This window comes from Pseudopodoces humilis, chromosome 1 (assembly GCF_049639895.1).
Source record: "Pseudopodoces humilis isolate 2021_Gansu_Grassland_sample_001 chromosome 1, ASM4963989v1, whole genome shotgun sequence".
NCBI lineage: Eukaryota > Metazoa > Chordata > Aves > Passeriformes > Paridae > Pseudopodoces > Pseudopodoces humilis.
Genome location: NC_142200.1, coordinates 65,012,586 through 65,156,764, shown reverse-complemented (window position 1 = coordinate 65,156,764; position 144,179 = coordinate 65,012,586). Strand labels below are relative to the sequence as shown.

Here is a 144,179-nt window from a genome sequence, read left to right as displayed (position 1 = left end):
GGTAACAGTAGTCTTAGGTGTTTTAGCAGTAGAGGACCTATGGTAACTCCAAGCTCTTTCCTTCAGGAAATACTTCTCAGCTGGCCTACAGTCACACTGTGATGCTCTCACTGATCCTGCTCTGAACTCACTACACATGTTCAAACAATGGCAACACTGTTGGAAAACAATTCACAGACCCAACAGCAGAGCTCAAATATCCTGCAAACATCTTGACTGAAGTTAGCTTCAGCTTCAGCTGTATGCCTGTTTGGGTAGAAACATGTGGGAGTGCCTTTCATGTAGGAAAGCCTCTGGTCCTTTCCTGTGTATGAAATGCCAAGGAAGAATAAGGAAGTTGACAGGGAGGTTGCAAGGTTAGTAGCCTCTGCAGTCAAAGAAGAGAGACAGTTAGAGGATCATTTGGAGGTGAGGGCAGACACCAATGAAATGGAAAACTTTTAAAAAAAGTGGCAGCACCAAGATATCAAGAGAAGCCATCTCTCAGAGTAACAACATAGATCTAGTACTGTTACCAAATCTCTCAGTTCTTTGGATCAAAAAACTACAGCCTTGTCGTCTTTCCAAGCTTTATTCACTAAAAAGACATGGGACAATTTGGTAGGAAAACAGACCCTCGGGTAAATGTGAGGACACGAGTAGGGACACCTTACTAAGCGGTGATTAAAGGATACACTGTTTCCTCAAAGGATCTCCTTGAGCCTGGATCTTGGAGTGCAGATACCTAGTCCAGGATCTTCCCTGTGGTCCATTTCTCATCCCATGACCAGGCCCAGCTGCTCAGCAGAACACAGTTCTAAGAGCAACTAGCACTGAGCTGATCTACAGCACTGCTGTTGACCTTGCATCAAGGATAGAACAAGACCAGGGCTGATTGTGGGATGTTCATGCTTGTGCATAGCACCTGGCTTATCCAAACCACAGAGTGTGGGAGAGGCCTACACCACGGATAGGACAGTCCAGGAAACAGATTTTCATTAATAAACTGTTGTATCTGACTTTCTCTGACACCAACACAGAAAGGCAGGACTGTGAAACTACTGCAGAGTAACAGCGATGTTCATGGCCTGTAATTCACCAAAAGGAAGTTTTCTCTTTTTTTCAGCACAGACATAAAATTTATTTCACTTCTGTTTGACACTTACTGTCAACATAGGGTCATTCCTTTGTGCGTTGGGTTTTCACACAGTTCAGGGAAATGCCTGCATTTGTTTATTTTAAACAGAGAAGATTTTTCTCCCCTATCAGGCACAGTAATTTTTGCAGCTTATTTATACAAGATGTTAACAACGGGTGAGATTTAAGCTGACAATGTCTCCTTAAGTTAAGGCTAGTTAATTCTACAGTCTAATAAATTTCAACGTTCCTATAAATATATGAACTTCTCCTTCACGCCAGGCCTAGCTTGACTTTGACAATCTTTGAGAGAAGGTTATCAGGTCCCTTTATAAAGCTGGTACAAAAATGGAGAGTGATCCAAAAGCTGGACCACACTTTGCAGGGCATCTCACTAGTATGATGAAAAGGAGCTGATTTCCACCTAGCATCGGCATGACTGTCTCCTTCTCTTTTGCCACTTCAACTCTGAGACATTCTTCTTCTGCTGAGACATTGGTAGTAACACTAGTAAAATATAATTCTTTAAATGGAGATAGTTCAGCTGGTATACAGGAAAACAGTGCTAAAAGGGTAAATTAAAAATTGGCTTAAGAGCAAGTGAAAATATGACTGATTAGTCACACCAAATTACTAAGATCATTACTGTTTAAATGTGCCTGAAGAAGAGGGAATACTTTTTTGTCACCTTAGTGTTAACAGATCCTGTTAGTTTTTTGCCATGATCACTAGGAATTACTGCATTCATCCTTCATCCATGGATCCTTCACAGGGGGACAGACTTGGACAGATAGGTCATGCAAGGCCAGCATCAGTAACGTAAACAGCCCAAGTACTCTGTTCTCCATCTCCCTGGTGCACTTCATGCTTCAGGTAAGAGCAAAGAGGGGCCTGAATTGGTTACAGAGCAGTTTGCCTTTCTTTGCATCCAAAAACTACTACTGCCTGTTACTTCTTGACAGGTAGATATTGAGATATTATCATTGGTTATTTGGGCATAAACTGCTCAGGTGAAAGTGCCCTTTGGCTGAGTCCTAATGTTTTTGCACTCAAACCTGTCATTTTAGTCTAATTTTTATGTGCAGCTGCCTACATCATAATGAATGATTTTAACTTTCCAAAAATATTTATTCACAACCTTTAAAAACACCTTGGCTATTTGCACTGCCAAGGTCTTTCTTAATGTCAAGTTGTCTCCTTGACATCTCTTCCTGCACTGAGATGTAAAATTAAATTCTCTGCTCCTTAGAAAAAACTGGAAAGAGCTAAAATGCAAGGAGAGGAAGGAGTTGCTTCTTGCTGCTTTAAAGGAGTGTCCCCAAGTGTCTGTAATTTGTCCTTATGTCTGTCCTTGCCCTTTGCTTCCAGTCCCCTCTGGCTGTAGCCAAGCTCAGCTGGAGAGCTTCCAGTCATTTACAGGAATGAAAAGTTTAAAAATAAAATAGGAGCTTTGATCAAGAAAGAAGTTCAGCTAGGAAGGAAAAGGGAAAACACAAGCATTGACAACTCAGGCGAAAACCAAGGCGAAAGCAGGTTCATTATGAGCTGACAGAGGTTTCTATGTCTGCTTGCAAAGCCAAAACCTTTCCTGCTGCTCTTTCTTCTTCAAAAAGGTCTGCATTAACAATGAAAATAATTTTCTGTTTTCGCCTTTGACTTTCCCCCATTTGCGAGGATTCTTTGCTTTTCCATTTGCAAAAAGTTATTTTGCAGAAGACATCCACTGTACTGACCTCTGTGCTTGTGCACGCACACGTACGTGTATCCACACATGCACCCACAATCATCTGTTCTTGGATTCCTATTTATTCATAGCCATTTCTCCCTTCCCCTCCCTTATTTATTTATGCCTTAACTTGAAATGTCCATGTCAGCTGCTGTTAATGGAGAGATCTCTTCACTATTTTTCTATTATAAAGGAGGCAATAAAGCTGACATGGAAAGTACCAAGCTCTGCTCAGATTTTTAATTGTAGATACAACCTAGCACATTTTTTATTATATTGCAAAGTTCTTCCCCCAAATTCTAAATATCCCAGGCAGCCTCCATACAAACACCTTACTTGCTATAGTGAAAAAGATTGAAAAAACCTGCTCCATGCATGCAGTCTAGATTGTTCAGGACCTCCAAAAACACCATTGCTCAGGGTGTGACCTAAAATGCAGACATTCACAAATCACAGGATGAAGAACAGGCCAGCTCTGGAGAGTAAATTTCCAGTAGCTGGGGTAGTTATACCACATTCCTGACACTGGGGAGCCAACTGGCTGCTGCTAGAAAAGTGGTAAATGTCTGCAGAACAGGCCTGATGGAGAAACCTTTGGGCAACAGGTAACAGCACTCTGGTCAGTAAATATTGTTAACAACAAAAGTAGAACCAGGTTATTGCAATCCTAATATTCCTAGTTTCTTATCTTAAACCAAAAATCTGCAGATGAACTCTGCGTGCTCCATCTTGAGCCCTTACTTTTGGGCTTTTTTAAGACAAAAAAAATAAAGTAACTGTCACACTAATTAAAAGCACAAGTGAACCAGAGGAAGATTATCCTCAAAGTCATAAAACTACAGGGCTTATTTGACTAATTCTTTTGTTTATTACACTTTCAGATTTTGTTTTGATATTGGAAGAAAAAAAGCACACATAATCCAAAATGAATACACTCTCTGCCCTTCAGAGTTCCAGTGCTGAGACACAGGAAAAATGTCCTTTCTTCAAAATCAAATACATGTTTTGACTTGTGATTAATTTTTTTGCTTGGCTTTGTTTTTTACTTTATCATGAGAAGCCTAATTTATGATAAAGAAAAATTACAGAAAAAATCATAAATTAAAAGTAACTTCAGGTGCTGGAAACTCAGGTATTTTTGAGCAATATCACATTTCCATTTTGACAATCACTTTTATACCCAAAAGTGATTTTGTTTTATTGTATGTGTAAATTAAATCAATAAAAATTGCATGTGTCTGCTTTGTACTATGTATTTTGGAAAAGATGTTAAATATTGTAAAGGTATAATCTAGGCATACAGTTCAATATTTATTATTTTAAAATTATTGCATGCATACATATGGATGAAGAGACGAGTTATGTGCACAGAATTCTGTGTTTTAAAATTAGAAATGACTACTAGATAATTTACTTCAATCTGCCATACAATAAAAGCCATTGGAGCCTGCTTTAACCCAGACATTTTTATTTTGCTACAGTATATCTTGCAACAAGGCATCATTTTGCAGAAAACTTCAAGGGCTTGTTGGTTTATCCCAACAGTTAACCGCTCTCCCTGTTAAAATCATACCCATTGTCCCCCAAACTCAGCTGATCCTCTTTCAAATAGATTTTGTCTGGCTTTAACTCCCAGTCATTGCTTCTTGTTATGCTTCTTTCTGCAAGATAAAAGGGCTTTTTAAGAACCCAGCATTTTCCTCTCATAAAAGTACTTGCGAAATTCACTCATCTAGTCACCCTTCTGTGCAATGAAGCTAAACAAATGGAGTTCTGTAAGTCCTTCACTGGAAGATGTATCTTACAGTTTCCCAGTCATGCTTTGCAGCCCTATCTCCACTTTTTCAATGTCATTTTCAAAGTGTATGCAGGAGATCCAAGCATGCCATAACAATCTTCCGAGTATGAAGCCATTACAATCCTCCACAAGTCAATAAACTCCCACCTATTTTAAAATTAACAAAACCAAGGTAGTGAAAAGGACTGGCTCAGCTCTTTGAAGAGCAAGTATTAGAATCAGGATAAAAATACAAGAATAATTTGGTCACAGACCTGATTCTCATGCTTTATATATGATTAAGTCTCTTGCCTCTACTACATCAGCTCCTAGGTAATGTGCTACTGTTCCTCTTTCCGGTATGTTTAAAAAGGGCTAGTGCCAGATTCTGAGGAGCAACATGCTGGAGAGAAGCACCATGGAAAGGGACCTGGGGGTCCTGGTCAATGGCAAGCTGGCCATGAGTCAGCAGTGCCCTGGCAGCCAGGAGGGCCAACCCTGTCCTGGAGGGCATCAGGTACAGCATGGCCAGCTGGGCAAGGGAGGGGATTGTCCTGCTCTGCTCTGACCTGGGCAGCCTCACCTCCAGTACTGGGGGCAGTTTTGGGTACCACAATATAAAAAAGACATTAAATCATTAGAGAGCATACAAAGGAGGGCCACAAGCATGATGAAGGGTCTGGATGGGAAGCCTTATGAGGAGTGACTGAGGTAATTTGGTCTGTTTAGCTTGGAGAAGAGGAGATTGAGGGGAGACGTCATTGTTTTCAACATCATCATGAGGGGGATTGGAGATGCAGGAACCAATCTCTTCACTCTTGTGACCAGGGACAGGACTCCAGGAAATGGCATGAGGCTGAGTCAAAGGAGGTTTGGGTTGGACATCAGGAAAAGGTTTTTCACCCAGAGGGTGACTCCTGGGGGATGGCCCTGTGCAGGTCTAAGAGTTGCACTTAATCTTTGTGGGTCCCTTACAGCTCAGGATATTCTATGATTTCCTGGACTGCATTATGGACAGTAGTAGAGAAATCACAAAACTCAAAAGTGAATTACTTTCTCCCCTCCTTGCTAAGTTCTCCAACAGAAAATGAGAGACTAGGTACAATGGGCTGGAGTTCAGGAGCAGATAAGATGGGTGGTTAATAACAGGAGCTCATTCCAGCCTCCAGCTGCTGCCAACCTCCAGCCTTCTGCTTTGTGTGTGCTGCTGAGATCCTCAGCACCTCCACCTTCATGCTTCCCAAAACAGCACAGGACACACCAACCTGTCTCATTCATCTTCATGCTTCGACCCCACCAGTTTCAATTATCTCATCAAGATACAACCTCAAAATACAGTAAGAACTTTCAAGGAGATTTAAATGCCAGTTATTCTAATTTCACCCTTGTCTAAATTTACACAGGGTACAGAGGAAGTTTTCTTAATAAAAAAAAAATATGAACTTCTTAAAATTCAAATATCAGAAAAATACCAATTGGAAGGATGAAACTGTGAATGGGAAAACTCCAGCCTAATTATCCATTGTAGATAAAAGTGAAGTAGTCATAAAATGCCTCACAGACTGTAATTAGACTCAACTTGGTTGTGTCTAATTAAGGCTAAGGTTTCAAGGAAACTGCACACATATAGAGAGTTGCTTGTAACCCTGTTTACTGCCTGCATGTGACCATCCAAGGCCTGGTGACATGCACATTCTTTTTTCTATTCAGATTGGATGATTTCCACAGGAGACTGGAGAGCTGCCAGAGGAAGCTCTCTCACAGCTGAGGGATGGTGTCCAGCACCTGCAGAGTTATGGAGAATGGCAGGAGTGCCCTGGTGCAGGAATAGTCAGTATCTAGTCACACTGTTGCTCTCCAGTTACCAAAGAGAAATGCTCACACTGAACAGAAATTAGTTGGCAGTTGTGTACATATGTGTCTGTTATAAAGTATTAATTCCTCAAGATGAACAGTCCTAATACTGGGGTTTGGTTAATTTTTAAAAGAAAACCAACACTTGGCCAAGTTTCCATTCCATAACCAACAAAACAAGAACTTACAAAATATTCTCACTACCTTTCTGCTACAGGCACTCACAGCTTGCATTGGGTAGTTGTGGCTGTAGTAAAGAAATTGCTCCTACAGTTTAACAACCATCCAGCTCCATGGAGAACTGATATTCAATTTTGTTTTAGCCCACCCTGTCCGATTCTTTACTCATGGCTAGAGTAATTACTGTTCCAAATTGAGAATGAATCTTCCCTAGATATCTGCTCTACCCTTTTCTCCCCAGACCCCACATTCCTCTGGCACACAGATAACATGCTTGAACTCTGCAATTGAGAAAAGGTTATGAAATGGGCTCTAGGGTTTGTTTTGTGGAAGTCGATCTAAAGGGTGGAGAAAAAGACATTTAGAAAATCATTAGCTTCCTCTTCTTTTTAGAAGTCATAGGGCAATAAAAAGATTCTTGAGACCTCACAACTTACAACCCAGTAATAGGACCAGTGTTCTGGGACAATGATACATACACATCTTTGTATGGCAGGAGAAGTCACAGGAAATCAATCTTCTGCCAAAGGATATGTAATAAATATATTTTGACAGTGTTTCATGGAAGGAAGTAAAGCAAAAAGAAAGTGTCAATGCAACATGCTGTTCAACTCTGGGAAGTAAAAGGCAAGCAGTTAAAAAATATGTAAATTGTAAATGTCTTTACAATTAATACGTGCTGGAGTGCCCCACTTTCAGGAAGAATATCTATGTAAGAGCTTACCCTGGGTGTTCTGCCCTCATCAGTACTTGTTTACAAGGTTCAGTAGTCATAATACTTAATGGAAGAAAACAACATTTTTCAGAAATCTTTGAAAATTTTTCCCCAAATAACTGCCTCCAGTCTGGAAGGATACCATGTATTGCTGCCCAGTGTCCACTACAGACCTGTATAAAGGCCTCTGGCACCTCTGCCCATGGCACCTACACAAATGGGGTAGTGGAGCTTGTATCTCCCTCTGAAATGGTGTCTCACACATTTTTCCACCCAGAAAAATGGCATGTTGCCCAAAGGCACTTCAGGCATACTGGAGACTGTATGGAGAAATGAGACAACAATCTAATGCCTTTGCCCTGTTACTTTCAGAACAAACAGGCCACACCTACAGACCTGTATATGCTGCAAGTCTGCGTGTAAGCACTGCTCCAGCCACCACTCTACACCTTGCCAGAAAGTGAAGCTACTGCTGAAGGCACAGTGTTGGAAAAAGTGCTGGCTACCAGAGTCCCTAACTTCAGAACCAAAACTGAGTGATTCATTCTGTACAGGAACCTCAGGCATGGAGAGAAACCCTGACCTGTTACCATAGTTATGTTAGCTTGAGTGATAGAAGCCTGGGACAGCCAGACATGGAACACACGTTGTGTTCTACAAAAACTGAGGCCTGCGACAATGAAAGCTGATCCATGTTTGAGTAAAGATTACAGAATTAACCTTTCCTCTTGCATTCCATGTTCAACTATACAACTTCAACATTCTTTGAAAAGTTACTGGCATTGTCCCAAGAGCACAGCTAATCATCTCAGATCCAATGGTGTGTGTTTTACCTGCCAGTGAGGATTAAATTCTATTTCCATTTAGGCCAAGTGGTGGCATGTGGATGCAATTTGTTCCTCTGACTCAAATTAGTTCATCATTGCACTTTGCAGTAGTTAGAACATTGGGTAAAGAGACCAGACCTACATGGACCATGGAGATTCAACTAATTTCTGTTTCTAAGAAAATTCCTTAAACTTCCATGTCTCACATGCTTAGGCATGCTTGCACATTCATGTATGACAGTCAGTTTTTCTAGTTAATCTTCTTCCCTAGCACTATCAAAAGCACATCTCTTACCAGCACTACATCCACACTCTTAAATAAAAAGGGATAAGTGGTGTGCAAGAGAATTATCATTCATGCATCTTCTGATTTTTAGACTAACCAAATCAATCCAGGAGTGCTACTTGAGGGCTTTCAGTTAAATAAAGAGGTCCTCAAGAGTTTTGAAGGTCTCCCCCAGCAGCATCAGAGAAATACTAATGACATCTGAGCCACCAGAACCAAAAAAGAAAGGCCATCAGAGGATACAACAGTCAGAAGATACATCACCTAGTAAAGAATTTCACTGGTGTTACAGGTTTTCCTTACCTGCAAAATCACTGCAGTTTTTTAAAACATCACAAAGCCACCCGACCTATGTCAAGTTCAGTTTCTTCCATAAGATCAACAAAAGACAGGTCACAGCACTGCACATATATTCATCTCTCTTTCCAGAAAGTTAGATCTAATAGAGAAAAAATAAAATAAAAATAATAAAAATAATAATAATAAAAAAAAAATCCCAAACTGTAGATTGTAGACTGCCACGTTTTAACTAAATTTATTTCTATGGTCCTTAACCATAAGTGAGACTATCAGCCATCCCAGCAATGATCTTTATTTCTTTATTTAGCCTGAAATACTGAAATATTCCTGGGAGACAGGAATATATAGTGGTGGCTTTGCATTTAGTTTTAAATTTATCAATTAAGCTGCAAGGTGGCTGTGAAAACTGAGAAGTTACATTTTGATGTACAAATTGCTTAAACATGTCATAACACTTCCAGTGCATTCATAAATGCGCTCAGGTAGATATCTTTTAGAGATGAGGCTCATTCTCTAGTTTCCCTTCAACCAAAAGCAAGAAAGTGGGAAAAGTAGTGTGTCTTCATGGATGATTGGTGAATGCTTATCTAAGGGTTGTTGTAGTTGAATTGCAGAAGCTTAGACTTGAATTTACACATGATAATTGAGAAAGTAAACAATATTGATTGTAGCTTCTTTCCATCAAAGGCCAGAGAGAAGCAAGGCTTGAAGTGTCCTAACCAAATCAATTTCATGCAATTACCCTTGAAACATGACTTCACCATCATGATTCTGTCATGATAGTGGGAAAATAAGACTGTCAACATGGCATATTACAGAGAAAAAGATAGTCATGCAGTACAGATATTTCCATCACCTCAAGTTACAGCACTCATGCATGCAATTTTTAACTGCCACATTATCTCATCAACTCCCCAATCCTCCCCAGAAGTGCCACAAATAATTTTAGAAACAGTTCAAAAATATCTACTGAGAGCATTTCCAAAAATTGATGCCTCACCTGTCAAATTTGCCAAGCCTCAGAAATATATACTTTTTCACATGCATTAAAATATGTATAATAAATCAGTAATCTGTGTCCCTCATTCTGACCTTCGGGGGAAGCCAGTAGTGTCACAGAGCATTATTTTTAGTGCAATTAAGATTTACATAGATGTGTGTAAGCAACTTTCTTGTGGAGCAAGTATTTTGTCTTTTTCTTCTGGCTAAGGAAAAAACTCAGAAAATTCAAGCCAAACTTCTCAGAGAAAGTTGAAACAAAGTCTTCCCTGATCATGCCAAAGTTTTTGTCTAAATAAAGTAGTACCCTAATCTAAATCAAGTGTGAAGAAATAAATAAACAGCTTTTGAGTTATCCATCACGTAAGAAGATATACAAGAGTAATGTTTGTGAAGGTGCAATTGAGAAGAATGTATTTATTGTTCCTGAAACCTTTTGATAATGATCACCACAGAAGCTTTATTTGAAAAACTCAGCCAGTCAAACCTTCTCTCATTAGCTCACAGTATGGCAAAAAAAATCAGGAGACTCACAGAAACCAAACAAGTAAAACTGAACTTGAGCCAAGTCATAGCAAGGCACAACAGGGTGGTTGCAGGCACAAGTAGTTCATATAATATAATAGTGGCTCACAAAGAACACCAAAATACATTTTTTGGTGACATAAATGTTTTCTAGTTGTTAAACACTGTAAGAAGCTTTGGGAAAAAAAATCCCCCATGTCAGATTAAAGAACTGAGCCCCAAAATGGCAGAAAAACTTGATTTTTTATATGTTCATAGTAAATACAGCATTAACAAAGAATATGCATTCTTCTCACACGTGTTAGTGCACCTGGAATCATATGGCAATATTCAAGAGTCAACTGAGATAGCAGTGGTATGTCAAGAAGAACATTTCAGTTAGAACCATGGAAAAATTTGCAGCAGCTGAGCACATGCTCAGCCTGAAAGCCACAGGGGTGCTTGAGTTGGATAAATGCAGTATCAGAAACAGCAGTGTGAGCAAGGAAAGGGTTGTCACAAAACATGTTTGGAGGGTTTGTCATAGTGAGCTAATCCTCACTAGGAGAATGAGGTAAAGCATGGGGGTAAATGGCAAAGGTGAACAAGTGCTGCTTTTAACATTTACGGGCTTACTGAACTAGAACGGGTCCATCTCTACATGGTACACACAGGGCAGGGGCAATGAAGAGTCTGAGGAAGTATGTCAGGAGAAAATAAAGCCTCTGACTGAGCACTGTAAGGTCTGAACATCAGGAATGATGCTTTCACTGGGAGCTGCTAGTGTTGTGTTCAACGGGAAATAAGAATGTGTTGTGAGAAACACATTAGGGCTCTACAAACCTTCAAGACAAAACAAACAAGCAAGAGAAAGGCAAGTCACTATAAGAGAGCTGTGACTAAGCCAGGTAAATTATAAATTGTACTGTGTACAACATGCAGAGGCAACAGAAGTTATTAAAAACAAATAAATTAAACAAACCCAAACCAAACCAAAAATCACCCAACTAGAGTACTGGAGTGCCCTGTAAAGTTGCCATCAAAAGGGCATTCTGAATGAGAATCAGGTGACAACCCAAGAAAGAAAATAGAGCACCCTAAGTCTCTGAAAGGTCTCAAAAAAAAAAGCAGCAGCCTGATCTTTTGACTTTGTAATTGAAGAGAAGAAAGGAAAGCCTAAATGTTTCATGAAAAAGTATACAAGCCATGTAGAGACTGGCTGTAATATGATGGTTAATTTAAGAACTGCTCCCTATAGTACCCACTTTTATTAATTTCAATGTTGTTCGCAAATTCTCATTATTACCACTTCTAAGCATACTTCCAAAACTTTCTTTTCTTTTGTTTTCAGTTGATGTTAAAAAAAACCTCAAAAACACTGTGACATAATAATCACAAGAATGGGTAACAATGCCTGCCATAGGAACAGAAGAAGGGTAATTGCTTGAGCTGTATCTTCTTTTATTAACTTTTTACTTTTACCTTCTATCTGTTACATTTTACTTCCATGACTATCTCTATTTCTGTCAACTCTATTACAAGGCTTTTGTACATACCAGATATTTTTTTACTATAAGGTCACAAAATCAATCTGCTTGTGTGACCTCAAAGAACAGATTCACAAACCCTCAAAAGGTTTCACTCATCTCAAGCTACTGCTGCCTTTGAAAAGGTGTATAAAATGTCATCTCAAAGCATTCCTCAAGGCATCCAAGTCCTGTGTAAAAATGAAAAATTGAGGCACTGACCACTTGCAATTGTGGATACAATCCTGCAGGCAAGGTCTAACCCAAACTCACATGACCTTTTCTTCTCCCTCTCTCATCAGCATCTTTTGTATATTCCAAGTTGGATTGAGTGCTTGTTAATGAATCCACAATACCTTCTCTCCCCTCTTTTTCCCACTATCGACATAGCTGCATCCAGTTCTTTGTGCTTACCAAAATGCACTTAAATAGAAGAATTGCAGAATGCAAGTTCTTTTTATCAAGATACTTTCTAGTAATGGTCAGTTATGTTGTTGACAAAGATATGAGACAGCTGCCCCCCTAATAAGATTGGCATATACCTATACCCAGACTATTCATGCTTAACTCCTATTTGAAGGTTGACATTTATTATTTCCTTCCCTCTTCAAAACATATCGAAGGTAACTGATTTGAAACACATTATCATTCTCCATCTTTTCTCTACCATCCTCCTGAAATATTCAGGAACCTGAAAGTTGAGAGATTCACTGTACTGAAACTTGCTGTATATAAAATCCAGTTTTCTCTTTACTCAAAAAACCTCTGCATGTCACATATATATCTTTAAAAAAAGAAACATTCTATTCTGAAGGATATAAACTATCCCACAAACTTTGCATCTGTTCTTCAATTCTACAGGTAATTCAAAAATTGTCTGGAATTACAAAATCCACATCCTTTCCATTTTTCTGCCTCTAAATTCTTTATTTGTGTCTTCTCCTGTATCTGTTTCCTTCTTTCCAGTCTCCACACCTGTTCCATTTCTCGCTGATCTGGCTGACATGCTGAAAATAATCACAAATTGCTCCTTGTCACTGCTGCCACATCACTTAATCCCTTAACTCCATTGTCAGAGTGCCTCTCCAATATGCCGGGCCTTAACTACTCATTCAAAGCTCTCCAGTTACACCAGCAGTGTACCAAAACCCATCTTTCAGTAATCTTCTTTCACTCCACTGCATTCACATTTTATTTACCCCTTTCAGTCACAATTCCCTCGGGTCTTTCCAGCTGCTCTGTTGGGCATTGCTCCCACCAAGCTCCAGTTTCCTCAGATCCTCCACACTCAGACTCTTTCAAGTCACCTTGATCTGAACAGAGGTCCTCACAGTGTGTCAGTAAGTTTGGAACGCAAAGCAAAGGGGAGGGGTGTGCAGTTAAACAAAAAGAGCCCATGTTCAGGGAACTGAGTATCAGCAAATGAGTACTGAAAGGGGGTGAACTAAAGGAATGCTTCCAGTGTAGCTCCATCGCTGCTTTCAGTGACACCGTCCTCACCCTCCCCAAATAGATCAACACCTTGTTCCAGCAGCACAGGGAAGACTGCACAGGCCTCAGGGGCAGCGTTTAGCTTGCATCTGGAAAATGTCAAGCAGGTCTGGACTGCAGTAGAAGGTGAGAAGGCACAGAAAAAAAGATATATTTTTATTTAGCTTTAATTTAAGTATCTTTAGATTAAACTAAAACACAGATCCAAATAAACATTCATGATAACTTGAGAAGTCACTCTTTTTCGTAAGAAAGTCTGTCACTGATCACTTGTCTTCCCTTCTTTGCTAATACCTCTCTCCTGAGCACACATTTCAAACACGTTTGCTATCCCAGGATCCCGGCATAAATGCAGCATGCAATGAACCTGCCTCTGATGGCTGATGTGGCAGAATCTGGGCTGCTGAACAAGTCTAAATTTAAGGTAAGGTCTGTCCATAATGATTCCTAATTTTTGCCACACGTCATCAGATCAGTGGCAGACTGGACCTTCAGACTTGAAGGTCTGGGGGTGCTGGAGGAACCTGGCACAGGGCTCCTGCCTCTGGGCACATTACCCTCCTACACAGCTGACAGCCTCCACTCACAGAGGCAGAGCCCTTCTGGAAATCAGCCCTTGCAGCCCTGAGTTTATCACGGGCTAACATGCCCTGCCTGCTCTCCCAGATGAGCTCAGGAAGCACACACACGAACACCAGCAGCTTTCCTCCTGTCAAGGGTAGAATCACCCTGAGAGCAGCAGTGTTTCCAGGCTCCAGGGGAGGTTTCCAAACACTTAAGATGCACAAAAAGTCAGAAACACAGCTGATCACAGAGATTGCGGTTTGGCTAAATATTCTCTTTCTTCACATTCACTGCTGTGCAAAATCACTTCCCCTTGCCTTAAGCTCTTTTATTGAGTGTTTCCCTAAGGAAATATTTCTTATTATCCAAATCAATACCCACTGAAGTGGATTTAAGAACCTTAAAGGCTGGATGCCTGCTATTAACATCAACTTAGATAGCTACTCTGTTAAACACAGGCTTTCAGTGGTGGTTCATTTCCTAGAGTCTATGTGCCATGGGCAGTGAATTGTTTTTTCACCACAATATTCTGTAACAGCTTCTAGAAGGCATCACTGAATTGTCACTGCTTGTGGCAGTGATTGTTTTATTAGAATATCTTCCTGAAAACACTAGGAGGTTTCTTTCTCCTATCTTATATTGCCACCCTGAGACTCCTGTCTACTTGTGTGATGTTGCCATGAGCAAATCATGCCCACTACGTATTGGATGATCATGGAGCATTCAGAATAGAAAAGAAAGTCACAAATGCTTTACACAAGGTAAATATCATATTTCTTCACATTTCAAATGAAGAAATGCCACATAGTTTTATGAAAATGTGCAGTTATTTTCTTGGAAACCTGTTCACCTAAAAAACTGTATTTGTGTTGCATTTTCTCAAAAAGTAAACAACTATGCATACATATGTAATAATATCCAACATGATTCATACCTACCTCTTAAATGGTTTTATATCATGTGCATACTCTTTCAACCCATTCATGCATCTTTCCTCACCACTGAGAAGAAGGCCTAGTCACAGAGGGCTTGACCTCCTGGAAGGATAACACTTCTGGCTGCTGCTGACTGCTCACAGTTGCAGGTGCTCAGCATTTCCCAGAACTGAGATCTTAAAGCTGACAGCTTGAATTGATTCCAAGGAAAATATTATTAAAATCAAATCTTATTTCCACCTTCATATATACCTCCTCCTTCATAACGTGTAGGAAATCAAGGCTGCAAGACAGTAATTAACCTCACTTCACCTATTTATTCTGAGAATCTCAGTGGTCTGCCAAACTGAACATTTAAACTGATGGACTCCCTGTCTGGTTTTAATCTGTTAAAACTTGCTAAGTTTTTCTTAAATGGTAGATGAATTATTTACTTCAATTTTTATACAAATTCCTGTCTGACAAGCACGTGTAGAGAAGAAACTGAAGTTTCAAAATTAAGGAATCTGATAATCCATCCTACATAAAACATTCCAGATGTGGAATGTATTCCCTGTATGTCACAGGTGCTGGTGCAACAGAGTCTCTAAATTGGGTAAAAGTTGCAGAATTTCACATCCTTATATTTTGTAGTAGGGTGGTTGCTGTTGGGTTTTTTTTGGGGGGGGAAGAGGTTTAAGTGTTTTTTACATTATTACTTACATTACCTAAATCTCTCAAACTTGTATTTAATGTTTCCTTATTTAAATTTCATTGAACATCTTAAAATCAAATATGAAATAGTAATTGCACTGTATCTAATTAAAGAAAATGCACCGACTTCTTTTACACTAAGAGAAAAATGTCTTTAAAAAAGAAAATCTAGTGCATTTACATAGCCATGAAAAGGCTATGAAAGTCTTTTTCATGAAAGTCACATTTAACAGTAATTTTTCTTCCACACCAACTTGTGAAAAATACATTCAAACTATTCACAAAAGTGTGACATGGAATGTTTTCAGATACTTTTTTTGGTTTTTTTGCTTGGTTTGGTTTGGGGTTTGGTTTCTCTTACTACAGTACTGCTTTTGCACAATTTTTCAGACTTAAGAACTTTATGGTTGACATTTCATCAGGCAGCATGTGACTCTGTTATTTCCACAATAGCAAACTGCATTGTTATGCTCTAAAAATCCCAGCCCTTCATGACACTGATTCAGAGGGATGGTTACAAATAACCAGTGGGAGGCACTAGCTGTGCTCACTGAAATGGAAAAATTTGCAGATGTTTGATAAACACACAGATGTAATTATCACTTCAGGTTTTTCAGCTAAAGCTAAATAAATTCTTTAGTGTCTCTGCAATGCAGGCACAAATATACAACTATGGTATTTTTTGCACACAGCCCTTCAGCTGCTTGCTCATCTAATACAAAAAATTACTTTTGTTGCTGCTGAAGATGAATAGATCACATGGACACAGGTCGAGGTGTGGTGAAAAGAAGAGCAGAGTTTATTTTCCTTCCCAGGATTTATGGGCTTCTGACCATGGCCAGGGATTGGATGGTCAGGATAACACTTTCTCACTGCACTGGCCATGAGAGATGCCCATCACAAGATGTGTAACAGAAAGAATGTACACATATCTATGTTTACAGTTACTGTCCTGGGAAAGTCCTTAGAAAACCATGTCAGCAAGCTCAGAAGCTGAGTTTTCAGGGTGACAACCTTCATCATTATTTTGGATAAACATAATTCATATTTATAAAATGTTTTTGTATTTATTTCACTGCAAAGAATGCAAAAAAATGCTCTGATAACTGTTGTACTTAGACCTCTTGCAGTAGGAAAGGCGAGAGGAAACCAAGACAAATTAACATGTATTTCATGGGCTCCCCTTTCTCCTGCACTTCAGAACACCCCCTTACAGAAGGGCAGGCTGAATTCATCTTTTCTGAAGCACTGCTGAGGCCTCAAGATTATCATACACAAAGGATATATGTTATCAGCTTCAGGGCAGATCTCACAGAATGTACCACAGAGTTTCTAGATAACAGCATCTAGCCTTCATGGGCTACACTGAAAACCGTATTTAAAGAAGTCAGACTTTTGAAACTTTTACACTTTCAAAATATGACTATTACAAAGTAAATCCAGTGGTTTCTTAACTTTTCCTGTTTAAACAGAAATTAAAATGTCAGGTTTTTAACATAAAACATTTCTATTTCCATGCTCTAATACTAATGAAAAAATTATTTTTCCCCATATCTTTTTCAGAGGTGACACCTTATGGCTTGAACATACACCTAAGTTACCTGGGTCCTATGAGCTATTTAGCATCAGTTAAAAATAGCTGATGAACATGTTCTAATGCTAGGAGACAGACAAAGGTAAGGCAACACTGCTGAAACACACTTTATTAAATCAACTTGCATTTTCCCTGGACTAAGAGGACAAACAGAAACTCGATGTTAACTGGAGTGAGAGACTAAGGAGAATGGCAAATATCTCTGTCCCTGCACCCTCCACCTAAAACCCCATCATCTACTGCAGATAGAGCATTTCTCTGCAGCTCAAAGTAATTGCTAGGGACAAAAGCAGAAATCTGTAGCCTGTGTCTACAGCAAAGGGTCTCACTACCCACCTGCAGAGCTTCCCCCCTACTTCAAAGCTCAAGCCCAGGCCAGGGCTGTGCTCAGGGCTGGGAAAAGCTCAAGAGCACTCTTGTCTTGAGGGGATCTTTCTTTGAGGATACATATAAACACACAGTCAGTATTGTCTTTTATATTTCCATTTCATAAATCCAACTGAATCACATTTAGACGTGTACCAGCATGCTCTGACTTATTTGTAGTCTCTGGATTCCTCACTTGTCTTCCTCAGGATGCAGCTGAATTCTCCAAAGGTAACCAGGTACTCAAAATGAGACTTTCCTGTACCATTTCAAAAATATCTGGAAGCAGTGTGTGACTGCTCTCCTCTCTTTTGGCCAAAGACAAGACAGATGGTATAAAACAAAGGAGTAAAAAGTTACAGCAACACCTGAAAATCCAGTGAAAATGTTAACAGCAGAGTACCCTTTCCTTCACAGACCTCAGAATGAAACTGGCAGCAGTGTAGTTTTCTATGAAAAATATATACTTGAGGTGGAAATGTTCAGCTGCCAAGGAAACATTTATGAAAAGTTTTGTAAGTGCTGCCTAAATAGCTGCCAGCTCTATTATGTACGTAAAAGCCACAGTTGAGATTTTAAAAATATTTCAAGACACGAAATAAAAACGTATTCAAATGCATGCCAGCACTATCTGTTAAATAAAGCTAAAGCTTTTCAGTGACCTTTGCTTTCAGATTAATTATGCATCAGACAACACAGCCTTAGTTCCTGCTAAGACAAAGCCAATCAACAGATACTTTCCCCAAAAAATAACAGCCTTACTGTACAGCAGTGTAAGTCTCTTGACAACACTGCACACAAAATTGTGAAATAATCCACTGGAAGTGGCAGTTTCTCCAGAACTGTTGGCTTAAGAGTTAGCCAGTAATTGCACCTGATATTAAGCTCTTCCCAGGATGAAACTATTTGCTGACTTTGATGATCATGGGATTATTATTATTTATCAAGTGTCAATGAGATAAAACTGTAATATATGCAAATACCGCACATCTCTCCCAAGGTATTTACAGTTCATATTAGAAAGATAATACAATTTATCACACCACAGTGAGTAATTAGATAAATTCCCCGCAAATCAGGATCTCTTCCCTGGGAGTCAGTGTTTTAACAATGCAATTAGATCAGGTTTGCAAACCACACTTTTCCTGAACCAAAGGAACTCCCTTTATTTTCTAAGGTCACTGCTGAGTACCTGTCTTAGAAAAGCATTTGGATTATAGAAGTGTATTGAGATTATAGTTGACATGGAAATTTTTAGCTTGGTAAACTACCACTGCAACAAAGACTATATTCTCATCAATTTTCTTTTCCAAATAATCTGTTTCTAAGCTAAGGATGGGATCAGTAGCAATGTCTTTACACAAAAACACTCCTATTTACAAAGTTTAAAGCCTATTTGTTGCTTTGCTGAACAAGTATCTTTTCCCTTCCAAGGGTGCTGGTCTCCCCAGAGGCATTGTTCTTTAAAGAAAAATATACCACAGCTGTAAACTTAGGAATGATTTGCCAAGAAAGTGATAATATTGACAGGCAATAATGACTGTGCATATTAAACACAAGCCTTAAGAGAATTCTTATGACATCACTTGTATCTGTTTTTATTTACTGAAGTCTGTGGCTATTTCTCAAAAACACATTTCTATAACCAAACTTATTACACTCTTTCCTATCAACCACTGCGCTCATCACTGGCTGTGCCTAAAAATTTACTTAAATGTAACACGTAACTCTTCATATCTAACTTCTAATTATTGTTTTCAACTCTTTGCCTAAATGTCTATTTAAGCTACTGTTCCAGGCTGGTCTGAAAAGGAAGGTAGTCTTGAATTAATTTGTGGGTTTACAATAAATAGGTGTTATTTCCTACTGCTCATCACATTCCAAACCAGCATATTTTAACTCTTTCTTAACTTGACCACAATCAAATCAAATCAAATCAAATCAAATTTGTCAAGGTGTAATAAGGGAAGCATAGAGACTTGAAACTTCCTTCTTTTCCAGAGTCTGCTTTAGACTGTTATGAAGTATGAAGCTGCCTGCAGAACATCTGTCTCTCCCATGGTCACCAGCCACTGCAGCAAGGTGCAGTAAAGCCCTGGGCTGGCATTAGGTTTTCAGGAGCATTACACTCACAAGAGTCATTGTCAGAACACAATGACAGTACCTGAAGGTCAACAGACCCAGTGTAATCCCTGGAGTGTTCCTTACCAGAAAGGACTTTTCAGAGCAGAATCAATGAGAGTTTTGAATTGCTGCTTCATGAAATGTGAAACAGGAAGCATACTGACAAACATTCTTCCACATCTTTTGGCTGTTGTTGAAGATAAAATGAAATTTATATTTTAATCTGGTGTGCCCCACAACATGCCAGCAGTAAATTTTTCCTGGCTGGACTTATTTGGCTATTCTCCCATATCCTCTGAAAATGGGACAACCAAAAATCTTCCCTAAGTAACTCACCTCTTAGAGGTTTGTTAGTGGATTTTTTTTTTCCCTTACAGGGACATGACAATTCCCAGCAAATATTTCAGGTAATTGGTGAGGAATATTTCAGTGAAATTTATGGATTCAATGCAAATTTTGCCCAGCATTCACCTTGGGAAAATTTGAAATTTGGTCAATTTGACATCAATGACAGAGGAAAGAAACTAGAAATTCAGTTTTCAGGAAAACCACACTTAAAATTAAATTCAGGTGGGGAATGCTTGCATTTTCATTTTGTGCTATTTTCCTTTGTTTTCACTTCCTGTTTTAATTACAACTTCATTCTGAAACATCAAAATTCTTTGCAAGATAATTTTTCCAAAGAACTGCAGTTCCTAGAAAGAACATGGTCATCAGCACAGCTGTGAATAACAGTATCAAAACCTCCTAACCATAAAGATGTTGAGAAGTTTCTATAAGGTAAGCTGCCAAGTAGTTCTTTATTTTTAACTGTGCAGTCTCATTCCAATCTAGGATGGCTTACTCCTCCATGAAAATGGGGATAGTACACAGCCAATGCTATGATGCCTTCATCTTTTGGCTAAATGCTCTTCCTTTGAAGAAGGAGGCCAGTCAAGAACCTACAGATGTTCCAGAAAAGGCAAGTTAAATGGACAAGTCTGACAGAATTCAGAATCATACCCTTGGGGTTTTTTCCTTCCATTCTTCTCCAACACAGACAGCCATTGTCTGAGTGCTGCTTATTGGACATTTATGGCAAAGATGTTTTACATTCATCTTCACTGGTGCCCCTCCTGGCACTATTTGGGCAACATTTTCTGGCTTAGGACTAAAATCTTGGAACCTCCTCCTAAAAGCATGTTTCTGATGGACAAGAGGAAGGTATAATTCTTTTCCTAACAAGCAGCAAAACCAAAGAGGGTTGCATTCAGCCTGTTTTTTACCCAAATATTGTGTGTTTGAAAACCTGCCTGAGAGGGTTCAGTACTCTTTTCTGCCTAAGACATTAAAATATTACTCTTCCTTCCTAACTGCTTTCCACATCTAGAGCTGGGAAGGTGGTTTCTTTGCTCAATTAAAGCTGTTATGTTGCACACTGAATATTTAAAAACCTATTAAAACAGAGCGAGCAGCAGCCTCTAGACTACATATAAAAATAAATTCACCTCCTTCACATGAAGTTGTTATTGCAGCAGCAGCAAGGAATTAGCATCCCATTCTACACAGGCTACTTTCATGAAGAAATGTAAGCTGATCTTGCAGCCCCAATTAGTGTTTAAACCACCAAGCTAACTTAAAAAATCCCGCATACAATGCTTATGTTGGCCCTGCTTCACAATACAGCATCAGTCACTTCTCTGTTGTGCCAAGATCCAAAATTCAAACATGCAAAATATAGGTCAGCTGAGAGTATGTGCAGCTACTAGAAGCAGAAGAACCACACCTAGTTAGGGTTTGGGAGAGCTCAGGTGTCTCTCTGTTTCTGAACTGCTCAGCTCTGCCAAACTCTGCCAAGATTCATCTAAAAACAGCTTTTGTGGAACACAATAATAAAAACAGTAATCCTGCAAACTTTTGTTTCCTTGAAGATTAAAATGAACTCAATCACATAGCAATTGTGATACTGGGCATAGAAATTGCAATTCCCTTTTCACCGCTTTGTGTCTTTGAGTAGATGTAGAGCAACACTCAAATAACAGCTTCCCTTGCTTGCCTATATTTTATACTAGTTGGCACAGAGAAGAAATGAGTTGCCTGGAAAGAAAAAGAGGAATGAAACCCAAAAGATAATTAACACTCTTAGCAGTCAGAAAGAGAGTCCAAGACTTCAGCTGTGACAGAGCCTGAGGAAACCCTGACACAGCAACACTGCCAGAACCATCAGCAAAGCCATGATTGCTTTTTGGCCTTTCAGCAGGGAAAAGGCAGCTGTAAATCCTCAGCAGGGAAAAGGCAGCTGTAAATCCAATCTGCGGTGGGCAACAAGAAGATTCAATAGTTTACAACTGGTTTGAACTTTAAACAAGCCCACAGAAGTCATAAGGGCGCCCACTGAGTCAAAAGACAGTTTCAGACCAGGTCCAGGAGAGGGGTGCACACTTCCCACAGTTTCCTCCTGCCTCAAAGGGCAGAATGCCACCAGGAAACAGGCAGCCAGGAGGCAGCCTCACCCCTCCAGGATTTCCCTTCCTTGAGACCCCTCCTGAGGCACTGGCTCTTCTAGTTACACTTAAAGGGCTCTTTTCCCCTTGCAACCCATTTACCCACATCACCTTAACCTTTACAAAACCCGTGTTGGCTCCTGGTGATGTAACAAGCCAAAGTCTGTTTCAGATAAAGCAACTTTGGTGGCAGCAGACACGTGATGTAGTCTGTATACAGATAGGACATATAGGAAAACGAAATCCTGATCTCTTCTACTGCTGTGCCCCTGGCTTTCTTCATCTTCAAAGTGAACTCTGCAGAGTGGGATTTTTCACTATCGCTTAATACGTGGGTTTAACTCTGGTGCCTCTGAAGCATCTGATTTAACTCCTGCTGTTTGTAATGAAAGCAGTGACTTCTATGTTGTTTATCCCACCAAGAATTTCCCACTACCTCATTTTATCTGTGAATAATAAACACTTAACAGCAGAGTCCTGCTTCTCAGTAGGCTGAGATCTGCTGTTAACAAGTTACCCAAATACCCTAATCTGGAAAGAGCTAAGGAAAAAAGAACTGTCTGGCAGTAAGAATATCCATTCTTTTTCCACAAAGGACTCCATGTATCAGCAAAAATGTTCCAATAGTTTTTTGCTTTGGGGCTTTTTTTTTTTTTATTATGAGGGGGAAAATGGTTTTAAAGATAAAACTTAGTCATGAGCAAACAGTACATGAAAAGGGTCTGTCTCTTTACTAAAATTGCACCACTGCCTCGGTATCACTTAACTGTGATAAAGAGGCTGCTGCCAGCAACAGTTTACCCAGTTCATCTTCTGAACTGGGTTTCACGAGGATTAAAAAACAAAGCCAATGGAAAAAACAGTCACTGCAGTGGGACTTTTCTATGCTTTTACCAACTCAGCAAACCTACAAGGTCATTCCTGTGTACCCTGGAGCACTATGGATTAGATTGCTCCTTCACTAAGGAGCAATTAATGCTTGGAGGATAAGTAGTAACTACAGGCCATTCCAGAAAACATACTGACTGAGGAAAATGAAGCAGCACCTAAGCAAACCAGAAAACTTGACAGCATTTTCCAGCACCTCAAGCAGCAAATGTTGCTGTTAAGAGAGATCAAGGCAAGGCATCATTTTTTGAAAACGACAGAAAATACAGAATGTTTTTTCATTCGACATCACAGGTATTTATTTAGAAAACATGAAAGTCAACAAGCTAAGATCAAAGTAAAACCATACAGAGCTGAAAAATTTATCTGGCTTCAGCATGATTCATGAAACCATTTCCATTCCTAAATCCCCAGCAAAAATGCCCTTGTGCAGCCACCATTTTTGTGTTATAATAAAAGGATACATTAAAGGACAGAGTTCCGTAGCATGCAAGAAACTATCTTGAAATTTAATATGCTGATCTCGCAGCTGCCAAGAGAGCAGGCCTTGCTTATCTCTTCAGACAACTATGGATGCTTCAAATACAAGAGGGAATTTAACTGAATGAAACATTCCCTATTCTAAGTATTCACAGGAGTTTTCTGATAAAGCAATTCTTCTAGGCCTTATTTTCCAGCCTACAAAACAGAGGCCATAGAATTTTGTTTCAGAAACTCAGATGTCCTAGACAGTGCAATGAATGATTTTAAATCCTCAAGGATGATTAATACCTTCATCAATGAGATTTTTCCATTGTTTAATTAGTGTTAAAACATGTGCCTGAACATGAGTCCAAATTTGTTTGGAATCAACTTCCAGCTACATGATATTGACATTATTGACTTGAAATGAGGCCTCTTTGATTTTTCAATTTGCTTTTCCCTAGAGTTTGATCAATCCTATGTCAATGACCTCTTTCTTGGCCAAACACCAAAATGAAGGTTTTTTAATCTCACATTTGAAGAAAAAATTGTCAGGACTGAATTGCTTTTTTCTGATTTCAGAACTTTTTTATACAGTCCAATACCCTTTCCAGTGTGTGAGCCTCAGAACTAGCCTGACTATTTTCTCAGTTCCATTATTGCCATAGACATACATGGTGCTATCGTTTTTTTGGACATCCAAGGATGATATTTCACAGAATCACAGAATCAATTAGGTTGGACAAGATGTTTGTTATCCTTCAGTTCAATCTATGATCCAACTCCATATCCATTGGACCACGGCACTGAGTGTCATGTCCAGTCTTTCCTGTAACATCTGCAGGGATGGTGACTCCACCACCTCCCTGGGCAGTCCATTCCAATATCTAATCAACTCTTCTGTGAAGCAATTCTTCCTAATACTCAGCTTAAATCTCCCTTGGTGCAGCTTAACACTGTGTCCTCTTGTCCTGTTCTTTCTTACTGGGAGAAGAGACTGATGCCCAACTGGCTACAACTTCCTTTCGGGTGGTTGTAGAGAGCGATAAATTCTCCTCTTGTCCAGGTTAAACAACCCCAGTTCCCTCAGCTGCTCTGGGCCTGGCCATCTAGCCAGTTCCTAGCCATGCAAGGGTCCCACATGTCCCACATGGCCGTGGGCTGCCAGCTTTTCCAGGAGTGCTGTGGGAGATGGTGTCAAATGCTCTGCTGAAGTCCAGGTAGACACATGCCCAGCCTGTCCCTCACCCACCAGGGGTTCACCTGGTCATAGAGGGAGATCAGGTTGGTCAGGCAGGACCTTTTCTGAACCTGGGCTGCCTGGATCTCATTCCTTGGTTGCCCTGTAGGTGCTGTGTGATCCCACCCAAGGTGATCTGTTCATAACTCCTCTGGGCACCAAGGTCAGGCTGACAGGCCTGCAGCTCCTTGGATCCCTCCTTCTGGCCCTTCTTCTGGATGGGTGTCACACTGGCCAGCCTCCAGTCACCTGAGATGTCTTCAGTGAGCCAGGACTGATGGCAAATGATGGAGAGCAGCTTGGAGAGCCCTTCCAGCAACTCCCTCATCACCTGGGATGGATCCCATCTGGTCCCACGGACTTGTGAGCATCTAAGTGGCTCAGCAGGTCACTGACTGCTCCCTCCTGGATTACAGGAGGTCCTTTTGTCTTCCTGCCCTGTCCACCAGCTCAGGAGGCCAGTGGTCCTGAGGATAGCAGGTCCTACTGCTGAGGACTGAGGCAAAGAAAGTGTTAAGTACCTCAGCCTTCTTCTCATCTTTGGTGACTATATTCCCCCTGACACCCAATAAAGAATGGAGTTTTCCTTTGGCTCTCCTTTGGTTGTTGTTTAATGTATTCTTTTGTTATTAATGTTTAGTAATGTACTTATAAAAACACTTTTTATTATCCTTTACAGAAGTGGTCAGGTTAAGTTCTAAATGACCTTTCACCTCCCTAATTTTCTTTCTGCATGACATCCTTAAAAATTTCCTGAGTTGCCTTCCCCTTTTCCTAAGGTGAATAGATAAACCCTATTTCCCTGAGTTCCTGTAAAAGGTCCCTGTTCAGCAAGGCTAGTCTTCTTCCCTGCCAGCTCATCTTCCAGCACACAGGCACAGCCTGCTCCTGCACCTTCAAGATTTCTTTCTTGAAGTACATCCAGCCTTCCTGAGCCCCCCTTTTTTTAAGGGCTACTTCCCAAGGGACTTTCCAAATCTGTGTCCTCTGGAAGTCCAGAGGGTTTTGTTTGTTTAGCCCGACCCCCCCAGCCCTTACTTCTCCATGTATTGAAAATTCCATAATTTCATGGTCATTGTGCCCAAGAGAGCCTCTGACCATCACATTTCCCACCAACACTTCTCTGTGTGTAAACCACAGTCTAGTGGGCATCACCCCTGTAGGATCATTTTTTACCAGCTGTGTGAGAAAGTTCTCTTCCCTCCAGAAGCCTCCTTGTAGTGGCTTAGGTTTGCTAATTTGAGTTTCCTACCCCTCCTAGATTGCCTCCTTGCTGCTGTGTTGAGGAGCAAGACAGCAAGAGACATCCAGCAGGTTAAAGTCTCTCATAAGAAAAAAGGCTGTAGATGGTGAAACATCTGCCAGCCACCTATAGAATGATTTGTTTTAATATAGGATGATTTGTTTTAATCATCATCTAACACCACTAATCTTCACCGTTAGCTATCTAAACTGAACCCTGCATGATTTAAGGGGTATTAGCTTCCAAAATATAATCCTCATAAAAGATGTGTAATTCTGAATGCATAACCTTGCATCTGGTTCTATTAATGAGATCAATTTGACAAGTAATCAAGATTTTTCAGAAAGAATTCTTACCTGTCATTGCAAATCCTGAGAGCTACCACATTTAAACCTTCAAGTAGTTACAAAGTTTTCTCTTACATCACAGTGTTTTCTGGAAGAAGTATTCTTACTATTTCTACAGTCACTTACTATTTTATAATTGTTTTCACATGCATTACCAATTTTTTAATCTTGATCTTATTCTGACATGGTGTTTGTCAGGTCTCACAGGAGTCCATGAAGTCAGCAAAAATCCTCACAGTCAATCCAAATGGAAGCATTCCCTTGGCAAGACCTGACATGTGAATTACTGTCCAGAAGACAGGAAACCCCTTTATTCCCCTTTATTATATATATATATATATATATAAAACCCCTGAAATTAAGTCAAATAATTGTTTTTCAAATTTTATTTAACTCATATGAACATTCAGAATACTTATACTCTGAAATATAGGACTTAGGTGTAGAAATCCAGCTGCTGTTATCTAGGAAGAGGCTGGTGTATTTGCTCTGTGCCCATGGTGAATTTCTTACAGCTGGGAGAACTAAAAACTCAGAATCATTTTCTTCAAATATTTATTCCTGAGAGATAAAGAGAACAGCAACATTTGAAAAAACACAGGCAAATCAGATTTTCTTGTACAGATACTGAGAAAATTCTTTTTAGTTACTTAGTAGCTACGACTGCAAGGTAGTTCATTCTGGCTAGAAAATTAAATGTATTGGATGCTTTTGCCATCCCAGGACTTTCATTTGCTCTCATAAAAGAGCAGAAGTGTTTTGAAGGCAAGCTTTTAAATGCTTGTAAACCAGTGGTGATGGTAAGCAGAGAGTTCAAATTATCTTTCCCAGATAAATATGGCTAGGAAAACATATTGGACTCTATCAATTCGCAGTAATTGGCAACACTTCAAAGAGGAAATCAAATTTATTTCCTCTTTAAGGCAAAAAAAAAAAAATCAGTTTAAATCTTCTCAAAGAAATTGGTTCTACAGTGTACAGGCAGCTTATATTTGTCGGGATGTATCAAAAAATGTGAGCAGAAAAAGCACCACTGCAATAGTGCAGCAATGACAGTCTGGCTACACCTACCTACTAACTGTGTTTCATAAAGCAAAGAAATAACTTATTACATGTCAGTTACAGACCACCAAAAAGCACAAGAAAAGGTTTGGCATTCTCAGTGTGTAAGTTTCGGAATTGCCCTGTCACTGACTCACTTCTTGAAAGTCTCCAGCAAAACCAGCATTTGACAAAAGCCAGCAGCCTTTGCTCTACACAGAATAGAATTTGTTTGAAAAACTCAGTAGAAGATTAAAAAAAAACCAAACAAAACTAAAGAAAACCTGACATTGCTGCCTCCTGAAGGGGATATAATCTGGTTTTAGGCTTTCCATCAGACATCTGAACAGGATGCTGTGACTTTTACCAGGTTGAATTGAAATGAGTAGAATTGAACTGTCTTGACCAAGAAAAAGTTCTGGCACGTATCAGGGAAAGATGACCTTTTTAGGACCTTTCTTTGACATGCATGTAAGCAACCATTTTCTTTGATAAAAATCAGATCTAGATTCCCTTTCTGAAATGCACAGACTGGTTGGTTGGGGTCTTTTTTGGAAATGCATCACATTTAGGCAAAATATTACAACAAAAGTCCACACCACAAAGTCCTCTTGAAGCCTCACATTGTTCTCACTCCAAGACTGATATCCCCATTGTCACAAAAAATCCTGCTTCCACCTTTCAACCAACAAACATAAAATAATGAAGTTATCCTGTAACTGGCAATCAATCGTTTAGTTCTATTTTTTGGGCTTGTAACCTGTATGTGGACAGTTACTGAACATGTGTCATCTTGACATTTACCTTGTAAAGCTTCCAAATCACCAGTCCAGTGCCAAAATCCCTGGAATGATTCTGGCTGGCAAACTAGCCATTTCCCAAATTTGCCATCATTAATTTGAGGTCTAAAGCTAATGACACTAGGTCTTGAAAGTACCTCTAGGTTGATAAACCTACCTGGATATACTTCCTTGAATAGTAATTATAAACATATTCATCATTACAAGTCATTGACTGCACTGTCTTGGAAAGATTAATTATTTAAACTGTGAAAAGGCTGTTACTTCTTTTGGTAAAATTGAGGTAGAAGAGAATTATATGGAAATGCTTCTTTGTCATAGTGCTTATTGTTAGTCTGGAGATCATGAACCTGTTCGTACCACTGGTCATTGATTAATTTCTAACTCTCCATCAAATGCTCCCAGCCATTCAATCCATAACCCGAGATGGGCAGCAAATTTGGCTCACCAGGGAAAGGGTGAATGTCCCAAGAAACTGAGGAACTGGTGAAGGGCCTTGAGGGGAAGCTGTGTGAGGAGCAGCTGAGGTCACTTGGTCTGTTCAGCCTGGAGGAGATTGAGGGGAGACCTCACTGCAGTTACAGCTCATGAGGGGAACAGGAGGGGCAGACACTGATCTTTTCTCTGTGGTGATCAGTGACAAGACCAAGGGAATGGCCTGAAGCTGTGTCAGGGGAGGTTTAGGTTGGATATTAGTAAAAAGTTATTCACCCAGAGGGTGGCTGGGCACTGGAACAGGCTCCCCAGGGGAGTGGTTACAGCACCAAGGTTCAAGTGTTTGGACAACACTCTCAGGCACATGGTGTGACTCTTGGGGACGTCCTGCACAGGGGAAGGAGTTGGACGCAGTGATCCTGATGGGCCCCTTCTGATGCAGCATATTCTATAATTCTATGGTAAGTTCAAACAAGCCAAAATTTACCAAAGTATACATTTTCTAAACAAGCCATTACATTCTCGACCCTCAGAATGAAATTTTTCTTTAGAAAACTCAGAAACACGAGGTGTAAAGCTTTTAACCTGACTTCTCTCTAGTTCTCTGAGCAATCCAAGCGTGCAGTCAGCAGTGTTTTAAAAAGGATGTGCTAAGAAATACAAGCTTCTAAATTAAACATTTTTCTCTCCCATAAAACAAAAGGAGGGCTTAAGTCAGGCCAGCCGAGATTATGTGTGATTTTCCCTAAAACTTGTCAGACAATTTCAGCTGAAAGATACTTATCAGCAAATTATGAATGCACCAAAAGTTCTCAGTTTTATCACAATGGTCTCCTCTCTACTGTTTGTCTTTTAAAGCAAAGCAAAACAGGTGTTTGCCCAAGATAATCTTGGTTTTATTTTTTATTAATAAAAAAGATCAGATTCTAGTAAGAAAGGAAAAATCAAAGCAAAGAGCCTAGTTATCTAGGGCATAAGGATTTGATTCCATCTGTGAATCAAGAATGCAAGTGTGTGGACAGCTGTAAGTCTACAAAGGAAAAAAGGAAAGAAAACCCAAGAAAACCACTCCACAAAGCTGTTGGTGCATACTTTGAGCCCTGCTTTCACCTGCATATGTTGCAAGCACCCTCAGTGTTTAAAACCAAGTTATGCTTAAGTAACAGGTGGAGATTTTTATGGTTATTATTGCAACACCAAGGATGGTATAGAAACAGTGGAGGAGTCTAGCATGCCTAACCTGCCTCTTCCTTAAACTACCCTGCATCTGCCAGCTTTACCAAAACACTTGCAAGGGTGAATGCTCAGGACTTCAAGGATCATCAGATCCTCAAAGAAGTTGTCAGGGCCCATCACAGCACAGGCAATGGCAGCATTAATACTCTAATTTCAAAGATTAGCTCATATAAAACAGCCAAAAAAAGGAACTACTTGCAGTGATGTGAAACACGAACTTCCTTGTGAAAAACAGTTTGCACAGAGTAATTTCTGGTTTGGGAAAGTAGAAGAAAGCTATTAATTGTTTGATGTAAAGCTATGCCAACTGATACAAACATCCTTCAGTCAAAAATATGGAAGCTGAATTCTTGCATTTGATATGATTACACACTATAATTCAGTGGCAGCACAAAATTTTATACACAGCATGAGATACCATCTCAGTGCCTTTTTGAACAGCTTTCAGTCTTCCTTGTTATCATTCTCTGTGTGTTTGGATGTCAACTAGATGTATTTGAATGTCTAGGGTATATTTTTTCTCAAAATGCCAATTGCTATTTTCTAAGTGTCAAAGCTAAAAGATGGCAATCTTTTAAATTGTATCTCTGGTCAAACTCAAAAGCACATTTTTTGCTTGTTATCTGCCTGATAACTCCTTCATATTCTTTACCCTCCCATTCCCAGAATGTTAATGAACATGAATATTGGACATGTAACTCCTGAGCTATTTTGAAGAAACAGTTGAGACTGAGCGAATAGGTTGATACTACATCATTATAAAGCCTTATCTGAGATGGGTGTTGAACAGAACTCCTTATTTTCTTTAATAAAAACACTATTATGTGCACAATGAAAGGACTAAAAAACCCATACAAGAGCTAAGGACTTCTCACAGAAGTAGATGTGCTTTGGCTTGGCTTGCCTGATTACAGAGGAATTCTGAGCATTTTGGAGAACTTGTCTCAATTAAAAAAAAACCCTAAATCATATTTATGTTACCAGCATCAACTGTTAACGCCCCCCCAGCTGTATATGCACTAAACAGGTTTGACCCCTTCAGAGAGCTAAGGAGGTACCAGCTAAAACGGACTCTCCTGTAGGAAATCCTTCAAGGCAACTGCTCCCAGAACAGTGAGAGGGATGGAAACTGGAACATCAGCCATATCTCATTTCAAAAGGTGAGCAGTCATGCAGGGAGGATTTGATCACTTTTGCTTTATAGTCAATAGAATGATCTAAAACTGTGCTTAGGCACTAAACAACCATTTCCAGTTCAGAGAGCAGGCCATAATGGAAGTAATTTGAATTACCTACAGGTGCCGAATGGGAGCTTTTGTAGGGTCTGGATGTGTGGTTGTGGTATTGCAGGCAGTGCAGCAAATTGCCAGGTGCCAGCTGAGCCACAGTTACCCTGGAGGTTGTGTCCTTCCTTTTCCCATAGAAAATGTAAGGAAAAAGTGAAGTATGGCTTCTTTCAGTGACGTCAGTTACACACAGGGGCTGCAGATCCTGCTTTGCCTCCAGCACACCTGTTATTTCACCAGATTAACTGCTGCCTTTGTGGCTGATTCCAAAGAGCCCATCATTCAAATCAAACTCAGTTCTCTTTATGTTAATGGTGTTTTATTTCAAAATATATTAACCATTCTGTGCTTACAAAGGACTGCAATGTGAATACAATATCAAGTTAAAAGCCTCTTAAACCTGCTACAAAACTGATTTTTATGAGGATGAGGACTGGTGCATACAATCAAAATTATTTACTTTAAATACCTCTGCAGTCTACACAAGTAGTTCTCAACCTTAACTTACACATTTTATTGGGCCACAGATGGACAGAGGAGTTATATTGTATTATACATGCAAAACCAGGTACTGTACCAAACCCAATTATGATAACATCAGTTTTGAACATAGTTCCATTCTGAAGATGCATCACATGTACAGACAAAATTTGTGTCAACAGACAATAGAAGTTATTGCTCCAAATCCCCCAGGGGGACTGGTAGGAACACGCACTTTAGAACAACCCATGCTCTGTAATGCAAAGCACCTGCTGTTAGGTTTGAGTACGGTGTAGCCAGACTTAAGATAGGATGTCAAAAGTTTCTTTGGATTTGGTTTGGTGAAATTTCCCAAGGGAAAAAAACCCCTCCTCCTCTTTTGACCAAAACATCAAATGCTAGCTAGCATATATATATAAAACAGCACCTAACTACTGATATAAAAACCATCCAACCATCCAGCCATCACTGAAGCACAGAAAATCTGTTTTTAAGGGCAACAATGTGAACAAACTGAATGCTTGACAAATATACTCATGATGACAGATGACAAGCTGAAAACATTGATCTACACAGACAGTAGGTTATTAACACAGAAGTAGTTTTTATTGATACTTCAGAAAGATTCAGGTTTAGGCTGAGACTGGAAGGAAGATTAGCAAATACTGGGATTTTGTTTTTTCAACCTTATGGTCTAGATGCCAGTTCTTAAGCCTAATGAACTTTTGTAGCATGGCTACTTTTAGGCTCTGTGATGTTTCTTACATCTAATCTACATGAATACCATGAAACATTTCTTTAAGTTTATGGCTCATTGGATCACTGTACACAACACTGTAGTGGGTAAAATGTGAGGCTATGAGAAGAAATCAACTTTTTACTTTTAAAACATAGCTCTAAAAATTCTTCATATATATATATATATATATAGAGCACTCACTCTTGCTTTATTAGCTTGCAGATTGACCCTACTGCAAGCAAATCTGCCCTGCTTCTCACTCAAACCTGGCTTTGGTGCCACCAAATAGTATTTATATTAAAAAATTAATCTTCAATTCAATGCAACATGAATTATATTTGTCAAAGTCCATCCATATGCACAGCAGATCAAGGATGCATTTACTTTCAATTAGCACTTCCTTCCTGAATTGGTCATACTATTTCAGTATGGACATTCAAAGCACACCTTCAGGTCCTGGAATCAATTCCCAAAAGGGGATGGAAGCAATACTCTCATGTACTAGACCATATTCCAGACAAGATACTAGAGGAGGTGTGGATGAGTTTAGGAGTCCGGGGAACTGAAGATGTCTTTCATGACCTATTAATTTTGGCAGCTTTTCAGAGGATGTGTGCAAATACTTCCAGGAACAGCAATCTCTCAGCAATGCATTACTAGCAGCTTTCCCCTACTTTACATGAACTACAATGAAAGAGTGGTAGTCACACTACCAGGATTTGCCTGTCTCTTCCTCAATCTGTATCAAGTAAACAGGAATTGTAGAAAATGTTGCTTGTTTTCATTATATACAGGCACTGTTTTGTTCTCAGGTATCTCAACAAAAAAAAAAAAAAGAAGACAAAATTTCAGTGAAAATCTGAATAGAACAGAGACTCCCAATATTTATGTGACACAGCATATGAATATATATACTTTACAAACCCAATGTAGAATCCCTGAATATGTTTATGACTTCTGGCATTGTTTCTTGTTTAAAAACATCAAATTAATTTTCCACATTGTTTTTTTTTTCTTATTTCCAATTTTATCACTTAAAAGCAATATTGGAAAATTTTACCATAAAGCATTAAGATACCTTAGTAAAACTGACAGACAGACAGTACCAGGTGAAAGATCAAATCTCCCTAATGTTTGTTAAGAGTTTTAAGTGATTCTAGTTTTGTAAAAATAGGAATAATAAGGAAATTGTCAAAGTTGGCTTCAGCAAAAAGTATAGGAAATAGTACTAAGAAGAAACTCTGTGAAATACAAGTCAACAGAGAGTTTCTAAAGATGATGCATCCATGGATTTAAGAGATGTCAGCTGGCACTCAATAAAGATTATCTGGCAAATCAATTTTCTGTTGTAAAATTGCAAACTTCAAGGTAAGTAACTGCATCTCTAGAGGAATGATGCTACCTCTGCTATTAAACATAATGAATGCTACCTCCAATCCCAACCCCCTTCAGCACCTTCAAAGGAAATCATAGCTGTTTCCAGAGGTAGCATCCATTAAGGTGGCACTATCTACAGTGACAAATTTAAGTCAACATAATAGAAACACGATGTCTGAATAAGGGCAGTTGTGGAAACACCCACTAGCAATGATGCAAAGCTATGGAATCTCAGTGGAATAATGGTATTTTTCCATTCTCAGTGTATCAGGTCCATAGGAAAAGTAACACTCTGTAGTATTCTTAGTACTAGGGATCAGCAGCATGGTAATTCAGCTGGTGCTTTTACTGGAGAACAATTTAATCCAGTTTTGGTTTTTCAGGCTTTCTGAAAAACAATGTTTAACATTGCAGCCATACACCTATTTCAAAAGTTATTCTTATACCCACAATGGATAACACTGGAGACAGAATCCAATTTTCCCTGAACAATGCTTTTTTCTTATTTTAATTAAACAGATTATGGATTTCCTATTCCAATAATCACTGAAAAAATACACATCCAGTGTATCATCCTCTCCTGTGTCTTTAAGAAAAGCCACACAGACCTTGAAATCAGACAAGCCTAAGTGCACCATAGATAACCTGCACACATACACAGCACTGTGCACAGAAAGATCATGTGGGTACAAACTCCTGAAAAATGTGCATCATATGTATTAATATAATGCTAAACTGGGTTTTTTTAAGCAGCCTTTCAAAATAAGTAATTTCTGCTCCCAACTGGCCACAGTGCACCTGTGCTGAAAGCTACCACATAGTAGTAAGGCTGGCAGAATGAATGTGTGACAGATTCTTGCCCACTACAGCTTGTTCCTTCATGGATCCAATCAAGCCAGTATTTACAGTGACCTGAAGCTAACATGTTGGGCTGTGGACTGGCACACAGTCTGCGCTGCTACAGCAGTGTTCAGCCAAGGTACAGGAAGGAAAGGCTAACTCAGACTCGAGTGCCAGAAACAGCACCAGCCCTTTGGCACTACACTAAATTGCAACAAGTCAATTGCCCAAGGAGAATGACAAAAACCAGCACAGCTGAATTTCACAATACCGTAAGACCACTGTCCTGCACTACCACAAGCATTCCCTTCTGAACTCTAAATTATTGAACACTAAATGCACTAAATACACTTAGTAAGTACCTGCTCCTGGAATGACTGTTTACAGTAAAGCTAAAGGCAATCAACTTCTTGCCTACAAGCATTACAGAAAAGACAGTCTCTCCTAAGAAAACCGCACTGCAGAGAGTGGTGGGGCCTTTTGGTTGGTTGGTTGGTGGTGTTGTGGGATCTTGGAGGGGGGGAGTGAGTTGAGTTGGTTTTTTTGAAAGCTACAATCAATGTACTAAAAACTTATCCCACTGAACTGCTGGTTGTTTTTGCAGGTGAGGCAATATAACCATGAACTGGCACTTTTCAAAGACCAGAAGTCAAAATGACTGTTTGATTATGTTCACATTAATGTGAGACTGATCTAAACTAAACTGTTCTTACAGCTGAGTCTGCTTAGAAAATAGTATGGATTGTTAAATACCCAACGACAAGGTCTTCCATTTCTGCTGGTAATTAGACACTTGCCAAACACAAAACCCAAAAAATGGAAGTATGCCCTTTCATAAGGTGGTATTTTGTGGCTTTGGGTTTTTTGGGGGGGGTTTTTTGTGGTTTTTTTTCTAAACATGGTGAAAATCAGTGACTATTTCCTATTCCAAGGTGTTGGAAGTTTTGTTCCATATTTTTCTTTGCTTTTTGGATGTATATGTTACTGCACCATTACTGAACCATACAGTTGGTTCCTCAATCAGATACAGCACACAGCATGAGTTCCTGAAGCTACATTTACTGTGTAAGGATGTACTATGGATGGTTCTTCATGGCAAGTCTGAGCTCAATTTGGAACAGAAAGCATCAAAATGAAGCCTCATTTCAAAGGAGGACAAACTAAACAACACTCCATCAGATGTGAATTCTCTATATAAAATGATTTCATGTTGGAAAAGGAACATTTCAAAACAGCAGAGTATCTTCTCAGGTGATTTTACTCATTTGCATTACTGAAGTTAACGGTGTCACAATCATGGTTTTAATCTTCATAGCAGAGACCCTTCTTTGACTTAAGGCAATCCGTTGAAGGGGAAGAAGACAACTTAAAACCAAACAGAATAATGCTTTTTAATGACTCTTCAAAATTACTAGGTAGAGTACCACAGGAGTATGAAAGATTGTCTCAGAAAATGGGATAGGATATGTGGAAAATAAACATGTCTTGACCAGTGAGAAAAGAGGTGTTTTAAATGTTGTCTACAAGCTACAACAAGAACACAACAATTCAGTGCAAAAGTGTGAATTAAAAAAAACAGTAATACAATAAAGAAGTTGCCTAAATATCATGGTGGTCTCATTCCAGCTGGTTAGAAAGCTGCAGGAGTATTTTAGGACAGCCTCAGGTTTTCCCACATCCTCCACCCTCGCCAGCAACAATTATAAAAATGTGTTTCATTTAAGCATTTTTGTAAGCCAAAAACCCAAGAAGATAAAACAGATAAGTGATTCAAGCAACACATTCTTCTTATTCAGTTAGTTGAAAGCGATGTGCAGATATCTCAGAATTTAAAATATTAAATGGGATGTTTCCTTATTTTGATAAACCTGAGTCAACCTAGTAAATTAAGCCCAAGTTTGTCCCTCAAGCACATACATGCAAGCGTGCACAAACAGCATACTCAAGCCCTCTCACTTAAAACATACAATTTCATCAGTAAAATTGCAGCAGCTTATTTTGAGAATCTGAGGAACAGACTATTTGTGTCTTGTTAGGCAGCCTGTTTATTGCGAACCTATAGCCGGACTTTATTCAGTATCAGGGTACTTTCCAATCACTTTGCAATGGCAATGTGCTTTTCAAAACAATGTAAAAATACATGCAATATCATAGAAAGAACCTTCTAATCTGTCAGCACTCCTAGAAGTCAAGTAAAACACCTCTGTTACTGCAAGCTGTTTGTGCACACATCTTAGATATCTTCATCCCTGGATAAGATCCCTTTGTTTCAAGCATTGAATTACTGTCGACAGCAAATACAAGGCATGCCTGTATTTTGTACAACTCATTATAAATCAACCTCTGAAATCAATTCAAGTTACCAGAAACTGAATGGCGGTTCTTTGGTTAAGCAAGTGCATCTGCTACTTTGTACCTAGGGCCTCACTGGATTTGTGGAAAAGCTGTGCAAGTATGAAATATTTACCAAAAAACCCCACTTCCCATTTACAAAAAGGATCTGTTTATAAAGATCCATTGTGTCAAAATGTTTTGACAATCAATACAAAAGGCCTTAAATGTCACCAAAGCTGCATTTTAAGCAAAATTATGTATAGAAGAAAAATACTAGAGGATTTGACACTGTGACCTAGGCAATACATAATTTCAGAAATTCAGGATCTTTGTTTATTAATAAGATAAACCTTAATATACTAGCATATATCCTATATCTCAGTAAAATTATTTGGCCAGACACTTACAGGATTAAAAAGCCCCAACTAAACTAAACCAAAATCCATGCTCTCTCCCCTTTCTTTCTGGTAGTAAAATTGTTTAAAAAGTGAATTGAACTCAGCCACAGCATTTGAAAACCAGCATTAAACAATCCCCATTAAACTTCTTCCAGTTACTGGAAGGAGATGCAACTATCCTACACTACTACTTTCTGAAAACACTTAAGGCCTTTGATTAAATTTAGTTGACAAGATGACTCCACTGGGAGGGACAAACAGCAAAATATTATCAGATTTCGCTGCACATGGGGGCAAGATTTAAACTATTTAAACAAGTCCTCATATGTCAGTAAGAGGAAAACCCACATTTAACATTTTCCATTTCTATTAATATCAGGAAGGTATTAAAAATACCAGTCTCCAACAACATTAAATTTCAGTGCGTGTAAAAGAATAATATTTAAGTGTTATTATGAGTTACAGATGATGGTTGAAGCTTATAAAGAAACACGTTGAGGGGGAGCAAACTATTATATTATACTTTCATTTCACAATGAGTGGTTTGCCCTTCTTTGCCACCAGATTGCCTAATAATAAATATTTTGGAAGTACAGCTTTCTTTAAAGCTACTACAGTTTAATAAGACAAATAACCCAATAAATAAAAGCCAAGTTAGTAATTTCAGCAGATAATAACTCCAGTGGATGTACCTGTCCTCTTAACTATTCTTTTGATAAGACAGGAGGTCTTCAAAGTCTTCAACAAGGCAGCTGACTGTGTGTTGGTATGCAAAGCCATGGGAAGTAGACATTCTCTCTCAACGAAGCAAAGTGCACAATAATGCAACACCAGCAGATGTTCTAGTGCTTTCTCCTAAAACCCAGTCTATGCTTCCCTGTGAGCTGCCCCCAGGCACAGCTGGGAAGGGACAGAAGGCCATGGTTGTTGTGAACCCAAGACAGAAGACAGATTCCCTCATGTTGTAGAGGTGCATCCCAGCACCTCCATCACTCTGCAGACATTTTCATCTCCTCGGGACTCTCTCTAGGTGACCTGGGAGGTGCAGGGACGAAAAGAAAAGTGAAAAGTAAGACACGAATCTGCACAGTGATTCCAAACAATTGTTTCCTATAATAATGGAGAACCAAACACACATGAAGATTTTTCTATGTTCTTGGAAGCTCTATCTGTGTCATACAGGGCAACTGGAATGTAACTTTTAAAAGCCAGAGACTACAGACAGGTCCAATTAGCATTTTTTCTCCTAAATTACCCAGATGAAAGAAGACAGCACTATTCATGTGAATAAGACAAAGAACTATTTCTGACAAGCAGAGAATCATCTTCAAGATATATGTATAATGAGCTAATCTATATAGTTTAACAAGACAGTAGAAACATTAAAATAGCTACTGTTGTTAATATTGTCATAATGTGATTTACAATTCTAAGTCTTTATTCAATTACGAGTTTATTCCTAACTATATTATTATCCCATTTCTAACTGTACAGTTTAAAGATACATTTCTGTTTTCCATAATTTCATAACTTCAATAATGACATTACAAAGGACCATACTTTTAAAGGAAAAATGGCATAAATGATACCACATTTTTTAAAATCTAGGTATTTTTATATTTTGCAGTATTGTACATTAAGACATAAAAATTAAGTATTTTGGGCCAGGCCCCTTTTTAAGGGCAATGAACCCACGATACCCAGATACCCACGAATAAGAGTTCAAAAATTATGTTAAATCATCTCCTAGCACAACAGCAACATGTAAGTTATAGGACAGAAGGGAATTAGCAGTAAATTTTCTAAAGGAGCCTTCTGTAAGAGGCTGAGACATTAAGTAAATTCCAGGGGTTTTTTTGTTCCACTGGAACAAAAATGTTCCAGTGAGTCTTTATTCAGCCATACTTTTTCTTTCTATAATATGGAACAGCTGAATCCTCTTCCAATATTACAACAGTCATGCAGATGTGAGTGCACACTCACATAAAACCCAGGCACACATTCCCTACACCTGTGCATGTGTACACTGATGTGTGTGAAAATATAATTCATACAAGTAAGACATTTAGAGCTTACCGGTAAATCTGCAAAGGCCACGTTGCTTGTGATGGAGTGGGCACAGAATTTGTTGGACTCACCAACATGGCACTATATATATTGGAAGCAACCACAAGTATACAAAGTAGAATTGGTCCTATGATGGCCCCTTCCAGTCCCAAGTAATATGCTCCACCAGCGACTGCAAGGCCTGTTAGGTAAGGGTGACCACCTCTGCCACAAGAACAATAAAATTAAATTAAGAACAACAAAAACACAGCATTATCGATTACGAAGTGTGAATTAATACTGAAGTTTTATTAAGCTTAGGAAATGACACAGCTAGCTATAGCTACTCATATTTACACTATAAACTGTTGTCTGAATGGCACAAAGGTTCCAAGCTGTGTTCTGCTGTGTTCGCGCAACAGATCAAACACTGTTGTAGCATGGAATGCTGGTAAGATCCACAGTAGAGTAGTTACTTTACAGACATCTGCTGAAGAATGTCTGAAGGACTTAGTGGCAAACACACTTCCATTTTGAGAATGGAAAGATGGTTGGTTAAACAGACTGTTCACGCTTTATTGTCAAGAACTGTTGAAATTTAACACAATTAGCAACATGCACTATGAGGACCCCTGAGCAAAGCCATTCAGTTACATGATGATAGCAATTTGCAGAGCATCTTTCAAATAACAGTTAGCATGCAGTCTTTAAAGAACATAGGCTTAAAGACGTGGATATCCATGTCTTCTCATTTTGTTATAAAAAAGCCTCTCAGATTGAGTGTTATCATTAGCTTTTAACCTTCTCAGATGAAAAACAAAACTGGATTTTAATGAACGTATTAATATTTACTGTAAAGTTTGAGCCAGAAGAGCTTATTGATAAAAGCTCTTATGGCAGCAAGTAAAAAATGCCATTTTTATTTTCTGTGTCTCAGATGCACATTTTGCACCTGTGCTCAGCCGCAAAATGTGAATCCTACCAACAGCATTTACACAAAACTTGCTCATCATTCTTCATCCTTTATACCTAAAATAATGACGGCAATATGGAATTGCAGAAGAAAAACTATAGTTGAAACTTGGCATGCAATTCTCAGGAAGCTCCTCTAAATTCTGAGTATAATACATAGAAAATACCAGCTAGTCAGTTCGGAGCTCCAGCAGTTCCTGAGTTTTCTACCATGGTCCTAATTTCCACTCAACCTCCCAAATTGTAAATCTTTGCCTTCAACACAACTGTATGCAAAATGAGGCCATGAAACATGACCTGTTAAATCATACACACCTCAGTCATGTCCCACCCAGATCAAACTTAACCTACTGGCAGGACCAGATTGCTCTCCCAAGGGGACAAGCGTGGCCTAAAGTTTTATGTTTCTCTAACAATAGAAATTATTAATCTCTAAACCTTTAAAAACTTTAATTTTTTCAAAACTTTCATTTCTTTCATTTAAGCATTTGCATCCGCTTAAACATTCTTTTGCCTAGTTTTCTAAATTAAACAACAGATCACCTGACGAAATAGGACTACAGTACAAAGGTAATCCTTTTAGAAAACCCTGCATAACCTAATTATAGCTATTTCAAATAGGTTTAATCTGATCTGCAAGACATCATGATGCTTACTGTTCAATTTATTGGGAAGAATACAATTTTCCTCCACTGTCAGAAAATCAATTCCTCTCCCATGTATTTTCTGGACAGTAAACAGAATTTGCATCCTCTACAGTTCAAAAAACTGTATTCTAGGAAGCAGAAGAATTATTAGCTATTTAAATAGCTCCTAGTCTTAAATTTATCTGCAATTTATTGTTGGAAAAAAAAGGTAATTTGATTGTACTTCACCTGTTAGCTTTAATTAATGCAAAATAACTAAAGCCAGTCTATGAAAACTAGTATTAATTGGGTATATTATCATATCATACTCTCTGTTCAGTGTAATTATATTTAGTAAACAAAAATACTAATTTCTAACAACACAGAACTGAACCACTTTATGTCCTTATTCTACATTAACTCTATTTTTTTTGGTCTCTAAATAGCTGATGGTTTTATTTGCTTTGCAGCATCATCTGGCATTAGGAGATAAAAAGGAAATGCGACACACCTTTACTCAATAATTAGATAAACAGAAAATATAAACTAATTCTAACAATCCCAATAAAGAGTTCATTTTGCTGATGTTGAGCTCAAGACCTCTGAAGTGTCAAAGTTCACAGAAAAGAGGCCTGAGAAAAAGAAGGCACTTAGGCCAGAAAAACTGCTTACTATGAGGTTATTCCTGTGATTGAAGATACTGTTTTGCATGCTTCAGAAAAATGAGTTTAATTAAAGGCATCAGTGATTGTCAATCATTTTTACAATGCTTATTTTAAGAAGCGTTCAATGTACTTACCCTGATATATCTGAATAAATTGCTGTATCTACAAAATAGGTTGGCAAGAGGTGAAAAACCAAGAGCAAAAGGGCTTTGCATCCCTGTCCTTGCACAAGCCACAAATCTAGGACTGCAGGGATTGCTGCCCAGTATGTCCCCAGAAACGGCACTGCTCCAAGGATTGCTGCTAATGCTAGAGCACACAGAAGCAGGAGTGAAAAAAAGATCACAGCAACATATTTCACAAATATATTTACAGTTACATTCTGACACTTTTGCCACACCAGTAAGTCCCACTTCCATCAACTGTTATAAATAAAGCATTGAAGAAGTGCCACATGAGGCTCCTGGTGTTTTATAGCTGTGATTTAGGAAAAAAGAAAATTCCACCATTCCCCTGTACAAAAGAGCTTCAGCAACTGACAGTCATAAGGAGTTAAGAGGCATCAGTTTAAGGAAACTTGAAGTTATACCAATCACGTACATTTCTTACTGTGTAAGAAAGCAAACAAACCCAAGTGTCACTCTAACTTACTGCATCTCCTGCAGTCATCCATAATAGTGAGAAAGCGGGCAAATATGAGATTTATGACTTACATATTTCTGTATGCAAACGTGTGTACACGTTTGCATACCCCTCTGCTTATAAGACCTGTTGTAATCTAAAGCAGTACAGATCTGCTGCCACTATAATTTAATGCACCAGGAATAAAAATAATACGAAGCATAATTAAGTGGGTTATTTTCTTTTTTTTTTTTATTTTTCCTGTGGTCTCATTAACCAGAAAGCAAAAACTTTTAAGATTTTGCATGTTGTGGAAAAAAATAAGACTGACTATAGAGGTATAGTGACAATCAATGCCTTTAATGTAGTTGCACTTTACAATACAGCCATTTCCCATTATACTGGGGTTTGTTGCTTCATAGCTTCCCCTTATGCTTTCTTGTACACAAACATTTTGCATTTACTATTATTATCGTTCTTTTTAGAGAAGGAAAGGCTAAGAGGAACAGGGGAGAAGGTTTTTCTCTGAGAAACTGTCCAGCTATTTCCAAAACTAAGACTAAATAATAAAAGAAAACCAGAGGCTGGTAATACAGTCACACAATGATACTGAGAATAAGAACCGTTCCTCTATCATGCATTTCCATCATACCACATCTCACTGCATTTAGGACAAAAAATCAGTATGTGTCAACTGTGAAAGAAACAGAAGCCAAGACAGGTAGAATAAAGTTAAAAACTGAAAACACTTGGACTGAATACAAGGGAGAAAGAATTGGATCCAGCAAACAAAACAGAAAGAAGAGGTAAAATTGTTGGCAGAGAATGTGTTGTGAAAACAGAAAAAGGCAAGGCTTGGAAGTAAGACAGCAATCAGGGCCTTCTCTCCGCCCTTCCCACAGCCATACTCTGCATGACCAGATCTAAGCTTGTCAGCAACACTTAATATTTCTCATTTTGTACAATAAATAATTAGATAGTATTATTTATAAGTATAATTGCTCAAATTCTTACCAGATGGTATGAAGACTATGTTAATCCCAAATATAGTGTGAGTCAGCCAAGTGTAGAGTCCATAGAACCCAGCCATTTTGAGGGAAGCATCAAACACACCTCTAAAATGATCAAAGAAACTCTGTTAATTTTTATTAGCAAGAGGATTTAAGAATATAAAAATACACAGAGGTTGCTTTGAATAACAAATAACACATCTCAAAATGTAACACTGAACCCTTTATACATCTGTTCCCTCTGAGAAGAATAAATATTCACCACATGTGTAATTAAGAGCATTTAGACACAGAAAACACTGGGTTCCAGGGATAAATTCCTTTAAAGAGACTGCTCAATATCAGACTAATTCTCTATCAAAAATAACCTTTCTTTTCTATGAGAAATAGTACCATTCTACATATTAACTACTTTATCTTTCCTCTTTTCCACTTCTAGGTGTTCATTCATTTTCTTTATCTGCTTACATTTCTCTACCTGCTCTTTTTCACTGGAACCCCCCAGCTTTTAGGTTGCTTACTAGGCTACATTACTACAAACTAAATAGTAAAACTGGTAACCCAATTCAATCCTGGTGGATCTATATCCAGAGTTCTCCTCTCTTAAGTGTGACCGCAGCTTCATGAGACAGCAAGCAGGCAGCTAAGTTCTGTGATATTTTTACAGCACTAGGGCAGGTACACATGTGGAATATCCTGTAACTGAACTGGAAACCCATGCCTTAGGTCTACAGTCAGAAAAACCATAATCTCAAACTGCTAAATCTCATTAATGTATTATGTCAGTTTTTCACCCATATTCAATAAGTGCAGTTTCCTAAAATCACTATTTCAGCTTGAATCCAAGTAACCAAGTCCCACAACTCAGTTCTAACAGCTACATCATTGCAGAACTGGTGGCACATACACCCTCTCAGCAGAGACAAACATGAAGTTTCCTGATGTTAGGTTATAACTCTTGGTGTTTGTGTCTTTGCAGTTTTGGGAACTCCGGCAGCAGGGCAAAGAGGACAGGAAAACATACAACAGGAATCTTTGAAGGGCATAGAAAACCAGCCCTTTCTGGTCTAAGGTCTTTAACAGCACAGTTTCCTTCCTCCATTGAGTCCATAAAGCCTTGTAGCAAAGAAACCTCCTGTGATATTAAACTACTAGGTAGAATCTCTTCTCAGCTACCAAAAAGAATGCCAAGATTTCCAGTTTTTGCTTCTTTAGCCACTATCTTCATTATTACTTCTGCAGGCAGTCTCAATATTTTTGCCCTTGTTTCCTACCTAAGGCCTCACTTTTAGATTTCTACATGACCTCAGAATCAAAATTATCTTATTTGAAATTCATTCACTGGAAGCTATGAGTGCATAATAAACCCTACAAATCAACCCTACTGTTCAAAATGCAAGATTCCCTGAAGAGACTAACCAGAAACAACTGTTAGCCATTTTCCCCTCCAAAAGAGGGAATGAGAAAATAAAGAAAAAAAGCAAGCTTTAAAGAATGACCTGAAGTAACAAGTCTAATCTTTGAAAGGAAAGAATTACATGGTACAAAAAGAAAGGCAGGGAACATTTACAAATATGTGGTGGCCTCAGTAAAAGAAGGCCTCAATCCTTCTCAGTTCTGATGAACTTTTATTATATTAAAATGGAAAGTCAGGTCAAAAATTCTAAAATCTATGAATTTTGAAAATACTTTTTAATTTTGACATACTCACTTCTACTTGAGCTATAAGAAAAGATGTTTCAGACATAAAAAACAATTTGGCAAGGAGGCAAGAAAATCCCAAAACCCAAGATCACAGTAACAATGCTAAAGGTGAGTTTGCCTTAAAAATTCAAATACTCTCATTTTTTAGCTGCTCAGTCTTAATTTTCTGCATTTTTGTGATGTTTAATTCATATCTACTATTTCTGAGGATATCATAGGAGCATAACATCCTTCTAAGAAGAATGTGTGCAGTAATCTTCCAGCAAATATTTTTCTCATCTAAGGACCTGTGACACAAATACATCACAGCTGTCAAAAATATTTTATAACAATCCTTGAGTATCTCCTTATTTTTCCCAAAAAGATGTTTTCTGTACTGTAGTAAAATTAACACGGTCTTAACAATTTCTATATGCATGTTCCAAAACTACATTTCAGTGTACAAGAGGAGAGACAGGCCTCCAGCTTGTGAAAAGTACCTGAAGTATCAATTTCACTTGAAATTCAAATATCCATTTACAAGCAATCATTTTAGATTTTCCCAGAGAGACTACAAAAGAAAGGAAGACAGTGCTATTATGGTAACCAAAAGAGAGACAGCAACCCAGGGGAAAAAAACATTGAAGGTGTCTATAAAACAAGTTGCTTTCTTAGTCTCAGTTCAAGGACTTGGCAGTCAGATGCACTGGTAGAACAGAAAAATAGTCCAGGACTAAGAGGTAGTCCTGGCTTGATGTAATTCTGCAAGCTGACATAATATATTTCAATGGCCAAACATACCTCTGACAGACTGTAGAACAGTACAGCATCTCTCTGGCTTTATGCTTCTAATACTCACAACTAATACAATTTAGAGGAGAAATCATCACACAGTGCTGGGATGTTGGGAAGCACCAGTAGTCAAGCAGGAAAGCAAGAGAGGCTGCAGCTAGCCTCATTCTTCTCCTCTCCTTCCCCTTTGTTTGTGTCTGCCTCAACTGAAGTCATAAAACGTCATAATAAAGGCACAGGGGATACTACTTTGTGGCAAGTATGAACCTTAATCTCTCTGAAAAGTCATATTTGTTACTTTCTGGTAACTGTCACAAAAACTAAAAATTGTATCTTGAAGTCTGGAAATTCATATCTATTTTGCTTCATGGTTAAGGCAGCAAAAAAAATAATTCTAACCAGAATCTTATCAGCAATTTGCTTCAGCTACTCTGCACCTGAGATACCAGAGCTTAAAGATGATGTGGGTGTGCTAATGCCAGTGCTGCATGAATTTATTACCATCTGTAAAATGCAGACCTTCCTGGGGTAATTATGACAGTAAGTAAGTTTCATCTCTTAATACATTATTGGCACACATACAGCTTCCTTTAATATACAAGAGTAATTGTATGATTCAGAAATCAGAAAATCCAATTGCTGCTCACGTCTCACTTTGGCACTGTATCTGGATGAACCACTTTACCTGCAAGAGCTGTCATCTGCAAATGTGTAATTTATGAGCACTTCATGCCAATTTGGCATAAAGCATACTCAGACATACATATTCTATTTTACTGAGCTTTGAAAAGCATGTAAAATTACAAAAAAAATAATCAGAGGACAAGGGTCATGCTTCACATTATTCAGATTAAAAATGAAGAAACTTCTGTGAAATGCTTCTGCACAGCTGGCCTACTTTGTTTTTCCTTTGGGTAAAAGTTCCTTTGACTAATTTCTGTCCCTAAGCTAGGGAATTTGCTTGTAGACTCCACAAGGGAAAGGGCCACCTTTTCAATTTACAGGTTTTGTGGATTTTTTTATCTTTTACCAATTGGCCACAAAAAGTCTAGAGCTTTCCTTTTATTACAACTGCAGTTTATATCAAATGTATGTGCACCTGAATTCAGGTTCTCTTCACAAAGCCTGCAGGTAAAGTCTGTTCACTGTTATTGACACAATGAGATTTCAAAAATTTCAGCCTAATGCTGCCACAACCCCAGCTGAAAAGAGCCCTTCAGCTCAGATCATGGATTTTTTGACCTTGGAGTTAATTTGATTTTCTAGATCTCTCTGTTCCCAGAACACTGGAGGAAAGGAGAGCATATGGGCTGAAATAATGAGAATTCGAGTTACCAGAAAGATTAGAGTAAGCATATCGTAAGTTCAGAAGAGGGATTTTCTGATTATTATACTAAATTTATGTTAACAGGCATATGAACCCTGGCTCGTGAATGGGCGTAAGAGTATAAGCTAGACAGAAGTGGTATTCATGTTTGAAAAAGTTTGCAAGAAATAGTGTTTCTCTAAATTCCTTACAAAACACTTTATAATCCATACAACAGTTTACAATCCAATTAAAATGCAAGCTTGGTAACAGAAACACCCTCAGTCAAAAATACTGTTAGAATAAGATCTCACATCTTCCTCATACCACTGATTGGTATTTTCCCAAATTCTCCAAGTAGACACTAGAAGGATTGTACTACATCTTTGTTGTAAACCTTTCTGTATAGAGAAGTAATTCAAAACTATGCCTTAAGAGACCTCAGCTATTCAGTTTCTTTTGAGAATATAACCATTATATTTTAAAAGGGAGTTCAAAGTGTAAGTGAAATGCATTCAAAACTTCACAGCACGGTTTCACAATTTATCTTCAGATCAGGTTATCTCAGAAGTGTCCCAGGAAAGGAGCCTTCCCATTCCCCTGTTCCAAATATTCACTTCTGTCCCAGATGACTCTTCCTCTATCTACTTGCCAGCACAGTCTTCATTATGTGCCACGACACTTTCTACAATGAATTCAGCTTTTTCATTTTTACAATGAATTAATGACAATGGTTACATGATCGGTTAGTTTTAACAAAACAGCTCAGGTCTCCACTCAGACAACTCATAAGCGGTGGCTTAAATGGTTGCATTCCCACCAGGAAAGAAACCAGTACATTCATGGCTGGAGAGCAAGAACACAGTGCTGTCTTACTCCAGCTGAAATTAACACTCACTGTCACCATAACTTCAAAGAACTCTTGGTAGTGTGTGAAGGACTTTCTCTCTTCACACACCACCAAGATCTGTTGCAAAAGAAGTTACCAATGACAGCCATTATCTTTAGAAAGACCAACCTATTCTTCTACAATGATCCCCAAATTTCAACTGATCACCAGGTGAACACTGGAGAATGGAATTACTCAAAGAAGTCCTTTTGAAAAAAACCTCTTAAGCAGTTCTTTGACTCTCTTTAAGGGCTCTGTTCTTTTAGGGATAAAAAATGACCCCCTTTATATTTCAGTTTCAAATTTAACATGAAAGCAAGCTAAGTGCACTAAGACAGATTCCAGCTATGAATAAAGCAGAAGTGGCAGGAAGTGTTTCTTGACAGAGTAAGATCATCTCAGAAGCAATATAAATATGCAAATTACTTTCAGGGATGACTCCATGACAAGATTTCAACAGTTTTGCTGCTGAAATTAATTTCTCCTCATGAATGATACACCTGAACATAAACAGCTCCAGCATATGCAGGCTAGTAATGGCACTAATCAGATAAAGTGAGTCTTCTATCAAAGAACTGTTCCTCCAGATGGCATAACTGATGCAAATACTGCATACACCTCCCAAGGCAGGACAAGGCTCCAATGACTTTATCAGAACACCATTAGAGACTGTCTGAAGGACACCGTGGCACACAGACTTTCTTCCCTAACAGAGAAATGTCTACATTCTGTGAAAAATAACAATTAAGAAATTAGAAATGTAAGAAATTCTACATCTGATTATTTTAAATGCCATTGCATTTGTATTAATTTTTTAATTACTACTTTGACCTGTAATTGTAAACTTACAATTATTCTCCTGAGAAGCACATTTGAAAGGACCAGTTATTTCTGAATAACCTATTTCCAACATTTCCAGATTTTTTTCATGAGTAGATGATGCTTACTAGGTGCAATACCGCACTCATCTTAAAATTGACCTTGGAACATAACATGTAAAAAGGCAAACTTATTCAGACCAAAGATCTGTCTAGCCAGCATCCTATCTCCAGCAGAGTCCAGAAGGAGATGCTAAGGGAACAAAAGAAACAGATAAACCTCTTCAACAATCCCCCCTGAGCATTCTTCCAACCTGTACTTCCACCTCAGGGAATGCTAAGAACCTCATGCAGGCTTTCTATTAATTCATCTCCAGTTAATATATCTTCTTAGTCCTGTTCAATCCTGCAAGTTGCTGCAACTCCAGAATTCTTTTGCAATATCTTACCCATGCCCTACTGCCTGCTCCATGAACCAACATATTTTTTGGAAGTGCCTGGTTGCTTTTTGGTGATGCTAAGATTTTATCCTAGAAGAGATCAGTCATAGGCAATCCAGCTCAGTCATCATTTTTACACTGGTTCTGATTTTACAAACTTCAATTGTGCAATATCCTTTTTTCTAGGCTGAAGAGTCCTAGCCAGCTCAGTCATTCCTCACAGAGAAACTGATGCATGCCCTTCATTTCTCTAAGCAGTCTTGTTGCATTCCTAGCTTTCTGAGATGCAGGAAACAAAATGGCACACAGTAACTCAGGGTATAGGAAAATCATAGCTTCATACAATGGGAGTACTATTCTGTGTTTCTGTTGCCTAGGCCTATGGTAACAAATCTTAATGTTTGATATGCCTGGCAGTTGTTTTTTAAGTATTACCAAGCACTGAGCTAGCCTGTGTACCAGAAAATATAGCTCCCAAGTGATAAGAGTCAGCACAGCAGTAATCAGTTTATGTGTGAATTTAGGACTGGTTCTCCCACACATGCATCACTTTCATCTACACTACATTTCATCAGATATTTTATTTCCCAGACCCTGCTTTCTTCTAACTGAGTTTGTCTACAATCCTGCTGCATCCACAGCTTCTCTGGGAAACCTGTACCAGTGTCTCACCACTCTCACAGTAAAGAATTTCTTCCTTATATCTAATTTAAACCTACCATCTTCCTTTATAAAGGTAATACCCCTTATCCTTAAAAGTCTCAGGAAAGCGATACTGTAAAAAGCCTTTATTAAGTTTTGGTAGAACATAGCAGACAGATGAACTTATTAAGGGTCTTGCTTGCCCACACTTCAAAGAACATGAGGAATGACGCAGAACTTCCTTCTGTGAAAACTCCACTGATTCTTTGCAACTAAATTATATTCACCAGGTGCTGGTATGTCCTTAAGTTTCTACTAAGCTGTACAGTACCAATATCTACCCAGCTTACAAGTTTGTACTTCCTGGGTTTCCTGGAACATGTTTTTTTTTTTTTTTAAATTTTGTCCTTGATATTTCTATAGTGAGTTATCATCAGTCACTCCCAACAACTTGCTATTGCTCATTTACTCTGTTTTTTTCTAGAAGCTCTTCTACAGTCACTGTAATTTCTGAGAGATTCTGCTTCAGCTCATCCATAAAAAGGGTTTTACAATATGACTCCTTTCACTTACCTTCACAGCAACAAGCAAAACAGCATCAATTTACCTCCCCCTTGCAACAACCTGCAGCAGCCTTGTGGCCTTGTGGTTGCTGAGTGCCCCCTGTCATCCCCCAGCCCTCTGACTCCTTGTTGCTCCTGCCGCATTTGAAAAATTATACTTTGGTTTAATAGCATTTCGTGGAGCTTTGAAGTAAATGAATCCAACTCAGCACCGCCCTCACGCTTTAGGGCAATTTCCATCTGCTGAAGTTTATGATCCTTTCATTTATTTAGTGAAAACTTCAGCTTTTAAGACGATAGTTTCTCATTTCCACGGCCTTTAATATTTTGCTGTTCAGGAACACACTCTCTTCCCTTCAGCCTTACTCAGTTGTTAGCATGCACTGGCATTAACACTTATTGTTCTCCACACCACTTGTAAGGATGTCAATTCTTTAAGATTCCCATTTTAGCATAAAGTTCATGAAGGAGAGCAACAGCTAGCTTGAGTCAATACTGCTTGAGATCCACTGCGGTCTTCTATTAAGAAACTCCTAGGTTGTTGAGATTATTCCTATTACAAAGTTAGGAAACACAAGCATAAAGAAAGGAGTATTTTCATTGCTTATGTTGATGAAGACAATAAACAATGGACTGACTTTATAACTTGGACGAGTGAAAAGCTAAAGCTGTGATGTTAAATCTTTGAAATATCAGGAAATACTGAAGTTTTATGTAAGACTTCCTGCTATCGTCTTATCCTGCAACAGATCTGTATTTTAGATAGCAGAAATCTAACCAAGGTTATAATAACATATACTGCAACATTAAATCTCACATATAGAATTATCAGATATGCAAACATAGAACCCTGCATCACTGTACTAAAAATAATTCTAATATTATACTTTTATTCTTAGAAATACCTGACGGAATATCTTTCCCCTATATATTTGATTAAGTCTTTCAGCAACCTTTTTCTTTCCATCCCTTCCAGTTAGCCTGTCGTAGAAGCAAAGAGAAAAGCTAACTGGCTGATCTAAATTCCAGATGTAACTTAAGCATCACACTCTTTACTGGTACAGTTTGTCATTACCAATTAACCTTTCATTCAAATAGGTTTTGACATATAAATAACTTTTGAAAAGTTGGTGCAGTAATAAACAAAAGTAGTGTGTATATATATAAAAGCCTACGTGTAACACATAATTAAGGGACTAGTACCTAAAATACAGTGTAGATTGCAAGGAAATCTGCTTATGTGTTTAAGTGTGCTCCTGCTCGTACATGCACTAACCCACATCCTCCGCACGTCTACAGATATTTTCAGTCTTAAAAAACACTGGACAGCCGCAGAATTACACACCAGAAATAGGCACTAAGATGACCTGCTGTTAGAACATACAGAACACACCATCTGGAATATGAAAGAAGCCAATGGCAAAATATCGGCACTGTCCCTCATAAAGCCAGGAGTTCTCAGCAGCCTCTCAATGTGTTTGGTAACAGCCTGCAGGGCAGAGAGACCAGAACTGTCTGTTTCGGCATCAGGTTATGCACTTAGATAATCTTGTGAACTAGAGGTAGTAAAATGTAAAATTCAGATTACATTTACAGACTGTGACACGCTTCACCAAAATTACATATGTATAATAATGAACATTTTTTCATAGTTTTAGGTAAATTTTGGAGTAAAGATTAAGTATGAGCAAATAAATTATTTTCTGAAATTTTATTCAAAGATCTAATTTTCTTTGAAATATTCTTTAAATTACTGAAATCACGTATACATACAGCAATGCACAGACAGCTTTGGTGTTTAAGGACAAGTATTTTCTATATAAAAGGAAGTACATGTAAAGATGAATCCTACAGTGGTTCTTTTTGCAAATATGAGAATACTTAAGACTAAAAAAGTGGTGTGAGCAAGTCATGTGTTTATTGCTACTAAAATAGGAAGCTTAAAAATACTACTACCTACCCCACTAAGATAATCAGGTTATGGTTACTGCCAGTTTGGTTCAGCGTATGAATGTGGCATCTCTCATAGATTTACAGACCACATTCTACTCTTTTTCCAATAACTCAACTGAAGCTTTCCTTTCTTCAATGTAATTAAAATACGTTTTGTCTGTTATTCACAGCTTAAACTAGGCAATTAGTTCATTAGAGAATCATACAATCATTTAGGTTGGAAAAGACCTTCAAGATCATCGAGTCCAACCTTTGATCCATCACCACCCTGTAAACTAAACCGTAACACTAAATGGCACATCTAGTAGTTTCTTAGATACCTCTAGGAATGGTGATTACACCACCTCCCTGGACAGTCCACTCCAATGCTTGACAACCCTTTTTGTGCAGAACTTCTTCCTAATGTGCAACTTGAATTTTCCCTGGTGCTGCTTGAGGCCATTTCCTCTCATGCCTTGGAGAAGAGGCTGACCCCCACCTGGCTGCAGCCTCCTTTCAGGCAGTTGTAGAGAGTGATAAGGTCCCCCCAAGTCCCCTTTTCTCCAGGCTAAACACCCCCAGCTCCCTCAGCTGCTCCTCACTGGACTTGTGCTCCAGACTTTCCATCAGCTTTGTTACCCTTCTCTGTACATGCTCCAGGCACCTCAATGTCCTTCTTACATTGAGGGGCCCAGAACTGGACACAGGACTTGAGGTGTGGCCTCAGCAGTGCCAAGTACAGGGGGACAATCATTGCCTTGGTCCTGCTGGCCACAATGTTGCTGATACAAGCCAGGATGCCATTGGCTTCACGATTAAGACAGAATCATTAAGACAACTGCTCAATTCTATTTCCATCTCATAACATACACCATAAGTAAAGCTTGAAAAAATTCACTAATGTCCTACTAAATGCATTCCTGTTACAAAAGATTTCAGCAGGAAGTAACTCCTGCTACTAAAGAACATTCACTGCATGCAAAAATTGTGTCAAAACATAATCAGTTAACTGTTATATTTGAAAAATTAGTCTGAAAGAAATTATTAATGTTGCAGTAAAATAAACAAGATCACACATTTTGCTTTTTCTAAGCATTAGCTTAACATGCTGGAAGATTATTGTTTTCTGTGGGAATTGTATCATTGTCTCATTTTCTCCATAATCATTGCCAGGATGCCACAGCAAACCAATTAGATGTTTAAACAGCTGAGAATTTTTGTTTGTTTGTTTGCATGCTAGCTCTTTACAGATCTCTTTAGATGTTAATAAATAAAAGTTGAAATTTCATTAAGAACCTATTTTATCCATCAAGGCACTCTAGGGTTTTTTCACATCAAATTTTTCTTTTGACTTTCTAACCAATTTCAGCCAAGGATAACAATTTCCTTTTTAGAAATATTTAGTATTTTAAGTAACTTTTCTATAACCAGTGAAACATCTGATCAAATTTGAAGTGTGCATGGCAAATGAAGAAAATGAAGCAAATAATGATAACCCTTCTCAAATTGAAAACAAACAGTACTCATCTTCCTGGCATTACAGAACAAACTTCCACTAACACGTTTCAAGGCATCACTCAAACACTGATCTGGGTTTAAGACCATTTCACAATGTAATTAGGCCCCACCAAAACTGCAAGCTGCAGTAACTTTAAGCCACAGCCATACCCGTGTGCATGCACTCATGTGAAAGTATCGCACACACTAAATTGCACTGAGGCCGTGAGAACATGCAACTTAGTAATGTGCAATATCTCCACCAGAGCAAGCAGAATGGGAGCTTCAGGGAAGAAGGGTATGGTGCATTCAGGAAGAGAACGACATGCTGCTCAGGGAAAGGAAAATGGTTCAGGCAAAGGTGTGCATGCTACTACTTGGAAACCTGTGATTTGGAGACTTACTGCTTCATCCATTCAGGACAAAAATGAAACAAAAATAAAAATCCAGACAAGAGCACCCCCTCCCTATTTCAAGGGTAAAGAATAAAATATTCCTACTTAAGCAATAAAGTAGATGACTCATGAACCTACTTTATTTTACAGAACCCATGTGAACAAAGGAATTCTCACACTGTTATGGGCAGATAACGATTCCCCTCAACCTTCAAAATACTACATAATTAATTATAGCTACAATAAAGAAAATCACTAACTACAACTGAGAATTAAAATTATCGAAATACAGTAAACTGGTCCAAGTGGTCCTCATGTTTCTAAAGCAAATCATCTTCCTAAACCTGACACAGTGGTGCCAAAAGAATTCCTGCAGCTCAACCTAGTCTGGAATAATCCTTCTGCCACAGTCCTCAGGCCTCTCCCTTTTCCCTTTCTTCGTTCCTATGGCTGACTTTAAGTGGTTTCAGTCAAAGTAAATCATGTTTTTACTATATTTACAGGCAACTGACCACCACTGTCAGTCAAGGGAGACTCTCGCACATGATAAAATATTACCTTTGTGATCCATCACATTTTTATCCTGATACCCACTTATGCAATATGGAAAACAGAAAAAAAAAAACAAACCCCAAAAAAACTTGTGGAGAGATGAAATGCAAAGGACAAATGAAGAGAATCGCAAGAAGAAAAAAAGAGTAATGAAATGTGGCCACACCAAGAAAATTAGACTGAGAAAGACCTGAGATTGCAAACCAAAGAAAAAGGAAAACAGATACACCAACTGGGTTTGAAGGACCAAAACTGCTAGAGAACAGAAGCTCTTTTACGGCTGATGCACTAGCAGTACTTGGGATTATTATAACTTTCCTAAATTTTTATTTCCCACCTCATTTACAGGCAATGGCTCATGAAATTCCAGCATGGAATTCTGAATTCATTGGTTGATTTGAAAGTCAGAAATCCCTGCGGTCACATATGCCATTGGTAGTAATCTTCCTCCAAAGTTGTGTGCTGTGTTTTAGGGAAACATCATATAACTACTGACCTCTCCCCTTCCCTGTACATTAAATTCTGCCTTCCACAAGATGCAACAATGAAGAGAAGCAAGTGCAATATATGACAACAAAGCACACACAAGTGTTTAGTCTAAAATCATAGGAGCATTTTCATTATGAAAGTAACGCAAAATCGGGAAAACTGGTTTATGACCAATTGGCAAATCTCTGCTTGTTCTATAGTTCAAACACTGCCAGTTCCCACGTGGAGGGCTGCTTGGAGGCAGGTGGCACTGCCTGTGAGAATTGGGAAAGCTCAGTCAAAGGCACATATCTGGGGTAAATGCAAATTCCCAGCTTTCAGTCACATTCACAACATGGGAAAAGACCAAACTAGCAGCAAATAGCCCCTTAGATTGCCATTTGCCTTCCAGTCCCCAGAGAGACCTAGAAAAGTACTCTTGTTGACTGTCAAGGGTTGCATGGCCCCTTTTTCCCACTGTCCCTCATGAAAAGGTGTCATCTCTTCATCACTGAGGCCTGAAGGACTGGGGAAGAGGAGAACCTTCCTTCCATTAAGCTGCTGCCTTCCCCACATGGCAAGGGAATCCTTCCATCAGCTGTCCTGCCTTCTACAGATGGGAAGGGACACCCATAGCCATGCAGAAGACGACTCTCACACCATTACCCAAGCTCTCACTCCAGACCATCACCAGCAACAGCACCATCACTGCCCTGAGTCATACCACTAACAGCAGCATTCCCAGAGTTAGAACTTGTCCTGCTGGGCACACAGCAGCGCTCCTACAGCCGTCCCCTTCTGCTGCTCATGCTCACCCAGATGATTACTGTGGGAAGCTGTCACAAGTCTTCCTGAAGTCAGAGCAAGTGGCAGTCACTGCTGTCCTCTGGTCCCACTAGGACGGTCACCTCCTCAAAGCAAGGCTCATGCTTTTCCCAGCACAACTTGCCCTTGGTGGAGCTTCTTCAAAACTCCTATAGTGTCACCACAGCTGCACCTACTTTTTCCTGCTACTCAAGTTCAAATTTATAATCTGTGGTATTTTGGCAGAAACAGTGAGATTCAACAGTTGGCTCAAAGCAGCCTAGAAAGCTGCTCTTACCCCTATACTGCTAATAAATCTATTTGTGTGAACAGAGAACTGTCACTGTATTTGCAAACTCATCATCAAAGCAGTTAGGAAAGTATTTATAAAATTTATAGCTATTTATAGTCCATAAAATAAAAAAAAAAAACAAAATCCACGGCACAGTTCCAATGAGAGAAACTGAACTGGGAAAAGCTCTTTGTTTAAGAGCCTGCTGGGTAACATCTGTAAAATAGGGGATTTCTTGAGCTACAGAAACGAGTTGCCAATTGCCCTCCTTTCCCCCTTGCCCTTTTCCTCTGAAATAAATGGCAAAGCACACAAGGGAACAGACTTCCTTGATTCCTTAGTTTCCTAGTGCTTTTCACAAACACATTCTAAGTAAAAGAGCACAGAAGTGACTGATAACATGGAGGATGATTGTCATTTGGTTTATGCGCAACAGAGAGATTAGGTCTGTCTCCTGCCAGGACAATTCCTGCCCTCTAGACAGGACTGCTTAGATGCTGTCCTAGCTTTGTGCATATGATATGTTGTGCTGATATTGCATTAATTGATATTGGTGAAGAGGGAAGAAACCACCCACAGCAATGATTTTCCTGAGAGAAGCTGCTAAGAGCTTCCTCTGTGCCTGGAGAACACCAATAGCTGGCTAGCTCTGAGAATTGACAACCTATTAAACCACTTAGAAGCTGGGTCCACCTCTGTGAATTCTACATTTTAAAAACAGGCAAGCCCAGGAAATCTTTCTCTTGCTTCTGGCCTTGAAAGGTAACTGAGCTCTGGTGGGGCCAGCCCCACTCCACTGTGGCCTGCACGGCCTGGCTGGGGCAGGGGGACAGGAGGCCACAGCTGGGTCAGTTCACAACTAACATCTGGCTGACACTAAGCCCTGCCCCTGCTGCCCATGCCCAGCGGGGGTCCACCAGGCCCAGGGAGTGGCTCTGGGCCGGGCCAGGCCTCCTCTACCGTGGCCCCCACACAGCCCCAGCTGCTGCCAGGCAGAGGGAGCGGCCCAGTGCAGTCTGAAATCCATCACTGTGACTGCTTCAGCCACCTGCAGGCCTGGACAAGATACTAAATCTTTTACTACACAGATGGGACCTGCAAACCTTGATCCTCACTCAAGGGAGAGAAAAGGACAGAGTGATGACATGTAGAAAGACAATGTGAAGACACCAGTGTCAGTAAAGAAGGAGCCAAGTTCCAGATGGAAGGAGGATGAGGAGATGCTCTAGTATTGAGGCTGAAAGTTCTTTTGGTAAAGCCATGGAGATGGACTATGATATACTGGAATATCTCCTTTACTTCATGAGAAAGTATGGGGGGATGGAGTGCTCAAACTGTAGATATGAGCAGAGGTATCCATAATGAAGCAGAGTAGAGGTTGAGGAGTTGTGATCCCATGAGAGGCTTGAACAGAGAGAGAGATGAGAATGATGAAGACCCTTTGCCCCCAGGGAAAGAAGAAGACCTCTGTTCCCAGAGATTAAGGTAATCGCAAAGATAGATGAAGAGAACCTTTGCCTTTGAGCAGCTCATCCTTAAAATAATACCCTGTAAGCTGACATGGCCCATTAACTCAGCTGTGGGAAGGCTGGGAAATAGGGAGGAACTTCACGGTTGCAAATTATTTCCCGGGCAGATTCTACTTGTGGAAATTAAAAGTCATGAGAGAACTGTTTCTTGTGGAGAAGTCTCCATATGCATGGCATGGCAAGAGAAAGCTCCTCTCCCTACAAGAATTGATGAAAGACTATTGTAGAGGTGTTAACTGATTTAAAATCACAGGTTTTATCTCTACGTTGTCAGTTGGGAAAGAAAAGAAGTCGGGTGAGGGGACGAAAGGTGTTCTGAAGGTTTTAGTCTGATTATTTTTATTCTTCTGTTAATAAAGTTTTCTTCATACCTTTTATTTAAGTCTTGAGCCTGTTCTGCCCTCCTCCTAATCCATATCTCAAGCAAGAAATGAGTAAGTGCACTGGTGATTTTAGCCAGCGCTAAACCCACCACATTAATTGGTGCATTGGCCAGGAAACTCAAATCAGTGAACCTAAACCACTACACATGTCCTGCTGAAGAGTGGTGGGAGCTGGAACACAGCTGATGACTTTTGAGATTTATTAACTTAATTTTTTTGGTCAACTTGAAAGCATGGATATTTTGAGGGTGAATTCATACTGTGTAATGCTATGACTAGTCTAATGATGAAAACAACTACAGATGTTTCATTATTTGACAATTCATAACACAAATGGAGCCTCTTCCATCTTACCACCAAGCACTAACATCCATTTTGCATGCCATTTACAGATGAGGTGAAAAAGCCATTTTTATGCTCCCACAACAACAACTCATCTCCAAAAAGAAAGAATTATTGCTTCTCTGGGACAAAAGAAAGGGCTTGAAGTAGCAATTGTTTTTCATATGGCAACAGATTGGGCATGGATAAATTAATGAGAAATTGTTAAGACACTCACCATATTTACATACTGAAGATCACAGTAAGTTTTGAGTGGAATGCAAGCTAACTGAGAATCATTAGGATAAATCCTTAGGTACAACTGAGAAGTGAGGAACTTCTGAAAATCTCAGAAGAATCATTCCAAAGAATTCAAATAAGGAACCAAGTACAGGCTACTCCAACCAAATATGAGTGACTGATTCAGGCTTAGTGAATACACAGACTGAGGTCCCTTGTGTATGACAAGCTGCTTCCCCTTCCACATTCTCCAGATTCTCCAAACACTGGCTTTTTCCCATCATATTTGTAGTTACTGATGCATGCTGGCTCCTTCCTACTCATTTTCCTGTGGCTTCTCTAAAATTATTTTCTTTCTTTCCTCCATTCCAATTCTGAGAAATACATTAGGTCACATGTGTCACATACCTGTAAGCTTGTAACTGCATTTAATACAATCCTCCTCACCTAGTATGCATGCCCAGATAAACCATATCCTACTTTTTCACACTGTTCCCCTCTACCATGGGCTAAAGAGAACAATTTGTGAGACAAGTATCAGTTTCTAAATCCACTCACACTACTCAGAAAAGACAGAACTGAGATACTAACCATGTGATCAATGAAAACTCAATAGCAGTCAGTCAAGAGAAAGGCTATTAACTTTATGGCAGAATTCCAAATCTGTTGCTTTCTACCTGAACTGCCCCTTCATTTCAAATGACTACAGCAGTTAGCACTCTTGTTCAAGATCCTATGCAACATAATATAACCTTGCCATTGTTAAAATGGCAAACATTTAGCAATGAGTTTGGAAAGCAGCTTTAATACCTCCCCAGTTTAAAGCCTACTCATGTATTGTATGTGTGCACAAGATGACACAGAAAGCAGTGGCGTAAGAGGCAACAGCTATACAGAATTCAGCACAAAGTCTGTTCACTTTGTCCAGACCATCAACTTTTTTAAAAAGTACACTATGACTTCAACACCTTATTTAAAATCCAGTTTATTACATTACCAGCATGTTAGTGTTTCAAGTTTCTTACAGCTGAAAGGTGATTTCATTCATCTGTGATGAATGAACTTTACTGCAACACTCCAAAATAGCTTTACTGTGAAATCTTTACGAACCATATTTAAAACATTAAAAAATTCTCCTTTAATTAATTAAATAATTAAATTACTTAAATTAAATTAGAGCCAACACAAAAAAATGGTGACTAAGCATGAAACACTGTGGATGCACTCTGTAGGTGCAGCACACTAGTGTTCCAAGTGTGATAAGGAGAGCACTCCCCTGGTGTTCCCTTTGATGTTGAATTTGATTTACGGAGATCATGAACTAGATTTCTTTCAGGTGAAACTGAACTGGAAAATATACTCCAGAAGTGTATCTAATACATTCCAAGTACAAATGGGTACTTATTCTCTGATATTAGACAAAATACTTCAAACTAAGTAATTCTGAACTGTGTACAGCACTGCTGTCAGGTCCTCCATTTCTACTGTCTTCTTGCATGCATCTGCTCCTACTGAGCTGCATCAGCTGTTACTGCCAACACAACCACAAACACCGCTTCCTGATGAATTAGGGATGTCATGGGTGTAGCAGTTTTACAAAACACTAATATTCATGACAGCACAGACCTCTGAAAATTTTTAGCCATGTCCAATCAAGTTGCTTTTTTAACAACCAAAGTGGGGGAGAAATCATCAATGCTAGGTTCTTGAAATCTTTATTGCAACTCATCTTTGAAATGCAAGCTGTTGCAATTGTTAATTATTTCCAGTTGAACATCAAATTTCAAGAAGAATCTTCAACAAAGGACAAGAAATCAGCACTATACCTTATTGCTTCCTCCACAGATTGGCCAACTATATTTGAGGAGGGACCTGGCTGAGACAAAGGTGTCAGGCTTATCACCCATTTTACTGGCTTGTAATACTCATCACTGGAACTCAACAGGTAGAACAGCGTAGTCAGAAAAATCACCTGCAAAACAAATTGAAGTTTTAAATTACAAGGTAATAAATACTTCATAGAATTGGAGTATGAAGCTATGCTTCAGATATTGAATTTTACTGGAAGGGAACAAGATATTCCTACAAGCCTGGATTTAGAAAAACAGAGCTGAAATAATTGTTTTCTCCTCTGCTCCAAAAATGACTTAACATTTACATCTAGACATTGTAAAATTTCTGCCTCTGTTCAGCCCCTCTCCGAAGTCACATCTAGACCAAACAACTAGAATGCTGATCAACATTCTAGTTGTTGTGTTCTTTGGCTCTTTTTCAGCATGTTTAACAGATCAAAAAATTGCTGAATAGTTATATCTATTCTCAAAACAAGCAAACAAAACCACCAAGTAAATTTGAGTTGTCCCAAGAGTCATTATGCAGCTGAGTATCAGATATGAATTACACAAAAATTCACAATCATAAATTTCATGTTAAGATGGCAATCCTAAGTGAATATTCCTCCTCTGAGTTTGATGATGAATCTCAAACTACAGAAGTTTCAGTTAAAGGACAAAAAAATTACAACCAGACTGGATTAACTTCCTCTATGTTGCAGTCAACTGTGTTTCTCTTATTTTCCTGTTAGCGGCCTCAGCAACTTCTTGGTTAAGAATAAATCACAGAACTGTGTCCATCTCGAAACAGAATACCTCAAACAAGAAAAATCCATTATTTATGCAAGAAGCATACACTATGGCTTGTATCTGCTTCATGCACAAGACTCAGATATTTTTCTTTTCTCCCAAGATTAAAATGAATTCTTTCACTTTCCTTGTTTCCAACCTACTTGTATTCTAGAATAAGCCACATCTTAATCTTTTCTTAATACGGCAAACAGTTTATAATCTGAGCTAATCTCCATAAATCTTACTTTCAAGCATTTTATCCAGACACCTCATGCTCTTTTCCTTCAATCCCTCTGAAAATGCTCAGAAAACAAAATGCAGGCAGCATTGCAATATATCATAACCAATCTCAAAATGAAATCTGTCTCTGCTCCTAATTTCTTTACACTCAGTAAAATGCTACTACCATTTTACCCCTACTCTACCCTCACAGACTTTAACTTGAAAGTCACATTCAACTATTGACCTGTAATGACCCCTGTCCAAAACATCATATAATGGTTTAGGCTATATTCCATTTCCACAGGTGTTTAGCTTCTGCCTTGGGAGATAAACCAATCTAGCTAATAAAACAAGGAATTATATTAGCAGATTTTAATAGCATGCTGTTATCATTCATTTTGAGCTTAAAAAAAATAGTAACAATAATTAAGCCTTGCTTTAATGGGAAATAATCTAGTTTCAGTAGAAGGATTAGCTACATTGTAACAGCTTCAAGTAAGAGAATCTTAAAATCACATTTTAACATCCTTTGTAATTCTGCAATTATTTTTCTTCCTTGATGGGCTCTGCCATTTATAAGCTACTATAATATTTCCTGATTTCACTAGAAAATTCTATACTGAATCAGGCACCCAGATGATGTTGTGTCTTCCACTGAGCTCAGCCTACGGATCCTTCTGCATGTGCAGTTTTCAACACAAAGAGCAGCACATTGCTCTAAGCACAGTAAGTATAATATCTGCTTACCCTGACTGTTCTTCCCCAGTGTTTACAGAAGAAACTTGTTTTTTTAAGGAGACACAAGACAGACATACCCACCTGAAAGGTAAAAGCCAAAGCGATGACTGGGAATGAACAGCAGTGGAATAAAATGGTGTTAAGCTGAACTACAAGCCAGGAAAATGTACAAAGCCTATTCAATTTCTGCTAGAAGAAGGTGGATGTAACCACAGCACCATACAAAATTAACTGAATTTTGTAGTATCTGCCTTTTGGAAAATTAACATATTTCCTTTAGCACAATAGGTGTAGACATGCAAAAAGAAGCTGCAGTCACAGAATATTATCAAGTATTATCAAATGGCTTTCTGACTCTTCCAAAAAGTAGAATAACCTCAATACTACATTCAACACCAAAAGATATGTACTGTCTTAGAGCAACTGGAGGCTAAAAGTTTTCAGATCTCTTTTACAGGATATCTGAGATACCTAAATTGTCTCCTAAGCAACAATTCAAGATCCTGTGAATGACTATGTGGAAGAATTTACCAAAGACAAAACAGTAAGACCTTTCCATAGTTAAACAATTGATGGACTACAATTTCATGCTGTAGAATTTGTCCTGTAGCTGAAAACATTAAATACTCTAAATTGAGAAGGCATAGACTGAATTCAAGGAGAAAACCCTGGATAAGCACTCTCTACCCAAAAGCCTAATTCAACATTTCCACAGGTATCAGGAAATACATAACCTAATTGCTTGTGAATCAGATTCACTGATTCAGTAAATATTTTTGTATCTGCTTTTCATTCTCTATTTTCTACTGAAAAGCTTCAGGGTTTTTGTTTGTTGTGAGTTTTTTGCTTGTTTTGGATTTTCTGGTTGTTTGTTTAGTTGTGTGTTTTAACAGAATTCAAAATCTGTGCATTCCCTGCAGGACTGTAGATGCCCATGAGCCAAACGGAGCTTTTTCTCTTCCAAACTTTGTAACACAATATGAGCAGAATGAATGAAAGTGTTTGTGCACATGTGAGTAAACATCTGCATAATTATACACCCACACAAAGGCATATACATACATCCACGTGCACGTGTGTGCAGATAGGAACTTGTATTCAGAAGTGAAATACAAGTGACACTTCTGTAAATAATCAGTTTTCATAAGTCTGTTGAAGATCTGAACACAGTCTTACTGGATCATGGATGAATGTGCTACACAGATCGACATTCCTACTTAATATTTTGATAGATGATGTATTATTCAAAAATGGAGGTTTTGAACAAGGTGTCCATTATTTCCATGCTTTAAAGAACAAACTTTAAAACATAAAATAAAATTCAGTATTTTAATTTCTATTTAAGATGATTAAAACCAGACTGAAATGTAATCAGTAGAAAAGTTAACCACTTTGAGCATTATCTTGTTGGAAAATTTAAATTAGTTTGTGCCACTCCAAACTTTTCTGTAGCAACTAGGAAACCTGAAAAATGAAAAAATAAAAGTACAGTTCAAGCATCTAATTTTTAAGAATTACAACACAGCAAGATCCCAACTACCTCAGCTGACTGCACTGTGCCCCAGCAAGAGGCAGGACTCTGCTGCAAGACAAAAAGTCAGGATCATTCATCTCAGCAACAGCATACAACAAACTTTTTAGAAGTCATAAGGTATCTGAAAATAAATTTTGCATCTGAGCCTGAGTGCCTTGAAATCATTGGCAATTCATTCCCAAGCTTGCAATTTTTGTATGCTACCTTTTTGGACACAGTTTTATATGTGCCATCTTGGGTGAAGCTGTGGACTAAGGAAGAAATAAAATACTCTCATGCAATCTTTTTTTTTGTATATGACAACTAGAGAACTAAATTGGTGATTTCCCTGCAATTTTTTTTTTCCATCTCCTGAAAGCAATGCCCTGTACAGAGATATGCTTATGCAGACATAGCATAAGACTTCCTCAGCAGTTATATGCAAGATATTACAAGCTACAGCTTAGTACCTTCAAGGCCTGAAACAAGAATTTCCCACTAATAGAATGACAGGAAGACTTACTACCTCCTAATCTTGCCCTTCATCTAGAATGACCCCAAATAAATAGCAAATTTGTAAAATCTTAAAGAATCTCGGTATTAGATAAGTTTAGAAGATGTTTTCAATGCTTTAGGTTTGAATTTTCATTGTTACAATATGTGCAATTAGGTTACTCCAGTAAAATGGACCACGTAAATCAATGACATACTACTTACCACTGAAAGCACAAAATTGAGAAGAGCTGTCCCACTGTGGAAGAGGATTGTCACTAATGCTGTAACCGTAGTAAACAAGAGGCTCACATTGCGACTCATCACTATCCACAGAGACTCGAGGATCTGAAAAAGGAGGGAGAAGACACAGTTAGACATTGGATGCTATTAGCAAGGACAGAGAATTACTTGCTGAGTGATTCATCTCCATCAAGCTATACAAAGATCACTTTAAAAGAAAATCATCTTCCCTCACTCCTACACTGCAGCAGGTTTTATCAAGTGAAAATGTCCACTTTATCAAATGTAAGTTTCTATGTAGCTGATTATAAGGTTTTTGGAATTTTTCTCTCAGTATTCAAAGTTATTTCATTATGCAAAATTGCAAAAGAACTAGATGTGGTGACATTTATTGTGATTAACATTGCTGTCAAATAGATCTTGTCTTGGAAGAAAATATTCACCTTTTCAAAAGCAGAACTGGGTAGAAATAAATCTGATGCTCCTAATCAAATTAATACTTCAATAAATTTGATGTTAAAAGCTTTCATGGTAATGAAATGCATGTTTTTAGTAATATTTGCAGAGAAATGCAGAAGTTGTGATTTTGAGTAAGGCTGCATCAGTTGGTCAAGTAATTACTTAAAATAAATCAAACAATATTAGATAATCTACTAAAACTTGTACTGGCTTGGGGAACCGATTGCTTATGGTTACATATAGTAAAGACTAGTTTTGATGCATCAAAAGAAGGCACATAGAGGCATCCTAAATGCAATGCACACTAGTTTCAAACAAATATTTCATCCAGAAGGAATACAGTAAGAATGTATAAACCAAAGTGATTCTAACATATAAAAGAAGCAAGATCACAAACAAGTCTTCTTTCAGACTAACTAATGTAACTGGGAAGACTGTAGAAGCTCTGACACAAAAGCTCTTCAGGTTCAAAGCCATAAGACAAGACTTCAAAACTAGCAACTGTAAGCCTTGGTTTAACAAATCACAATTAAACTGAATTAAAACAAAACCAACCAACCAAAAACTCCCTAAAAACAAAAAAAACCTTCCTCAGTAGTCAGCATTTGTAGAGCAGACAAAGGAGTGTAAGCCATGTGATCTTCTCTCCTTTAGGAGTGAATCATATTAAACATAATTTATTGGGCGTGAACTGGAGAAGGAATAAGGGCTGGAGGAAATGACAGGGAATTACAACACAGAAAGACCAATTCAGTTCATGCTTCCTACTATTTAATGGGAATTATGGATGTTAAAGATCATCTTTTGTAGAGATTTTATTAGTGTCTCTTGAGAATTCAAGTGAGGCTAGAAGTGATGAGGACACTGCTGAAAAATGTTCTCCCACCGGTACCTGTCCCTTTGCTTCCTCTGTGGACTACAAATTCATTCTGGGGGTGCAGCAGTGCACCGAATTCCTGCAGCACCCAGGTAACATTATCATGTGCACATTATGTTATGAGGACCGTAGACACAGAGGACAGTGAATTCTGAGGAAATGGCTTTTAGCTGAAGCACAGGCCTTTCAGCTGGTATTCAGGAAGGATATTGCTATCATTGCTAATAGCAGGCCTTAAGTTGTATGCAAGGTTCCCCTTGCAGATATTTAAGCTTCTTAAAAGGGAGGACACAAAAAGCACACATGCCTATCAGTCTAAATCAAGAACTTCTTGGAGGCAAATACTAGCTCTAACTGCATCCACTAGAATGCTATAGTGGCAGATAGGTTTAAATAATAGTGTTCCAAAATTGAAGATACTTCTAGTAATGACAACAGCTCAAGTTGAGAACTAGAACTTGGCATTTGAACAGGAGCTTCTGTGCCACAGGTCTTCTGCTATAGTGTGGAGTTGAATCACAGAACAGCAGCAAAGCCCTTGAAAATAGGGATACAGGTTGAAAACAAAGGCCTCTTAAACATGAGCAGTGCTTTCAGTAAGAAAGCATTGAAGATGCACAACAATACAAGCTAGGAGGACTGCTTTTCCTTCAAGAAAATGAAGTAGGAACTAAGAAAGGGGGGGAAAAACACAATAGGCTAACAACAGGACAAGACACCTGTCATGACCTGGAAAAGTAATACTTTTCCCAAGTATAACAGCATATAGTGCAGGTCAGGGGTCAAGGGGTGGGAGTTGTCCAGAACAAAAACACCTTATGAAAGGACAAACTCCTTAATTTGAGGGAAAACTATGCCCATCAAGTTCCAGCTTTGCATATGTAAGAGCTCTTAAGTCAGATCATTTAGACTCTTGTGACTCAGATCATTAAGGACAGCCTCTATTGGTGCTAACTACACAGCACCATCATGATGGCTTTTTAGCCTCACATATGTAGGGCATGTTTTTTAAGGACTGACCACTTTCAGTACATAAAGATAATGATTAGGAGACTGTTAAGCAAACCATTGGCATGAAGCATGCTGTTAATGAAAACTGGTCTAGTAAAGTTTTGCTCCAAAGAGAAAACTAGCTGGATTTAAGAGCCTTCCATCACAGCAATTGTTAAAACCCTCATTCACAACAGGTACGCTGAACTGATACCAGTGAGAGTTCACAAGGAGAGGAACTTGTTCCATCTGCCAGAGGAGAGCACAGAATTTGTGAGACTGTGAAAGTTTTCCTCAAAATAGGATGTTTCTCCAGTATAGGCAGGATTTATTGAACACTTTTCCTAGAAGTTTTATCCAGAGCCTTTATTCCTGATAACCAGTGTGAGAAATGAACTTGTAAAAATTCGTAAAAATCTAAATAAATGTATATAACAATAATGATATAAAATATAAAATACAGTATGACACACAAGCCCTTCCCAGATCTAGCCACGAATTCCCACTCAAAGGATAACGATCCTAGCCGGCGCCCATCAACAAAAGAATAGACAGGACGCGGCCCATCAAGCTGACAGGAAAAAAAAAAACAACTCCTCAAACTGACAAGGACAGGCTCGGTGACCATCAACAGGGAAGAATAGACAGGACACGAAACATCAAGCCAAAACGGAGAGGCACCGACGAGATATTCATCACCGGACCCGAACACCTCGCCTTGCGGGCTACCGTTGGGGGAAGCCATCAAGTAAACAAAAGGAAAAATCCAGCCGAAATATCCATCGGCTCCAACCCGGATCCAGCCATCCCATCCGGATGGCCTGAACCACAAGAGCCACTCAGAATTTCTTTACATATGAGGAGACTCGGTCCGGACGTCCATTCGACTCTATTCTCCAATGCCAGGAAATCAATTCATACGACAATCAAGGACTGTTGATGAATGGTGCCTGCCTGGAATTTGGCCTCAAGGCTAAAAATCCCTATAAAAACCCCAGACAGTTTACCCTCCTTCGTGGATTTGGGAACACCTATACCTTTAGGTATAGACCCCTGTCCACCCAGCGCTGCGCTGTTTGTTTTATTGTGGTTTTCCCTCATTGTTTATTTTTTTATAGAAATTGTTTTATAATAAATTGTTTTTATTTAACCCAAATCTGCCTTTGCATTTATAACAGATTGGTGCCGTGACTCGGATCGGAGAAACTGCGGGGAATCTCGCTGCCCGGGACGGGTACCCCCGCTGATTTTGGCGGCCTGGTGAGTGAAGAACCCCCGTAGTTCGTTCCGATATCCGAACCAAATTTAGGCGGAGGTAAAAACCACAATAAAAAGGATAAATCCGGATCGGAGAGCTCGGGAAGGCAACGGAGCTTCGGGAGCCGCGGCCTTACTTTGCTCGTAAAACGTCTAGTGCGCACAAGGGACACCCACGCAGGAAATAGCTGTAAGTACTGCTGGTTGAGCGGGCGATCGGGCGAGTGTGTGAGACGTGATCTGATCACGAAGCGAGTGCGGACTTCAAGGTCGCGTTTCCATCCTCCCGCGAGGGGAATGGCCGGCCGCGAAGGAAGCGATACAGAGTGAAAGTTTTTTTTTTTCCCTCGACACACACTCGTAAAACCTGAGACCAAAGGGTGTCTCGGGAACTGATCGCAAGGTACTAAGAGGGGAAGGGACGTCTTGTCGAGCTCGAGGCTGGTAAACCCTCTTAGTAACGGACCCAGGGAGAGGTCCAGGGAAGAATCAAAAGTTCCGATTACAAGAGACCTCAGCTCAGCTCGCTGAAAGGTGAGTATCGGCAAATTTTTGATTCCTAAGTACACAACGCAGAAACTGATATCGACTCACGGAGAAGTCGAAGAAAGGTAAGAATATATTTGCGAAGTATGGGGCAGAAAAAAGAGTAAGCTTCAAGGAAGAAGCACAGGAAAAGATTCCTCCGATCAGGGGGAGGAATCACCAGACATCCCACTGGAAAGTCCCTTGGGGTGGATGCTAAAACACTGGGAAGATTGTCCCCAGAGGAAGGGGAAATCAAAGGAGAAATTAATACATTATTGTATGGAGGTTTGGGGAGGACAGGAGTTGAGAAGTCACCTCACTTGGCCAGTGTTAGGCACATTTGAAAAATGGACGTGTAACAAGTTGTTCTCCTATGTGGAGGACAAAGTCCCCTCAGATCCTGAGGAGAAGGAATACGCTAAGCTCTGGGTAAATGCCAGAGTAGGGCTATTTCCAATAAAGCAAAAAGAAAAACGTGAGTCGAAAACTGAGTCCTGGGAACCCCTCGATCACTTACCACCGCCGTATCGAGGACCAGCGGGACCTTCCTCTGCAGATCAAGTAATGCCCACAGCACCCTTGGGCCCCCGAGACCAACCCACTGAGATACGTGTGTCTCAAGCGGGAGAGTCGGGGCCAGCAGCAATGCCGGCAGCCCCTTCCCCTTTCCCCGCCTGTAAACACCGTAACCACACAGCAACCTCCCTCGGAGGTTTTTTTTGCTCAAGGTGGGGGACAACCCTACCCACCCCTGCCACTCCATCCGCCACAACCGGGACCCTCCCATACAACGGAGGGGGCCCCCTCCCTTCACCCGGGTGGCGGCAGAAATTCCACAATTAATAACAGGGAGGCAATACACAATCACCAATTCCCCTCCCCCAAGGAGAAACCCGTTTAAAAGCAAGAATGATAGATAATGAATGGGGAGAGAGTGAAGAGGGGCAACCGGTTTGCTCCCTCTTAGGGAAGTACCGACGGCCCCGGGAGTGATCGGTTTTGTGAATGTCCCCCTTAACTCTGGAGATGTAAGAGCATTTTAAAAAAGAAGATGGGGCGGTTGTTAGAATGACCCTCTCGGAGTGGCTGAGAGGTTAGATGAATTTTTTAGGGAGTAGCATTTATACCTTTGACGATCTTATGGCAATCCTGAGATCACTGTTTAATCCGGAGGAAAGGGAAATGATTAAACAAGCCGGGATCAGAGACTGGGGACCAGACGCAATCCACAGGGGATGCCAGGTAACCAGAATGGCCTAGCGCAAGCCCGAGCTGGAATGCACAAACAGAGGAAAGCAGATAGAACATGATGGATTTAAGGAGCATGATTGTACAAGGTATAAGAGAAGCGGTCCCTAGGGGCCAGAACATTAGCAAAGTTTTTAGAGAGTGTCAAGGAAAAAAAAGGAACCACCCACTGAATAGATCGAGAGATTACGGCGAAAGTTTACAGATTTACTCTGAGACTGACCCGAACTCTCCTGTGGGGGAGGTTCTGTTAAAAAACACAATTCGTTGCTAAATCTTGGGAGGACATTAGGAGAAAATTAGAAAAGATCGAGGAGTGGCAAGATAAAAGCCTCCAGGAGCTCCTAAGGGAAGCTCAAAAAAAGTATACATGAGGAAGAGAAGATGAGAAGCAGAAATTGCAGGCTAAGGTTTTTAGTAACTGCAGTAAAAGAAATCCAGAAACAAGAACAGATGCAGGGTAAGTTTAAAACACTACCCGGAAAAAAGTCGAAGTTCTCACTGGGCAGCCCCGGCCCCACGGAGAGAGCCCCCGGAAATGCTACTACTGTAAAAAAGGTAGGACACGTTCAGCGGAATTGTAAACAAAGAATAAAAGATGAGAAAATTTTTCAAGAAGATTAAGAGTGTCAGGGGCTCTTTAATTTAGAGACCAGAAACATCCAAGAAGCCCTTGATAAAATTAAAAGTGGGCCCCTAACGACAAGAAGTAAGTTTTCTTGTAGATACTGGGGCAGAGAAAAGTACCCTGCAGAAATTGCCATACGGATGTGTGGCTAGCAGAGAAAAAGTTTTTTGTAATCGGTGCAAAGGGAGACCCCTTGAAGTACCTATAATAAAAGATGTGGAAATAGAATCTGAAAATAAAATTTGCTTAGGGAATTTGCTATTAGTAGAAGAAGCAAATTACAATTTACTGGGAAGGGACATGATTGTTGCTTTAAGAATTAATATCTTGATTAAAAATTCTGAATTAGTGGTGAAAATATTTAAGTTGACTCCTAAAAATGAAGAGAAAATAAACCCTGAAGTATAGCATTCAAAGAGAGAAGGGAGTTGAAACAAATAATTGATGACCTCCTAAACGGGGATACTTTAGAGCCTTGCATGTCTCAACACAACACCCCCATCCTGGCTGTAAAAAAGACGGATGATAGCGTCCGATTAATCCAGGACCTACGAGAAGTAAACGCTAGGACCCGGACTAGATTCCCTGTGGTGGCCAACCCCTATACTTTTACAAATAGACTCACACCAGAAGATGTGTGGTATAGTGTGATTAATTTGAAAGATGCTTTTTAGACTTGCCCTCTAGATGAAAGGAGTAGAGATTATTTTGCATTTCAGTGGGAGGACCCAGATACAAACCGTAAGCAACAGCTAAGGTGGACGGTCCTCCCCCAAGAGTTTGTAAAGTCTCCGAACCTTTTCGGACAAGCTTTAAAACAAATGTTAACCCAATTTGCTCTTGAAGACAGGACAAAGCTTTCACAGTATGTAGATGACTTGCTAATAGCTAGACCGACTGAAGAGAGTGTGAAGAAAAGCACGATTACCTTGTTAAACTTTCTAAGAAAGAAAAGTTTGAAAGTATCAAAATCCAAGCTGCAATTCACAGAGCCTGAAATAAAAAATAAAATACCTCAGACATTGGATATCTCAAAGAAAAAAATTAGACCCGAAGAGGGTAGCAGGCATCCTTGCATTGCCTGCACCAAAAACAAAAAAGCAAATTAGACAAATTCTAGGGCTCTTAAGATATTGCAGGCAGTGAATTGAGGGTTTCAGTGAAAAAGTGAAGTTTTTGTATGAAAGATTAAACACTGACAAGCTAAAGTAGACTGAACAGAATGAGTCTAATTTCCAGAAATTAAAAACTGTTCTTATGACTGCCCCAGTACTAACTCTACCAGATACGAATAAAGAATTCCAGTTGTTCGTGAATGTGAGTAAACAAACAACACAGGGAGTCCTGACTCAGGAATGGGCAGACAAAGGGAAGCCTATAGGCTTCAAAGATCTTAAATCCAATCAGTCGGGGTTGGCCTACGTGTTTACCAGCAATTGTAACAGTGGCTCTGTTAATAAGAGAAGCAAGGAAAATAACTTTTCCTCCCCTAGTAGTTTACACTCCCCACGATGTGAAAAACATATTGCAGCAAAAAGCAGAGAAGTGGCTGACTGATTCCAGGCTTCTAAAATATGAAGCCATCTTAATCAGCTCACCCGGTTTAGAATTAAAAACCACTGCACAAAAAATCCTGCTCAGTTTCTATTCAGAAAAATTAGTACATGATTGTTCTAAAATCGTAGAGCTGCAGACCAAATAAGTTACATCAACGCAAACTGTGATTGTTTTCCATTTATACATTTTAAATGTGCTTGTTGTAAACAAATTTGAGTAACCCACTGTTGGGGAGAGTACAAACCTAAGAAACTGTGTACCAATTGTCTGACTAAAGAACAGGAGCTGACTAGCCGTTTCTTAATACTTGTCACCCGGGCGGGGTTTTTAGAACTTGACTCTCCTGAGTGGTACCTGCTTTTTCAAAAGGGGATTAGAGGTAAACTAGACTCCAAAGCAAAAACTTTAAAAATTGAGTGCCAAAAGACAGTCAAGGTACCGAGCAGGACAGACACAATTAAGTCCGTCTCGGTGGGCTGCTTTCAAGAGAAGGTACGCCATTAGGACTACAAGGGCCCCTGAAGAATATCCTTGCTGCCGAGAAGATGGTAATCCCCGCCGTATATTTCTATACGGGCGAAGGGCAAGGCAGAGGGATACACCGGTGGGGAATCCTGACTGTCCTGAGTCTAGCCGTGTGCTTAGCCGAGAGAATGATTCCCGAAGTACCTCCGGGGGAGCGTCTCCTGGAGAAGTGTGAGCAGTGTCAGACTGCCACAGATACCAGACGAATAGTTAACTACTGTCCTCCGGAACGTTGTTTGTCTAACAGCACTCAGTATAATCTTTGTGAATTAAAGGGGAAAGTCCAGTGTTACCACTCAGGGGCAAGGCTTAAGAACGGGCAGTCTAAAACTCCTATGAAAAGAAAGACTGAAAATTCCCATTTCAGGTATAAGAGAGAAGTGGAAATGATTCCCCCAATTCCAATCTGCAGTCAATGTAACAAAACGGTCTAGATAGGGGGGAAAAGACAATCCACCTTTTTGGCATATTATGCGGTTAACCCTTTATGTTACAATAAAGCGAATTTGAAAATGTGTACCATGGGAGGGAAAGTATATTGAGAAAGCAGAAATTTAAAACATGAAAAAAAGGCTTTTTTTAATAATGAACCGATAATCCTTGATTTGTTAAAAAGTAGTGATGACCGGGTATGTTTGCAATTCAACCAAGTATTCTGCTTCTCCAGGGATGAGGAAGGGGTGGACCCTGAAAACAAAATATAAAACAACTAACCCTAGAGTTAAAGAGGCGAGAAGCGGGAAAAAGAAGCTAGAACAGGAGAGGCTTAACTCTCTTAGTGAACATTATGAGCAATTAGAGAAACAATACAGCAATTGGGGGTTGCCAAACCCCAACCAGAATCTTTTCATAGATCTAATGCAAGAAATAGCCACAGAATTAGGTCTATCTAACTGTTAGATCTGTGGCGGTTTAAAATCAGCTGAAAAATAGCCTTGGAAGGGAGAGGAACTAACCCCAGAGTAACTTCTAAAAATGAGAAGGCTCTAAAATATCAAAAACAAAACAAAGACCAGAGAGAAAAGAATTCACTGATTTAGTAGGCTATACCCCGTGTGTAAGCACACTCACGGTGAATTCGGAAAGCAAAACAAAAACCTGGCAACCTGAACCACCCGCGGGCTATTGGAGTCGCTCCCGGGGGAATAACTGTGAATAGATGGAAATAATTGAACTTTACTAGTACAAAAACTCGGGGGCCAATCCCTTCCATGAGCTAATAGGATTGAAGGAATATTGGGATGATCCGGCAAAGTTGAACAAGGGTTGGGAAGCTCCTGATAGTATATATTGGATATGTGGAAAAAGGCATACAGCGAGCTACCCAGAAAATGGAAAGGATCCTGCACACTTGGAATAATTCGGTCCTTTTTCTTTACTCTACCTAAAACAGAGAGTAAATCATTGAGCCCCTCTCTTTGAGACATTAAACAGACAAAGGAGGGAATTAAAACGGAAACTACCAATAGCGGGAGGCAACCAGAAGTAGAACGAGGAAGAATGACCTGCCAAAAGGATCATTCAATATTACGGGCCCGCTACTTAAGCAAATGATGGCAGCTGGGGTTACAGAACCCCCATTTATCTCCTCAACAGACTTATCAAGTTGCAAGCGGTGGTAGAGATAGTTTCCAACCACACTTCAGAAGCCCTAAAACTCCTAGCCAAACAACATTCACAAATGAGAGCTTTTGTGTATCAAAACAGACTAGCTCTCGATTATTTGCTAGCCGAGGAGGGAGGAGTGTGTGGCAGATACAACGAATCCGAGTGTTGTATGGAAATAGACGATTACAGAGAAACAATAAAAGGATTGGCTGCTGAAATTAAAAAGGTAGCTCATGTGCCAGTCCAAAAATGGAATTCAATCCTACAAGCCTCCTGGTGGGACCAGATATTCGGGCAAGGGGCTTGGTAGAAGAAGCTAGTATTTTTCATCACTTGTTCAGTTGCCGGAATCATTTTCCTTCCCTGCTTAATTCCTTGCTTCATCAGACTAATTCACTCTGTTGTGCAAGGAATGCAGATTGCCACACTTCCAATTGATCCTGAGAAAGCGCAAGGGAGACCTACTCCTCTCTCTAAACTAATGAAATTAGAGGAGGAAAAAGAAAACGAAAATGTGATTAAAGCCTTAAAGAAGTTTGAAAATAAATATACACCTGGCACAAGCATATAGTGAGAATTCCGTTAACAGACTGGAAGAAGATGAATGTGAGTAAAAAAATTATAGTCCTCCCCTGCAAAATTGGATGAAATAACACGAATTTTTTAATGTAATGAATTATTAGGCGGGGACTGTGAGAAATGAACTTGTAAAAATTCGTAAAAAATCTAAATAAATGTATATAACAATAATGATATAAAATAATAAAATACAGTATGACACACAAGCCCTTCCCAGATCTAGCCACGAATTCCCACTCAAAGGATAACGATCCTAGCCGGCGCCCATCAACAAAAGAATAGACAGGACGCGGCCCCATCAAGCTGACAGGAAAAAAAAAAAAAAAACTCCTCAAACTGACAAGGACAGGCTCGGTGACCATCAACAGGGAAGAATAGACAGGACACGAAAACATCAAGCCAAAACGGAGAGGGCACCGACGAGATATTCATCACCGGACACCGAACACCTCGCCTTGCGGGCTACCGTTGGGGGGAGCCATCAAGTAAACAAAAGGAAAAAACCAGCCCAAAAATCCATCGGCTCCAACCCGGATCCAGCCATCCCATCCGGATGGCCTGAACCACAAGAGCCACTCAGAATTACTTTTACATATGAGGAGAACTCGGTCCGGACGTCCATTCGACTCTATTCTCCAATGCCAGGAAATCAATTCATACGACAATCAAGGACTGTTGATGAATGGTGCCTGCCTGGAATTTGGCCTCAAGGCTAAAAATCCCTATAAAAACCCCAGACAGTTTACCCTCCTTCGTGGATTTGGGAACACCTATACCTTTAGGTATAGACCCCTGTCCACCCAGCGCTGCGCTGTTTGTTTTATTGTGGTTTTCCCTCATTGTTTATTTTTTTATAGAAATTGTTTTATAATAAATTGTTTTTATTTAACCCAAATCTGCCTTTGCATTTATAACACCAGGATTGTACAACTGCAGGTAGTTTAAATGTAGGTATCAGGCTGTTCAGTTCGCATAAGGAACGATTCTCCTACGTGAACATCCTTGTTTGGTGGAGTCAGTGATTGGAACTGTTGGACTAGTTATCGCCAGCATCTGCTTTAGACTAAGTGCAGATAATGCCTTTCTACAGCTTTGGCATGTCCTATGAAAGCAACTGCATCTTTTAGGACTCGTCTCCAATGAGAGTAACTCCTCATTACACATATGTATCATTAAAATTTCAAGATACAAGCTTTTCATAGCTAAGGTGAGGAGACAGACATAGCAGACATTAATCATTACTGAATACAGTATCAGAAAGTGCTCAAATACTTCCCTACCACTCACAAAATCAAATTACATGCAGCTGCACCTCAGAGTTCATAATGCTGTTTGATTCCCAGAGCCTACTGCAGCTGAGTTAATGAGCTCACCTACAACACACAAAGAACTGTTAACACCTTCCCAGCTGAGTTCTGCAAAGCACAACAAAGTGTGAATATTTATCCAATAACATTACATTACTTTTCGTTCCTATTTTACTATTAAATAACAGAAAACCTCTTTCCCCAAACCACTGCTCTGTAAGCAGCTGTAAGGGATCAGTGTTTAAAAGAGCTACAAAGCTGTACAGAATTCAGGACTCTCTTATACATCACACTGCACTGTGCTACCATCAGTATCAGTTACTGTACCTTTCCAATATGTAACAGACAAGAAAGCAAAACTGTACACAATGTTCTCAGGCTTCTAGGGTGTCCTCTTGGCCACTTTTTAACTGGTCAACATCTGAAAATGAGGGTAAAAGGCACTTGACCAGAACAGTAATTTGCTGAGAACTTCAAGTCAGAAAACTGGAAGTCACATAAAACTGTGTACCTAACTCCATTCTATATAAAGGGAATAAAATTGGACACAAAGATGAAAAAAACCCCAACTCAACGTGCTAGTTGATATATTACTGAGAAATGGACTGAGCTGCTATAAACTTATGAAATTACTTGAAGAAATTGCTGAAGCCAGAGAAAATATTAGGATTTGTAGTATCTCAGTGAAATATTTGAGAAACTGACTTGATTTAAAATGCACAGATCAGTCATGCTAAAAGCACGGAAAGGGAAACCTAACTAAGCTGAAACTTGCTGTGTATCTTTGTGAAAAGTCTTCTGTCTTCCTGTCTGGGAGATCTCTGAATGAGATACCACCTGCTGGTGGAATGATGAGTATTCTTGTGCAAGGAGCCAAAAGATCAAATTAAGAAGACGTTAGCAATGTCTCATGTAACATCAAGGGAGCTCTGAGTCATCATTCACAGGTTTAGCCAGCAGCAATTCACTTTCTTAATGCTACAAGCATACAAGAAATGGAGAAAAAGGGTTATGAATGGAAGAGCAGATGAGCGAAGAAAGAATGAGTCTTTTTTATTTTTCAGAAATTAAGTCTTAATAGTCCAGCTACATGCTGCCTATTTCATCCATCTGATAAACTTCCTTAGAGTGAAGTATGGGGTGCAAAATAAGTGAGGCTCCACTCTTGCTCTCTCTGCCAAGAATGAGATGAGATAAACCCCACTTCAGAAACACATCACTGATTATATTACGCTGGTTTTTAACACTACTGCTTCTAATACTGGAAAAAGGCAGCAATGCTGCTAACAACAAAGCTTTTAGAAAAAAAAGCAAACTATGACTTGGAAAAGCTTATCTTCATATTAAATCTTCAAGCAATTTACATGTTTATATAATAAATTACTTTAAAATAATTAAGGTCTGCCTACATCGAACTACAGCTAAGCATAACTGCTATAATGAACAGCACATTTTGAAAGGGGTACAGAAGCCTTCCAAGCTTTACCTGATACTCAAAGTTGCAAAGTTGAATCCATGCATGTTGTTACAAATAAAATGAACACCAGCAATTCCCCAGCACACCTACATCAGTAATTTAATTATATACTTTCAACTCTAAAATGAAAATTTCTTCCATTACAGGAAAAGCCTGAAGGGAACCGCTAGCATCTGTCTTCTCTTAATATTTTTCTTACAGCAAACACTCCTTCTTGTGTTAAGGAGGAAGAATACTTCCTAATGACTTCCATCAGTGGAGAAGAGCTTATCTGCTAGTGGCTGTAATATGACACTGTCAAATAGCTGTATTTTCAGAGAAAACTGTCATTTGTTCTATTCTGAAATACTTCAGAAAGCCAAGAAGGGGCTAGCAAGACAGTTACTTTTTGGTAAACCCAACCTATGCATAAATATTTGTTACATGCAAGTAGTGTAATCATACACATTTATTCTTTTTCCAAAAGTGGAGGAAATCTCATTAGAGCTGTATATCTGCTTCTTCACCCAGTTCTTTACAGCTATCTCATTACCTTTAAATTATCTGTACATTAAAAAACTGTCAACACAGCTTTGGGACTGTATTGTGTCTTGCTATATTCTTAAGAACTTCAAGCTAGCATTGATTTCAAGTGTTCAACCTCATTGTCCCCATGAACAACACACTCAAACAAAAATTAAAAAGATAGAACAGTTTGGGTTGAAAGGGACTTTAAATATCATCTGGTCCCAATCGTCCTGCCGTAGGCAGGGTCACCTTTCCTCAGACCAAAGCCCCATCTAATCTGGTCTAAACTCCACCCAAAGTTTCATAAAATAGGAAAAAAACCAAAGAAACAAAAAACCCGAACTAAAGAACTTAAGCAAAAGAAAAATTAAATCCCCAGAACATACGGTCCCAAAAGCACTCACATAATTTAAAACAGTAACCCCTCCCAATTCAGTAATCCATTCTAGTAACCCATTGTTCCACCTCAAAATACCAGGAGAAAGGTTTTCATGCTCTGGTAAGAACATAAATCCTGAATACAGTAAGGCTGCTTTGTATCTTAGGCTAGGTAAGAAACTTGCTTTAACATACCAGACTTAAGCAAAAGCTATTCTTATTTTCATAAACTCCAAGTTTTCATGACCTAAACAAGAACAGAGACTGTAGTTTTGTCAATTTTAATTTAAAATACTAGTGTGAGTAATATTTATGCAATGCACTGTAGATGAGCAAGCCAGGAAAGAAAACACTGCTCATTAAGGATGTGAAATCAGGATTTCAGCTTTAGACTAAGCTGACTGGTTTACAGTCTGCTATTAAGGACATGAGTATATGGAGAATAAAGACAGATGTTTCCTCACAGCTGATGAGTAAATAGTTCCTGGAAATAAACATGAAAGCAAGTCAATTGCTGGCACTTTTTTCTTGAACTTCTAAACCAAGTTTTAGAAGTAAAGCAATCATGTTAGCTAGATGAAAATTTTAATATTAATGTTTTTCATTCTTAAATATTTATTCTCTTTACACTTTGCTTCGCCTCTCTCTAGTCTGCTTAGATTACTGAAGCATACTTTACATCATGGTTTCTGAACACTGTGCAGCAATGCTGCAAATGACACACTCTTATCAGGTAGTTTCTCCTCCTTCTGTGCCTCTTGCCTAGAAGGAAACTCCACATTTATTTTAAATCATGATGTGTTGTGCATTTTTAAACCCTCTGCCTCAGGCATGCATGGCCAACTTTGAGAAAGTATTAAGCAAATTTCATAATTAACTGAAAAAAGGATTACTGCAGCAAAGTTTCTCTCAACTCTTCCTTGTCTCACATCTTTGTCTATAGTAGAAGCTGTAACAACTTAAGCAACAATTGGGGGAGGACACAAAAAGCACACATGCCTATCAGTCTAAATCAAGAACTTCTTGGAGGCAAATACTAGCTCTAACTGCATCCACTAGAATGCTATAGTGGCAGATAGGTTTAAATAATAGTGCTCCAAAATTGAAGATACTTCTAGTAATGACAACAGCTCAAGTCAAAGATGGACTATATTGAGGATTGACTCTGTGTATTAAGCATTTTGGATTTAACATGATTTTTTAGTGAAGCACTTCAATCTGGATTGCTTTCAGTTCTTCCTCTTTTTCTCCTCATAAGGTGAAATGTTTTTCTTCAGGAATTCATACTGTGTAAAACATTAATTTCATTCTCCACAGGACTTTCATAAAAGAAGAGAATAATAAGCTGCTTTCAACCCAACAAATAATAATAATTTGAGGAAAAAAAAAAAAAAAGATAAGCCCCTTGCTTTTATTGCTCGACTTTGTTGTCACAACCTCTTAAGTCAATAGCTTCTTTAGTTATAACCTAAACCAATTGGTTTCTTCTTTAAAGAGAAAAGACTACATAAAATAATGCATTGAGAATCAGCTTGCAGGTGACACAGGTAACAATCTGCCTCAGGAAGATGTCTGGGAAGCTGGTATCCATACTGAAAGTACAAGAGCTTCTTTATCATAAACATTTCTGTTTATTTTACAGTTATATCTTAAATAAGCTTTCAATAATTGATTAGATAATTGTAAATAACACTAACAGCCATAATTTTCCATTTACTTCAATCCATAACCTTATGGCACTCCAAGGAGAAATTACTATCAGTTAAAAATTAGGCCAATTTCAAAGTAAGTGCAAAGAATACGTACGGAGAGAAATGTTTCAATGTTATCATGAACAAAGGATGCAACATCTTGCCAGTCCAGAATATCTCCAAGCCAGCTGTTTTGACGGTTTATGTGCCATTTGTGTCCTTTGTGTCTTCCAGAATGTGTTACATTCTCAAAAACAAAGAAAATAGACATTCAAATAAAATTTAGATATGAGATAGTCAAAAGCTAATGCTTTAGACTGATGTTTTCTTAATGAGGAATAGATCCAACATGCATCTAAATACTTAGAGCTGCTCTAACTAGCATCCGCAAAAATATCTGGAAATACTCTGTACATTGGAAAAATTAAAATCTGACAGAAAACTGTAGTTAATTATCCCATTTAATTACATATGTGTGTGTTGTATTGATTCACCTCTGTTAAAAATTAACTTTATTGCTTTTCTGATACAACGGTATCTATTTTGCTCTTAATGAAAGCACACAAGAAAGAGGTAATGATTTCAGTTACTGTCTACATAATTTAGTGTTTGCAACATACAAGTTTTCCCAGCATAGCCCATAAAGAAAAATGCAAGCAGAAGTCCAAGCAAGTAGTTTTCTTACTTCTTTCTACCTCTACTTCTTTCTACCTCTTTTCTACCTCTCCACAGGTAATGTTCAATCACACAAAACCTAAAACCTAAACTGGATGCACAAGGATATCTTCTGACTACACACCTCTGTAACTGCAACACAACGAAACAGGACATGGCCGTAAACCAACAGCTAATTACTTAAGTGGATCCTCCCTAATTATGAAGTTGCCTGTTGTCCAGTGAATCATACCTGATTACCACCTTGAATGAGGCTATTTGACTCAGTCTGGGACTGTGACAAGTGTTTCAGAGGATGCCAAAATTCTCTATAAGCAAGAGATTACTGAGATTACTACTGAGTTGCCAGCATTTCACCACTTGTGAATACAGGGCACACAATCTCTGCTTTGACTTTCTTTTTACATCTTGATTCAAGCAAACCTGCTGACTACAACATCCTACTCTTTAATAGGAGACTTCTCAAGTACTAACTCTGATATTTACAATGAGAATTCCACTACTTGTTAAAATTTTCTGCACACTTTTAGCCTTGGTACCCTGCATTCAAAATGACAGTATCTTTTTTTTGCCACATATGGCAAATAACATTCCAAGTGCGGTCCCTGTGCTGATTTATCCAAGAGCATTATGTTTTCCGCTTATTACCAGTTCTCTCTAGATGCACTGTTACATGCTGGGATGCACAATTAGCAACCTTCTACAACAATCCACTGCCAACAGAGAGATCTTTCTTTTAAGCTAGCAATTTATTTAGAGTAGAAACGTATGAGTAGTCAACAATCTCCCTCCAATAGGCCTTCTGTATTTGTAAACTGTATGGAGACCCACCATCTGTTCATCTAGTTCTATACCAAAACTGTTATTTCTTTAATGCAGAGGTCTTCTTGGAACTTTAGACGTATTTGAAGAATAACTGCATAAAGAAAAGTGTTAATATAATTGCAATCACTTAAATATACAGAAAGTATAAAAATACAGAAGTATTTCAGGAATATGACTTCTGGACTTGGTATTTCCATTGCACAATGGCTAAAGAATTGCTTTATCCTTTAAAAGGCAGCATCATTGTCAGCATAACAATGATTTAACTCTTAGGAACTTTTCAGGATTCAGTGTACAGAGCCCATTATAAGATGGCTGCAAAAAAGCACTGTAAGAAACTTAATGAGAGGACAATTACTTTCTCACAATTTCAAATTAATAAAAGTTACACAAATCATGCAGAAGACCAGTTGCCTTTTCCCAATACCTCAACAACAAAAAAAATCAGCAGAAAGTGCTAAACTATGAAATACTAATTATAAGAAGTGAAAAAAACTGTAACATGGCACACACAAAAACACACTTTACTTAGGTGAAGGCCACAGCTCTGGCTATACTAAAACTGTGACTCTAGAAGGAAGTGTCTTACACACTTGAAAATTTTACCTTGAAATTTTTACCTTCTTTTTACTGACCTTTACTCAACTTTCCAACTTTCTGGTAATCTCTTCCTCAGAAATGCATACTTAGCATAATTATCTCAGAGTACTAAGTGATAGTTTATATGAATACCATTTAAATAAGTTACCCACCTTCACAAACCAAGAGTGATAAAGCCTGTCCCAGAGCTCCAGCACTTGCTTTTCAATCACAGCAGTGTTATTTACTTTTTCTCCTAAAATCTTATGGAGCTAAAATACATGAAAATCTTTTATTATACAGGACAGAACAAAGCAGGCACCCACTGATGAAGCTTGATGAATAACATAAGACTGTCTGTAAAGGCACATTTCAAACCAAGTTAATAGAAAAATTATTATCAGTATGAAATACACACCTCAGACAACATGGTTCATGATACAAAGACTTTGCTAAAAAACATTCTGCTGCACTAAGGACTTCTTTCTGCTCTGAGAAACAAATGCTGTCTCTAAAATGCTTAATCCAAAATCCTTGATCATATCTTTGAAGTAAATATTTCAAATAATTTGAGATATACGCTAGATATCAAATATATAAATAAAATTCCTGTCAAATTCGTCTGAAGAAAGTTAGCTTAACTATACAAATGAGGATTAAAAAAATGTGCAGTGTACCACACCCAGCCCACACAGAAATTAGAGAGGGGAGGGGCAGTGGTCGCAATAGAAGTCTATATTGTCTACACTAGGACACCTAAAGCCAGTTAAAAAAAAAAAAATTACTCTATTTTATTTGATGCATTTTCACTGGAAATCATTAGAATGATGACAGATTCTTCAGTTCTTAAAAAGAAACTATACTCTGAACAGAAAAGACTACTGAAATCGCTCCCACTCTTCCTTCCAAAGTCCCAAACCAGAGTGGAAAGAATAGATCTGTCAATAAAATGGTTAAATACATGGAAAAGAACTACTGACAAATTTATTTTTATTTCTTTTTACTTTTATGAAATACAAGAAATGAAAAAAATCCCCAAAGAACTGGAGTTTCTTGACAGCTCACTCTTACCTTGTGCGTGATCCATTCTCGGCCATACTGGTATACGTTGTTAGCTGCAGAATTGAGCGCCTTCTGAATGACCTGAGCTTCTGGGAGCCAGCTGGGGGGGATTTTAAAGAGGGAAAACAAAGTTAACTGCTATATATTATACCCACTTCATTACACCCAAAACACATGGCAAATTAACCTTCTGAAACAACAAATCATTACAATTAAATACATACAAACTTATTACAACTTGAATGTTTCCTTCTATATATCGAGGAACAGATTTTCCCATAAGCAAAGCACAATTAAATCCAGGGCATGTCATTGCATTTAAAATCCTCCAAAGTTCCTGAAACCTTAATTGAATTGATATCTCAACTTTTTCAAAAGAGACCTGCTCTTCAATCTGTATGTGTGCTATTCACATGACATTCTTTTTTTTTTTTTCCCAGAGTTTCCTGAAAACACTGTATGAAGCTGTCCCATCTACCTGCAAACAACCTTTTGAATTACAAGTTGAATGTAACTCGTTAACATAGTTTCCATGAAAAAGCAACCAGCTGACAAAAGGTTTGGATATCAGCTATTTCTAAGTCCTCACCAAACCACCTGCTTGTGAATTTCTTCAGGGACTCACATCGATTTCAAACAATGTACCCTACTGAGTTGCCAGCATTTCACCACTTGTGAATACAGGGCACACAATCTCTGCTTTGACTTTCTTTTTACATCTTGATTCAATGACACTTGTTGGAGCCCTTCCAAAACAAAATGAAAGCATTCAGGAAATGGAACTGCTGTATTTGTTCACCTGACTGAAGATCAACATGGAAGCTCTTCTGTTCATATAATGCTTCAGAAATGTTCCGGAATGGAACTGCAAGACATTTCTGTCACTCACCTCTAAACACAGTAAGAGCATCAAGCTCTGAAAGCTAGTAAAGGTTCATGGACTTGGCAAGAGGTATTCTTACCCTTAATGAACTAAAATATAGTGTTATGGATACTTCAAATTTGGATGCAAACATTGGAAGTAAAAAGTTACATGAGAATTCTGCAAATTATTTAACTAGTGCTCCAGCAGTTTCAGTGACAGCCGAATTTCCATCTTCATTAGTCCCACTTATTTCCATCTTACAAAACAGAAAGGCCAAACAACACAGGAGATGCCATGAAGGAATAAACCCAAGTGCTTTAAGTGCTTTCTGTTTTCATGAATGTGATTACTTTAGTAGTGCTAAAGCATGTATATTACTACAGTGGTTATTAACTATATCCTTTTAGTGCTGTTTTTGAAAAATTGTTTTGCTCTTATAATATAGCATCTGCTTTCTTTCAACCTTCTTAAACCACCATCACTTTTATTTAGAATGTGACCTTGAAAGAGTCAAGCATTCTTATTCTGGAGAGATCTTTTTTTGATGACATTAAATTGGTATCTCATATTTGCCCAATGTCTGTTTAGCTGAAGCAGAATGATAGCCATCTGGAGCATGCTCCCCTTAAAATCACACTTTTCAGTTTCACCTATTCCCCCTCTGATGTTCATGCAATGACTCCTTTGCTCACCAGTGTGCCCATGTTTCCTGTAGATGCATTTCTCTCAAAACCTTCTCTCTGCCTTACAACTTGTATTGGTGCTTACCTTAGTCATTACAGAGACTAAACCTTACAAACTTCTCACAGTCCACACTATACACATCTACTCTTAACAGGAATGGCCTGCCCAACTGATTCACACCTCACTCCTCCCATCCACCATTCTTTCCACCCTTGAACTTTTCTTTGGTTCACTCCAGGAACAATGTCTTCAATTCCTGTTCCTTCAAACGCACTCCGCATACATCTCCCTACATTTAAAAAATAATTTAACTTTATCTTGAAACTTTCTAGAGCAAGCGTGCTCTAGAAAGTGCCAGCACTTTTCCTTCATAGGAAAAAGAGAAAAAATACAGATCTCCTTATTCTCTGCACTATACAAGTTTCTCCTCCACAACTGTAGCTAGAAAAGTTCATACAGCTGCTCTTTACCACCAAAATCCAACCAGTCCTCAAATCAGATACTACACTGACAGTCCCCCAGAGTGATACGTAAAGATCCCTGCTGTCTGAGAGTTTAGCTTTTACAGCTAAACTGTAAACTCAGTAAACTGCCTGAGAGAGACACCCACATTTCTGTTCACCTAAGGGATGTTTTAAATTAAAAACTAAGCATAAGAGCACCTGGAAGCTTGTTCATCCACCCTATACTATTCGCTTAACTTCAGCATTCTTACTTTGCCCATTCTGGGTGACTGGCTACTGTCTCATTGATCAAGCTGCTTGTGACTTGAATCATGTGAACGCTCTCTTGATGTACCTAATTTAAAGAGAGAGAGGAGAAACGTTATGCAATGCAAACTACAACTCTTCCTAGATTCTGAAATAATTCTTGTTTTTTTGGTGGGGAGGAGGGGGAGTGGGATTAGAAGGAAGAGGGTGGGGGAAGGTGAGAAAGGGGACAGTGACCAGTTTGTACATTTGAAGAATAAGTCTTCCAGTGCAAACAACCTTCTATGAACAAAGAAGTTTCAATAACACAAGAAACACCTAGTAATACAATAATAAATTCTGGTCAGTAGTAATAGCAAATGGAAATTTAAACTTTATCACATCAGAGGAAAAAGATTCAACACTAACAGCAGTGCTGTCAAGAGAAGCACTAAATACAAAGTTAATACTAAATATTAACTATATATAATTTAATACTAAATATTAACAATAATAAAATACAAAGTTTCAGATATACCTTTTCGGTATAACATGGATCAAAGAAGTGCAAAAATTAATCAATACTTAGCTCTAATATGACCAGCCCTGCTATGAAGTGCCTGACCAAATTCTTCTGCAAGAATGATAAAATACACCTTTTATAAATATCTTAAAAGTCCTTTTATGAATATAAGGGAGCTTTAATCAGGAATGTTTGCGCAACTTTTTAAGTCTTCAATTTTAAGTTTTCAGCATTACATATGCCTACATTTTTGACATCAGAACTCACTGATCTTTGTTCTCTAACTGTATTCAAGCCAAACATTCAGTCTCCATTGACTGTTTCAAGTATGAATACAGCTCCATTAAGGAAAAAGGGAAAAAAAGTACATGAGTGACCTCTTCTGGTGAGCAAAAAAAAAACCCACCCAAACTCAATCATAAACCAAAAATCAATTTCAGAGAATACCTGATCATGAATCTCAGTACATTTAACTCAGAAAAAGATACCATGAGGTTATTACAGGCAATTACACAAACAAGTTGACAAACACACCTTAATTATTTTGCAAATGTTTCTGATGTGAGGTAAATAAATGAGAAAAAAATTCGAAGTGGTTCTTCTGCTGACAAGGACAGTGTCAACAGGATGCAAAACCAATCTGTTCCTGTAATACATAAGCTAGCAATTCTTTTAATTCTTTTACTAGAATAAATTTTGTATTTCCAAATGTCTATGTATTAGCCTTGTAATATAGGCAAAAACCAGAGAAATACAAATAAATATATATATTGAGATTTTTATATATTTTTTTTAATATCTTATAATCTTGGAATTGTTACCAGTTCAACTGCAGAGCAATTATTTCCTAAACATTTAGAAAAATTCTTTAAGCTATAAAATCTTGTATAAGTATCAGTAACCTTCATCAGCAACTAAAATGAGCTCTATGATTATATTTGTTAGCACACTGTACCTTTGCAGTAAGGAGAAGAGCTAGCAGAAGAGTTCCTATCACCAGCAAAAATATTATGAAAATGCTGATTATTTTATCTAGCATTTTCTCCAACCACACGATAATCTGGGCAGAAAAAAAAGAACAAATTATAGCACATAAATCAATTTTTAATGAAAGCAATGTTGTATGTTACACGACAGTATTATTTTTATTTACAATCACAGTACAAAATCAGGCTCTAATTGAACAGCATTTATGCCCAAGCTTGGAAATGAACAATTAACAAGCAATGTTAGCATGATTAAGGTCATGGTATGATGTGATTTTGCAAAAAAATATGTACACATTACCACACAACATGGCAAGCTCTCTGCAAAGCAAGCAGTAATTTGACAGTTACTGACTAGACCTAGAGAAGCACCTAAAGAAGACATTCATGTCAGCTAGAACCCAGAAATTTGTCTTTGTTTCTTGTCCTTCAGCAACTTGGAAACTTACAGATGCTGTCTGCACAGGACTTCAAAGCAATCAAGGTATTCTTTAAAGCAAAACCGTAACTTTCAGATTTGAATAGCTAAGAGCCATCTAAATGACAAATGAGGTATTTTTGCAAGTAATAAAATTATTAAAGCTGCCTCATCACCTTCTGAACTGAAACGGGACAGGTGGGGTTCTACATTATTGAATATCAGGCCAATTATTCAGCACCAACTATTTCTATCCACTTCCAGTCTCAGGAGGATGCTCAGCATTAAGCATGCATCAGCTAAACTGACCGATACAGGAAACAGGCACGTTTGTTGTTCTGTCAGTTTACAAAATGGCCCATTCTATCTATACATGTCCATAAGCAAATGGTGAAACCACATTTGAGTAGAGAAATTCTGATAATGTCATTCAAAACAATGAAACTGCTCAGTCACATGACTTTGCAGAGTGCTCTGGAACAGTGCAAGCTGAGCTTCACCTCATACACAAATTGACTATTTACATAAAAAGCTGTGAAAGCACATGCAAGCATGACCAAATACATTTTTCTAGCTCCTATGGTTCAAATACCAGGTCTATTTCTACTCCATTTAGCATGACTAAAGGAAAAAGCAACAGCACAATTGTAAAATTTGTGATTTATGAGAACTGAGGTCAAAGCCAATGTGTAGAAAGCACAAATAATTTCAAGTACACATTATATATTTAACAATTAAGTTGGTAATTTTTTAGTTAGAGATCTTGTAATACTACTAATATGCATGCTAATGGTTTACATTAGTTTTTAATTCATTATTTACCCTATCACTACACATGAAATTGACCCAGGAACAATGAACCTCTCAGACTGCTATGTGATGATTAAATTGGTCAACACTGAAGTTAGATCTCCTATTTGAAAAAAGTAAGGATTTTTTTTGTGTGTGTTCATCTGGTAGCATCTGAGCACTTTATGTACATCAAGTAATTATTTCTGAACTTCATGTTTTTACAACCAGCTCCTCGTTTGATCTAAATTAACTAAGTTCTTGTAACAAAGTCTGCACTACCTTAAGAACTACAGAAAGGAACTCAGAAAACATGAGGGAGTGTGAAAAAACTTTTGTCTTAGGTATTTTTAACCTAAGTTTGGTTTTCAGCCTTTCTAAAATATTTCAGCCATCAGAAATGCATTGCCAGTGCTGGAGGGAGGTGACCTGCCTGCAGCAGTACTGCAGCTCTCTGAAAAACTTTGAGTACCTCCTGCATAGGGCATATATATGGTGTATATATAGGAGTTACCTCTTTGGAAAGAAGACTGAAATGGGATTCTCTGTGTCCTTCCAAGCCTCATGTGCATCTAATGACTATACAAGAGAAGCAAGAAATCAAAGTCCTTGTTTCAAAGGACAGAAACAAAAAATATTACCAAGAAAACACCACTGGATAAGCAGGGAAAGAAAATTTTATAGCATGGACTTCAAAACGAAGCTATTAAAAATTAAAGCTGCCCTTGTCATTTCAGATGAAGTTCAAACTGCTATTTACTTTCTAAGTCAGAGTTAAAAGAAATCCACTAGTCTTACATATAGCACCTTAATCAGATTCGCTGAATCCATTTAACTGGAAGTACTGTCAGAGATTTCCAAAAATGCTAGGCTCAGTGATTGTGTGAGTGGTATCCAACAGGTGAAATCTCAGTGGAGGTGAGGTTGAATGCTTTAGATATTTGACCAACTACTGGAATGTCAAGCTCCAAAAGACCAGGATGAGGACTCTCTCCGAGATGGCACATGACGGACAAGATATCTTTCCTGGAAATTCATGCTGAGGGTTCAGATATGACCAGACTACCACAAAGGTGCAGCTGCAGTGCACATTAATCCTGGATTACCTTTAATCTAGTTAGTAAAGTCATGTCAGCACTGATGATGTACTGGTACCAGCAGCAGCCACCTTGTCTCTAGACTCAGGCAGGTAGCCCAAGGAGGCCTGATGAAAGGCTTTTGCCTTTAACTTTGGCAAGCCTACAGGTATTGCAATTACATCTCAACAAAGACTTAAGGGGATCCAAGTTATGTAAGTAGTACAGACATATCACAGCAGAAGACTGGATTGGACTGAGTGTTGTACAAATAAAAGCAGATTGACAACATTCACTTAAGGCTATATTTACTTTTTTTTTTTCTTCTATTAAGACATACTTCCTTCCCCTACATTAACCCACAATACCTCCTTAGCAATCCCTCACCTTTTCACACTCAGGTTAAATAATGCATAGGTGCAGATAAGACACTCACTGCAGGGAAGCTGCACTGTTAAATGCTTGTGTGGTTGTACTTATCACCAAATCAGGTCCAGACTTCACTCTTACCCCAACCCTGCCAGACCTCCCTTTACACCCTTCCTGTAAACCATGGGCATGCACACAAACATGTACTGACTAAATGCACTCATTAGCCAGAGGTCATGAAGTTTTATATTTGGTTCCAAGCTTTTCATCTAAAGGTTAGTCAACAGCAGAAAGCTGAGGCTGCCACAACATCTGAGATTATGCAAAGGTAAAGAAAAGCCAGGCTCCTAAGCTACAGAAGGTCACACTTGTAAAACCAAACTGAAATGTTACTGATCTGTGATAGACTGTCCACAAAAAACTATCTTTAATTGTCACAATTTTGAAAGGAAAGGTTATCAAGGTTTTTATTTTAATTTAGCTCACTCTGAAAAGGCTTTTTATGATTGAGTTACATCCTATTAGAAAGCTCCTCAATAATTTGCAAGTACACCCTCTTTCAACTTTTGGATGATGACACAAACCGTATTATGCTAAGTTGTAGCAGAACTACAGTCGATACTTAAAAATCAGAAATCCTGCTATCTAGACAGGTTCTCCATGTTATGCAATATGATACATCATCTATGAATTAATATTTGCAGGTTTCATACTGCATAGCCTTCAGCAGTTTTTCTAGTATGTTTAATTTACTACATTACCCTAAGAGCAAAGCACACCGAGGCATCTACTTCATTTTTTAATAAGTCTACATAAAATTAACAACATGGACTTTTATTTTTTTCTGTAAACAGCTCTGCTATTTATGAAGATTTTTGTAAAAGACATTCCTTAGACTTCTCATTTCTCTTTAGTTAATTAATACTTGAGGATACCATCTCATTAATGGTAGAGAATAAGGGGAAGTCTGTAACCACAACACATCCCAAAGTTATGCTGAAATGAGTCAGCCGAGTAGTTAAGCTAGAAAAGGTAGAGAACAGTCTGTGTGAGGTCTCAAGTCTACCTGCACCAGTATCCCTCCAAAAGCAACAGAAGAATTTAGCAATTCCTTCTAAAGACTCCTGACATAGACAATGTCATTAAGAACAAATTATGCTGGACTAACAGAATCTAGTCTATATTTTGGGCTATATATACCAAGAACAGGAATTAAAAAGCCAAGGTTTATCACTAGCAGTCATAATCAACCATCCTTTCAAACTCTGCCATATCCATATGATTTTTAATTTCTTACTGGATTATCAGAAATTTATCTTTGTGGTCTGTGAAGTACTTCCCTTCAAAGACAGGCAAAAAGGAGAAAGGCAGAAAAGGAATCACCTTTTAACTGAAACTAGTGTTCTGCAGTACAACTTTTACCCCTTTTATTGACTGGTAGAGTGTGACATTTTTTTCAATTTTTAAAAAAATCACCAGAACACTACATACAACAAAATGAACCCAGTAGTTGTATATTTTTTCACTTTTTTTAAAATCTTGATTATAATATTATTACTGTATGTTCAAGCACAGAAGTCAACCTTGTATGTAATACTATAGGGCTTTCAGGATTTCTACTTATGAAACTGTAAACTAAACAAACAGTTTTCAAAGATAACTCCAAGGAACTAAAAGAAAACACTCTGTTAAGAAACTGCATCCACATGGTTTTGCCAAATAAGGTAAAATTTCTAAACTAAAAATGAAATCCAGACATTTTAGCATTTAAAGCTATTACGGTTAAATTGTTTTTACAGCCTACCAGTATTAAAGAAAAAAACCCCATTCTACTCATATGAATTTTCAACAAAAATGAAAAATTCTTAGCCAGAAAAAAAGCAGTTGAGACTATACTTTCTCCTGTGGCTCACCAAACTCAGCTCTTCACCTGAACTCTGCTAACAAAACAGTATCTAAGAAAAAAAAATTATGACAGGTTATGATTGCACTTATTTACTAACCACAAGTCACTCACATAAGATAAAAATTTCAAAGCTGGGAAATAAAAATGTAACTTTAAAACAGGAGAAATACAGTCAAAGGCAAACGAACATTAAAAATGCTCCTCTTCATGGACTGTTATAACTGAATCATGAAAACATATCACACACTTTTAAAAGCCACACAACAGGAAAAAATGTTTTAGCTATACTAACTTTTTTTTTTTTTTTTTTTTAAACTAGCCTTTATCTTCCCTTCAGACTTGTTAAAACTCAGCAATTCTGAGGCCCTGCAAAGTCTAATTTTGTATGCATTCACTCCTGGTACACTACATACTATGCCTGTGTACACAGGCAAGTTTGGCACTTCAAAAGTAAAAGATTGACAGCACTCACTGAAACCAGTCCATGCACTTACTTCTGCAAGCATTTACAGCTATACAACTGTGCTTCACACCCTTGCCACTCCCCATGTAATTCAGTTAACTGATGCTTTCTCTGAGCAGAGAACAGCTCTCCAGACTGGGAGAGAACTGGTTTTGTTAGGTGTACAAGTAGGGACCAGGTGGAGATCAACTATTCTTAAATAAAAGTGCTCCTAAATCACTCTACCCATAGAAAAGCTAATGCAATACTCTGCTGTGCTAAACATTCAACTGTGTGCATTCACTGGAGTAGAAGAGATCAGACAATTATATGACCTTCAGTAGCTTATACCAAGAGCTGGAAAAGAGGCATTTGAGAGAGAAATCTGTATGAAGCAAGGCATGTTAAGGAGTGTTCATGCTGCAAAATAAAAAAAAAAAAGTAATTATAGAAGAAATCAAACTCCCCAAAACCACAGAATCCATTAGTTGGAATCACAATTTTTCTGTTTATTTACCTTCTTATTAAGCCAGTGCCACAGCTTGTCAGTGGCAGGGGGAGATGGAAGAAAAGGGAAAAAAACACAATACAGTGGAAAATTATTGAAAAATGCAGTAATAGGGGAAAAAAAGCAATGAGAGGCAGGCAAAGTCATCCACAGAATGAAAATGAAATTGTTCTAGACACAAAGGTAAATTGCAATAGGAAGAAAAGATCATAAATTCTAATGCAAGAACCTGGGTTTTACTATTAACATGCACTTTTGAAACAAGGAGGGATATAACAAATATGAACAACTTTAACGGTATTAACAGAGCTATCAGCACAATCTGGGCAATTCCAGTTTAATTATACTGAGAGCTACCAACAGATTTCAGAGCAGGACTTGTACTCTGAGAAGGTTATTTCAGCAAAACACCAAATCTTAACATGAGGTACTTGTTTATGGCATTAATACTCCCATCCAGGCATTCAAATACTTCCATTCTATGCATTTCAAAACACTCCTATTAAGTAAAGTACTGTTGAACAGACTTCTTATGTTTTTGTGGTATCATATTCATATTAAAGCGTTCATATACAATGGCACAACATCAAATACATAATTAAGTCTGATATACACACAACAGCAAATTGCAGATCATATTAATGTACAGATTTCATGTAATTCTTGCACTTCTCAGCAGTCAATTTCTCCTTTTGCACTAAATTACTTTTCTTTACTGATGCTCATCCACATGCTAAAGCATACCTGTTTTAGAACCTAGTTTATGTAGGACTATACACTTAATTCTAACCATTACTAACCAATTAGTAGCATAATCACAACAGTGAAGAGCTTTTATGTTGTTATTCATCTGCTAGAGATTAGACTTGCTTCTCCCTGAAAACAGGACCATTGAATTCTCAGTAAATCTGGCATGTTCACCAGCTCCCAGAAATTACATTAGCTCCCAATGTAAAAAAAGGTAAGAATATTTCAAACTTACAAAAATCTCATCATGTTGATTAAGTTAGATGCAGATTTACAAAGAAACACAAACAGGAAAAATGAAAACAAAATATGTCACAAAGCACCCACATTTACTAGTTTTTGCTACCCATGGAGAGTCACAGTTAGAGAAAACAAATTAAAAGCCTCAAAATCTTCAAACTGACACTGTAGAATTTGTTTCTATTTTTACCTCTTCACGTATGGAATAACTGATCTGTAAAAAAGGGGAAGTTGTTTTCTAATTCAATTACATACTTTTAACTTTACTTCTGCACTTTAAAACCTACTATCTGTAAATGAGGTTCATTTTTGAAAAAAATTATCTCGTGGCTGTATTGCTCCACTGTATTACAAAATACAACAAAAGAGGCCTAAGATTTTAGCAGAATGTGAAAGGAAGTCTTTGGTATTTTTCTATAATTTCAGCCTCTGGGAATTGGATGATAGATACAGTAATTAGGAACATAGTATGTCCAAAACAACAATATTTTTTATAAATGTTTAAGACAATACCTGTGAGGTTCTACCTGCCTACCAGCTTACCACTACTGATGTTTAAGGTAGTTCTACAAATGTAATCAACCTACATTTGAAAATAGGCTACAGCTTAATTCTAATCTTCAAGTCCAAAATTATTAAGTCTACAGCCACTTTTCCGGTATTTTATTGGAAAACTATTCATCTAAGATCTTACATGTCATGAAAGTATTTTCTATAATAATATAAGTACTGGCAGAGACTCTGCTTGTTTTCTGTGCTTGGTTAAACTATGTGGTGAACTTGGTACCAGAAGAAATAGAAGTTGACTTTACCCAAAATCCAAACAGACTAAACAATCCACATATAAAATTCTAGTGCACTATACCTGGAAAAAGCATATAACAACTACATGATTCACTCAAGTAAATCAGAAAGCATGCATGTAAAATATTAGTACATTCCAACAAGTAAAAGTCTAGTGCATGCAGCTGAGCCACTGCCAATGCTACTAAACTCCCTCACAATTTCTACAATCAAACTGCAGTTAACATATATAAGACAACAGCCTTCTTCAAAATAAAAAAAAAATAAATCAGTAAATTATTAATTTTCTACTGTTGATAAGAACGCACATAATACCCTATCAATTAGGGTGGTTTGGTGGCTGACAACAGAAGCCTCCATACTCTCTCCTCCAGGAAATCTCTCACGTCTGAACTGCTATCTGTTGACTCTCCATAAGGTAAATGCACAGCCACAGACGAAAGAATACAGTAATGACATCCAATTTTCATAGTCCATATTTAAAGGAGACACATTCAGACATAGACTGAATGAATAAAATGCAATGCCCTTTCTCTTCTCTTGGCCAGAATTTCTCTCATTTCAAATTTCTCTGCACTACCAGGATAACCAGGGGTAAATGAGAATTGTTAAAGAAGAGAAGCAGTTCTGTTCTTGATGGTTTTGTTTAAAAACAGATATAATCAGTAAAGTTCAGATTTGCATGCATGAGCACTACCCACCCATTTCTCACAGTGGATTAGTCTTCAGACTATCTACATTAGCCTCCTAAAATTTGTTTGGGAAAAAGACATGCTACTCTAAGATATGTTCCTCATTCTTACTACATTTCACTCAAATCTGGAGCTATATCCTAACTGGGCATACCATGTTTTCCAGCCCAAATAGTACCATTAAGTATTTGTGTGAAACAGACCTTGTTAATGGCTTGTTGCTCTTAGCTAAGAGTCCCAATACATCCTGATGCTAAGATTCTGTTTCCAATTAACTTAGCATACCAACAAAAAAACCAAACCAAACAAAAACCCTAAGCAGATTAATCTCCCATGAAAATAAGCTAAAAACAAAATATTAAAAACTAAACTTCTATTTGCAAAGGAAATGACCCCTCAGTCTTGGTTTCTCATGCATACCCATAAAAGGTAAGCTGCAACAATTTACTCCCCAAATTTCTATTTTGTGTTTGCGTTATTTTTTACTTCCTCTTCAACAGTGCCTATGACGTCAAAACATTCAGTCATCCAACTTAAAAAATCTTGCAAGGATGTCATTTTTGCTCGTCTTGCCCTTTCCATACAAAAAATGTCAAATGCCAATAGTCTGTGGTATTGCTTCCCAAATTCTGAGATACTATGCATCCATCATCCTACAACACACAGAAAAAGCAGAGCCAACAGAACTAAAAATATATGGAATTATTAGTGTGATAAGCATTGGAAAACTACATATAATCCCAGCCACCCATGATAAATGCTGGCTGAAACAGAATTAGAATAGGCACCAATGAGGACAACAGAATCATGCAGATTATCAAGTGTTCTTCTTGTAATGTCTGGGAAAGCTTAATACACAGAGTGCAGACTCAGGAGGAATACAGCTGTCATCTAAAAAATGGAGGGGTGAAGGGAGATGGGGAATTGAGTTGGCCAACACTATTCTTTTGCTTAGACAAAAACAACACGTAAATAAACTGACCTTAAGTACATTTAAGCTGAAGAGAGAGAGGTTCAGCTGCACATTAAAGCCCTACCATCTTTAAGGAGAAAAGACTTGCTGAAATTAGGAAGGATACTGTATCATACAGTTATGCAATACAAGGATACCAAACTTGACAACTCATGAAACAACAATACATTCAACATCGTGTCTAGAGTCTTCTTCTTATAGAACAAAATCCTTTTATAAAAGCTTTGTATAATGTAAGCTTTTATCCCCGTGTTAGTAATTTTCACTTTCCTTGGAGCACCACTTTATTGTGTTTATAGCTGTATAATGAAAGGCTTTTCCTTTTTCAAATTCTTCCTCAATGAACCCTGGGAAATTATTACTTTACTCCTTAGAGCCATTTAATGCTTTTGATGATCTTTTGTCATCCATTCACCCATTAGATCCAGGCTTAAGTTCCTCCCTCTCCTGTAGGAATTCAGAGCTATAAACTGTAAGACCAATCTGCCAAGATACAGATGCTCTGATGTATCAGAGTACTTACAGGATTCAGGGTTCAGCTCTCCAGTTACAGAAGTCCTAAGATAATGGCTTTTTCCAGAGCAGAAAATACTTCAGCACAGTTACAGAAAGCACATTCTTACACAGTGCCATAGCTACTACAAACAAAATAATCTGCTTACATGAAAACTTTTAATTCTTAATGAAAGAAACTTTATATATTTTCTGGAGTTTTCCAACTACACTATTTGCAATGCAAATGTAGGCATATTTTGCATGGGGAAGAAGGGAGGGGAACACAGAAGCCTTATTCTATGGCATTTCCCCAATACTTTATCCCACATGTTTCTTCACTTACAGAGTGAACTCATTTTTGTATCACCATACTACTGTGTACAACTTTGCTTCCAAACATTACAGACAAGTATGTCTGAACTAACTTGGGCCCTACTTACCAAACACAATGGTCTGATTTTTAATTAGATTTTCACATAAGTAGGAACATCTTATCCTTCAGACTAAAGCTCATTAGGTTTAAATTCAAAACCTTCGTAACCAGGTAAGGTGATTAAACCATGAAAACTTTGCCTTACTCAGATAAGGAACCTTATAAAGCTGAGTCAACATTTTAAAATTGACTTCTGTCAAGGTTTGCATGCAACCATTCAACAAATTCAAATGTGCACTTAAGTGTGAATAGTGACAGAAGAGACATAATCTAAAATACACCATAAAACAGTTACAGTTTCATGTGAAAGACATATCCCCATTAGTGACAGACATTTATTTTAGAATTAAAGCATCTCATATATGGTGAACAGAAAATAAAACAAACTTTCAAGTTGCTTAAGGAAGTAAGTAGAAATACCTTACTGTCAAGCTTTAGCATAACACTTCCAAGTCCTCTGATGGGCCGTGGAGCAAGAGCTTCCTGACGTTCCTTGACAAAATTCTCAACAAGTTGCCACCAACTTTTGCAGTGCTTTGCCATGAAGTTCAAAACTCCAAAATGAACCACGAATTTTTTAAGAGCCCAAACTGTAATGACAAGAAGGAAATTAAGTATCAGAGATTTCAGAGGAGCAGCACAAGACTACTTACCTATTATATTCTGGAAGATTGATGAAAAAGAAAGTAAAAGACTTATTTCCCATTAAAAACTTCTGGAATTTTCCATTGGTTTTAGTACTAATCTCCTCACTGGCTTTTCAGCTGTGCTTATCCACATGGAACTTAGATGACAGCATAAGAAAAGTGACTGCACATTACACAATAATGCATTTAACAGACTTGAGTAAGGCCTGGGATAAGAAGATGCCATTCCATGATTCCAGACCAGTGGATTTAATACATATCCACACACACACCCCATACCAAATGACTTCACATAAAATACCACAATCAGAACTTCACAAATAAAAGAAAATTTTCAGCCTAAATTCTTAAGTGTTAGGCCTTCTAAGTTGTTAAAGTGTATCTTTCCTTCAAGAACTGACACCACATCACAAAGAATTCCACAGCAAGAAGCATCTATTTAAATCTTCTTTTCAAATAGTACTGATAGATTTTGCTTTTAAATGCTAAAAAAGATATTTGAGAGTAGCATTTTATCTTGGCAACACAGGATACTGAACTTCCTGTCACTACAAATAACTTTACTTTTAGATTTATTTTTTTTTTATTGTGACTATTCTCCAAACCAGATTCTTTACCTACTGCCATACATGAGCTCCACAGCAGCTGGCAGAACATCACTTCCTCATCAAATATTCACATCATGTTTCTACTTGGAGACGTGAAAAACGGCACACACAGCCAAAAAGGTTAACTTTACTGCCTACAGGGCATTTATCCAAGTTCCACAAGAGCTTATTCACTGCCAGCCACACGTGTAATAGTTTATGTTCTCGGCCTTGCTTTGGAGAGCCAATGCAACCATTTGCTGACGTTTATTCATTTACCCTCTGGCACCACCATGTGGCAAATATGGGATTTATTGTCTTGAAGAAACAGAATAATCCAGTAATTTCTCTAATAAAATGAGCAGCAAACATACAAAAAAGGAGAAAATAAAGTGTGAGTGACAGCACTGAACTTAAAGACTGAAGTTTTGCATGACAAAATGCAGCTCATGGTCACAACACAAACTGCTGCTCAGTAAAGCCTGGCAGGCTTCCATTTTATACAATGAACAACATACCTCAAATGGCATTCTAATATTCCACTATTATTTAAGAGTAAGTGCTTACACAGTATCTTCTAAAATAAATGACTGTACACTCATTGCAAAGGAGGTGCTGCAGTCAATCAAACTGCATGATGCAATTATATTAAGTTAGAAAGAGACAAAAGATGAAAAACTAAAGGACTGTTATTAGAAAGCAGTGAGCAAAACAGGAAAAATTCTGCATAATAACAAGTTCCAAACATCTGTAGGAAGCAGAAAATTACCTGAAGACAATCATCTAAAAATAAAAAAAAATAAAATAAAAGGATACAACAGGACAAAGAAGTAAATGAAAGATCTTAAAAATAGACAGTAACAGGATTTCCAGACTCAAATCACTGAACAAAATGCTAAAACTGTTCCACAACGTGGTTCATTGCTAAGCTTTTCAATTCACAGCAGTTCTTTCATCTTTTCATTTTATGGTATAATTATGGTATAATTTTCCCACCCTCTACACTAAGCAACTTTAAAAGACCATTGCATTCCAACTGAAGTACAAATGCATTCAAGGAAAAATGTCAATGGTACCAAGATGTTTCTAATAATCTAAATGCTACTTTGTATGAGTCCTCTTTACCAATATAAGGAACTCTGGTAAAATTAATACCTTTCTATTTAAAGTTTTGGGGAGGTTTTTGGAGTTTTTTTACATACTAGAAGCATCCTCTTTAAGGTTCTTTAAGGTTGAGGAAGTGCCTCAAGTTGTTATTAGTCTCTTCAAACTTGAATCATTGCAAGGAAACTTGCTTTATTAGCCTTCTTATTTTCCTAGTATTTTTACTATTACCTCTCTTTTAGCCATGCAGATTATCATCACTCACCTTCTGATATTTAATGTAATCCACTGTTCTAAATTTGGCTCTGTTCATCATTATACTGCCTATGTGTAATATTTTTCTGATGATTCAGTTATAGGCCTCAAAAAAGCACTTCACGGCCCAGTGTCACTGCTAAGGCAACAAGTCACAAATATTCCCAAAAGTCATTTCTCTTTTGGCATGAGTTTATTGTTTGGGTAGTTATTTTAGACCTAATGACTGTCAAGAGCAGTATTCATCTGTGTCATTCATAGATGTGCACTTTAATCTAGACTTGTGTGGCTCAAGCTTAAAACCATTCACTGCTGTCTAACTGTAAAACTACTGCTTCCCTTTCTCCTTACACATAGGTGTTTCTGAAGAGTGGTTAGGTTACTCCTTGACTTTTCAATGAACTAGCCACATAAGTTCTGCTTCTAATTAGTCTATAATTTATTTTCTAATTCCTTTTTCACTTGTGATTGCCATCTCCCATGACACCCAGACAACCAAAACTGGGAAGTTCATTCTGTAATAACTATACTGGAACGAAACAAAGATTAAACCCCTCTCTGCTCTTACCCTGCATTCAGCTATTTATATGTCTTGCCATCACATTACCCTTTAGCTGCTGCCACAGTGCCACAGCCAAAGGTGCAGCTGTTCTTTTTTCCATGCCTCAGAGTTCACAGCCTTTCAAATCTACAAGGATGACCCCAAGTCACAAATTCCAGATGGTTTACAGTAGCTTTGTGTACTGTGCACAGATCTCAGGGTTTTGGTAGCAGGGTGGCCTCTGGGGGGGGGGTCTCCATGGGAAGAGACCCCAAGGGTTGCCTTGTGCCAGACACAGTTCCAGGTGGCTTTGCAACAGATCCATCACTGGGCAAAGCTGAGCCCACCAGGCAGGGGTGTGGTGCTTCAGTGGAAATCTTTCTAAGGAAGGGCAGAAACCCCTGGGCAGGGAGAAGAGGAAGGAACACAGAAAAAGTGACTAGAGAGGAAAAAGGAACAGAGGGATGAAGAGGGGTAATGAAAAGGCCAGGGAAGCAGAAGTGCTCCACAGTGGAGCAGGACCACCACTCCAAGCGACCATGGCCTACAGAGGACCCATGCTGGAGCAGGTACACACACCTCTTGAGGGACTGTGGCCTAGGGATAAGGAAAATCCTGAGCCCATACTTCCCTAAAAGGAATGAAGTTCATGGATAAGCCCACATTAAAACACTGGGAGAATGACTGGTTCTGAGGGTATCTGGCCACTAGCTGGGGCCAACCCACCACACTTAGTAAAAAAGAAAATAGCTACATTCAAGTAGCTATTGATCCATACTAAAATGCTAAAAAGTTGCATTTTAACTGAAGTTTAGAGAAAATCCAAGCAAACTAGGAAACTCACTTTCTTTACAGTAGAGGGATGGGAAGGAATGCCTTCCAATTCATCGTAGTTCACACATACTCCTAGAGTTCCCATCTTCCCTTTTCACTCCCCCAAAAGAATAGAGGAAAAAGTGGCATCCGGTTTTAAAATAGTATCTTTCAATAGGTACCATAACTACTCCAATTCTTGCACCTGATATATAGAAGAGATGCATGTAGATGTGAAGCAACAAAGCTAATTAACCTCAGAGCTAAAATTGGAACCAAATTTATCTTGTGACTTGTCCACAGAGCCTAGCAACCCACTTTTTACAGAAATTAAAAGTTAACATGAGCTCTACTTTACAGCTGAATAACAGCTTAAATATTCTTCATTTATAGGTGCAAAAATATGAAGGAGGAAGAAAAACTAACTGGTCTAAACCAGAAGTATTCTTACTATGTAAGGTAAGGCACTGTATTATTTCAGGTAACTACAACAGTCAATAGACAAAGCAATTTAACAGAGCTGTCCACTATGTGGTAATAGACAGTGCACATCAATCCTTCTTTTTTAAGCTGTAGTTCATCTTGTCTTAACAAGTCCTGAAAAAGTTTTTATTTAAAACTCATACAAGCCTAAAAGCCTTTCCTCCTATTTTATTTAACATGATGACACACATTTCTAATAACTGGATTATTACCTGCAAAAGGCACTGGCAATAGCTGCACAATCCAAAAATTCAGCCAGATCTGAACAATGACAATCGCCCACACAAGAGTAACAAAGTAAATATCACTAGTTTTCTTTTTTCTAAGAAAAGATCCAATCTCAGGTCTTTGTCTGTTCCCAGAAGATGATGAAGAGGAGGAGCTGGAAGATGATGAAGCTTGTGGAGGTTGAGGCTGATCACCTTCTGCTGTTGCTCCTAAAACAAACACATGCAAACAAAGAAGTAGAAATTATCACATTAATATTCACTACAAAATAGAATACGTTCTCTATTCCGAAATTGCGTCTTTTTTTTTTTTTTGGAAGGTGGGGGCGAAGGAAGGGATAGCAGCAGAAGGCTGTGTTTTTGTTGCTTGTTTTGGGTTGTTTTTTTTCTTTTAATTCCTCTAAATGACTGAGACAGCCTTGGCACTGATCTGCATTTTCAAAACTAGAACAAGGCTGTGTAAACTCTCCCGCATCCTGCATCACCATGCCAAACAGTACTGAGAGGAGGAGAGATGTAAAGTTGCTACAGCCTCCAAGAGGGCTCCTGTTACTGCAGGTAAATTACTAGCCAAATATGTTTTATCAAAGAAGCATAAAACCATGAAAAACACTAAATATAACTAACTTCTGAAAGAAATCTGAAGTCTTAAAATAAATCTTCCACTTCTCTTTATATCAAGCACTCAAAAGGAATCTTAGATTTGCTCAAAACTCATTTAAACAGAACAAAAAATAGAGTATATATTGAAGAGAAAGCTTGTATCTTACAACTGTCTCACTACTACTTTTCCAGATCACTCACAACACAAAACATAGCAGCATTCACACTGTCACCCTAAATTCCTTGCTCTGTGTAACAATTAGTAACATCAAGCACCAATTAGTGGATAACAAATTTTGTGAGTCTCTCTCACTCTTAAGTTAGCAAACAAGAAATTAAATTCAAAAATGTAAACTGATGTGTTAAAGACCCTATACATAAACAATGGTCTTTTCATGCAAAAATATTATATTCAAATTAAAATTCTTGGATGCAGAATATGGTAATTTATTTATTTATTTAATCTTTTGCTGGATGACACCAAATCCATCTCCAGCTACTCTATGTAAAATCTCTCCCTGAGAATACCAGCACTAATTTTTACTGAGGCTCTGTATTGTTGTCAAAATGCACACATTTCTCACACATCACTACTCAAGAAAAGTCTGTAGCCATAGTAGAGGAATGCACACACAGGAAAACCTGAAAATTTACTCCATGCTGAAGCATAAAAGGCAATTTAATATGCTGGTACATACCACACAGCTGGTAAACGATGAACACAACTCTTGTGTCACAGACACATCTTCTCCCATGAAGAAAAACTGCATAAAAACTGTACTACATACAACATCCTACATGCACAGCAATCAAACAACTCATGTTCCACACACACGTTTCTAGCTACAGCAGGTCGCAAAAGCCTTTTCTAGCCTAAGCATGACAGCTAAAATGTTCAAAAAGGCAAGACTCATTTGTCATACAGCAGCAGTAAGTTGACAAACTGCATCCTCACACAGCGGATGAATACTTCTCTTTTGCTGCAGAAATCTGCAGTGTTCTAGAGGTAAGTGGAACTACTATTACAGCTTAGGAACACCTCTCCCACCACACCAGGACAACAGTGCAAATCGATTGATTCAGCTGGGATTGACACTGGGATGATGACAGAAACATCAGATTGTTGCTGGTTATGTATTTGGTGGAAGTTCAGAATATTCACAAAGGAACTATGGCATGCAACCTGAAAGAAGGAATTCTGCAAGCAGCTAAGCACAGCAGAAGCTTCAGGGGGGGAGGCTCTTGGCAAATCAATGTGTATCTCCATGGGATGACGGCCAGCCCTACTATACAAACTACAAACAATATTTTGTAAGGGGAGAGAAAAAGTTACCTGTAAACAGAAATTTTCCTAAAAAGACAAAAATATTTTTGTCATATAGAAGAGGGCCTATGATTTCCCTGTACTTCTTGGTCTATATGTAATAAAGCAGAAGGGTACTAACAGAAACAAATGGATGCACTAAAGGAACACAAATTTGAAACCATAATAAAGAATATTCCCTTTCAATTTATTCAACACTTCTTGCTGTTTTGCTTCTTATGTTGGAGCAAAGCAAAGAGTGCTAAAGTTATATAAAATACAACAAGAAAAAAATTTATCAAACAAAAGGAAGCACTAAAAGCCAAAACAGAATGATTAGCTGAAGTCTATGACTAAGATTAAAGTTATACAATATATTTTGCCCAAAAGCTCCATAGTAGAGTCAACTTTAGGAAACAAAAAAGAACATTTCTTCTTTAACTAACAGAAATTTGACTGAAAGATTTTTGCAATGAAGAAAGATTTAATTAAGTAACAGCAACAGTAATGTTAAAAGCAGTAACAATTAAACAGCCTGATTTCTTTGTTTCCCTGTAAGCAGACTGTACATAGAACACAAAACAGATAGGGACAGAGATGAGTGGGTAAAAAAGGAAAAAAAGGGAGAAAAAAAGGAAAAACCAAAAGGATAAAACAAATGGAAAAAAGGAAGAAAAAAAGTATATAAAGGGGGGGAAATGAAAAAAAAAAAAAAGAAAACCTTATAGGGGATCCCGAGGCAACACAGCTTTTTCAGAATGCAGCTCTCCTGCACTTTTAACAAAATTAAATTGTCCCTACCCAGTATTCTCCTCACGACAAACACAGGCCTGCATCAGAACTGCCATTTAGATGACTCTCATAAACCATTTCACAAAGATGATCCACCCAGAAAAGAACCAAAATTGCAAATGAAAAGTCACCTTCTGCCGGCAAGATATGCTCTGCAAACCAAGGCATGAGCGCCTTGTCAACACAAACAGAAAAAAAGAACTGTCAGTACAGTGATTTTGAGTAACTTCAGTTTCTGTAAAATCCCAATTAGTGGGCTTCATGATGTTTTGAGAGAATGAAAAACACCTTTTTATCTTCCAACTAATGAAGGTATGATAGTCTAAAAAGATACCACAACACTCAGAAAAAATTCTAGCAAAATCAGAATGAATGGTACTTCTTTGAACAATAAAAAAAAAGAGCAAATTTTCCAGGCTCTTATTAAGATCTGTTCTTTTCATTACACAGTGTGTTCTCTGTCACATCAATTTCTTGTTGTCACAGAATTTTGAATTATTCTCCTCCCCAGAGAGAAGACAAAGAAACAGCAACACAAACAAAAAGGCAGGTGTCTGTAGCTCTATAAAGGGAATAAGTTAGGAAAACATTCATTTTGTTACTATTAATGCAGAAGTCCTCAGAACATCACGATGAGAAGGTACTCCTTCATGAAGAACCACATCCTTCTGTAATTTCACGTGAAAAATATTTCTTATGCTTTTTTCTAATAAAACAAAGAAGTGAGGGCAAAAGAGAACCTGAGTGTCATGACTTCATTTAAGGATTTTAGTACCTATCATATTTAAAGCCAACAAGACAACAGAATCTTGTCTACAAAGTACTGCAGTGGTATCTGCTTCAGAAATTGCAGATTTTTAATTTGCTGTACACACTGGAAACTCTTGAAAGACCAGGAAGGACCATTTAAGACCACAAGAACTGGTATCATTAAACTCCTCACTCCCAGTACTAAATACCAGTATTCAACAATAAAATGTGGAAAAACATGCGTGTTCAGAAAAAAAATATAAAATCAACAAAGCTTATTATACCCTGATGGTCTTTTAATAATTTTAAGCCTGGCTGTTCTGTAATGGATTTAATATAGTGTCAGGAAAACCAAAAAAGCTGTAAGTTCTTAAGCCTGTGAGTAAAACTTTTTGTGGTATAAGAATGTTTCATCATCATTCACCAAAGATCCAAACCAAAGATGGCCAAAATTATGCTTAACATACCACAGAACAGAATATTAATTTTTACCAGATTGTTGGAAAATTATTTTAACTGTTGATAGGAGTTAAAAGAAAACTTTCTTTTTTTTTTTTTCTGCTGTGAAGGTAAACAACTGAATTCACAAGACAAAAAAACCCCTTATCTGGTTAGCTGTTTCAAGAGAAGTCAAAAAAACCCATAAAAGATATATATTACACCTTTGAAAAACTGAAAACAGAAACTTATTGAAAACAGAAAGAAAACTGTCTTAAAGAAGTGAAAAACTAAGAACCAGTAAGTTAAAAAAAAAGCAACAAAAGAACACAACCAGTTACACAGCCCATTTTTGAGCATCTGTTACCTTTCCAGACTTCAAAATTCAGCTAAAAAAAAATATTTCTCATTTCCAAAATTAAAGATTAGACACAGAAATACAGGAGAACTGTCACCATAATGTTCTGATCTCAAATTTCAGGACATAATTACCTAGGCTTCTATGTTTGTATTGATGATAGTCACGTAAAATGTATAAAAAAAGATAAGAGTAAGTTGTTTAAAGCTGCCGTTTTTAGATTTAAAAACTACGTTTTGGAAGTTCACATTCTGTCAGGTTGAATGATCTGTTTGGTTTATGGATGAAACTTTTAAATTTCCAGAGATCTCAGTAATAGCTTAATTTTCCAGTATCACATTTCATCAAAGACCTACCCAAAAAAAAGATGGTAAAGTTCAAAATCAGTGATGGATGTTTAAACACTTTATCTGAACCCTTTTAAGCCAATTGTGTTATTCCAAGTGAAAGTATCATGTGACTCAAGTAAACTCACTATAGGAAGGACTTTGAGCATGCCATATTTAAAGTGGTGGGGTTTTTTCTCACTGCAATTTACAGAAAAATTCCTGCAGTCTGTCTGTACCCGGTCCTGAAATCCAGCTATGGAACATATAAATGCCAACAAATCAAAAGGCTAGGAAAATTAAAATAATTATCAATGAAGAACAGGGAAAAAACCATACCTTCATTCTAAAAAAAACCACAAAACAATAATAAATCCTTCTAATCAGGCCTTCAACAGCCACATAAACTACCCTTTGCTAAACAGCTTTTATACTTGCATCTTCTCAACATTTTTTTTTAAATAGATAAACCCGATTCACAATTTGGACAAAATTTTGGACAAAATGAAGAAGTTACGGACTATTGCGAAATTTTTCTCTGAATTTCCTCCAGTTTCATGTCTTTAGAGCAAATTCAAATGTTTCTTACAGAGTATTCAGTCACCTGAGGGTTGGGAGGAATGATCGTTATTGGACTCATCTTCTGTCATTGAAATTGCCATGGCAATTGTTGAAGCAGCAATGGAAATCATCTGACCAGGAAGCTCTGCACCTGCAAAATATATATGTGTAAGTATGTAACAAAAAGCTTAAGTCTCAAAATGTTTTATTTGGTGTTAGCTATCCACTGGAGCTGTCAGGCAACAGAATTTATATGGATAGACACCGTTAGTGTTTAGTATGTATTATATGTAGTCAATATGACCAAACAGGAATGAGTGCTATTAATTTTAGTATTACAATACACCTGCAGCCAAAACTCAAAACCAGTTATTTGCTTAGTGCTTTTCTTGATAATGGATTGCTACCAACCAACACATTCACAGTTGCTGGCAGTCTGATTATTAAAAAAAAAAATATACCAATTAATCAACCTTACTAACCAACTAAAACAGCCAGGCAGGAAAAAGGTTTCCTTCATCAGGAATACACAATGACTTTGCTTTTCTCAAAACTCACTTGCAACAGGAAAAAACTATTCTTCTCAAAATCTAAACACAAAACATACTTTTAAGAAACCGTTTTAAAAACAAATGACTGGATATTGGAAACTTGCTGGAAGGAATTGTCTTGGTTTCTCTCATACCCAGTACAACAGGATCTACTAAACCCACATTGCTCATTTCTTTCTAAATTAGCCTCTGATTTCAAATGTCATTGGCTACCCTCATGCTTGGAACTACATATTGAAATCTATGAACTCAAGTGATTTGGCTTAATAATGAGTCACTACTTTACCCTGGAAAAGAAACATCAGTCCACTGCAGTAATCTTCCGTAAAGAATCCAGGCTTCACTTCAGCATGATTAAACCACATTACAACACACTAAACATCCTATAGTAAATTCTTGCAATCCATATGCTACTGAATTTACGGGGATACAGTCCAGATTATTTCACATGACTTAAGGGATTTTTTGCCTCCAACAATAAAAGAAATGGTGACTTGTCCTTACCAGAAGACTCCTTTCCATTCTGCTGTTCATGCAACATGCCTACTGTCATCAGAACAACTATAACCAGAAATACAGGAATTCTCCAGGAACCTGCCACAGAAGCTGAAAGATACAGTATTGGGATTTTTTTTACAAGAAAAATTACACTCTTAATAAACACTACATTTAGCAAAACCAAGAAAGGCAGCACATCAACCAAAAAACAAAGAAGTCATAAACAGGCTTTCTGCATTAAAGAAAAGGGAAAACAGAAAGTAAACATGAACAAGTTTCTCAATGAACAAGCCAAATTGTTACTCTTCCAATTTCAGTGACAGTATATTGATATAGAGAACCATTTTGAAAACAACATTCAAAATCACATGAAAATACACACAAAATTAAAGCATTTTCAATATCAGAGAAAAGCCAAGTTCCCCCCAAAAGTGTGTATTTATGTTAGGTCTCCACTGAAAGGGATTTTTCTTGGATTTTCCCTAATCAGCCTGTACTTCCAGTAAATACAAGACTCAAAATTTAAGCAAATCCAAAGCCACTGCATATAGCTTAAACCTCAGGGAAGCATCCCCACATGGTCAGAACAACTATTGAAACCTGCTGCTAAAGTAAATCATGTAAAGTAAATCACTGTGAAACCTTATATCATGGTAGTCTTATATTAATTGCACAACCCTTCCTCTGTAAACTCAGAGAACATAAGATGCTAATCTATTACATTAAATGTGCAACCTAAGTCTAGAAGATAACTATAATCTTACATTTGTATAAACAGATTATATAGATTACTGGCAAATGTATTTTATACTGCTGATATCATTATGATATGCTTGTTGACTACTGATAGAATTTATTTTTTTTTGCTTCTGTTACTACTATTAAATGCATTTTGCACTTAATAGTATGTCTGACTTGTTAATAGCAGGCTGTCAATAAAATACCATAAATTAAAGTCTAAAGACAGCCTCATGTGACCCCAGTCCTTCCTCACTGTCAAGAAGTACCTCGTCTGCGAACCAAAGAAGGGAAAATCATGGGAAGTACAAATTAGGCATGAGGAGTGGAAGGTGTTGCTCAGCATCTTGATGCCTTCCCATTCCCTACTTCAATGCTCCCTTCTGGACAGATGCAGCCAGGATTACTGAACAGACAAAACAGTTTGCATTTCAGCTAAGACTCTATTTCACAGATATAGCAGAAGAGCAAGCAGGGACCTCTGTTGACAGAGCCCTCAGTTATCAGAATAGTAACTTCTTGTTACTCACCTAAATGAAAGAGCAGCATAATCCAGACAGGAACAGACACTGCTTTTAAGTAACGTTCAGTGCTTATATTCCACTTGAATGAAACCATCAGCAAGTAACCAACTACCAGTGTCCATATCTTTAAGAAAAAGATACACAATACATCAAAAGAGAGCTCTACTGTACTCATGTATGTGTGTACACTCATGCACACACCCGTAACTGCCACAGACAGAGAACTGAAGTCAGCTTGTAAGTCTTTAAGAAGCCCACATTTCAATTAATTATATGAGTTCATCAACAGCACCTGTGTGGCCACGGGGAGACGGAGCTGGCCAGTACAGTTGCACTCATTCCTGCACAGAACAGTTTGCCAGCTCCGGTGTTTCAGTCCAAAGAGACAAAAGGGAGCTTAAGCCAAAGAAGTTATCAGGAAGCACAACAAAAACTGCTCTTTCTCCGTGGTGTTGGTCCACAAAACGCATGCCTTTATAGGATGTGTGACACATATTTTTTTCAATTTTTGAACTGAAAAAAGGAAGGACGGCAAGACATCAGCGACAGTTTGGGTTTGTTGCTTCTAACTGCCTTCTACTACTCTACTCATCAGATAAATCACAATACATATTTGCAGTTAAGAACCTTGAGATGATGAATTTGAACTTGCAAATGCTGAAAAGAAAGAAGAAGGAAGCAGAAACAGAAGAGGTAACAGGAGGTGAAAAGTTGCTACCCAGGAGAGAATGTGAAATAAAAGAAGTATGAAAACCTGTAAAGATTAAAACCTAGTGTTTCATTCTTAAATAACTAAAGGTATTTCTGGCTCAAATTCAATGAACATTCCCTACCCATCACCATTTGAAGTACACCTTCAAATTTACACTTATAAATCCATAAATCCAAATGAAGTTTGAACAGAATTTCTATTAAGAGCATTTGCTGAATCAGACATCACTGTAAGAAGAAAGAATGCACAGAGAGACATGAAACAAGTAATTAGGCAAAACACACCAGAAGAGTTTTCACCTCTACTCTGCAGACTATACAACGCATGCTGAAAACGCAACAGTCCTTGTGAAAAGCAGGCTTGTGTGACTACTGCCACGTATCTAATTGCTGGAGAGGAAATCTTAGCTGTACTGAATTGAGCAGAAAAGCAGCTGAGTGATGGTTCCTGATAACTTCAGAGGGAATGATCGCATCTGCAAGGTAATTTAAAATCACTTAAGATACATAAAAAAAGATATACCTACCCTTTACACACTAATACTTCTCATCTAAGCAGATCGTTCCAACTTTTCACTTATCTCCAGTTCTGTATCAACAGAGTTCCATAATGCTTATGGCCAAGTGTGGACTCAAAATAAATGTCTAAAACTAACATAACCCATGGACACCAAGACTAAAGTCACAAACAAACAAATTTTTTTACCAGAAATGCACAGTAGCACTCCTTTAACAGCATAGGTTTGAAACATAAATTCACTTATAAGGCACTTTACAGCACAGCTCTAATTGCAAGAGATAACTCATCACAAAGATACTATCCTACTCCCTAACATCAGCTGCACAGCATCTTCGTATGACGAATGTTCCCGTTCCAAGCCAATTTTCCCTTGAGCTTTTAAATTTAATGATAAACTACAAACAGGACACTCAGTACATTCAGTAATCTAAGCTTTCTGTTTAAACACAAGCCAAAAGTAGGAGGCTAACAGGGTATAAGCCTATGTTTAACAGCCAACAAAGAAAAACACATTGCACCGCTTCTAGCCATGCATGTAACTAAACCTTATGGGGTTTAGATATTTAATAATTTATTGTGTTTGATGTTAAAATAATTAATCAGTTCCCTCTTCTAAAAGCTTAGCAAATGACCCAAGCAAAAATATTTATTTCTACTGAATAGAGAGAAATAGCTTACTTTTAAGTAAACCAGTCACTGTTTCAGAGATAAACAATAACCTTCCTGAGGCCCTGTAAAAAGAACTGTGTAGTCAACTGACTGGGGCAATCTGTTTAATTTCGGTGACACCATGGAATAATCAGGTCTTTATTGGTTAATGTTATGGCCAAGCACATCCCTACACTGCAAGAACCAGTGCACAGGAACTAGGGTAGCCTACTTCCAACAATTCATAGCTGAAAGCAACTGACAAAGAAAATTAACTTAAATTGACATGGACTAGGATTTCATCCGATACCAACTTGGCAACAGCATACTTTTTTTTTTCCTTAACCCTTTAAAAGCATGTTACATAATCCTTCCCATTGTTTTTCTGGATGGTATCCAAAGATTTTGGCTTGAAGAGCTTAGAGAATATTAACAGCCTCTCTACTATAAGATGTCATTCTCAAGAACTGACATAATTGAAAAAAAGAATGAAAGACTGTCTACTTTCACTAAAATTAAGCTATTGCAATTATTGCACTGAAACTGTGATTGATAAGATTCCATGCTAAGCCAAAATTATTGATTTTTAAGAGTGTACAGTTAACCAGGTAACTAATACATACACTTCAGATTTTGCAGAATGCATTAGCTATCATCAAATATTTATCAAGATGAAATCAGCTGCAGATGCCTAACTTTCACCACGTACTCTAAGATTTTAAATCACTACTCAATCACAATTATTATTCACAGACATGCACAACTTCCATATATAACAACTTGGGGATAGTTTAATCCTGAAAACTGCCCTTCTTTCTTCCCCTGCCTTTGTTGTCTTAACAGACAGAAATTACCTCATTTTTCACAACTCCTCTGAATTTTGTAGCATCTCTCACAAACTGAACAACGTGTTGCTTTGCCTTTAGACATGTAAAACTGCCCACTTTTCTGAATAAATAATGCTAAGACCGTAGAGTAACTTCTTGGGATTTTAGCATTCATTTCTATATTAAAGTGGTACAATTTAAGAGGCAGATTTAGAGGTGTCTAAGGCAACTATGAAGGGCTTCAGTTTTCTTTAAACTGCCAACTGGAGACAAAATTACACCATAGAAAGATGCAGCTTTTATGTTAAACTCAAGCATCTGCTTTAGTGATTTTTCTTTGAAATTTCAGTGCTGGAAAGTCAAGGATTTATCAGCATGAACTACCATCAACATTACTGAAAGTTTGTTTCCCCTTCCTGTTAAAGTTGAAGGATTTGAAAATCTGAGCCACTCTTTTGGCTTTGGCCTCATTTCTCAAGAACAAACTCTGACTATTCAGCTTTTGACAACACTTATACTGATTTATGTTAGAGAGTAAAATCTTTATTTACACGGTTCCCTCCTTTTTTTCCTATCAACAAATTAACCTCTGTGGAGAAGGTTTTGCAGATGAGTGCATTCAGTAATTCACTACTACTGAAAGTGGCAATTCATTGTCTCCTACAGCCAGCTGGGCAGTCCCACCTCCTCTGCACAACAGCTTCAACATTCATCTAGCCAGCTCAAGCTCCCTAAGCTCATAAAAAAAACTACATGTAATTCAGTAGCAAAACAGGCTCACAGAAATATGACAGGCACCAACAACAGAGCAAAAGAAGCATATGTCAGAAGTGGAATAAGCAAGAAGAGCTTCCTACTGTAGAAGACAGCAAAGCTGTTGGAATGATTTAGTCTTCCTTGGAATGTTGCCCCAACAACTCAACATCCAGCAGCAAATACATTTCCCACCTGCTTCATGTGCCTTCTCAGGCGTATGGTGTGATTTTTGGGGTGATCCTGTGCAGGGTCAGGAGTGGGACTTCAGTGATCCTTCTGGCTCCCTTCCAACTCAGGATATGCTATGATTCTGTGAACCACCCCACAAATAAACACAACAGTGAAGACTGAGAAGATAAACCAGCAGCTACTTCTTTTAATACATGCCATGCCAACCTGCCAAATTTTTTCAGTTTTTAACAAGTCAGCACCTACAAAACTGAGTGTCTGAACTCCTTCCTCTTCCAATTGCAGCTCTAGCCTCTCACCTGGCCATTTTGAAATTGTTTTTCCCCTGGCTGCTCCTTCCCTGATAGTTTTTTAGAATTTGGTTTATGTTTTGGTTTGTTTGAGGGATTTTTAACTGAACTTTAAATTTAAAACCGTTTGATGGAACTACAGATCTAATTCAAATTGCTTTCTATTTTCCAGTCTCAGTGTTTTGAACAACAAAAAAAAGGCCAAACTACCTCATCAGTTCCCTTTACCTTTAATATTTTAAAACAAAATTTTCATTTGGAAATAGAGATTTTCATTAGTTTTTCTCAAAATAAAAAAAATCATTAAAAACATTGACCAAGCATTAACACAGAATTTTTGTAAACTTTTAAAACAGTGCTGCAGAGTAAAGATGGTTTAAAGAGGTGATCTTATGACACCAGTTTTCTACATCGCCCTCCTCAGTGGTGATGTAGGCTGACAAAGGACAATGAACCTACCACAAAAGCTGAGCAGAAGAGTGTTGGACTTGAAAAATGAGGCCAGAAAAGACATTAAATGCACTGCTAAAAGCCATTTTCCTTTGAAAAAGATCACAGTGTTTTCTCTATCTCCTTGTTCATTTGAAAATAGTTTTCTAAACAATATCAAATATAATGAGGCAGGTGACAAACTATGAAAATGTCATTTTGACTCCAGTTTCCAGAACCAAAATTAATTTAATGTAGCTTAAGTGCATTTTCATTAGCACACAGGAGGAAACATCCCATAATGTGCAGAGTCTGGCAGAATAAGTGTGTGTAACTACCTGTCCCAGCATGGAGACAGCCTTTATCAAACATATAAGAAAATACCCAAACTCCAACTAATCACACATGTAGGACTTACTTTTCAGCACAGGGCAAAGACAACCCCCTCCTTCCTTTACTTAGGAAGCTGTCATTTACCTAAAGCAGGTTCAAAGTGGACACAAGTAAGTTACTCCTTGTCCAAAGGACTAGAACAGTGTGCCCATTCTGTTTCTTCTAGAACCCCCAAATGTGACATATATCCATGTTGGTATTTTTGGCATTAAAACACACAGACCACTAAACCAGATGAAACTGAAACATGGTGTTTAGTGAGATCACCCCTTTTTAAAGGGATGAAAGTATGAACTTATAACTAGAACCCTGGGGCAGGGGGAAACTGACCCTCAAAATCAACACTGCCACACATGGGCTAAAAATGACTGTCAATGTATCCTGCAACATTTCCTACACTGAATTTAAGAAAAATAAACATTAAATCTAAGATATCCAGAAGACTGCACCAATAGACGTTGAAAATACTTCCCCTTTAGTTCACTTTTCCTGTCTTAATACAAAAACTACTCATGAGAAACTCATAATAAAAATGCTATTCAGAAATCAAATTTATCAAGATTCTCTTGCAAGAAGATGTTTCCCAGAGCACATCAAATTCATGTGCCTTCTCAGGCATATGGTAGGGCTGTATATGCATATATATATGCATACATATATGTATGCTCTGAAGACAGAGCACCACTCCTCTGACATATTTCAAGGTAACACTTTTGCAAGAGATGGCTCCTCAACACACACAATTTTTTCAACTTCTTATTTTGTTATATAGAGCCGAGTTAAAATTTTGCTGGACAGTTCCGTAATGTTCATTCCTTTCAGAGGTGATGGAAAAAGAAACATCATTGTGTTCAACCAATACATATAAATACAAAAGAATAACTAATATTATGTAGCACATATCGTTAGGCTTTAGGTTAGTGCCAGCTTTGAGGCTGTAGTTCCTGCATATAAAACAGAACAAGCTCCTCAGCCTCTCCAAGAGAGCAATCTCACTGTAGGCTCTTCCAAAACTGAGGTTGGGTGTGGAAGTGAAAAACAACAGTAAAAAAGAAAACACTATCAACATCCCAGACTTCCCCTGCCTCTCCTCGTCTTGTTTTCAAACAGGCCACATGTAGTCTCTATACAGTAGCTGGGTAGTTTATCTCTACCCAAGCAAAGTTGTGAAAACAAACCAAAAGCTGTGGTTTTGGTAAGATGTTTTTACAGTCAGTACTTGGCTTATGATTTACACCCCAGGATATCATAATGATAAAGGATGATAAACAGCAGAAAGAATACTTAAGAGCTTGTTCAAATGTTTGTTTTGGTTTTGGGGGGTTTTTATGGTGGGCAAGTTTTAGAAACCTGCAAGCCTGCTCTAAGAAGAAAGGGAAGAAAAATAAAGCCCACCTACCCTAAACCCTCAAAGAAATAGAAATTGTATGCACATTAAAAATCAGAACTGTGCCCTTTCCTTCACTAGAAGAGAAACTGCCCCATCATGTGAACTTGATAAAACATAGATGCTTTTTTTCCCCCAGAGGTGATATTCAATAGGACTGTGGAAGCCAAATATGTCAGAGCATGGGACCCAAAGTGTTTGTCAGGAAGGATGCTTGCTTGGAAAATTTCAATCTACAAGGGCTGCTTGGGGACTGCTGACATTTAGTGCCAACACAAACAAAGGTTTCCCTGGTGGATGTCTTTCACAGAATCCCTGATGGGATCCCTGAAGTACACCAGAAAAAATAGGTAACATGTACTCAGACAATATTCCAATACAGCAGTCATGGCAATGGTGGGCAATGGTGTTTCCAGATCCGTCCAGCACCTGGGTGAGGATAAGATTGATTAAGTGCTCTAACTGCTTGGAAACCCCCAGAACAACACCCTATACCTCATTATACCTAGTTATACCTAGTACAGTCAGAGACAAAAAAAATACACTGACACACACGTGACTACACAGTTGTGAGCCTGACCAATAACCTGCGACAAATCAAAGAAGTACTGGCCAGAGAGAAAGATTTCGACAGCCCTGTAATCAAGTTCACTACAGAAAATTCTGCATCAAATTTAATTTACTAAGATGAACCTCAGAGCCAAAATAGAGCAGCTGTGTAATTCTTTGCATCTGCTGGGATCTACAAACAACCCATTTTCCAAATAAATGTGAACATGTAAATTCTTCTTCTAAAAAAAGAAGAAAATATAATGAATAGCTGGCATTGGATATATATTAGCCTTTTGCCTCTTCAAAGCAAAAGAAATTGGTTTTTAGATATAGTGCTGGTCATAGGCGTAGCTCCTGCAAAACCAGTGAAATTGCTGCAGCCCAAAAGCGTGTAGGACTGTATTCAGTCCACTATGGGACAAACTCCCATCCTTTCCAATAAAAAAATGATAGAGAAAAACATTCCCCTTCCCTATAATATGAAATGCTGTTTGTGCAGGGCCCTCTGCATAAGAATTCTGCAAATAACCAAGAGAAGTCTGAAGCCAGAACAAGGAACTAATCTGGAATTTTTAACCATCCTCTAATTTAAGGCCCAGCAGCCAACTGCATTTCTTAAGCTAGCTTCTTCAAAGATTATAAAGCCTGAAGGGAAAGGAGACCATGGAACATGATGCTTGTAGACCAGCCTAAGATCCTGAACTTGTTCTTCAAATGCAGTGTTTTGCAATCAGCTATCAATCCAAACATGGAGGTACTCAAATTCCTGAACTGCAGGTGTGACTTAAGAACCACAGATGGGAATACAGGCACTTCTGAATGTTGACTCATCAACGCCATGAATGGTTTTGCCAGATTTGAGGACAGTGGGACAGAAAAGCTCTTTAACACACTGGTGCCAAGGTACACCTTACCACGTCATTGTCACACGCAATTACTGCATTTGAAGAACTTTGTTTTTTCTAGAACTTAAGAGGAGAATTTCTGTCTCAGTATTAGTAGTAGATGCCATAAAAATACCATTAGTTACAGAATAACAAATCAGTATTCCAAATCCCCATAATTTTAACAATAGGTATCCACTCACTTCTCTAGTACAGGAGAGGGAATCAGAACAGGAGAAGACAATCATGCATACAGAAGGAACCATGGAGCATTCAGAGCCCAGAGAACAGTACAATGGAGAAACCAACTCATAATATCCCAAATCCCTGTGCAGCTAACAAGCAGAACATAAGCATGCAAATAGAGTCCTGCAATATAACATGGCAATTAAAGGGCTTTAAAGTGCTTAACTGAAGTTAAAACTGACATTATTAACTGATCCAGCTCAGGGCTCCTCAGCAGCATGGATAAAATTAAATTATCCTTCTACAGATCTGAGATAATACACACCAAGCAACCGCAAAATTCAAAAACTGGACTAAAAAAACACCGCAAAGTGTACAGATGATGCCATACCAAGTTGCAGTAATTCACAAAGGAAAGCCCACAATTTTTTCCTCCTAAAAAGCCCCACAAATAGACACAGACAGCTTGCTTAGAAAGCAACTGGTTTGCTTAAAGAGATCTGTGATCAGTTACCTTGACACAAACCCAAAATCTTCCCAAGAAACTCAAGTCTGAAGAGTTCTGGGAGCTTACTATCTTTTGTGCAGTTAAAATCCTACCACAGTTCAACAAACACAAGTGTTAAATCAGAAACACCAGTGCCAACCAGAAGGATCAGAGACTGCTAAACAAGGTTGCACTGAGCAGGCACAGACATCCAGCAGTGCATTACAGCCATAGTTATAGTTTAAATAAGTGCAGCTTCCTTCAGTACCCTTATATTTACACAGTATTAAGTATTGCTTAATAAACAAACTTTTAATAAAAGCCTGACTTAGCCAAGTCAGTTAGTGCAGCAATATTACAGATTTATTAAAAATAAAACAAAGAGGTCAGTGCAAAGTTCTTAAAAAAAATCTTAAGCTTACCAAGCAAATTATGTGGCAACAAGTCAAAGCTCCCCACTAGTACCAGGCCGTGCTTTAGTTCTCCTACTACTCAGCTGAAATAAACATCGTAGTATCTTGCCTCTTTATAAAGAGAGAATGCATCTCTGTCTACGCAGTCCTAATTATACTTCTGAGGACAAAACAGACCAGAAACACATGTCTTCTGGCATCTTCCAGCACCAAATATAGTCAAGAAAATCTTTTCCTCCAGTGTTTACTTTCAAGAGGCTAAACACATTCTCCTGTCCACTCTATTCACACTAGAGGTAGTCTGTCAAAATATCCTCTGCCATTCAGGAACACTGTTACCCAGGGAAAGGGCAGACTTTGTTTAAGAAATAGAGCAGCTTTTGAAAAGTCTTTGACAATAAGAAATCTGAGTATGCTAGTTGTAAATCAGTATTTAACAAGAGTATAACTTACTGATCAGAAGATCTTTCACACATCCACTTGCTTCTGATATGTAGTACTTTTTGTGTTTTCAGTTGTTATAACTAATGAAGCATAGAAGAATTCTGCCAGAAGTTCTAACTACCCTACCTACTGAACGGAATACAGGGAAAAGTAGTTTCCCAGGGTTGTTACCACCAGTAACATCTGTAAGTGAAACAGCTTTACTTTTTAACGTTCAAATTGCGTCTGCACTGTTTGATACTCTGTAAAGAAAAAGAAAATCCTACACAGTACACTGACAAAAAAGCCTTAAGGTGCCTTCCCTCACCCCGGGTCACTTGTGGAGTGCTGCTATTTCACAACACTTTAATACACACCTTAGTCCTCAACAAGCCTGGGTTGCTTGCCCAAGAACTCGTCTGAATCACCTCTGACTTAACAGCATCTCCAGAAGCGGGGCATGCCTAAAGCGCGGCCGCGGAACACCGACACTCACACACACACACACTCACTCACTCACTCACACACTCACCCACTGGCTGCTGAAGTAGTCGAGCCCCTGGCAGATGATGTGGGCGGCCTGTGCCAGCAGCACCTGCACGCCCAGGGAGCTGCCCAGGCAGTAGAGCCCGTAGAGCAGCGGCCCCCCGGCGCCCAGCAGCAGCAGGAGCCGCCGCCGCCGCAGCACCTGCTCGCCCAGCGCCTCCACGCCGTAGTCGGCGAAGCAGATGGGCAGGAGGAGGGCGGCCAGCAGTACCGGGGTGCGGGAGCGGTGCAGGCGGCCGAGCCAGCGCCGCCCCAGCGCCGTCAGAGAGGTCTTGAAGGGGTGCAGGAAGGTGCCGCAGAGCACGGCCCAGAGCAGCGGCCGCAGGAACGCCTCCAGGATGAAGTACACGAGCACGGCGGCGCCGCAGCACAGCCCCGCGAACAGCAGCGCCCCGGTGTTGTAGAAGGCCTGCTTGATCGGCTTCTCCAGCCGCGGCAGCGACATCCCCGCCGCCCCGCCCGGGCCGCCCAGCGGCAGGCGCCGCACGGCCGCGGCGGGGGAACCGCCCGCCCGCCGCTCGCGCGCCGGCGAGCCCGGAGGGGCCGCGGCGGGACCGGCGTCCGGAGCCGCGGCGGGACTTGCGTCCGGACCGGCGCCCGGAGCCGCCGGGGGACTGGCGTCCGGAGCCGGGGGCTCTGCGCTGCCAGCCATGGCGGACACGGGCGCGGCGGGCGCGGAGCGGGGTCGGGGCTGCCGGGGCGGTCGTGCCCGAGGGCGCGTAGGAGCCCCGGGCAGTAGTGTCGCCGCCGCCGCGCGGCTCCGGGCGTGCGCCCAGCCCGGCGGGAAAGGGGCGGTGCCGGCCGAGAAGCGAGCTGGGAAATGTAGTTCTGCTCCGGGAGAGCGGCGGCCGCGCTCTCATCCCCCGGCAGGACCTGCGGGGCCGTCCGGGGGCCCTGACCCCGCCCGGGCACCACCGAGCGCGGGCCGAGGCTGCCCAGCGCCGTCATGGCGTTCGCTGAAGAAGGCGGCCAAAGGCTGCAGCATGGAAGAGCCCAGCAGCTTGCGGCATCCCAGAAGTGCAGCTCCGTCCTGCTGCCATGAATACTCCTCTCACTACTGCTGCTCTAGTGTCGGGGAACGGAACAAAGTCGGGGATTTGAAGTGTCATTGCATGGTGGAGAGCAAGACTGGTTAGGCCAGCTGGAGGATTTTGTCTTGTTTGAACACGTCCTGGCAACAAATTATTTAACGAGGAAGCATCTGCTCTTTTACTGGCAGTCAGGCCCACTGAAGAAGTAGTTGCTCCGTCTGGTTTTTTGGACCTGATGTTTATGACACTGTGTAGCATCAAATGCTATTTGCAAATAATCTAGAGAGGAGCTAATTTCCTTCAGCTGGCATACACCACATGCCTGAGTCCAGGCATGAAGGCAGCTGCTAACATTTTATAGGTGGTCTAAATGCATCTGTAATAAATACACTTGGTCTGAGCGAGTTTTGCAAGGGTGGAAATCAACATTTGAACTAGCTCAATGCTGGCACTGTGCTTCCCAAACAGTTTTCCTCCCACGGCTTAAGACTATCCCTCAGCAGGTACTTAAGCTATTGGTAACGCTGCCATAAAACCCTCAGAGTGATCTTTATTTTCAAGGAGACAGAGCATACCGTGTACATCATAATAAAGAGATCACATACCACTAAACATATAAAAAGTGTACAAATATTAAAAAAAGAAGAAAATAATCAAATTCCTGTATTATTTTGAATTTACATGCACATTTAACCCTATGTAACTTCACGCTAGATTTGAGTTCACTAGGACTTTAGCGGAGCATTTCTTGCATGATGGAGATGTTAAAAAGCTAAAATTATCCTGAGCACAACTGTCTAACTTGTAAAGTGGGAACACCCCCATTCATACCTAGCTTTTAAATGCAGAGGAATACCAAGACAATGGCTGGATAAGACCTAGCCCTATCATAATACCAAGGGTGAAAGGTAGTGGTTTTCCACACACTTCCTGTGGCGATGCTGCAATCCTGAAGCTGTAGGTAGAGCTGGGCCCAAGCCAGTTTTTTGAGGTTTTGCAGTCCTGACTTGTCCATGCAAAGCCTTTCCTGTCAGTTACACAGAAGTTCACACTTGCAAAGGTTCCTCTGAGCTCCTGCAGCTCCTTGTTTTCCCTTTGCTGAGTAGATCACGTGTAGGTTCAACAAAGTACTTTAATTTCATGCCATGAAAGCCCTTATAAACCTACAGGCACTTTATTTGATCCTGATGGTAATGAGACGATTACAAGCAGTTGTCCATATGAGAAGCTTTTATTGAACCTTAAACTGATACTGTCACTCACAGCTCTTTGATCAGATAGATCTGCCTCCTGGCAGGGTGCTGAAGTAGGTAACAAGAATGCATTATTACCTGAACTTTTCTCTTTAGTTCAGAAGCCAAGCTCTAATGGCTAATTACAGTAGCTTTATTGCATTAAAGTTCAATTAGCAAGTGTCAATTAAGATTTATACAAGGGGAGAGTGGAGAGCTCTAATCCTGTTAGCTAAACAGAGATGCCAGCAAATCAAATCTTCATAGGTATATCCTTACTAGTTTCTTAATTTTTCTTAACAGACTCAGTCATATTCTGCAGAAACAGAAATTTATGTCATCTCCTTGATTTAAGTGAAGCTATAAATATTGATTTACATAAGCCAAGGATCTGGTCCCTACTGTTTAAGACCTTTCCATAAACATATTTTTCACCATCCATTATAAACAACTAAATATATTAGAAAGAGAAAAAACCAACAATGCAATAAAATGAAGATTTCTAATTCAAATCACCACAACAGGATCACTTAAGAACAGTGTTTATGGGACATGACCCATAAACATCAGAAAACAATCTCTGAATCTCTTTGACAGCTGAGGGAGGATGTGTGATCTTCACAAGACACACCTCAGCCTCTAAAGCTTGATTTCACAGCAGATTTCAAATAGCAACTTAACAGCTGGTTTTGTTTAAGATTTGAAATAAGAGACTTTATATTAGATGCCCATTTAGGTATAACTTGCGCTGATACATTTGATTTAGGCGTTTTTACAGTCAAAGATAAGTAGCACACCTCAGGTCTTTATACTGCCAGAAATTCTATAACAATCTCTTTGATTGTATTTTTCCTGTATTCTTCAGGGGTGAAGAGGGCAGCAAAGGAATGCTTTTACATCAGTGGAGAAAATATGTAGGTACCTAAAAGTACATGTGATAAGTACTGACAGTCTTTGGTGCTTTCCTATGTAGAGGGAAGTATAAAATCAGGTATTAATTGGTAAAAGATAAACTGGTAACTTCTGTCTTCTTCTGCACTAGCACCCATGATTTTGTGCTCTGAACTGACACCCTTTAAGTCCTGTTCAAGAGGTCAGAGACACCCCTAGCTCTTTTTTCACTCAATATGCTGTCAACTCAGACCGAAGTTCCAAGCTGTCTTACACACGATACCAAAATACTGGGCACTGAGGCAGCCACAGAGCAGAGGAGATAGACAATGCCAGCAACTTCAAGTTAATCATTATTTACAACCAACATAACCAGATGGAGCTATGAAATAAGTCAGAAACAAAGCCACAAGGTGTCAGCAGTGGCCTGTGTGTTTAGAAAACAACTATCCCTTCATGAGAGACTTTATTTGTTTTAACCTGTTACTCAACATTTGTGAACATTCAGTTGAGGTTAATCTCACTTCATAAATTCACCTCAGTTTAATGACAAAGTAATACCATCTTCAGATCAATGAAAAATGCTCAGTGTAAACTATTACAGTTTCACTAGTACCAGAAGCAAATAAAAAAAAAAAAAAGTTATGATTTAAAATATAAACCTTGCATTTTTAGGTCATCTGCAAATATCTTTGCATTTTGGGCTAGTGAAAAATTTATTATTTTATGCAGCTCAACTGCTAAGATTAGAAGGCTCCAAATTAAATGTCATTTCCAAAATATTGGTGAAAATAAAATGAAGACCAATCCTTGGGAACATTATGTCTTATTGCACCCAGTGATTATAGCTTGACTTTATTGCAGAAACAACTTTGTTCAACATCTCAGTTAAAGTGTACAAAATTATCAGCAGAGTGACGTTTGGATGATTCACACAGAAGACTGTGAATCTTGTTCAGTTAACAAGGGGAGCAAAATGCACGGTTTTAAGGCAGAGCAGTCAATAGCACCGACACAAAAATGTTCAGTCACTGGAAAAAGCATGCAAAAGAGCACCCGTAGGACCTTGTGGATGGACAAAATTCAGAGCACTATCTTGCAGGGTTACCCAGCATGATAGCTGAGTGCACAGAACAAGAGCTGGATGTACAGTAATCTGAAGAATGTTTGGGATTCATCAGGTTTGTGACAAATGTGACAAATTCCTCACCAATCTGTCAGTAGTCACGTACTGCAAGACAAACAGAATATAATTTAAATCTATTTGGTATATGTAATGCCTCTACTGATGATGATGGCTTGGACAATGCACAAGTAGCTGTCACACACATGATCCATCCTTTCTTGCAGCCTGCAACTACAGGCTTGCAATAATACTACAAACACAACAAACAGACCGCAAGTGTAAAAGCAGTACATTTCTTGTTGTCCTGAACCAACTGTTCTTCCCAGTCCACCAGTAAGGCGCTAAAATACCTGCTCAGACCTGAGAGATCTCACAAATCAAAGCATCCCTGTTTGAGAGACTTCTGCAGCTGCTTTCGCTTGCTGAGTATCATGGCACTTCCTCTTCTCTGTTGCCAATTTCTAATATAGTTTCATTTTCTTCTTTTCTCCAAAAGCCTGCTCTGGCTGCTTCAGAAGCCATTCTGGCCAAGGAACAGGGTGGTAAAGACAGTTAAAGAACACCCAAACTTGTAATATTGCAACTTGATCATATTTGTATCAAATAGGTTACAAAAACACAGCACAGAGGTCATCACAGGAGCCTTCTAAATTCTACATCCTTATAGAAACTGACAATGTGGTTAATACTTTGCTAAAATAGACACCATCTTACAGCTTCATTGTGATTCACATAGTGAAAAAAAAAAAAAGGTGGTCTTTTCACATCTGTTAATTTGCTAATGTGACCAGCCTCACTGACTTAAATAGAATTATTCAGGCTAATAAATTCAAGCCCATGCCATGGGAATGAATTATTAACATAGGCAGCAGCAGAGACTTCTTTAATCTCATGGAGACTTTTTCCCCCTTTATAAATGCCATACCACACATTTTCTTAGACTAAAACGGCATTTATTGCAACAGTTTTATAAATATCATTGTCTGTCACTGTCAAATAGCTAACAAGGCTCACTTGAACACCAACATTTAGTATAAAACAGATGTTACAAAGCAATACTTTAGGGCATGCACTGATTGTAAAGTAGTCCCATAGGTTACTGCAATTTCATTATCTATTCACTCAGTGTAATTTTTGCTGAAAAGACTAGACCACAAATACAAAGAAGTTTGGCAAATTCTTCTGGACTACAAAACCTCCATTCTGCACTCGTATCCAACCAAATGCTTGTTGACTTCACATGGCTGCTGGGTATTGGCATAGAGAATGAAGCCTGGCATAGAGAATGCAGAACACCACTTAACACTATAGTTACAAGTTTCTTATTTGTATCTTTTATCTGTATATTAGTCTTGATAACGCTGAATAAAGTCAAAAGGTAGACAGGTTCAACCATTACACTTCATGTAGTACGAATCAAGTTCACACAGTTATGATAGCCTGCTTATTTGCAAAGAGGTTAAAGCAAATCAGACCTCAGGATATATAAATCAGAAATACCAAGACATACCAGACATCTGTTATAACCTAAACAAACTCAATATGCTAATAAAATATATCTGTCTAAATAAAGGCTGGGGACATCACACACAAACGTCAAGGTCCCACTATTTTAATTTTCTAAAGAGTTCATAGGTTTGAAATTTCATCTTTAAATCTCTTTGTCAAGATTTGTATGATAATTCCAGCTTTAAAAATTCTATTGTGGTATTTATTTGTATTTCAATACTCATCATTCATTTCATATCACCAAAGGTAAAAAAAACTGACAAAGAACCCATTGCTTTCTGTATGTACAGTCAGGATTTTCAGAAGCAGACATCATATTCCGGAGTTAAACAAGATGATTTTTTTTCCCCTCCTAGGTTTAACTGTGGCTTCTGTGCTTCCTTTCCTATTACCCTAATACTCTTTATGACAACTTTCTTTTGACTTAATGAACTTTTTCTTATTCCAGTTTTTAAGGAAAAAAAGTGGAAATAACACTGTAATATGTCTAAGACATATTAGGCTATGTTTTGTGAGGCTAATTTTTGTTCTGAAGAAAGAAGGTGTGTGTATAAGAACTGCAAATATAATTCCCACATATGTAATATCTCAGGTTTATATATTTTTTCCTCAATAATTCTGTCTCTCCAAAATCAGCTAGGAATTAGGCAACATGTAAGATTCTGTGTTTTGTCTTGTCTCCAGAGCAGAATTTAGCCTTTTGTTTTTAGACTCTTGGATAATCCTTGTATGATTCTCAGACTTTACATGCACACACAAATACCTTCACCTAAATCACATTTCCTAAACATCGATTCTGTGAAGAATACTTTTCATTATCTAAACCTTACAGATCACTGTTGTGAAAAGTCAGCAGGAATATTTTTATTCCCTGGCACAAAATCTAAGTAAATTTTTCATTTATTTAATCTCCCACCAACACCACCATAGGAAATTCAACTGAATGACATCAAAACTAAGAGCGAGATATGAAGCTAAATCATGAGTTACCATAAAATGTTCGCTTCCCTGAGTAAGCATTGGAGCCATAACAGATTTGCAGCTGCTCAGCACTTCTGAAAAATCCAATTACTTCTTCAAGAATGCAAATATGAATTTAAGAATCACATAGAAACAGCTCAGGAAAGTACTGGTAATTCTGTAATGCTCTGGTCCATAAAGAGTACAACACCTTACAGAAAATGTCTTAAGAATGCCACATAAAAGTTCATCTTGTAAGGACATTCCTGATTAGCCTCTAATTGCAGATCAGAACGAGCATATGTGAAGCAGCAGCTGTTCTAAGATACAGTTTGTTAAGTCCTGCACTTATTCCAACCTCACACAGGTTTGGAAGAACATTCCTACTTAAGCTAAGAAACACAGAAAGCGGCCAAAAGCAACAATTCTGAATGACTATGGAACCAAGTCAGGGAAAATTCTGAGGGGACCTTAGGAAAAGGTTATTCTCTAAGAGGGTGCCCAGTCACTGGAACAGGCTCTGCAGAGAGGTTTGAGGAGCATCTGGATGATGCTCTTGAGTCATATAGGTTAATTTTAGGCAGTCCTGTGAGGAATACAGTGTTTGTTGGACTCCAAGATCCTTACGGGTCCCTTCCAACCTGAAATAGTCTATGAGTTCTACTCAAAATACTTAGTAATCCAAGGGAAAAAAAAAAATCTATCAAATCTATCCCTTTCTTTACAGCAGATTCGTTGCTATTGCCAAGTCATAACAGATTTTCAAAGCAAGTAATATCTTTTAAGTCTGCATTTTCACACCTATCAACTCCACAAGCTGCACACATCCTCTCTGACATTTCAAAACTGCACTGCTTTTGCCTCACTATCCGAGCCCAAATTAGGTAAGTTAAATAACCATGTTTAAGCACATGTAATTTTATCAAACCTACTGTGAAAATAGAAAACAAAGTTAGCAAAGTGATTATTTCATATTAATAAAAAATGTTTAGAAAAGGAAGGCTTACCTAGATCTTATTCTGTATTTGCAAAAATCAGACACCTCAATATACAAATTGCATATCAATAACTAGATAAGAAAAAGAATATAAAAAGATGGCATATGGTTAAAAAACTTATTTTCTTATTTATTAATTTTTGTACACAGGGACTTGACATTTTCTTTAAAATCTTCCAGTTAGATCCATATCTGGCAGGTAGAGGGAGAGCTGCCCAAACAGACTCCTACAGAAATACTGATAATGAAATTTTAATCAGAGGAGCTAATGTACAAAACTGTTCAGATTTAGATCTCCCATCTTTTATACTCAGACTGCAACCAGCAGAGGGTACCTGTTCACCAGCCATTCTACAAACTAAGCAGATACTCCCTGCTGCAGCCAACTGCTGCTATTGCCTCTGGGATCTTGTTGAGTTTTCGTACCTCTGAAGGCCAGATCAAGCCTTCAGCTCTTACCTTGGAGCTTGACAGCAGAGGACATCTTGTGGCATGGTCATTTGATGCCCACATCAGCCCTTAGGGACCTGCCTAAAAGGCAAAATCTCTCAAATCATACTCTATTCCTTCCTAACCCTACATCAAGAAATATTTGCTTGGATAAAGTGTGCCAGACTGGCACTGCCATATGTAAATTTATACAAATATAGAAAGAATGCCAAAAGCATTAGCCCTTCCTCGTCATTTGTCCATTTACTAGCAGTCTCTCCAAACTCTTTGGAGTCACCAATGTGCAGCATTCAAGCAAACTGCTTTGCCAGTTTCATTACATGGGGTTAAAAAGGATCATACCAATTCATGTAAACTATGTACATCCACAGCTCCATGAAGCACTGAAACACTGTAATATTTAAAAGTATTTCTGATTCTATCATAAATCGAAGGCTGTACACAAAGTCGTATTTTGAATAAAACACTAACACAATAGTTACTACTGAATATAACCAGTATTAGACCTTTTGTAATTTTTCTGAAATACATATTTCCTTATTGTTATGTCTATTACCAAATACTTTACTTTGGGGAAATTATTTGGAGATGTTAAAACAAGACGAGGGTGAGGGGAAGTTTGCTGCTACACAACAGTGTGCCAAACCAATGAAACTACAGAGTCACAAAATGCCATTGAAATGTTATCAAAGTTACATAATTTGCATATAAACTTTAATTCTGGCTCTGGAGTACTGGAGGATGCAAACTTCCAATGGACCCAGAAAAGATCTGAAAGACTAGACAGTAAATGTCTGATGCATTGGAGATTGGAGGGATGAGAAAGTAAGGTAAGGAGAAGACAAAAAAAAAAAAAAAAAAAAAAAAAAGGAAGGCCTGTGTCTTCCCTTAATCTTATAGAAGTTATATTAATTATTGCAGTAACTTAGAAATAACTGCATAGTTTTTTTATCACACAGAGGCAGTTGTGGGGCTCTTTTTTTGGTTCAGACCCAGGATATGGTGCCCCAAGTGAGCTTCAAGATCACTGCCTGGGTGTCATGCTGATGTACACCACACTCCAGTCATTCTCTAATCCCTGTGCTGAAGATTGGGAGAGTCAGTGCCAAATGCAGCCTTAACATAATTTAACCCAAACTGGGGGTTTCTCCAGATAAGGGAGGCCAAAAGTGTTTCTTTTCTTACTACCCAAGTACTGCAAAAACCCATCAAGACAAACAAGAAGGCCACAGAGGGAGTCCAAACTTTGCTCATCAATATGTTCTCTTTCAAAACCAGAATATTTCCATTGTAATACTAGAAGACAGCATTGCCCATTATCCAATGACATTACCAAATCAGATACATGTTTTTTGGGGTTTTTTTGGGTGGGGAATCAATTAGATTTCACCTATACCTAAAAAAACCCAAGGTATTTGATAATTAAAAAAAAATATATATGCAAAAAAATCTCCCAAATTTGTAACCACAGTCAAATTTCCAAACACCACCATGTCCTAAATATGCCTTCTCTAAACTCAGTGCCTGTGTATTAAGTCACTCTGCAGCAAAAAATTCTTAAAATTAAAGCACTTAGGAAATGCGTTCTTTAACAGTTGTTAGTAATTGCACTAAAAAAACCAAAAAGTTATGTGGAGAAGAAAATATCTGCCTCCTTTTCCAAAGCAGGGCTTTTCTTCTAGTTTGTGTTGGTAGAAAAACTTAATTGAAAAAATAATAGAACAAAAAATCTTTGAAATGCCATAATCAATTAAAAATTACTTTGAAGACTGTTACTTCGTAGTAACTTTGTGCAACAGGGATAAATCTTGCTTTTCAATATTAAAAAGAAAAACAAAGGCAAAATGTGAAAGCCAAAATACTTTCCATGACAAGTTACTATGTCCACTTAAATGTTAAAACTTACCAAGTACCATACAAACTTACACACTATGTTTCCCTTATAACTTTTTACTCCTCAGATTTCATCCTAGCTACCAATTTCTAGATACTCATACCTTCTTTATTTGTCAGCTTGAATTCTGTAGTCCTGATTTTCCCACTGTGAAGAGGAACTCTTAGATAAACTCAATGCTGAAGTCAACCATCCATTTAAATTCCAGATAATAGATTGTTTTGCTGCTTCCTGTGGCCTTTTATTTCCTCCCTTTTGATTAGAAACACTTTATTAGGCTAATTAAGTACTGTGAGCGTAGGTGAAATATTTTTTAGAAGTGCACATTTGTGCTTGTACTTCAACAAGAGAAAAATACGATGACAAAACCACAGCACACTAACAAGTAATCTTCAAAAGAAAAAAAAAAAGTAAAATACTTTGCTCTTGCTTCAAATTCTGAACTTTAACTACATCTGACTCCATACATGTAGAAAGCAGATTGACAGCTATCACACAATTTTACCTTGGTATTATTATTGTCATCTATAACATACCTGCATGCCCAGGTCCAACCAGGCTATCTTAAATCCAGAGTTCTATTAAAGAAGAGGAGCCAAACAGGATTTCTATCCAAGTTCAGTACCTTTAAATTATTAAATTAGCCCTTTAGTGGGTCATCAAGTAAATGGCTAAAACAGTAAAAACCAAGCCATAAACTAAAGCAACCCTTAGGCTCTAAGAACTGCAATATCTTAGCTGCCTAAAATTAGCAAAAAGGAGAAAGAATTTACCCTAATGATTTCTTCACTTCACCTGTTTGCTGAATGTAAAGCTCATTATCTAGGCTTCTGCTTATTTGCTCCAGCCAGTCTTAAGGCTAAATTACACAGCTGTTATGGTCCAAAGCAGGCCTCATTAGGTGGTCTCTACTTGATCAGATGATGAGTAAGTTAACCAACCTGAGAGAAGTAATTTATACTAAATAAAGCTACTGTATGCAGTTTAGAAGTTCACCTCTGAATTTTTCTTCCTTCTCCTGAACTCTAGTCCAGTAATTTTAAATGAAAAAATCCTTAAAGACATCCATGAAAATATAAAATATTAATCAATCTTTTGAAATAGGGATAAAGTGTTTGTTATGAAGATAAGTTCATCTTCAATCTAATTCATATACCTTAAGCATAGATTTGAAGAATTCTGAGCCTAAAAAACTTAGTTTACAAACATCAATCTGTGAATAATGATGAAAACCCAGCCAAGCTCGTTAATCATTTTATACTCCATGCAGCAATAAGAATAGAAAGGAGTCGCATTACATTTACTTTACCAGATTCTATGTTAGAGAGTCCTCAAGTTTACACATTAGATAAAACTTTGGCACTATTTAGATTTTAATTCTACCTAAGTAGAATTTTAGTGTAAGTTGGAAAGTGGATGAGTGACCTTACCTAAGCACATTTGACTGCTACATGTAAACGTGTCATACACTTCCTATTACGTGAAGAACAGAAATTCTCCACTCAAAGATTTTATAATATTCTGTGGCTCATAAATGCATTTTGAACTTTTCAACTCTGTAATATTTAGCATTACTCTTCTACTATTTATTGGTGTTAAAAACAGCTAATGTGTTTCCTTTTTAGCTCATCTTTTTTGCACAATGCCTGTATTTTAGCACTGGTTTGATGAATGAAAGATACTGCTGTTCTTATTAATCCCTGGCTTTCCTTACAAGTAATTTCACTTATATTTCTTTGTAAGATAACACCAGCTGCCCACAGTCACCCTTAGTATGAACAGGATTTAGTGGGATACAACACAGAAAAAGGGATTACTTCATACTACTGCACAATTACTGAAAAATATATTTACATGTCAGCAAAATTGCTGTTTTTTCATAAAAAGAGAAAAATTGATTTCATCTCTTAGGAGGACATCCTATGGCTTGTTGGAACTTTTATATTCTGCATGCTTTACACCTGGTTTTCCTATGTATGGAGAATTTATATTGCTGTATTCTCCCTTACCCTGGTTTAAATCACTTTATATCTCACTCTTAAAAGAAGTAGCCATTTCTTTCAAAAAGGCTATTGAAACACAATACAGACATTCATCACCTCTTTCTGTTGAAAGAAAAAAATCATAACGCTTGAGTATGCAAGTTTGGTTTTGGAAAGTACCACAGCAAGTACACCTTGATAAATATATAAAAAAAAAAAACCTAAATTGGGAGAATTGTCCACTACTGAAGAGCAGCTTTTATACTGCTGTGTTGGTTTCCAGATCTTAAGATCAGAAACTGCATTTCGAGTTGTGCTGTCTGCTGTAGAAGTACCAAGCAGCATTGCAGTGTTTTCGCAAATTTGTTTTTTTGTAGCAATTTGGAAGGCAATTTTGTTATTTGATAAGATGTCCATCACTAAATTCACCTAAACACACATACAGGCACCCCTCCCAAACACACACACACACACACACACACACACATTGATTTTACAAAAATCTCATGTTCCTCGAGCAAGTAATCACAACACTGAAAATATTCTCCTATGTGTTCACTGATTATTCTTAAATGATTTGTCACCACTCTGCCACTCAAGGGAGATGGTTATTTCACTCTTCTGAGAAGCTAACTATGTTCAAAAGCAGCTAGATGAGGATGGTGATGTGATATAAATTCCAATAGAAAAATGCATTGTCCATCCATATAGCCGTCCATCCTGAGAAACTTCCACTGGCAAATTCTTGCTGTTTTCCATTGGTCATGGGGTTCCCATCAATAAATAGAAGGTCAGTGCAACAATGAGGAGCAAGCAGAATGGAGAAGAGAAGGTCTGATAGGCAGCTGAAGGCATGAAAATATCTTCATACTTGTAAATACTGACAACACGCTCTGACACGGGTGGAGAGTCTATATCATGACGAGTTATAGAACCTTTAGCAGGTAAGGGCAGAAAGAAATAACGTCAGATGCAATTTTTTCTATAACTCTATTGAAGAAACAGGTAGGCAGACAAATAATTTTCAAACCTATGGAAGCATGCAATATTACACTGTCAGGGACTAGGCTCATTTCTTTGCTTTCTGAAATTAAAGTTCTGAGTAAAATAAATTCAAGTAAACAACAAGCATGTTTAAAGAACTTAAGAACTTCAGCTTATGAAGTTCTAAACTCAGCTTTGGGAAATGGGGATAGTAGATGTATAGCCAAGAAAACAAGACAGGTTGGACTTCTTTCTTTCCATCTTTTATCCATTTTTAAGCCTCATGCTGCCAGAATTGTAGTTCATTAAAAAAAAAAAAAAAAAAAAAAAGAGGGGAAGAGGGCATGTCTAAAAAGCATCATGCAATTGAATGACATTTATTAATTTTAGCACATCAATTTAATTGGTAACACAGAGATCAACTTACCCTGGATTGCTGGACCCCAAGCAAACAGGTAGTACCAACTCAAGTGCAAATCTACGATAGTTTCTTCTCGGGGAACATACACAGGACGCTTGAATCGACATGTTACACGATTGTTTTCAAAAACCCCTTCCTCATCTCTAGCAGGGTTTCTCTGGATTTCCTTAGCCCACTGACCAACATTATAAAAGTGCTGTATTCGGACTCTTCCGTTATCATCATGAACACAAGCCATGACATCATCTCCTCCCTACAAGGTTAAAAAAAAATTGGAAGATGGGAAACAAAAGGGTCATAACACTCTTCCTGATTTATGTATATAATTTTAATTATTCAAAACTAATCAAGACCTGGGATGCTCTTTCCTTCTTTCTAAGTTATATATACGCAAATATTTGTTCCCCTAACCAAGTGTCTTCAGTAAGATTGAAAAGCACGTTAAGTGGGTAACAATAGTTACACATTGTTACTATCTCTGAATTCTCTTTTGGATCTTTCTAAGAGTTATTTTACTTAACATATATTTGTAGGATATGATATCACTCTGACATCGCATAATTAATTGATCTGTGGAAGGCTGTTTTCTTTTGTTATTTGTGAAGTTCTGGCATACTGCTTCATAAAATGTGGCAGTCTTGAGTCCCTGATGTGTACAAAATCCACAGCATCAAATCACAGACAGAAAACCAATATACTTTAGTGAGACAGAGGAAATAAACCTACTACATATGAGAAAATAATAACATCAATTACAGTAAGTCTTTTCTATATCTCTTCTCATGTTCACTTAAGGGAACATCATTATTCGTATCTCTTTTATTTCTTGTAAGAAATGTTCAGCATGTAATAACAGAATACAGTATACCCCAAGATAAAAAGAGAAAAGGTAATCAATATGTGCTTCTTCACTTAGCATAAACAGCCACCCAAGAACCAACAGACAGAAGGAAGAAGGAGACACTTATTTGTAGAGGTCATTCATTGAAGTACAAAAGCAGTTGCTGGAATAGTTACTCAAGGTGACTGACAGAGTGGTAGAGCACAGAGATGAGCATTAACTTCAGAAGTGCCATCTCATAGAAGCCCTAGCAGCAAGAGCCATTAGAACACTATTCAAGCTGGATGAGTGCCACAGCTATCAGTGTTGTATTAAGCACAGGCCCTACTCCTCCCATACTTGTCTTTCTGATATGTCATACTAATGAAAGACATGATGCTTGCTAGTGTGATCCTTCCTCAGTTCTTTATTACAGGGAAAAGAGACAAAAAGGGTGTATTTCAGCACTATGGGAATATTGCAATGTGCATTTGTAAAAGATGTGCCAGAAGTGAAGGGAAAGAGGGGACAACTAGGTAAAACACATGCCTGAAGAGATTCTGCACCTTGGTACTGCTGCAGACAACCTTTCCACCCTCTATCTTGAGACTATCACTGCTCTCCGTAACTTATTTCCCAAGTTTAACTTCTGTACGTCTAAGCACAAATCCCTCATTCTTAAGTACAAAGAGGCAAAAATAAAGGTGCTTTTACACTGAAGGAAAATTATTAAAAAGGAAAGAAAAAAGCATTTTGAATCTCAGTTAACAGAATGATATTTCAAAATACTGCCAAGGCAAAAAAGCCTTAAAGTGGAAAAGCATAATGTTATTTGAGACAAAGAAATAGGTCATACGACTTTAAAAAAATCTATTGAGGACACAAAGTAGTTTTTTTTCCTTAATTTCTGAAGCTATCCAGGCCACACCATTTTGATTATGGCCTCCAAAGCTCAGCCCATTTCTCAAAGATAAGCTGTTCCGACCCAGAGCCATCTTATCATCAAAGCCTGTGCATCCCAGGACACCAAAACATCCTGGAAGTTATGAAAAAGATGAAGTCAGCAGGGGAGCCAGAGAGGAACTGAGATGCTAGCTGGCTTAGCCCAGCTGACTTATGGGTATTACATGATATGTGGAGCAAATTTGGAAGCAAAACCTTTTACTTTACACTTCGTTTATTCTTTTTACCAAAAGCTTAGCCTTAACCTGCTGCTTGCTGTGTCTGCATTCCAAGTGGCTGATGACAGGAAGGCAGTGGGACCCTGGGGTCCACCACAGGTACCTCGCAGTCACAAAACTGGTAACACAATCTGATAGCTTGGGGACAAATACTTAAAGTCACTCAGCTGCTTCGAAAACCCTGCAGAGTACCTGCATTGGCAAGCTTCTAAACTCTTCCCAAAATTTGGCTGCAGAGATGCTCTTTACATCAAAACCACACACTGTTTCTTATGACATGAACTGTTCTTTATGATACAAAAACCTTCTACTGTCATTGTGTTTATTTACAGTGTCATATTAAAACACATGTAGTAACAACTGAGAAGCACTTATCCTCACATTTTCTTTCTATTTCTCATTTTGGGTCTAGTAAAAATCCTGTTAAGCCAGTGCAAGTCTTCCAGTTCATTTCTTGTGGATCCTAGCCCAGGACATCTAATTCCTGTATTTTTTCAGACTTCCAACACTACAAGAAACTGTCCTTTCTTTGACTTGTGACTTACAACATAGGTCCAGTATTGTTCTATATACTCAGGAGAGTTTCTATAAATGAACACCTATATTATAAACTTCATTTTAATCCTAAACATTTTACCAAGGATCACACACAAAACATCTTTGCATGAGTCACCTATTGCCCAGGCTTTTTAAGTCCACATATTACATGCTTCTGTTTTGCTCACTGGAACTCAACGAAGAGTGGAGCTTTTGAATGAAAAAGTACAGGAATAAGCATAAAGCAGAACCCAATAAAAATCCAGAAGAGAGAGAAGAGATTTTAACAAGACTGCCTTCTTCAGTATAAAGGTTTAAATTAGCAGGAGTCATTTTGTCACACATTTGTGGCTTCCCTGGCACAACAAATAGGTATGAAAGAAACACAAAAATTTCCCAAGTTAAATAGTGAAATAAAATTTTATACTGTTGAAAGTCAGCTGATTTTCTGAAGAATAAAATTATTTGCTATTCAGTTTATGATATGTCTTTTGCCCAAATTACACTGACATAAAGTGCAACAGGAAATTTCCATGTGAATTGGCTTATCCCTGAGGGCTTTTCTAATTAAAAGGCAAAAAGCTAGTGACATTCAAACATTCAGAGCTGAACTGAAATTCTGTTGTAGTTCTCACAGAAGAAGGAATAGGAGATGTTAGGAAGGATGAAGCAGTTTTCTGTGAGGCAGTGCTCCCAGGGGGGCTACTGAATGGTGCTTTGTTTTCAGCAAGTCAGTTTTACCTTATATGCTCTGTTTCTCACTGCTCAAATATATAAATGTATATAAACCATTTGCATCCTAGCACAGGAAAGTGCATATATTGCACACATAAAAAACTGTTCATATCTTACCATTTTCTTGTCTGAGGAAAATCCAACTGCCACCCAGCCATCTGTGTCGGCACTCAACTCAAATTCAACATCAGCTCCTATTCTACGGTAACTTAGAAAGTAGTCACAAGTCTCTGCATTGCATCCAGGTTTACCATACCTAAATGGAATTGGAAATATACAGAACTTTTTCCCTGAAATTTCCTGTTACAAAACTTAATAAAGATTTTATAAGAAAAAACTAAAATAATGTATTTTGGTATAATGGCAGTAAAGCATATGTTCTGCTGGGCATAAAGTAACATTTATTGTTTGCAATTATTACTCTTTTAGTGTAAGAATGTATAGTATTCAAACAGTACAGCAAACAATAACACAAAATATTACTCTCTCGACCTTCCTTGCTCTGTTTTTTTTAAAGTGCTTCACGAAAATATAAGAAGAACTGTAGGTCCAGAACTATGACATGTATTCTTAAATACTGTCCTCAAATAATATAGTTTGTACTACAAAGTATGATCTTAAATAACAAGCATTTATTAAAATGACTATGAAACACTAACCAAAGTCTCCAATATCATCAGCCAGCATCTGTAAATGTAAAGGTATCTGCACTCTTATCTCAGACTGACCTGAAGCATCCCTTGGTTTTCCCACAGTCATCCACTCTGATTTTTGCAAATGGGTCCACAGGAGGAGCAGTGGGGAAAGGGTAACCTGTATAATCAGAATAAACCATTACTAAATAAAATACAAGGACTAAAAATCAATAATACTAAAGAGAAGGTGTTCCAGTAGCATTTACTTTGCTGATAACTGAACTGTTCAGATGAGTGACTACCTTCTGATGTACACAATCCACTGCTCAGATGGTCCTGGATCCAGATACCAATGTAACATAACTGAAAACAAAAAAAATCTAAGGTTTCCTACTTTCATCAAGGAGGGATAAGAATGCTGGAGGGCAAAAGTCAAACATAAGGCAGCAGGACCATGGACTATTGCAGTCAACTAACAATTAGGGATCTATGCTCATCTCTCTCTTTGTGCACTCCTAGTCCCCTCAGGAAATCCATAAGGCAACTGACTCCTTAGCCATAAATGACAGCATTAGGTATAAATGCAGAGCTGTAGAAATTGATACTGAGAGGATCTTATAATACATCCTCCTTTATGAAGAACAATAAAATACACATTGCAATAAAAGGTAAGAGAGTATCAGGACAGGGAATTGCCTGCAGTTCTGGCCTGCAATCACTTGCGAAGGCAGACCCAGAAGAGCAGGCAATGAGTTATGATTCCAAGCAATCCAGTCTGCTGGACTATAGTACCAAAGAGAAAGTGAGAACGTTTACTAGCAGACCTATCCAGTCTCGGCTTGTGGGAGCTGGTGTCTGTTGCATAAGCACAGATATTTTAACAGGTTGTTCCTTTACTTAGACAGATGAAAACCAAAATGCTAGCTGTAGAACTAGAAAGTCCTCTGAAAATGCTTCATTGAGTAGGAAGAGTGCTTCATTGCGTAGGAAATTAACACTGCAATTAGTTACAGCATCAGCACACAAACTTTTGACCTACACAATTTTGGGCATTCAGGAGCCCTGATTCACTTCCCTGGATTTCTGACAATGGCAATGGAGAAAGTATGCTGTAAGCTGCAAATCACAGTTCCACTAACTGTATCGAGGGCCGGGTCAATTACCCCGCATAAATAAGTTTGCAGAATTTCACAGCTGTGTGTATCAATGCATTACTGAAACACAGGTCACAGGACATGCAATTTTCTCACTCCTTACTTCTTTTCAAATCCACTGAACAAATGGTTTTCAATGCAGCCTTGCCACAAAAGTGGAGTTTTAACATTCCGCCAACCGTAAATTAAAAAAAGAAAACCACATCAAAGCCCACGACCACGTTGCTCCTTGACACTTGACGGCATCACATGTCCTTTCGAAGCCCACACAACCGAGGGCTCGTTTTTACGCTACCAGCTGGGAAAGCTTTGCAAGAGGGGACGGCGAGGCGCCGCCGGCCGGCCCCGCTCTGCAGGAAGGCGACAGCCCCCGGCCCGAGCTCCCGCCCGGGGGGATGCCCGTGTCCGGGGAATGCCCGTGTCCGGGGATATGCCCGTGGAGAGAGGCGGCGGCTCTGCGGAGAGCGGGGCAGGGCAGCCGCCCCCGCTGCGGTCCCGTTGCCGAGCGGCAGCGCAGGCTGAGGCCGCCCGGCCGGCGGAAGATGGCGGCGGGCGCTGGCCTTCGTGCTGAACGACGCTGCCACAGCCCCCCGCCCGCCGCCCCTGCGCCCGCCCGGCCCGGCGCTCCCTCCCGGCCCCGGCCGGGCTGGGCCCCTCGCCCGCCGCGCCCCGCCCGGCCCCGCCGCCCGCCCCGGCCGCCGCCGCACCCTCCTCGGAGAGGTAGCGCAGGTCGTAGAACTCGCTGGCGAAGGTGCCGTACGAGGAGTCGTGGTGCCGCGCCGCCTCCTCGCCGTGCTCCCCGCCGCCCGCCTCCCGCCGCCCGCCGCCCTCCTCCGCCGGGCTGGCGGCGGAGCCGGCCAGGAGCAGCAGCAGCAGCAGCAGCCGCCGCCGAGCGCCGCGGCTCCGCTCCGCCATGGCGGCGGAGGGGGGGGGGGAGGCGGCGGCGCCCGAGCGCGGCTCCGGGGGGGAGCGGGGGCGGCCGCCGGGGGCATCCAGCCCCGGGGACGGGCGGTGCTGGACTGACTGCGGCGGTGGTGGGCGAAGGGACGGCGTGGGAGGGTGTTGGGGGAAAAGGTGTCGGGGCGGCGGGGATGCGCGGGGGAGCCAGATGCGCCGGGAGAGGGATGCGCGGGCGGTCGGAGGCACAGCCCCGGCAGCACCGAGCCCTCCCGCAGGGACCGCCGCCCAGGGGTTGCGCGGTGGCCTTCCCTGGATCGCTGATTTCCCGCATCCCGCAGCGCGCCCCACCCCGCAGAAACCCGGCCGCGGGGACGTCTCCCATCGCCCGGGCACAGCTGTCGAGGGGCAGTACCCAACCACTCCTGGCTGCCCCCGTGGCCTCGATTCACTAAAGCCTCTTGCCATGTGCTTCAAGAGGACGTGATAAATCCTGCTCGGTAGTTGCTGGACTAACTTAGCTGTTTTCCTATCTTTTAAAATTTATTTTATTATTATTACTATAATATTAATGACTTCTGGGATGGGACTGGAGACCCAGCGCGACTTAACATTCTTTTCAGGTAAAACCCCATGGCAGTGAGCTTTTGTTATCTGATTGCATGTTCTTGCTTTCTATTTTATACAATGTAACTGCAAAGATACCAATATACTCCAAACCTGGCAGGACTGAAGGAAATCCCAGGTTGCCCTCGAAGTTGTCTTGGGCTCTGGTATTTGAAGCTGGACTTGCAACCAGGCATTAAGCATGCAGCTGCATTCTTGCTGCGCTCTGGTATCCACGAGTTGATGGAGGAACCATGCCCTTTCATCCCCTGCATTTGTAAAAGTGGCTTTTTTTCTTCGGTTTGTATTGCTGTCTTTTATTTTTTTTATATAACAACATTTTCATTTTTGTATTATTATGCATGGCCACACTTCCTCCTCTGAGAGTCTGGAATAAAATTTAGCAAAACATCAGGGGGGAGGAGGGAGAAAGAAGAAGACACAGTGGTCAGTAATACTCTAGAAATTAAAATAACCCTCAATTTGAATGTTTTCTTTTTTTAGTATCAATGACTAAGTTACTGACTGAGTTACTGAGTTACTATCAATGTCTGAGTTACTTTTTGGTGGGGCACAGAGACTGCCCAAGACCTAGGCTGCATTAGGATTAAGTTCATTCCCTTGGGCTGAGCAGTTGCTTGTCATACCCGGAGTGTGCTCAGCTGCATCACAGGGAGGATGTTAATTCACATCTCCATGGTTTAGTCTGGTGGAGTAGCATGCTATTTCTCACTGAAGGTAGAGGAATGGCTTCACAGAGGAAAAAAATAACTTGCAAAAATAATACCAGTTGCATGCAAATTCAACATGTTCCCAGTAGCATATGGAAAAAGCTATAGGAAGGCAACAGCAAGTTCAACTGCAAAATGTCAAGTCCCTTCTTCCTACCTCGCTGAGCTTGGCAAACTTTAGCAGGCTAGTGGAAAACAAGCAAACAAATGGCAATAGAAAAGCCCTTATAAATCAGGCTAACAGGAAAGTAAGGCTACAGCTTTCTGGCAATAATTAACTCTGATGAAGGCCCCCCATCTCTCTTTTTGAAATAGCTAGCTGAGGGTTGTGGTGCCTGTGAAGAAGCATTTGCTCAGTGAGAAAGCAGCTGTCAGCTGCTTGCTGGTTTTTCTTCCCTGGGAACAAGTTTTAGCACACTGAGATATGGGCAATGCTTCACAGTTACCATAAACACTAAGGATATTTGTCACGTATTGTTTGTGCCTACATGACACCTATCATTTTAAATCTGGCAGCTGAAGTAACTGTCTGTGATTACAGTGGAGCTGCACTGATTTTCTAAAGTGAAGCTATGACTAAGAGACTGACCTTCCTCCTAGTAAATCCTTAAAAGTTAAAACTAAAGTACTCCTGAATTTTTTGTTGCTTAGTGGAACCTCTTGTGCTTGTCTGAAGGTAGTCCCTATCTCAAAAATGGGTTGCTCATGGGAAGCAACATCACACTGAGACCTGTGGAGCTCTAGTGAATACCTTCAGTTTTCACCAGGCAGAAAGGTCTACCCTGCAACTAACAGCACTGCCATCAGTACTGCAAGAAAGATCCTTATCTGATTAAGTAATTGAGGTTGTCATAAAAAAAAAAACAGTAGTAGAAAGAGCCCAAACTGTAATTGCATGAGCAGCCTTAACCCTCAAATGCCTGAACTCTCTGAATGCCATATTTCTCAGCTTGCAATGCCTTTCTTAGAGGAGACACAAACAAGCAGTGTGAGAACATCAGGCTGGAAGGCATTGCCATCCTCTGGCAGCAGGAGTCCTCTTGCTTTTGCTGAATTAGAGGTGTGAGCATTTCCACCACTTCTTGCACCATCGTCTGCTGCCTTAGGGGAATCTAGCAATCAAATTCTTTGGGTGATTAATTGCTATAGTTTAGGGAATTCTGTGGTGCTAGCACTCAGTCTGTGGGTGTCTTCCCAGGACTGGAGACCAGACTTATCCCCAGCCTATCCTTGAGGCCCACCATGCCTTCTTTCTTGGCTGTTTTTGTCATTCAAAGTATACCTTTCCCCTGGAGGCTCATGCTTTTTTGGGCTTTTGGACTAGAAATTAAAGTTTCAGGGATAAGCCATACTTTATATAACAGACATTCAGAAAAAATCTTATTTAGTACTGCTGGTCATTTCCACCCAATCAGCATGTACTGAAAAATTAGTATGTATCCATCAGTGCTGACTGAGACAGCTCCTGAGACAGCAGTTTTCTTACAGTGAATCTGTAGTAACCTGAAACAGAGTTTGTAATTCCTGTGCAGTTTTCTCAAACCCTTACAATGCTCTTGTTCAATGTGGGGAATGTATCTACTCTACAAGTGATTTATCTTGGGCTTTCCTTTATTAAACAACAATAAATTGAGAAATTGTTGACTCATAAGTTTTCATTAGCAGTCATTTATCCCATGCTCTAATTAACCACCTGGGGCTCTACAGAAGCATGCTTGTGGTATTCATTACTCAGACTAAAATGTGGGAGAAAAAATGGTAGGAATTTCTTGAAAGCAGAGCTTTTTCACAGCCCACAAAACAGAATGATGATGGAAAATATGCCAAATGCCAATAGATGAAGTACATCTCCTATGAGAAAAGTGAAAACGAAGTATCTGCCTTAGAGAAACCAAAGCATTACAAGGGAAAAAGATGTGTGGTATTTCTGAAAGCTGCTCACAAAAGAGATGAGTGAGCTTTTTGGAGGCATGGTATTGCTTCAGGTCTTCTGGAGAAAGGCAAGAAAATATAAACTCTTAATATGCTATAATCCAAATAAAAATTATGTTATATCCTTAGATCATCTTTTGCTCAGCACTGCTGAATTTTTCATTTTCTGCTGTCGCTTAGTTATGTGTCTGGTCTTGCTTCAATAGTAATCATGTCTTTGCAGCCATTACTGCTCACAACAGCACTCTTTCTGTAAAATTAATCTAATGTAGGAAAAAACAATGTCTCCAGGCTCTTTTCCATGAGCATAACATACACCAGTCTAAAGACTAAGTCCAGAACTAAATCAGCAAGGGTTTTGCTTCAGTAAGCAATATGTACCCTTCCCAAGGTGTATTAAAACTGCAGCTTTTTTTGTTTGTTGGTCTGTTTGGGTGTTTATGTGTGTGTTGGTTTACATCAGGTAGTTTATAACTTTTCTCCCAAGACTGCATTCTTTTACCTTCTGGAACTCTTTACTACCCCAGCTGGGATGCAGTTCTGGGAGGTATACCTATCCTGAAAGCCAGATCTACCAGATGGTGGCACAATCTGCACCAGGAGATTCTGGAGCAAAATGTTTCACTTTTTTTTTAAAAAAAGTCCTCATTACAAAGAGGTTATTTTTAGTATTATTCTAATTAGGATCCAAAACAGAGCAGCCTTTTATTAGAATTCGTAATAAAGAGCATTACACTGGGGCCTCCCTGTGCAAAAATACCACTTACTTACTGTGCAATAGTTGGCCTGGAGAGCAGAAAAATTCAGCTTGTATTAGCAAAGAGTTCATTTAGGTAGGAATGTTTTAAAGAGTTTAAGCAGCATTAATTCAATTAATTCCACATGTGACAATGTCATTTTATCCTAATTATTTAAGATTCAGAAATGAGGGGGAAAAGAAGAAGAGAAACTCTGTTCTCTCAGGAGACTTCATCTGAAGAGTTACAATAAAAGTCCTGTAAGTTTTCCTGGATAAAAATAACCACTTAAAATAGCCTTTCCCCAATCCTAATACAGCTATCTCTGAGTCATAATAATGATAATGATAATGATAATGATAATGATAATAATAATAATAATAATAATAATAATAATAGTGCCCTTATCTTCTAGGTGATTTCAAGTGGGTGAGAGAAGGTAGCAGAGGAGCTGCTTTTGGCTCACTACTCTGCAGTGAAGGTGCTTTCTATATATCCTGACCAAGGCATCTTCAGCCAGGGAATTTGAGGGACATAGGCCTTTGCCCCTCCTGAGTACAGGCTATTGGAGAGTATGTTTTGTTTCAAACATGGATAAATTCTGGCATTTGGGCAGTTTTTTGTTTCTCTTGGAGTCTTTAGAGTGCAGGTGAAGAGCAGCCCCCAGGCGCCGGGAACATGCTCCAAGTCTGGTTTATGGAAAAAGCATCCCAGTCATTCCCTGCGGCTCCTGGTGCTGCTGGCCCCCTGCCCAAATACACCCAGCGCTCTCTACACTCATTTTCGGGCCTGAGCTGCAGGACAGGTGCTTTCTCTCCCCTCCGCAAATGCAATAACGCGTTGCGTTACAGCCCCAAGTGCAGCTTCGGGGTGTTTTGGAGGAGAGGGGGAAAGAGGGGCAGACGAGAGAGAAGAAATCGAGGAGATGGATCTGAGTGTCCCCAGGAGACAGCCGGTTTATGCCGGGCAGAGATGGTGCCAGGAGCTTCCCGGGCCGGGCACCTGCCGTGTGCCGGAGCATGTCCCGGAGCCGCCGGGGACAGCCGGGGCTGGCAGTGGCACCCGCCCGCCGCCGAGCGGCACCACGGCACCGAGCGACGGCCGGGTCCCCGAAAAACATACTGGAAAAGGGGCCTTTCCCTCGCTCCAGCAGGAGGGGGATGGAGGGGACGCTGCCCGGGGAGCCCCTCAGAGACAGTCCGGGGAGCTTGAGGCAGCCGGGATCATCCCTGCTGACCATCCCGAACAAGGCGCGCACACAAGTGACTGGAAAACTAGCGGGACTGCAAGTCGGACTTCTCAGTTCTCAAGCAATAGCAAGGAAAAGCTTTCTGAAGTGGTAGGGTGAGTTACACAGCGAGGAAGGGAAATTCCAGCCCAAATTCCAGCTTTTGTCTCAAGCTTCCCTCCTTGCATTTCACTATCTACAGACGTCCGTAGATGGCGAAGCCAGTCCGGTGCACAAGTGGCTTCACTGACTTAAAAAAAAAAAAAAAAAAAAAAAAAAAGTTATTTTGTTCACATAAAACTAAGGGAAAATTAGTTATACGGAAAGCTTTGGGTACCAAAGAAGTTCATACTAATGGAGAAGAGTTATACCTCTCAAAAACTTCACTCCAGGCTTTGGTAACATCCTCGAGGTGCACAGGAGTCTTTGAACCATGGATGCAGGGACAAACCAAACACAGAACAAGTTACTCTGATGTAGAAAAGATCCCATACACCTGAAAGTGGCATGACAACATACAACTTTGTAGACTCTTATATATTGTTTTGAACTGCTTTTAAACTCTTCAACTCTGTTAAAAAGAGAGACATTTTTAACATTGTAATTTATGTAAGTTGCTACTAATATTTAAATTAGCAAAGTCAGGTTTATTCCTCACAAAATCAATGAACTTAGAGTTCAGCATGCTTTATTTATCCAGACAGTCTAGAATATGGGAATGTTAATGAAGCAGTGTTATTTAACAGAGCAAAACATTTTGCAAAAGACAAGATTAAGAAACACTAATACCATTTAATGTGGAGTTAATAACATCATATTTGATGGTTGTTTGAGGTGAAGTTGGGGATC

The 144,179-nt window shown here is 38.8% G+C and overlaps 2 protein-coding genes across 7 annotated transcripts; both read right to left on the bottom strand.

The window, feature by feature from the left end:
* Nucleotides 1-31,335: 31,335 nt before the first annotated feature.
* On the bottom strand, nucleotides 31,336-119,312 carry TMEM245 (transmembrane protein 245). The gene is made up of 18 exons (XM_014256801.2): nucleotides 118,647-119,312; nucleotides 109,026-109,143; nucleotides 107,764-107,865; nucleotides 106,752-106,859; nucleotides 101,563-101,787; nucleotides 97,341-97,510; nucleotides 92,546-92,569; nucleotides 86,998-87,102; nucleotides 85,546-85,628; nucleotides 83,291-83,381; nucleotides 82,393-82,491; nucleotides 80,256-80,387; nucleotides 64,507-64,629; nucleotides 60,519-60,664; nucleotides 43,151-43,251; nucleotides 41,650-41,824; nucleotides 39,283-39,477; nucleotides 31,336-38,241 (listed from the first exon to the last, which is right to left on the bottom strand). Exons 1-18 carry the CDS (start codon nucleotides 119,310-119,312, stop codon nucleotides 38,196-38,198), a joined length of 2,709 nt encoding a protein of 902 aa, XP_014112276.2. The 3' UTR covers nucleotides 31,336-38,195.
* A 2,300-nt stretch (nucleotides 119,313-121,612) lies between these two features.
* Nucleotides 121,613-138,114, bottom strand: FRRS1L (ferric chelate reductase 1 like). 6 transcript variants are annotated; one of them, XR_015774188.1, is made up of 7 exons: nucleotides 137,907-138,114; nucleotides 136,139-136,223; nucleotides 135,528-135,666; nucleotides 132,144-132,390; nucleotides 128,854-131,667; nucleotides 123,291-123,463; nucleotides 121,613-123,045 (listed from the first exon to the last, which is right to left on the bottom strand). XR_015774188.1 is itself a non-coding variant. In XM_088064709.1 (5 exons), exons 1-5 carry the CDS (start codon nucleotides 138,112-138,114, stop codon nucleotides 131,495-131,497), a joined length of 852 nt encoding a protein of 283 aa, XP_087920835.1. In that variant the 3' UTR covers nucleotides 123,872-131,494. The 6 variants fall into 6 exon arrangements, 2 of the variants coding, with proteins under 2 accessions (XP_087920835.1, XP_087920843.1); XR_015774187.1 differs by having other exon boundaries at nucleotides 121,613-123,463; XR_015774190.1 differs by lacking the exons at nucleotides 121,613-123,045; nucleotides 123,291-123,463 and adding an exon at nucleotides 123,872-126,937.
* Between the last annotated feature and the right edge of the window lie 6,065 nt (nucleotides 138,115-144,179).

Excerpts from the sequence above, each read along its gene's own strand:
- TMEM245 (XM_014256801.2), bottom strand. The coding sequence starts at position 119,312 with ATGGCTGGCAGCGCAGAGCCCCCGGCTCCGGACGCCAGTCCCCCGGCG. Across the intron at positions 92,570-97,340 it reads TGCTAAAGCTTGACAGTAAG|CTGTGGCACTGGCTTAATAA; the intron begins GTATTTCTACTT and ends GCCACTGACAAG. Across the intron at positions 82,492-83,290 it reads GAGAATGGATCACGCACAAG|CTCCATAAGATTTTAGGAGA; the intron begins GTAAGAGTGAGC and ends CATGTATTTTAG.
- FRRS1L (XM_088064709.1), bottom strand. The coding sequence starts at position 138,114 with ATGGCGGAGCGGAGCCGCGGCGCTCGGCGGCGGCTGCTGCTGCTGCTG. Across the intron at positions 136,224-137,906 it reads GCGCTACCTCTCCGAGGAGG|GTTACCCTTTCCCCACTGCT; the intron begins GTGCGGCGGCGG and ends CTGATTATACAG. Across the intron at positions 132,391-135,527 it reads TTTCCTCAGACAAGAAAATG|GGAGGAGATGATGTCATGGC; the intron begins GTAAGATATGAA and ends TTAACCTTGTAG.